At 51.9% G+C, this 121,896-nt stretch overlaps 3 protein-coding genes and 1 pseudogene across 10 annotated transcripts; all 4 read right to left on the bottom strand.

The window, feature by feature from the left end:
• Positions 1–9,997: 9,997 nt before the first annotated feature.
• SCGB3A1 (secretoglobin family 3A member 1) lies at positions 9,998–11,524 on the bottom strand. The gene is made up of 3 exons (XM_033178582.1): positions 11,332–11,524; positions 10,481–10,749; positions 9,998–10,147 (listed from the first exon to the last, which is right to left on the bottom strand). The coding sequence occupies exons 1-3, from the start codon at positions 11,447–11,449 to the stop codon at positions 10,124–10,126; spliced, it is 411 nt and encodes a 136-aa protein (XP_033034473.1). The 5' UTR covers positions 11,450–11,524; the 3' UTR covers positions 9,998–10,123.
• Positions 11,525–22,260: 10,736 nt separating this feature from the next.
• FLT4 (fms related receptor tyrosine kinase 4) lies at positions 22,261–68,419 on the bottom strand. 8 transcript variants are annotated; one of them, XM_033178870.1, is made up of 31 exons: positions 68,275–68,419; positions 51,019–51,115; positions 49,563–49,807; positions 49,233–49,345; positions 48,952–49,114; positions 48,705–48,844; positions 48,269–48,437; positions 47,854–47,971; positions 47,368–47,466; positions 44,942–45,096; positions 44,692–44,854; positions 42,484–42,610; positions 41,266–41,374; positions 40,100–40,462; positions 39,663–39,809; positions 39,433–39,564; positions 39,170–39,276; positions 38,734–38,869; positions 38,195–38,299; positions 37,768–37,881; positions 37,505–37,593; positions 37,229–37,376; positions 36,703–36,797; positions 36,207–36,329; positions 35,000–35,111; positions 34,058–34,157; positions 33,553–33,658; positions 32,493–32,641; positions 31,104–31,224; positions 29,840–29,925; positions 22,261–24,219 (listed from the first exon to the last, which is right to left on the bottom strand). In XM_033178870.1, exons 1-31 carry the CDS (start codon positions 68,330–68,332, stop codon positions 24,021–24,023), a joined length of 4,188 nt encoding a protein of 1,395 aa, XP_033034761.1. In that variant the 5' UTR covers positions 68,333–68,419; the 3' UTR covers positions 22,261–24,020. The 8 variants fall into 8 exon arrangements, with proteins under 8 accessions (XP_033034761.1, XP_033034764.1, XP_033034765.1 ...); XM_033178874.1 differs by lacking the exon at positions 22,261–24,219 and adding an exon at positions 28,543–29,039; XM_033178869.1 differs by lacking the exon at positions 22,261–24,219 and adding an exon at positions 29,059–29,661.
• A 22,820-nt stretch (positions 68,420–91,239) lies between these two features.
• On the bottom strand, positions 91,240–92,934 carry LOC117066024 (annotated as a pseudogene).
• Positions 92,935–115,970: 23,036 nt separating this feature from the next.
• Positions 115,971–117,016, bottom strand: LOC117064403 (olfactory receptor 2Y1). The gene has a single exon (XM_033178581.1). It carries the CDS (start codon positions 116,979–116,981, stop codon positions 116,046–116,048), a length of 936 nt encoding a protein of 311 aa, XP_033034472.1. The 5' UTR covers positions 116,982–117,016; the 3' UTR covers positions 115,971–116,045.
• Between the last annotated feature and the right edge of the window lie 4,880 nt (positions 117,017–121,896).

Below are 121,896 nucleotides of genomic sequence, written 5' to 3'. Positions count from 1 at the left end.
TGTGCCATGTTACTTGATAAATTCCAGTTAATGTTCTTTAAAGGAACAAGTACCTAAAGAAACATGAACTGAAATATATTTAGAATAAAGTTTTTAGGTTTTAGATAACAATGTTATATACTGAGAGTTTTATTCCCTTTTTAGACTATTATTTAGGTATTCAAATTGACTTTAAGCTTTTACAGGTATTATAAAGATAATTTTAACATAATGAGTGGTTATGTATTAGAAGAAACTTGTAGAAGATAGTTTTCTACTAGAATTTTATGAGAATTTGAGAAATGTTTTTGTAAGTAGATTTCCCCTGAATAATATTTTAAATAGATTGTTACATAAATGAGTCTAACCAGCTAGTCTAGCTAGAGGTTGGGAGGACGGCTGGATTGCAAAGTAGCATGAAAACCAGTTTCTGCAGTTTCAGCACATTTAACATTTTTAATCAAATGAATGAGGAGATGTCAGTTTCCTCATTTTCTTTGAATCACAAACTTTTAGATCACTCTGATCTCCCTGAAAGCTGTTAAAGGAGTTTGGGTCTGTTTGTTACAGGAAACTTGGCTTGCTCTGTCAAGCCCGACCTGAGGCCAGCTTCAAGAGCTTTAATTGCTGGATACCTTCCAGCTTACCAGCAAAGTGAATCAAAGCTGGGCTTACAGAGTTACCCAGTAGTAAGTTGCCTAAGCTTACTTAAAATTGAGAGATTTGCAATTGTCAGACTCTGTGCTTAGTTTGGAAATAAAGATTTAGAGGCATCATCCTTCCAGTTGTTTGTTGACCGTAAATCTAGTGCACTGGGTGCTGAAGATGCGATAGGTGTGGAGGAAGAAACGGGCTACTGGGAAGGTAGCCATAGCAGCGCTGTGCAGGGTGCGTTAAAAGGGGAGACGGATACTTGGTGTCAGACTAGTTAGCTGGTTTCTGGTGTGGTCCAGTTGACAGCTAAGCTGAGGCGGGCTTGCAAGCAGTAAGCCTAGAAAGGAAAGGAAATTTTGAAATATTTAGGAAAGGGAAGTAATAATCTCAATTCCTGCCTTGTGTGGATGAAGAGACGGATAAATGAGTTGTTTAACCCTGACTCAAAATCTGTGTCTGCCACCAAGGCCCCCATTTTTCCTTTACCCATCTGACAAAAGTATTTAGTTGAAGAATCTTGTTTCTCAAGCTGGATTTTACTTCATTCCCCATTATCATTTATTCAGATTTTAGTCTGCAAGAGAAATCCATGGTGCCCCTACTAAACAGTGTAGTAATTCCAGAAAATGATAAAAGGTAGCATTTGATGCTGAATTAAATCTTTTAGCCTGTTTCCCTTTGACTTTTTGTATTACTGAAAATAGTTTAAATGTAAAAAGACTGCCTTTCCGAGGTTGCTGGTAAGACCCAGCATTGGAAGATGTGTGGGCAGAGCAGCACACAACCGGTGAAGGGAGGGATCCAAGAATCCTCAGCTCTGCGAAACCCCGCTCATGTGCGGTGTTCAGCGTGGTGGCCTCTAGCCATGTGTGGCATCTGAGCATTTGAAATATGGCTGTTGTGACTGGTACTGAAAAATACTCTTTTTTGTTAAGCAAAACGATTTTTATAGGATCACATGTTTATAGGATCACATTTATCTTTTAATTGTTGCATTGTTTAAGATAGAGAACCAATACATTGCTTGTTTGTATGACACATAAACACATTGCCAGATGGTGTCAAAGAATTGACTTCATTCTAACAGTATTTTACTACTAACCAAAGTAACATTATAGTGTATTTATCTAAATGTTATATGCAGTTACTGTGCCTATGTAAATCCTAATTAGTAGTTAAAGTGAGATGTATGTTCATATTTTTCTAGTTTAAAAAATATACATGAGGCCAGGTGTGGTGGCTCACGCCTGTAATCCCAGCACTTTGGGAGGCCGAGGCAGGCAGATCATGAGGCCAGGAGATCGAGACCATCCTGCCCAACATGGTGAAACCCCATCTCTACTAAAAATACAAAAATTAGCCAGGCATGGTGGTGTGTGCCTGTAGTCCCAGCTACTCAGGAGGCTGAGGCAGAAGAATCACATGAACCTAAGAGGCAGAGGTTGCAGTGAGCTGATACCATGCCAGTGCCCTCCAGACTGGCAACAGAGGGAGACTCTGTCTCAAATATATATATATATACACACACACACAGAGATATATACATGTACACACATATACACACATATATACATACAAATTATTAAATTTAAAATCAGTGATGGCTCACGCCTGTAATCCCAGCACTTTGGGAGGCTGAGGTGAGTGGATCTCCTGAGGTCAGCAGTTCAAGACCAGCCTGGCCAACCTGGTGAAACCCTGTCTCTACTAAAAATACAAAATTAACCGGGCGTGCTGGCAGGCGCCTGTAATCCCAGCTGCTCGGGAGACAGAGGCAGGAGAATTGCTTGAATCTGGGAGGCGGAGGTTGCGGTGAGCCGTGATCGTGCCACTGCACTCCAGCCTGGGCGACAAGAGCGAGACTATCTCAAAAAATATAATGATAATAAATAAGGCAGTTTAAAGATCATATCTTTGCTAATTATTATTTGCTGAATTGTGAAGGAGTTTTAGTGATTCATTGTTCTGTTGATTCCAATTTAAGATTCTTTTGCAACAAAAGGAATGCTGTCATGTATGCAATAATCTAAAGCAAAATACGTCAGTCTATGGTGCACATTTTCTCTCAATATCACACTGAATATGAGTGAACTAAAGGTGAAGCTCCAAAGAAAGGAAAAGCTTACTTGTGATGTTCACAGACAGGTACAATAATTTATGTTGAAATTGAAACTTTATAATGCAAAGAATTATATCAGGAATATGAATTTGACGCATTTTCTGACATTTAAAATTTTAATTGTAATTTAACATTTTATAAGCTGCAAAAACTACAAGTAAAATTTGAAGAACACTGTTGACACACTGATAAACTTAGAGTAGCTGCCAAGCATGGTGGCTCACATCTGTAATCCCAGCACTCGGGGAGGCCAAGGCAGAAGGACTGCTCGAGGTTGGGAGTTTAAGACCAGCCTGAGCAATACAGGGAGACCCTGTCTCGAAAAAATAAAATTTAGAGTTTTTTAAATTATGCATTACTGCTTTGAATGTGATGTTCATATTCTAGAGTCAATGCAAGAATTCGTGAGTACTTAGAAACAAATACTTTTGCTACAAAGTTCAATAGATTCCCATAAAACGGAAATAGCAGGTTTGTTGATGTGGGTCCAAAAAAAATTTTTAAATGATTTTGGGGATTTGATTCAGTTATAAAACAACTATATTTGGTACAACTTTGGTATGTGAATCAACTTTTAAGATTCAGCTATATGATATTTATAGGAGATGCACTTCAGATGTAAAGGTGACACATAGGCTGAGAGTACAAGCACGGAAGAAGATGTCATGCAAACAGGAACTATGAAAATTGGAGCTATACTAATGTCAGGCAAAATAGACTAGGAAACAAAATGTTCCTAGAGATAAAGAAGGATATCTTCTAATGATAAGCAACAACAAACAACAAAGCCCCAAACTACAGGAAGCAAAAACTGACAGAATGGAAGGGAGAAATTGACAATTCAGCAATAATAAATGGAAATTTCAGTACCTTTCTCTCAATAGAACAGCTAGGCATTAATCGATGTGAATAGGAAACACCAACTGAACCTGATAGACAAGTAAAATAATACCAGAATATACATTTCTCCCGGGTGTACATGGAATATTCTCTAGGACAGATCATATGCGATGCTATAAAACAAGCCATAATAAGCTCAAAAGGATTGAAATCATACCAAATATATTATCCAATCAATGAAGTGAAACCAGGGAAGTTTGAAAATACTTTGAAATAAATGAAAAGACAATATACGAAAACATGGGGATGCAGTGAAAGCAATACTTAAATTTATAAACACATTTTAAAAGGTTTTGGGGCCATGCACGGTGGCTCCCAGCACTTTGGGAGGCTGAGGCAGGCGGATCACGAGGTCAGGAGATCGAGACCATCCTGGCTAACACGGTGAAACCCCATCTCTACTAAAAATACAAAAAAAAAAAAAAAAAAATTAACCAGGTGTGGTGACAGGCACCTGTAGTCACAGCTACTTAGGAGGCTGAGGCAGGAGAATGGCATGAACCTGGGAGGCCAAGCTTGCAGTGAGCTGAGATCACACCACTGCACTCCATCCTGGGTGACAGAGCAAGACTCCATCTCAAAAATCGAAAAAAGATCTTAATCTTCTTTTCAACTTAAGACACTGGAAAATGGTAAACCAAACTCAAAGCAAGCAGAAAGAAGGAAGTAATTAGAACTAGAGCAGAAAATCATGAAATAGAGAATAGAAAAACAGTATAGGGCCAGGCGTGGTAGCTCACGCCTATAATCCCAACACTTTGGGAGGCCAAGGTGGGCAGATCACGAGGTCGTGAGCTGGAGACCAGCCTGGGCAATATGGTGAAACCTCATCTCTACTAAAAATAGAAAAATTAGCTGGGTGTGGTGGTGCACGCCTGTAGTCCCAGCTACTCAGGAGAATTGCTTGAACCCGGGAGGCAGAGGTTGCAGTGAGCCGAGATCGCACCACTGCACTCCAGCCTGGTGAGAGAGGGAGACTCTGTCTCAAACAAACAAAACAAAACAAATAAATAACAGTAGAGAATCAAAGACTGATTCTTTGGAAAGATCAGCAAAATTTATGAGCCGTTAAGTAGTCTGAACATAAAAAACTGCTTAAATTACTAAAATTAGGAATGAAAGGGAGACATTACTACCAACCTTTATAGAATGAAAGGAATTACTATGGAATGCTATGGACAATTGTATGCCAATGAATTAGACAATGTAGATGACATGGATAGATTCCTAGAAAGACACTACCAAAACTGACTCAAGAAGAAAAGAAAATCTGAATAGATGTACAGCAATAAAGAGATTGAATTAGTAATGGAAAAAACTACAAAATGAAAAGCATAGGCCCTGATGGCTTCACTGGTGAATGCTATCAAGTATTTAAGTTGATACCAATTACTCACAAACTTCAAAAAGTAGAAGAGGGAACACTTTTTAACTCATTCTATGAGGTCAGTATTACCCTGATATCAAAACCAGACAAAGATAATCTCAAAGAAAACTACATACCAATCACTTTTAAATATAGATCCAAAAATCCTCAAAAACATACTAGCAAAATAGGATTCAGCAACATATAAAAAAGGATTTTGCACCATGACCAAGTGGGATTTATGCAATTAATGTGATGCATTGTATCAGTAGGATAAAGGAGAAGCATAGGATCATTGACAAAACTTACTCTCCATTCAAAAACAAACAAAAAACCGAGAACTTCCTCAATCTGAACCTACAGTTGATATTATACTTAATGATGAAAGACTAAGACTTTCCCCCGAGAAAGCAAGGAATTCATGTTCTTGGATTGAAGGATAATATTAAGATGGCAATATTCCCTAAATTGATCTACAGATTCAATGCAGTCTCTATCAGAATCCCAGCTGACTTTTTGTTTGTTGCAGAGATTGACAATCTAATCTTTAAAGTCATATGGAAATCCAAGGGACCTCCAAAATAGCCAAATGGTCTTGAAGAGGGTCAAAGTTGGAGGACTAAAACATCCTGATTTTAAAACTAATTACAAAGCTACAGTAATCAAGACAGTGTGGCTCTAGCATAAGGATAGCATATTGGTCAATAGAATAGAATTTAAATCCTAAGAAATAAGCCCTTACATTTCTCTTCAATTGATCTGTGACAGACTTGCCAAGATATCTCAATAGGGGAAAGTGTAGCATCCTCAATGAATAGTGCTGGGACAGCTGAATTCAGGCGTACCACGGAGATACTGAGGGCTTTGTTTCTGGCCACTGCAGTAAACCAAGTCGTGAACTTTTTGGTTTCTCAGTGCGTGTGAAAGTTATGTTTACATGATAGTGTAGTCTATTCAGTATCCAATAGCATTATGTCTTAAGGAACATGCCTTAATTTTAAAATACTTTATTGCCTAGATATCTGAGCCTTCAGTGAGTGATAATCGTTTTGCTGGTAGAGGATCTTGTCTCAATGTTGATGGCTGCTGACTGATCAGGGTGGTGGTTGCAGAAAGTTGGGGTGGCTGTGGCAACTTCTTAAAATAAGACAATGAAGTTTGCAGCATTGACTCTTCCTTTCACAAAAGATTTCTCTATGTTGCATAAAATTGTGTTTGATAGAATTTTACTCACAGTAGAACTTCTTTCAAAATTGGAGTTAATCCCCTCAAAACCGGCTGCTGCTTTGTCAACTAAGTTTGTGTACTCTTTTCTAAAACTACCTCCTATGTGGTCATTTCAGTGAGGTTCGCAGCCTCTTCACTGGGAGGAGATTCCATCTCAATAAACCACTTTCTTTGCTCATCCATAAGGAGTAACTCCTCACTCCACTCCTTACCTGTTCAAGTTTTATCATGGGGTTGCAGCAGTGCAGCCACATCTTCAGTCAGGATTCACTTCTAATTCAAGTTCTCTTGTTATTTCTATCACATCTGCAGTTACTACCTGAAGCCTTGAACCCCTTGGTTATCCATTAGACTGGAATCAACTTCTTCCAAACTCCTGTTAATGCTGGGGTGTTTTTTTGGGGGAGTGGGACAGGGGCTTGCTTTGGCACCCAGAGAAGGAGTCTCACTCTGTCACCCAGGCTGGAGTGCAGTGGCACAATCACAGCTCGCTTTCTGGGCTCAAGTGACCCTCTCACCTAAGCCTCCCAAGTAGCTGGGACTACAGACGCGCGCCACCACACCCAGCTAATTTTTAAAATATTCTGTATAAAGTCTTACCTTACTGCCCTTGTTCAAGGATGATCTTGAACTCCTGGGCTCAAGGGATCCTCCTGCCTCAACCTCCCAAAGTGCTGGGATTAGCCACCATGCCAGCCATAAATTAAAAAAAAAAAAAAAAAGCTGGGTGCAGTGGCTCACACCTATAGTACCAGCTACTTGGGAGCCTGAGGTGGGAGGATCGCCTGAGCCCAGGAGTTCAAGGCTGCAGTGAGCTGTGATCACATCATTACACTCCAGCCTGGGTGACAGAGACTCCACATCTAAAAACATCAGGCATTTACAATTATACTTCCAAGTGTGATCTTGAGCCTTAAGGTTTTACTTACTCTTACATCATCAGCATCTTCTTTTAACTTTGCCAGAAATCTGACTTCAATGAGAGTAACCTGATTACACATCTGAGTTGTCACAGAATATGCACAGAACGGCCTCAGTATAGCAATGCAGCCAATAAGAGAAGTTTAAAATTGTTTTCACAGTTCCTCTTGTCCTTGGGGTGGACCCATCCCAGGGCTTAAATTAAATTACTACATTGGTAAATTACTTAGAATAGTTCCGTGGTGGTTAGGCCCCCATTAGAAACCAAGTTAAGTTTATTTGTTTTCCTAACTTCCACTTTTAGAGGCTGCTTTAAAGAATTTGTGTTTGGTCTTTTGTGGCAATATGAAATATTTTTGAAATAGTAACCATTTTAAAACATTTTATCCTTGGGCTGGGCGCCATGGGTCGTGCCTCAGTCCCAGCACTTTGGCCATAAGCACTCTTGCCTTTGAGGGGTCGACTTCCGTTGTCTCTCACGTCCCTGCTGAAGCATGTGTACCTTTTCCCCGTGATGTACACAGTCTGGGGCTGGGAGTTGACAGCGGGGGATGCACCACCTCAAGTCCACCCGAGACATGGCTTCTGGTTTTAAGTCCCTATTAAATGTTTATTTCTGAGAAACTGAACTTGTCAGACTCTTTCTTCAGCCCCTTAGCTCCCTGGGTCTTTGGGGGCAGGTCTGCATATACCTGCTCACTGACAAACAGTATCTTTGGGACCAGCACCTCCAGGATTATGTTGGTCTCTCTTCCAGGAATCTATAGGAGGAAGGAAGCTAGACGTTGTAGCTGGTCTTGGAAATTCAACTGGTATTCGCAGTTTCCCTTTTTTACTAAGCACTTCGCTTTCCCCCTGTTGTTTTCCTGGAAAGATTCCAGGGGTGGAGGGTAGCAGGGCCATCTCAGGATAGTACCACAGCCCACCCACCGTCAGTTCCAACAGGCTCTACATGTTCCCATAATGATTTACCCGGATGTTTTAATCCAGTTAGTTAAGGAATTGTTAGCAGACAACCTGCAAAAAGCCTGGATATATAATACTGGGGGAGGTGGGCCTGGGGTCATGGTGGGGTCAGTGTCCCCATGACCTTGTGATTCTCACTCTTGGTCCAGACCAAAGCCTTCCCCACCCCGTGGAGATCCACAGCCCTGCAGGGCCTTGGGGACAATGTGTGGATAAGATTTCATGGCATCTGGATCCAGGTGGCTTCTTGCCTGTTGTGGTTTGCTTGTGAACTCATCAAAATGGCCAAACTTTTTATTTTACTGTATTATTTATGTATTTTGAGACGGGGTATCTCTCTGCTGACCAGGCTGGAGTGCAGTGGTGCAATCACGGCTCACTGCAGCCTGACCTCTCTGGTTCAAGTGATCCTCCCGCCTCAGCCTCCCGAGTAGCTGGGATTACAGGCACAGGCCATCATGCCCGGATAACTTTGGTATTTTGGGGTTTGTTTTGTTTTAGACGGAGTCTCACTCTGTCACCAGGCTGGTGTGCAGTGACACGATCTTGTTTTGTTTTTTTTTTTTAGACGGAGTTTCACTCTTGTTGCCCAGGCTGGAGTGCAGTGGCTCAATCTCCAGCTCACTGCAACCTCCACCTCCTGGGTTCAAGCGATTCTCCTGCCTCAGTCTCCCGAGCAGCTGGGATTACAGGCATGTGCCACCACACCTAGCTAATTTTGTATTTTTAGTAGAGATGGGGTTTCTCCATGTTGGTCAGGGTTGGTCTCAAACTCCCAACCTCAGGTGATCCGCCCACCTCGGCCTCCCAAAGTGCTGGGATTACAGGCCTGAGCCACTGCGCCCGTCTACCATCTTGGCTCACTGCAATATCCGCCTCTCAGGTTCAAGCGATTCTTCTGCCTCTACCTCCTGAGTAGCTGGGACTACAGGATCGAGCCACCATGCCCGGCTAATTTTTGTATTTTAGTAGAGACGAGGTTTCATCATGTTGGCTAGGATGGTCTCGATCTCTTGGCCTCGTGACCCACCCTCCTCAGCCTCCCAAAGTGCTGGGATTACACGCATGAGCCACCGCGCCACCCCCCCCCCCCCCCCCCCCCCCAGTTTTTATATTTTTTGTAGAGACGGCGTTTCCTCATGTTGCCCAGGCCGGTTTCAAACTCCTGGACTCAAGTGATCCACCTGCCTCGGCTTCTCAAAGTACTGGGATTACAGGTGTGTGCCACTGTGCCCAACCAAAAAAATTTTTAAATCTTGTGTGGATATTCACGATGGTGGGGGGGAGAAGCCCGGCAGTTATTTTTCCCGGCAAGGAAGTTTACTGGGAAGCTTCCCCTGAAATGGACTTGGACGTCTGGGTTCCCTGGGCACCTTCCCGGCAACACTCGGATCAGGGGACAAAAGGTGGTCTCTCTGGCAGAGCAGAAGGAATCAAAGCCGCTAGGTTATGTGAACAAAACCAGCAGAAACCACAGGGAAAACAAGCCCAGCAGCGAATTTCCTGAAGCCCTCATTCCTTCCCCATTTCCGAGGAAGAAATCTACAATTACAGAGGGAAAAAACAAAAACTTTCCAATTTTAGCAGCAAATAACTTTGGTGCGTTTGCAATCTCGCCAGTCTTCAAGGAGTAGATAATGTTTATGCTTCTTAAACAGTTACAGAGCACGACAGGAAGAAAGACCTGCTAGTTTTGCTTCCAAATCCAGTTTACCTCTGATGCTGGCCCCATCTCTGTGCCACCCGCAGACTCTCGCACCCTCCCTCTCTCCCTCTCTCCCTCTCTCCCTCACCAAATCTGGAACTTGGCACTCTCCGTCCCCCACAGGCATCAGCATTTGGGTGAGAAAATATCAGGCTCAAGCTGCTCTTAACCACGTTTATTGAGAGGGACCGGGGAAGGGGATGGGACGGTCCGCCCCGTGGCGGGGTTTTCAGGCCCCGCGGGTGGGCAGCGTCTTGTCCTCAGGTGTAGCTACTCCAGTCTCGGCTCAGCCGAACATTGTCAGGACCCCCTGGAAAGCAGAGGCGGAGCTTGAGGGCCCCCAAGAACTCAGGCCAGGGCGCGGCAGCGGCCGGCTCTGTCGGGAGTGGGAGCGGGGTGGGTCCGCTGGCGTCTCCGGGGGACGCGCACCCGCGCGGGGCCACCTCAGCCCACCCCGCCCCTGCAGCTCGGATGTGCCCCACCCAGTTCCCACCGGGAGACCCAGGCTTATCCCAGGGACAGGGCTTGGAGGGGCCGGACAGGAAACAGCCCTGACATAGGGCCTGGACACCTCTGGTGCAATTTTGAGGATGGCCGGGAAGGGACGCCCGTGCAGGGAGGGTTCCCGGGGTGCCCACGTTACCAGCAGGGACTTCACGGCCCCCAGGGCCTCGGGACCCAGCTCAGCCACACACTTCTGGGAGCCCTCTACGAGGTGGTTCACGGGGATGTCCAGGCTTGTCAGCAGGAGTTTCAGCAGGTTGAGGGTGCCGAGGGGGTTGAGGCTGCCAAGGGGGTTGGCCGCGGTGCCGAGGGGGTTGGCCAGGGTCCCAGCCGCAGCCTCTGCTCCCGACTCCAGCTCAGTGACAGGCTGGGCCACATGCTTGGCCGAACCCACAAAGAAAGCAGCAGCTGCAAGCAAACAGGGAGGGGTCACCGCCTGCGCGCAGAGGTCCCCAGAAGGCGGGCCCAGGACTCGCCCCCTCGGAAGGCGCCCAGGAACCGTCGCGCCCTGCCCGGCTCCCTGACCGCCCTCTCCCTCCTGCGCCAAGGCCTGCCGGGAGCGAGCCCCCGGGACACAGGGGGCTCTGGGGAGGCGGCCCCGCGAGGACACGCTGCAGGGACACCAGAGTGGCCTGAGGGTGGCGGAAGGACAGGTGAACTTTGTGCCGGCTCTAGGGCGGGCCCCCAAAGGAGAGGACCCTCGCGCTGCACCTTGCAGGATGAGGGGACAGACGGCTGTCCCCAGGCCAGGGGCGGCCCCTGTCCTGGCTCGAGGCTGGAGATAGCCCTGAGAGGAGGGAGGCCTAGGGCTGCAGGCGCGGGAAGCGCAGGCGCGGGGCCGCGGGACGGGCCGCGGGGTAGCGGAGCCCCCTGGGCGCTGGGCGAGGCTGGAAGGACCCTGGGATCCAGGATCGTCGCAGGCAGGGGCGGGCACAGCGGGCGCCGCGGCCTCAGGCCCCACCGTGGGGACCAGGAGGCCGGGGCGCTCACCGGAGCTGCAGAACAGGGCCACGCAGAGCCCCAGGGGGGCGGCGGTGAGCTTCATGGCGCAGGGGCTCGGGGCGCGCTGGGGACCTGCGGATGCCCGGGCCTGGCCACAGGGCTTCATATACCCGGTCCTCGCCCCTCCAGGCCGGCCTCGCCCATGCACCTGAGAAAGCCCTCCCTGCTCCGCTCATGGCCGAGCCCTGGCCAACTTCCTGCTGCGGCCGGCGGGCCCTGGGAAGCCAGTGACCCCTTCCCTGCCTGGGGTACTTCCTCTTGGCAGGGGCTGGGACCCAGAGCTGGGCCGTCTGAGAGCAGGCAGGCCTGGCCTTTGTCTCTCCGAGGCCCACCCGGCCCGCACCTTCACTTTGCGGTCTGACCCCGTGGGCCTCACTGCAGGGCTGGGCCCTGGTGAGGCGGAGGTTCCCTCGCGCCAGAGCAGGTGCGCGGGCGGCGCAGGTCCCGGCTGGGAGACGGCAGCAGGTCGGTGGTCCCTGCCTCTGATCCCAGACCGTGGCAATGTCAAGCAATAGGGGTCCTCATAGACGCCTTCTGGGCTTGGGGAAGCCGAGGTGGAGGCGCCAGAGACGATCAGGCCTCACTCCTGGCCACCTCCCTGGCCGGGCCACAGGCAGCCGTAGTTGCAAAACAGAAAGAACTGGGGCATTTTTCTGTCTTCGAAACTAGCCTTGACACCAGTGGATGGGCCTCGTCTGTTCCAGAGTCTCTCTAAATGTCCTCACTCGTCTGTCACTGCAGAAGTGTGACAGATGGAGAGCAAAACACTTTTTGAAAAGTTTTGTAAATGATACATAAATTAATTTGCTTTTAGCCCTTTTTTCCCCCTCTATTTTTTGACCCGGGGCATCCAGCATTGAGTGACTCACTTTTTGGTTCATGGCTGATCTCAGCATTCGTTGGTGCAAAGCCTCTCTTTTATTTTGTAAAGCATAGCTGGCATGCATGGTACACTGGCTCCTGGTGGGAAGACCTGACTCTTCAGGCAGTGTCCTGGAATGCCTTTGCCATGGCTGATAGCATGTCTTATCCCTCAGCCACTCGGAGCTACTGCGGCCTGCTCCGCACCTGCAGACAGTTGTGGCTTGCTAACTGTCAGGAACAGGTGCACGCATTCACATTGTTCTGTTCATTTACGCTTTTCTTTTCTTTTCTTTTCTTTTCTTTTCTTTTCTTTTCTTTTGAGACGGAGTCTCGCTCCAGGCTGGAGTGCAGTGGCGCGATCTCGGCTCACTGCAAGCTCCACCTCCCGAGTTCACGCCATTCTCCTGCCTCAGCCTCCCAAGTAGCTGGGACCACAGACGCCACCACCACGCCCGGCTAATTTTTTGTATTTTTAGTAGAGACGGTGTTTCACCGTGTTAACCAGGATGGTCTTGATCTCCTGACCTTGTGATCCGCCTGCCTTAGCCTCCCAAAGTGCTGGGATTCCAGGCGTGTCGCTTACGCTTTTTCTTGACTATTTTGTTGGGAGATTTTTGCATTATAAATCTGGAGTTTGGTTGTGTTGTGTTTTGTTGGTCATCATGGAAGTAATTTTAATGGAAAATACATTTTCTTTTTAAAAAACATTTTGAAATTAATTCCTTTTTTGGTGGTGGTAAAGACACTGCCTTGCCATGTTGCCCAGGCTGGTCTCGAACTCCTGAGCTCACACAATCCTCCCACCTCAGACTCCCAAGTAGCTGAGACTAGAGGTGACAGCCACCACACTCAGTGGATTTTGATTTTGTTTTTTGTTTGTTTGTTGAGACAGAGTCTCACTCTGTCGCCCAGGCTGGAGTGTAGTGATGTGATGTTGGTTCCCTGCAGCCTCCACCTCCCAGGCTCAAGCGCTTCTCCCACCTCCGCCTCCCAAGAAGCTAGGGCTCCAAGTGCGCACCACTATATCCAGCTAATTTTGCTTACTTTTTGTAGAGACAAAGTCTCACTACGTTGCCCAGACTGGTCTTGAACTGCTAGCCTCAAGCAATACTGTTGCCTCAGCCTCCCAAAGTGCTGGGATTACAGGTGTGAGCCACCACGCCTGGCTTGATTTATTTTTGTTTTTTGTAGAGATGGGGTCTCGCTTTGTTGACCAAGCTGGTCTCAAAATCCTGGCCTGAATCAATCCTCCCGCCTCAGACTCCCAAGGTGCTGCGATTACAGGTGTGAGCCACCCTGCACAGCCCATCTTCACCATCTTAAGGGTACATCCCATTAGCATTAAGCAGATTCACAATGTTGTGCAAACATCACCACAGTCCATTTCCAGAACTCTTTTCCTCCTGTAAAACGGAAACTCTGAGCCAATTAAACAACTCCTCACTCCCCTCCCCCAGCCCCTGGCACCACCATTCTGCTTTCTGTCTCTGAATTTGGCACCGCCTGGCACCTCGTGAGTGGAATCAGGCAGTGTTTGTCTTTTGTGTCTGGCTTATTTCACTTAGCGTGATATCCTCAAGGTTCATTCACGACCTTCAATTTCCTTCCTTTTTAGAGTAGGATACTACTCTGCTGCACGGCTGTGCCACATTTTCTTCACCCATTCACTTCACCTGTGGGTGGACGCATAGGCGCTTGCATGTTTTTTTGTTTTTTTTTTGTTTTTTTTTTTTTTTGAGACGGAGTCTCGCTCTGTCGCCCAGGCTGGAGTGCAGTGGCCGGATCTCAGCTCACTGCAAGCTCCGCCTCCCGGTTTACGCCATTCTCTCGCCTCAGCCTCCGGAGTAGCTGGGACTACAGGCGCCCGCCATCTCGCCCGGCTAATTTTTTGTATATTTTAGTAGAGACGGGGTTTCACCATGTTAGCCAGGATGGTCTCGATCTCCTGACCTCGTGATCCGCCCGTCTCGGCCTCCCAAAGTGCTGGGATTACAGGCTTGAGCCACCGCGCCCGGCCAGCATGTTTTAACTGCTGCTGTAATGCAGCCATGAACACGGCTGTACAAATGCCTCTTTGAGACCCTGCTGTTGACTCTTCTGGGCGGCTCCTGAGAGGTAGAATGGCTGGAGCCTGTGGTATTTGCATGTGTCATTTGGCGAGGATCTGCCATCTCTCCCACAGCAGTGGCACCACGCTGCCTTCCCAGCAACAGCGCACAAGGGTCCCAGTGTCTCCACATCCTCATGATGCTTGTTCTTCTCCCGAGCAGGGTCTGGCGCCTTGGCCCAAGCAATCACAGTGGACGCATCTTGGGAGCTGACTTTGGGGCCACCTTTCCCCGTGCTGCCTGGGGACGGGAGAACACTGCCTGTGGGAAAGACCAGGTGATGTGGAGGCCAAGAGGAGGGGAGACGGTCATCCGTGGGTCCCCAGCAGCGCTTGGCGTCCTGGCCATTCCAGCAGCCCCTTGCACCTGCCTCCAGGGATTCTTTGTCTTCAAAATAACCTTGCTCCCCTTCCGGCTCATGGTGCCTCGGGTGGATCTGTTCCCATTTCCCACAAGCCAGCAGGGTGGTGACAGGCCCTCGTTTGACAGTGCCCCAAGGTTTCGGATTCCAAAAATCCATTCCCCAGATCCCCAGAGAAGTGTGTCCCCGTTTCACCGCTGACAGGGCCAGAGGATGGGCTCTCCTCTCCTGAGCTGCTGTGGTCACCCCAGGCTGGGCCAGCCCCTCACCCCACACTGGCTCTGGGGACCACGCCTGGCGAAGCCTCTGCAGCAGTTGGGGGTCAGACAGGCTGAGGGTCTGGCCTGCGCCTAGACCTGCACAGCTGGGTCAGCGGCTGCCCCTGTATTCGTTTCCTGAGGCTGCTGTGACAAGTCACCACATACCTGGTGGCTGAAAACAACACATTTACGCCGCTCACAGGTCTGGAGCCCAAAAGTGTGGTGTCACAGGGGTAAAGGCGAGGTGTCCGCAGGGCCGCTCTTCTGCAGAGGCTGGAGGAGCTTATCCACTCCTGGCCTCTCCCTGCTTATGGGGGTTGCCAGGGTCCCTTGGCTGGTGACGGCATCACTCCAGTCTCTGCCTCCCTGGTCACATGGCCTCCTCCTCTTGTGTGTGTGTGTGTGAGTGTGTGTGAGAGATGGACAGTGAATGAGAATGAGATTGTGTGTGTGAAGGGGAGTGAGTGTGGGTGTGTTTGTGGGTGTGTTTGGGTGTGTGAATGTGTGTACAAGTGTGTGTGGATGTGAGTCTGAGTGTATGTGGGAGTGAGAGTGTGGGAGGGAGGATAAGTGTGGATATACGTGTGTGTGTTTGAATTGTGTGCAAGTGTGTGTGAATGTGTGTGTGTATGGGTGGGTGTGAGTGTGAAACCTCTGCCGCCATCTTATGAGTGTGTATAGTGTTGCATTTAGGGCTCACCTAGGTAATCCAGGACAGTCCTCCCATCTCACAATGATGCCCCCAATCAGGCTGCTGAGACTGTCCCTGCTGAGCTTAACATTCTAAGGTTCCAGGAGTTGGGGTGTGGATGGACCTGGGGGCTGCCATGCCCTCTAATTGCTGCCCTGCCCCTTGAAGGCCAGGCCAGGTGAGGCTTCCAGGGTGGGTGTCAGAGTCCACCCAGCGTGGGACGGGGCAGGTGCACAGCGTCCTCACATCAGCCTGGCCTTCCCTGCCACTCCTGCTCGCAGCCCCTGCGGGCACAGCTCTGCTGAGACACTGGGAAAGTGCTTGGCACTGTCTGCAGATGACACGGTCAGCCTGTCCTGGGCGGTGTTTGCAGGGCATCTTTTGGGCCAAAACAAACACGCACACCTTGCTCGCTCCCACGAAATGCAGGAAGAGCTGGAAGGTAAAGAAGCACTTTGCGGTTCTGGGAAAGGGGCCAGATACTGAATTCGGGGCCCACTGAAGGACCTCAGGGCCTTGGAGCAGGGTACTCAGCCCCTGGGTGCTCCTGCTGGGGGAGCCTAGAGGCTCACGGTGCCTCCGCCCGGCTCACACTGTGGCGGTGCTTCCGCAGACACCTGTGGAGGGCTGTCCGGGCAGCAGATGCCCACTCTGATGCCTCCATCCCCCTCTCTGATGTCCCCCTCTCTGATGCCCCCTCTCTCTCTGAGGCCCCCACTCTCTGTGATGCCCCTCTCTTTGATATCCCTCTTTCTCTGGTGCCCTCTCTTCCTAATGCCGTCAGTACATAAATTATTAAGCAAACTGGGTTGAACTCCGGACACTCATGCCTCTCTGATGTGCTCACCTGGGCAGGTGAGTGCAGCTTCCCCCCAGAGCAGGCATCTTGGTGACTGCTCATTGCTGTAGTTTTCTGGGGCCCCTCCATGCCCACCGCTGCTCTCCTGGGATGTCTGGCTGTCATGTGGTGTCCTGGCGGCTGGGCCCTGGTTAGGTTAGCCCTCCATGCTGTAATGATTTTGGGCTTTGTGAAGAGTCTGTGGTGCTGTTCCAATAGAAACTGTTCTTCGTTCTATGTCTGCAGGCGCTGGACCCCAGCCCCGAGACCCCCTTCCTCACTCCTTCTGAGCAAACTTTCCTACCTGAAGGTGGGGACCGATGGGCAGCCCTGGTGTCATCAGCTGGCACCCTGTGTTTCCCGATGGTCCTGGGACTCTTTTTCAAGGGACTTGTGGGGGCTCCAGGCCATAGCCTGGTCTCGGCCCCCAGCCCCGGTCAGCACAACCCCCAATTCCCCCCGGGGAAGTCTTCCTGGCCAGGGTCACCACAGCGGCCGGCAGCAGACCCCCCTCACGCTGCCCTGAGCAGGCCACAAGGACAGGCAGCTCGCCTGTTCCAGCGGGGACTCCGGGTTTCTCCTGTGCCAGTGGGAAGTGGTTTGGTGGGGAGCAGGCTGGGGTGTGGCAATGCCCGGCAGGTAAGGCCAGAGCAGGGAGTGCTGCTGCGCCCTCCCAGGCACCCTGGCTCACCTGCTGGGTACACAGAGGCGTGGAGCCCTGCCCACGGTTGCCCCATGAATCCCTGCCAGCACCCCCTGCGCAACCCCCGTCCTCCTTCCTCGTAGCTCGGCCCCGTGGGCCCTGGGGTGCTGGGCAGTGTCGTGGGCACATCCTGAGTGCCCGTCTGCAGCACCATCCCCGGGTCAATATTGATCCGGCTCTCAACCACTTCCTTTTCCCCTTCCCTGTCCGGGGCCCTCCCCTGCTGTGGGGAGGGGGAGCAGGTTCCTGCCTTGTGGGTTCAGGGCATTTGGTGAAAGCGACAGAAAAGCTGACCCACATGGCTTAAGCGAAGACTGAAATTCCAGGAATGGTGCCGCCTTCAGGCAAAGCTTGATCCAGGCTCAAAGGATGTCACCAGGACCTCATACCTCATTCTCCTCTGCTGTCTCACAGCTCCCTTTTTTCTATTTTTATTTTTTTCGACAGAGCTTTGCTCTGTCACCAGGCTGGAGTGCAATGGTGCAACCTCGGCTCACTGTGACCTCTGCCCCCCGGGTTCAAGCGATTCTCCTGCCTCAGCCTCCCAAGTAGCTGGGACTACAGGTGTGTGTCATCATGCCCAGCTAATTTTTTGTATTTTTAGCAGAGCCGGGGTTTCATCATGTTAGCCAGGATGGTCTCGATCTCCTGACCTCATGATCCGCCTGCCTTGACCTTCTAAAGTGCTGGGATTATAGGCGTGAGCCACTGCGCCCGGCCTCTCAGATCCCATTTTTTAGACAGTTGTCCTCCTTGGAGTGAGAGGCTGGCAGCCAGCAGTGCCAAACCTCCGATACTAATTTGGGCCCAGGCCCACAAGCGCTGGTGCTATCCCCAGGGCCCTCCCGTGAGGCTTGACCCCACTGCACCAGGGACCGAGCTGCCCACAGCAGCCGCAGCCACCAAGGAAGCACGGGGTCTCATTACGTCCGGCTTCCCTGCTCCAGTCTGTTCAGTGAGGAAGGAGGCTGAGGAAGGGGTGCTGGCAGGGATTCATGGGATGACCCTGGGCAGGGCTCCACACCTCTGTGTACCCAGCAGGTGAGCCAGGGAGTCAGCCAGCCCAGCAGTGCTCCCTGCCCTCCCCACCCCAATACCATTCCACTGAGGAAAGCACTCCAGTCCACAGAGCCCCACTGAGTCCAGGGACTGAAGTGGTTTCCTGAATGGAATGGTACTGGGGTGAGAAGGGCATTGTCACCCTCACGATTCAGAAGAAACACAGCTCAGAGAACATCAGTGACCTGCCTGCAGTCCCCGGCAGTCTGAGATGGGTCTGCATGGTGCTCAGGCCACACTCTTCACACGCCTAGCATCCCCAGGGGGTGGCAAGGCCCTCCCATTGACCTGGAAGGCACAGAATCCTGTGCTGCCTCCATGTTCCAGGGCTCGGAGCAGCCAGGCAGGGGTGAGAGTTGGGGGATCAGACCCAGGGGAGGTCCCAGCCCAGACTCCAGTCCAAGATCCCACCGTGGCAGAGATGCACTCCCTGCCGTCCCAAAAGCAAGGCCCTGCCCAAGTATTCCCTTCTGTTACTGCTGCCGCTCCGTGGAGACCGGCTGATGACTTCCAGGTACCTGGTTGTCCCTAGGGGAGGCCATGTCCTTCTCAGGGGAGCTGCCTCCTTCCAGGGCTGGGCAGTCCTGTGTGGCCCTGCTGCCCAAAAGCCAGCTGTGATGGAGCTCCTGGCAGTGCCTCAGCAGCCAGGGACAGGAGGGACCCTGGGAGCTGCCCGGCTGACTCCACCCCTGTGTCCCACAGAGGAGCAGCCCAGGCTGCCAAGGATGCTGCCCCAGGCATATTCAAAATCCCTTAATCTTCTCTCTTCGTGGCCGCTCTGGGATCCTCCTCAAGCCCCGGTTCAGCCCCCACACCCTCTAGCCTCCCTGCCCACCGTGGTCAGGTTTACAGCACACGTGGCCGCCCGCGGCTCTGGTGGAAAGCGTAGAGTTTCTGCTTCCCTCTTTGGACGCGCCCTGAGGGGAAGGTGGTGTCCTCCACTCGGCCCGGGAAGGGGGCATTGTCCCCTCTCCCCGCGGTGGTGGCTGCAGCCAGATACTCCTCCAGAGCAGAACAAGGGTGGGGGGAGTGGGGGGCGCTTGCTGACCTCAGACACCTCCCAGTTCGCTCTCAGGAGGGACGCGTTTCCCCTACGCACATTGCTTTGAGGCTGGGCTCACATTTCTTCCTGACAGTCCTGGAAGCTGGGAAGGCCAAGATCAAGGCGCAGGCAGGTCGGGGGTGTGGTGAGGGCCGATTCCTGATTTCCTGACAGCTGACTTCTCACGCGGTGGAAAGGGGGCTAGGGAGCTCTCTGGCCTCCTCTTGTAAGGACACTGATCCCATTCCCAGGGGCTCCACCCTCATGACCTGCTCACCTCCCGAGGGCCCCGCCTCCTAACACCATCACACTGCGAGTAGGATTTTAACATGTGCATTTCAGGACACAAACCTTCAGTCCATCGGGCACATGGGAATGGGTGGGAGCGTGTGGTGTTAACTATTGCATGGGTGGGTGGGGGAGTCAGTGGGGGTCATATGCCCCTGTTCACATCACTTGGTCGGAAGAGGGGCTTTTACCTGGGTGGGGTCTCCCCCAGCACCACTGGGGCCTTTTATCACCACAGCTCTGCAAGGTGGCAGTCATGAATGAGAAACCGAGACTCTGAGGGGAGGTGCTGGGCTCAGGCTCACCAGCTGCAGGGTGCCACGTCTGATATCCCGTCCTCTGCTCCCAGCCCTGAGGAGCCCCCAGAGCCCAGCCTGCCCCCGGCTCTCTGCCCAGTGGCAGAGGAGACCCAGGCCTCATTTGGTGGTTGCCAAAGGCACAAAGGCAGCCCCCTCTCAGTGACGCTATGGTCCCCTCCCTGAATCCACATGCAGAGATCGGGGTGGAGACGGCCCCAGTGACCCGGGGACTGGCCAGCACCTTGGACACTGTGGCTGATTATCTGGACTAAGCACACAGCTTCAAGAGTCTACCGGAAGCTAGGTATAGTGAGCCCCTGTAGTCCCAGCTACTCAGGAGGCCAAGGCGAGAGGATCGCTTGAGCACAGGAGGTGAAGGCTGCAGACAGCTATGATTGCACCACTGCACTCCAGCCTGGGTGACAGAGTGAAACTTTGTCTCAAAAAAAACAAAAACAAAAACAAACAAAAACCCAAGTCAATGTGGGCCTGCTGGGGTGGAGTGGCCTGGGAGTGGTCATGGGGTGGGAAAATGAGAGGGAGGGAGCCTGTCTTGGTGCTGGAAGTTTTTGGATTCCTTCTGCCCAAGCACAATGAGCATCTAGGGCGGGAGTCCTCCGGGGGAGCCCTCTGGTCTCCTAGCCCGCCAGTACCCCAGCACCCCCTGCAGACCCGGCTGCTGCTCGTATGCTCCCCCTTCTCTTCTGGGCTCTTCCTCCCATCTGGACCTGGTACCTTCCCAGAACTGAGAAAGCCACAAAGACCCTGAGCTGGAGTCAGGCTCTCCGTCCCCATAATGTCCTCCCAGCCTGCCTGGGACTCTGGCTCAACCCCTCCTCAGCCAAGGACACCCAGAGCCTCAGGTGAGGCGTTAAGGATGCAGGTCCCGGGGCAGCTGGAGAAGACCACTGAGGAAAGGATTTTCCCCAAATATCAGATGTGGGTGTCTGTAGGATTCTGCACTGGATTCAGGCAGCTAATAATGGAGCTCCTCTTTCAGAGGGCCTTCCAGAGCCATCCTTTCACCCCTGGGGCTTCCCCCTGCAGGCCCGGCCAGACTCCTTCGAGATTCCTCCTTCTCAGAGCAAACATGTCAATCAAAGACGTCAGCCCGTCTCCGAATGCCCCTCCAGCCTTAAAATAAGAAACAGACCCAACTCTGGGCTCTCGGGCCCTAGGGCCCCGGTGGCCTCCTGTCCCACCTCCCACTCCCCTCCCTCCCTGTCCCACTGGTCTTCCTCCTCCCTCTTCCTCACTCCACAGCAGGGGCTGTGGCCTTTAAGTTCCAACCCCAGGTCCTAGGACCATGTGTGGCTCTGAGCAGCCACCCAGGAGCTCTGCCTGCTGGACACAAATGCCCCATAGTGCCCCACACCATGGGGCAATAGCATCAAAGGACATTCGGACATGTCCTGGGCCCCAAACCTCCCCCAAGCAGGTGACAAAGGGCTCTTGGCAGAAATGAAGAGTGAAGGGCTGGGGTGGAGATAGGGAGGCATAGGTGAGCGGTGGCACCCGGAGAAGGGCTGGAGCCTGAGAGGAGAAGGTGAGAAGGTTCTTGGGAGGCAGGAGGGACCAAGGGGCCCTCACGGTGGGCACACACTGTAGCCTGGTGTGACTCCTCCCTCCCTGCTCACTGGCTGTTTCCATCCACACAGCCTGGAGTGAGTGGTGCTCTGGGTGTGAGAGGGTGGCTGGAACCTGGAGGGACACTTGAGCCCAGCCCTGAAGGTCCAACACAGGAAGGACCAGAGGAGCCCAGAAGTGTGAGTGCAGCCCCACTAGGAAAGTGGTACAGGATGGAAGTGGGGAGGTGTTTCAATGACCACCACACAGGGGCATACTTTGGGCTTGGGGAGCAGCTCAGGCCTGGGCATGGGAGGACTCCCTGTTGGTGGACACTTGGGTTGATGCATAGGTCAAGGTCAGTGGCTAAATTCAGTCAATTATAATGGAAAGTTAAAATGTCCAAATCCAGCCTGGGCAACACAGCGAGACCTCATTTCTACAAATCAAACAACCAAAACAAGAAAAGCGGCCGGGCGCGGTGGCTCATGTCTGTAATCCCAGCACTTTGAGAGGCCGAGGCCAGGAGTTCGAGACCAGCCTGGCCAACATGGTAAAACCCCACCTCTACTAAAAATATAAAAAGTAGCTGGGCATGGTGGCAGGTACCTGTAATCCCAGCTACTCGGGAGGCTGAGGCAGGGAATTGCTTGAAACCGGAAGATGAGGTTGCAGTGAGCTGAGATCGTGCCACTGAACTCCAGCCTGAGCGAAAGAGCGAAACTCCGTCTCAAAAAAAAAAAAAAAAGGCCAAACCCAATGTGGGGACTTTTCTGTATTCCCATTTAGATTACAGAAGCAAAAACAGCAAAAGCAACACTCCCGTCCCCAACACACACACAGACTGGCATCAGATTTATTATTATCTCTTGTTAAATATTTTCAATCTTTTCTGAGAACATGGTCTAGAAAGGCATAGTTGGTTTTCTTCCGGGTACATGCCTGGGTGGGCAGTGAGAAGAGAGGAGAGGTGCACAATGGGCAGGCTGGTCCTCTGCAGAGAACAGCCTCGGGCTCCTCTTAGGGAAGCCCGACAGGCCAGTCCCACGTTGGAGGAGGTGCAGAGGAAGGGGAGGTCCCAGGGACAATGAAGATGACCTTATACATGAGTTCAACGTATCCTGGAGTAACACCCACTGGGGGAGGTGGGGAGGGGAGGGGAGGTGGGAAGGGAAGGGAGGTGGGAGGGGAGGGGACGGAAGGGTCAGCCGAGCGAGCCCCTGCTCGCTGTGTGGAGCCTGTCCTGCAAGCGTCTTGTGGGGTGGGTTTGGGGAGTCAGGGTGGTGGTGAGTCTTTGTGGTTTTAACGGGGGACGTGGGTCTTTCTCCTGGTGAGGTGTCTGGGCACTCTGAGCTGGGATAGGGGTCCTGAGCAGAATGGCTCCAGCCTTCAGAGGATCTCTGGCTGCTCCTCTGGGAGGGTGGAGTTCTGACCAGCCAGGGTGCTGATGTCAGGCGCAGGCCAGGAAAAGGCCGAAGGCAGGGCCCCAGAATGTCCACTGAGTGCTGGGTGGCACAGGGCAATGCTGGGTGGTCCTTTGTGCCAGCCCCGAGCCTTCCTGAGTGGATCCCATGGTGCTCATCTCTCATGAGCTGGTTCACGGCTTGGGAGGGGCCGCAGGTGGCAGATCCAGGATCTAAAGGGAAGAACCAGACCGGCAGCTCCAGACCCAGGCTCCTTCGAGTCTCGGCCAGGTGGGAGAGCGGGGGGCCTTCTCCAGAGGCGCTGACTGCTTTGCTGGCCCTGACCTGGGGCGGGCGCCAGAGTCATCTAGACTCAGTGTAACTGTCCCTGGGCGCCTTCCACGTTGAATTTGGAAAGCAAATTCTTCAAAGCAGCTACACAGTCTGCGAAGCTGTTGAAAAAGACCTGCAGAATGATTCTCGACACCCAGGCTCAGGTGCGAAGGCTGCCTGTGTCACCGGTCTGTCATCCCGGCGGCGCTCTCGACACCCAGGCTCAGGTGTGCAGGCTGCCTGTGTCACCGGTCTGTCATACCGGCGGCCACCCCAGGAGCTAGGTAGCTGCTTGGTCAGGCCCAGAAGAGGACCCTGCAAATGCCTCCCTTGTTTCTTTGAGATGGAAACACAGCCCCCCTCCCTTCAACTGTGAAGGGGCGGGTGAGGCCAGCCGGCCTCTGCGGGAAGAACGGCTGTGTGCCTGTGGAGGACGCGGTGTTTGGGAGACTCTGCTCCGGTATGCCTTGACCTCCATCACTGTGACTCCCAGACCAGATTCCTCACGGGAAAACAGGGACCAGGCCGCCACCCAGTGTGATGAAAGGAGGTCATCAGAGACATTCCCATGGAAGGGCTGGCCCCGGGGCCAGCACCTGTGGACACTGAACTAAATGACGTCTGAATCTCAGGGGGAGGAGCCCGGGCAGCTGGAGCGTGGCCCTGGCCAGTTGTGGTGACAGAATCCCAGGGGTCTTGGGCCTGGAGTTCTGCTCTTCCCAGCTGGGAAGCTTGCAGAGAGGGAGGGACACTCCTGTGCCACCAGAGTTAAACAAGATGAGCTCCCAACCTGGGTGTCCAGCCCTCTGCCCGCCCTGCTGGGCCTGAACCCCTGAGTGCTGGGGGCCTCGTCCGATGCTGCTTAGTAGCTGTTGTCTGTGAAGAAAGACACGCGGGCAGACGGAGAGCAGTGGTCCTCCTCGCTTGGCTCGGACAGCTCCCCATACTCGCTGTTGTAAAACACCTGACCTCCTCGGGCCCCCCGGTCAGGCCGCCGCCGCCTCCCCTGGGAGTCAGGGTGCGCCCTGGTCACATCCACACTCTGGTCAGGTCCTTTACAGCTGCCAAGACATGGAAGGTGGAGTTAGTAAGAGAAGAAGGCCGGGTGGCAGGCGGCACACACTGGTAATCCCAGTATTTTGGGAGGCTGAAGCAGGCGGATGGCTTCAGGCTAGGAGTTAGAGACCAGCCCGGGCAACATGGGGAAACCCCGTCTCTACAAAAAATACAAAAATTACCCAGGCGTGGTGGTGCACGCCTGTGGCCTCAGCTAAGTGAAATAATTGCTTGAGCCCAGGAGGTGGAAGTTTCAGGGAGCCGAGATCATGCTGCTGCACTCTAGCCTGGGCAACAAAGTGAGACTCGGCCTCAAAAACAGACAAACGAACAACGAGGAGGAGGGACCGGACCCCTGTCGGGGTCTGACAGGAACCACCAAGGACACAGCGGAGCATAGGACACGCTCAGACTTCAAAACACACAGACTAGACTCCAACAGCAAAGCGGATTGATCCGATTCAGCACTCACTGGAGCTTTGTCCGAGCCTGGACACCAGACTGTGAAGAATGTCCAACTTCATCCCCAGCCCAGTTCTCACTCTGTCTTGCCCATCTCGGTGAACGGCACCAAAGTCCCCTCAGCTGCTGGAGCCAAGCACCTTGGGGTTCTCCTTGCTTCCTCCTTCCCCTCATATCCCGTCCATCCAGATCCCGTCCATCCAGATCCCATCCAGCCAGATCCCGTCCATCCAGATCCTGTCCATCCAGATCCCGTCCAGCCAGATCCCGTCCAGCCAGATCCCATCCATCCAGATCCCGTCCATCCAGATCCCATCCATCCAGATCCCGTCCATCCAGATCCCGTCCAGCCAGATCCTGTCCATCCAGATCCCGTCCATCCAGATCCCATCCAGCCAGAAGTCCTGCCCATTGTAACTCCAGGACACATGTGGGCTTCTCCATTCTCGGCCCCTCCTGCGGAGTCTGCTGCATCCTTGCCGGCTCTGACACCCTCCTGCGGACTGCTCTGCTTCCACCATGGCTTCCTGGTGCTCCACCCTTCGGAGAGGTCCTTCAAGTTACACTATGTCATTCTCCTCCTGACACACCCTCCAATGGCTTCCCGTCACTCCACGAAGGAAATCCAAGCTTCTCGCCTTGGCCTAGGAGGTGGTTTCTGCCCCTGCCCTCCTCTCTGCCTGCCCCATCCTGCACCATCCTCAGTGCTTACTTTCTTTGCATTTTTTGAAGATGTTGATTACTTGTTTGGTGCTTTGCATGGTGCTACTGAAAACTCTTGACTGTAAGTTTAAAATACTAGTTATTTTACTGTTTGCATTTTCTTCCTCTGGGACTCCCAATTTTATATATATTGGATCTTTTCTATTTCCTGTCACTTTATTTCTGATCCTTTTGCCTCTTTTATTTCAGTTTTGTTTTCTTTTCACATCCATCCCGTGTCTGCCACTGTCAGTCTGGTCATACATATTGTCCCTGTCGTGCCCTCATTTTAGAAAGGATTTAGTTTTTTTTCCCCTGAAATGGGGTCTTGCTGTGTTGCCCAGGCTAGACTGCAGTGGCACAATCATGACTCACTGCAGCCTCAACCTTCTGGGCTCAAGCAACTCTCCCACCTCAGCCTGCCGAGTAGCTGCTACCACAGGCGTGGGCCACCACACCCGCTAATTTTTAAAATTATTTGTAGAGACAGGGTCTCATTCTGTTGCCCAGGTTGGTCTTGAACTGCAGGCCTCGTCTCCCAAGGTGCTGTGATTACAGGTGAGAGTTACTGCCTGGCCGAATCTATCTTTTATTTCCATTTCTTTCCTGAATTTAGACTGCTCTCATTTGTATCATCACATTGTCCATCCATTTCTATTCTGAAATTTTGAATATCAGATTCATGGTGCCGCTGCTTGTTTCGTTATATGTTTAATTCACGTTGGAGTATTTTGTTCATTTTCCTGTTTCATTTAAACAGTTGTCTACTGGGAAGTTTTAACTCTAATGTTCTGTCTTGTTCCTGTAACTTTGTATGGATGGTGCTTGTTTGGGGGTTCGGGATTATTCATGTTAGGATTTTCTACACAGAAAGAGCCACTTCTCCTGTGGGTGGGACTAGGGATTTTGGTGGCATCCTACATTTCTTCACTTAAAAGTGCCACATCAAACCTATATCTTTGGCATCATCTCAAGTTCCTTTGACTGCCTTCTTCCTTCTGAAGGCTCCATCCACGTTCTGTATCATCCTGTCACCAGGGGCCAGCCAGTCTCTTACCCAAAATAGCTGGGCCTTCCACTGGCTCCATGAAGTCACGCTGAGTGACCACAAGCCCAGAGTTTCCTGATCTCCTTCCACCCACAGATGCAGGTGAGAAGCCACATGTATGGGCATGGGCTCTGGCGTCCTAAGTGGGCACTGAAGGGGCTGGATGATGTAACCCAGGAGTGAGGAGCAGGTAATCCCCCATGGGGCGAGTGCCGACCAGGGGTTAACAGGAGACAGTGAAGGACCAGACAGACAGATTCCTCCTTCTGCTCCCCACACACCCCACAAGGCACATTCTCTCCTTGCACCTGTGTGGAGAGCACTCTCTATGCCAAGCGAATGCACCCGCCAGTGACCTGTGGAACCTCTTCATGGCTCATCATGAACAGAGGACAAAGAGCAGTGCCCTCTGCTGCCGATATAGGGTGGTGCAGTTTCTCAAATGCACAAATCCATCCTGGGTGCTTATCTGTCTTCTTCTGACTTCTGGATACTATCTTGCTTCCTTAGGACCCTTATCTTCTGGAACTTTCTTCTTCCTCTACCACCAAGCATCCAAGGAGCTGCACTTCCTTCTGGCTCGCTGCCCTTTCAGAAGCAGGATGGCTGCCCAGTGCCTCGGACTTGACAAGGGAGGTCTCCTCGCAGCCCCGTCTCCTCCATCACCCCCGGTCTGTGTACCGAGTCTCTCTCCTAGCTGAGCCATAGGCGCGGACTGAGCAGCCGCCTTTGATCTCAAGGAGCTGTGCTGTTTTTCGAAGGTGTGCAGAGGTTTGAATTTACGTGGTAATCATCCTCTGCCATACTTTTTACTTAATTACCTTGTTTTTTACACGTCAAAATGCTGTTTGGTGAGGAAAAATTAGCCCAAAGCTATTTCCGTAACGTGACCACCATTAATTTTCCAAAACCAGGTACTAACAGGAGTCACCTGATAAGCCGGGCGCAGTGGCTCATACCTGTAATCCCAGCACTCTGGGAGGCTGAGGCGGGCAGATCAGTTGAGGCCAGGAGTTCAAGATCAGCCTGGCCAATGTGGTGAAACTGTCTCTACTAAAAATAAAAAAAATAGGCCGGGTGCGGTGGCTCAAGCCTGTAATCCCAACACTTTGGGAGGCCAAGACGGGCGGATCACGAGGTCAGGAGATCGAGACCATCCTGGCTAACATGTTGAAACCCCGTCTCTACTAAAAAATACAAAAAACTAGCCGGGCGAGGTGGTGGGCTCCTGTGGTCCCAGCTACTTGGGAGGCTGAGGCAGGAGAATAGCATAAACCCGGTAGACGGAGCCTGCAGTGAGCTCAGATCCGGCCACTGCACTTCAGCCTGGGCGACAGAGCGAGACTCTGTCTCAATAAATAAATAATAAATAAATAAATAAATAAATAAACAGCTGGGCATGGTGGTGCACTCCTATAATCCCAGCTACTCAAGAGGCTGAAGCAGGAGAATCACCTGAACCTGGGAGGCGGAGGTTGCGGTGAGCTGAGATCACACCACTGCACTCCAGCCTGGGACACAGAGTGAGACCCTGTCTCAAAATAAATAAATAAATAAAAATAAAGTGAATCTTTTAAGTAGACACTAAAGTCTTTGTTCAATCTATACGCTTAAAAGTTTCAATGTTCAGGCCGGGCGCGGTGGCTCAAGCCTGTAATCCCAGCACTTTGGGAGGCCGAGGCGGGCGGATCACGAGGTCAGGAGATCGAGACCCTCCTGGCTAACACGGCGAAATCCCGTCTCTACTAAAAATGCAAAAAACTAGCCGGGCGCGGTGGCGGGCGCCTGTAGTCCCAGTTGCTCGGAGGCTGAGGCGGGAGAATGGCTGGAACCCGGGAGGCGGAGCTTGCAGTGAGCCGAGATCGCGCCACTGCACTCCAGCCTGGGCGACACAGTGAGACTCCGTCTCAAAAAAAAAAAAAAAAAAGTTTCAATGTTCAAGTTGGCCAAAACTGTTTTTCCCCTGGCTATCATGCTGGGCAAATAGAGTTCACTTTCTATCTGGACAGGCATATGTGGGTATTTCTGTTGCCAAAATACATCCCAGCCTGTGGGCGAAGGATTACCCAGGTGCCGAGGCAAGAGACTGAAGGCACAAACTGTTTCGGTATAATACAGAAAACAGTTAGAATAAGAATAGTCATAATACAAATTAGATAGATGATCATGGACATTATTGATCATTAGCATAAACATTATTAATCACTAGCTTTTGATATTACTCTTTGATGTATCACTCATATTACCAAGGAATAACCGGCAGGTATAGGGTCAGATGCTGAAGAGACATGGTGAGAAGTGACCTAGAAGGCAAGAGGTGGGCCCTCTGTCACGCCCCTCGTAAGGGCCGCTTGAGGGCTCCTTGGTCAAGCGGTAACGCCAGTGTCTGGGAAGGCACCTGTTCCTTAGCAGACCGCGAAAGGGAGTCTCTTTTCCTTGGAGGAGTCAGGGAACACCCTGCTCCACCAGCTTCTCGTGGAAGGCTGGGTATGATCCAGGCCTGCCCGCAGTCATCCGGAGGCCTAAACCCCTCCCTGTCGTGCAGTGCTCCAATGGTCACGCTCCTTGTCCACTTTCATGCTCCTCCCGTACTCCTGGTTCCTCTTTGAAGTTCTTAGAAGACAGTGGTAGAAGAAATAGTGAAAGTCTTAAAGTCTTTGATCTTTCTTGTAAGTGCATAGAAGAAAACGCTGATGTATGCTGCCTTTCCTCTCTGCTTTGGCTACCTAGCAGGGAAGGGCCCCCTGTCCCACGGTTACATGACTTGCTTGACCTTGTCAATCACTTGGACGACTCACTCTCCTTACCCTGCTCCCTTGTCTTGCATGCAGTAAATATCAGCGCGCCCAGCCGTTCAGGGCCACTAGCGGTCTCCGCATCTTGGTGGTAGTGGTTCCCTGGCCCAGCTGTTTTCTCTTTATCTCTTTGTCTTGTGTCTTTGTTTCTTACAATCTCTCATCTCCACAGATGGGGAGAACACCTGCTAAGCTCCGTAGGGCCAGACCCTACACCAGCCAGTTCAGATTACAGTATCTACCTGGCTTCTGCAGCCACTGGATGAAGTTCAGGGGTTTTGGGGCTGGGGCGGCCTCCCCAACCTGGAGGAGGGTGTGTGTGCCCTGGGTATGGTAGGTTCTGTGTGGTGTCAGAAAGACACAGCATCTGAGCTCTGTCAGGTGACAGGGAGGTGTCGGGACCGGCACGCAGGTGGTCAGCATGCGACGGGGAGGGGCTCCTGTGGTGCCAGGTGAGGAGGGGAGTCTCAGGGCAGCTCACCTTGAACATGTGTAAAGGTCATAGGGAGCCACGAGAGGTTCCGGAAAGAGGGCTGGGCATACCCAGGCCCCAGCCTCCCTCCTCCAGGGGAAGACAGTGTCAACACCTGCAGTGCAGGAGGCTCACGAAGCCCTTACCTGAAGCTGCTTTCTCGTCTATGCCTGCTCTCTATCTGCTCAAACTCCTCCGAGGCCAGCACCATCCCACTGTCGGTCTGGTTGTCCTGTGTGAAGAGGACAAGCCAGGCTGTGGGCCCCGCCTGAGGCCCTCCTGCAGGGCAGCCACCCCCAGCCAGGACAGCGCGGCATGACCCTGCGGTGCGGCTGACCTAACACCTGTCCCTGGGAAACTGAGCCGGAAACAAGGCGTCCATTCCATCCTAGGGTGAGGGTCACATGCCCCTGCCACGGAGGGAGACGCCGAGGTCGGGGGGCTGTGTCTGGCTCGTGGACACCTCACACTGGAGGACCTCCATGGTGGCCAAGCATATGCTCAGTGTGCAAAGAGTAGGAGCCGCGGGAGAACCAGGGAGAGGACTCACAACCCGGCAGCTCGTAGTTCAAAAAAACCATCATTGTGAGGCTGCCTCCCGACCTGGGGGCTTTGTTACCCTTTGACTGTGGCTTGGTGTGGGTTTTATTTTGAATCACACGGGAGGGAAACTGCGATCTTTTCAGAGTCCCCCAGCGTCTTCAAGTGGCCCTGGAGGCAGGAACCCAGGTCCCTGAGGTCTGGCCAAGGGCTCCCATGGGGCCCCTCTGCCCAGCGCTCACTGACCAGGCCCAGGACTCCTGAACCTGCCACCGAGGAGGAGGAGCTGTCCTTCCACTGGGGTTTCTGCACTGCTGAGAAGGGGAGGCCTTGTGTGGGGGTGATGAGGGCATAGGACAGAAAGCAGCTGTGAGACGTGGCATCGTAGGAGGGCCCAAATGTGCCCAAGACTCTCCCTGGACTTGCATTTTCTTTTTTTGAAATGGAGTCTCGCTCTGTCGCCCAGGCTGGAGGGCAGTGGCGCGATCTCGGCTCACTGTAAGCTCCGCCTCCTGGGTTCACGCCATTCTCCTGCCTCAGCCTCCCGAGTAGCTGGGACTACAGACGCCCGCCACCACCACGCCCAGCTAATTTTTTGTATTTTCAGTAGAGACAGGGTTTCACCGTGTTAGCCAGGATGGTCTCGATCTTCTGACCTCGTGATCCACCCGCCTCGGCCTCCCAAAGTGCTCGGATTACAGGCATGAGCCACCATGCCCAGCCTGGACTTGCACTTTCAAAGGATAGTCTTTTCCGTTAAAAAGCCTGCAATTGGTTTCTGCCATTTGCCTTACGAATTTCTGAGGCTGCCTCCCGAGGCGGCCCCAGCCCTGACCCGAGAGCACAGCCCCCGCCCTTCGTGTGAAGTACCACAGAGGCCTTGTAGGTGATTGGGGTCATGGGGAATTCTTCAAATGTCTTCATCCGGGAGGAACCACGGGTCTGAGTCCCTCTGGCCAGGCACCCGGGAAAGGACACCCAGTTGTAATACCTGCGGGGAGAAATCAGAAGGTACTGAGGAATGCGCCCCAACAACTCTCCTCGAAGTTCTCTCTGCTCTCCCTGTACCTCCTCTTCTCCTGGAAAGGACCCCCAGCCTGGGGCAGGACTATGGACGGGCCTGGGTCTGAGTGCTGGCAGGGGCTCCTCCATGGGCCTGGCCTCAGATGTCTACCCCACAGCCTCAGCAGCAGGGCCTGGGTGTGCACCCCCAGCCTGGGCTGCGTTTCCTGCCGAGGCCACTGCTGAGCTCTGTGATGGGAAATGAGGGGCATGGAGCTCCTCCCGGGGACAGGCTACCCTGGGGCTGCAAGCTGCCGACTGCCCTGCCCACACGTGTGTGCACTAAGGCACATGTTGCGGGGTTGGTGGAAGAAGCCTGGCAAAATCCAGCTCACTGTGGTTGTCCCCGAGGCCTAGCCCTGCCTTGTGCTGGGGCAGAGCCTGCATCTCAGCAGCGCTGGTGTGAATGTGGGCGGCACAGCCATCGTGAGTGTGAAATGCCAGGGATAAGAGAGCCCAGGCAGAGTTCTGGGAATTAAGTTACATTCTCCTCCTGACCATGCCTTGGTTGGAGACCTTCCCTCCTCCCCGGGGCTCTTGGGGACTCACCCCCAGACTAGTCAGTGATTTAGATAATCAGAGACTCCTGGGAAAAATATTGGCCCAAACACAGTCCACTCCACCTCTCTGTGAGAAAAGTACCCTTGTCGGGCGCGGTGGCTCAAGCCTGTAATCCTAGCACTTTGGGAGGCCGAGGTGGGCGGATCACGAGGTCAGGAGATCGAGACCATCCTGACTAACACAGTGAAACCCCGTCTCTACTAAAAATACAAAAAATTAGCCGGGTGTGGTGGCGGCGCCTGTAGTCCCAGCTACCGGGAGGCTGAGGCAGGAGAATGGTGTGAACCCGGGAGGCGGAACTTGCAGCGAGCCAAGATCGTGCCACCGCACTCCAGCCTGGGCGACAGAGCGAGACTCCATCTCAAAAAAAAAAAAAAAAGAAAAAGAAGTACCCTTGATATTGGGGTGAGGGGACACTGGTGGGTGGACAGGACTCAAAAACAAGCACGCAGCCAGGTCACATGGCCTTGGAGGGGACCTGCAGTGAGTCATTTAAAGCCACTCTGTGCTCTGGGTTCATGCACACTGGTCTCTAACGTCGCATGATTTGCTTTCCCCCAAAGACGCAGAGGGATAAAATGCACCCTGTCTACATGGCTTTCTCCCCCCCATTCCTGGACCCTCAGGACAGCTGACCTGGCTGCCAGGCTGTGGCGCTGCAGGCTTGGCGGGCTGTCCTCAGCGTCAGCCTGGGCGATGTGCAGGGCCACGGTGGACACCTGCGAGAAGCTGCCCTCTTCTGAGCTCTGAGAGCCACGTGGGGCCATGCAGGCCTCCTCTTCCTCCTGGCGGGAACAGGAGAGACAGCCGGGCCAGAAATCACCAGCCGCTGCCCTCAGCCCTCGGCCCTGCACTCGGGACTGCTTGGGCTCCTGAGCCCTGAAATACGGTCCTAACAGACCATGCGGGCACGTGAGTGCTCCAAGGAGGAATCGAGCTCATGCTAGAAGCCAGCACATTTCAGCCATCACGACAGGTAAGGGGTCAAGGTAGCAGAATGCCGGCTGTGCCAACCTCACCAAATTCTCCCAACAGCCCTTCCAGGTACCTCGTTTATGGATAAGGCAGGTGGGGCAGGCTGGGGTTCGGCCGGATCATTCGTCCTCCAGTCCCCGGCTGAGCCTGCAGCCTCAGGAACTGGGGCCAGCACTTCCTACCTTCTCTGGATGGAACTAGACCCACAGCACCCACCCCAGTCCCTAGGCCTGGGCAACAGGCGGCTCTCTGGTCCTTGCTCCAGGCCCCACTTTGAGCTGGATCACGAGCAGGTCCATCCCCCACCCTGGAGGAGCACCACGTGGGGAGGGAGAGACGTCAGGACACACAGGTCAGGGGTCCGTGTGCTCAGTGGAGTTGGGGACAGAACCGGGACCAGCTGAAGGAATGCGTCATGATGATGCCAGCGAGATGGGGCTGCCTCGCAGGCCAGTGGGGACCAGCCTAGGATTCCCCTTGGGCAGGGACAGGCTCTGACTATCCACACAGCATCTGGAACAGGCAGTGTAGGTGTGCAGTGGGTGTGTGCTCAACAGAAAGATGCAAGGGTGTGGGGATGAGGTGTGGGTAGGGGCCCAGGACCGCACCACCCAAGCCTAGAGGTGGGCAGAGCCTAGAGGGGCTTGGAGGGGCAGCTGGGGCCAGGGACCCAGAGCAGAGGCCAAAGGTCATAGTAGAACAGGGTGGGGAAGGGGCTCACTTGCAGGCCCCCGCCCTGGAGCAGGTCCCCCAGGATCTCCACCAGCTCCGAGAACGCAGGTCTCGCCTTGGGGTCTCCAGACCAGCAGCTCAGCATGATGCGGCGTCTGCAGGATCACGTGGGCTGCTGGACCGCGTGCACCCCACCCCCGCCCCAGCACCTTCAGTTCCCCAGCCTTCCTGGGCCCTCTCACCCACTCTGCCCTCCTCCTGACACGTGCCCCACCCTTGTCTGGCTACCCTCGTTCCTCCTTCAAGTGTTAGCCCAGCGTCGCCTCCTGGTGATGCTTTCCCTGAACACCCGGTTCTGTCTGTTCCGACAGCACCCGGCCTTCCCTCCTGGTGCCCATCGCAGCTAAGCCACAGACTACCTGTGTGTCTTGAGGGTGGTGCCCAGGCCTGTCCTACTGGTCCTGGCTTTCCTGATGCCACCTTCTCATGGCCACAATCCCCACGCCCCCTGTGCTTACTGCCCTCAACACTTGCAGGGCCATGGGGAGGCTCACATGGCAGGAGTGGCCAGCTCCGGGGCCCTCATCCTCGTGCCGTCTCTCAGCCGCTGGCAGAACTCCTCATTGATCTGCACCCCAGGGTATGGGGAGGCCCCTGACAACAAGAAGGGGAGGTCGGTGGGGAGCAAGCCCCCCCAAGTCACCCCATCTGTCCCTTCCCCCATCCCCGTGGTGGGGTGGAGACGGCTCATCCGACCCTGCTCTACCTGGGACCTGGGCAGGTCGCTGCCCTCCCCAGTTCTAGTTCTTCATCTGGTTAAAAGAGGACCGTGCCAAGAGCATCCACGCACTGGCAACACGGTAGACATCATGGTTACCGGATCATCAGTGGCAGGGGAGCCGCCTGCAGTCAGTTTCAACAAAGCCTCTCTTGCCTCTCACTGCTTCTGATGCTCCCCGCCAGCCCTGCTGCTCCCTGTCCTGGATCGCTGAACTCCCTCCTTGGGCCGCTCTGGCTGACCCAAGCTCTCACGCCTCCTACACTCTTCCTGCTCCTTTAGTTTCCGTAATACCATGTATCACTGTTGCCACTTGCTGACGTTTTAACTTACTGAAGTTCACTGCCCTACCCTGGCCTGGAGACTTCATCATGCTTGCAGTGGGGCCTGCGCTCCCACATGGAGCTCTTGTAGTAGGCACGTCCGCTGACTGAGCCCTGAGTTCCCTCTGGGGCTGCCACATGAACAGGCTCAGCCCTGGCCCAGGCTTCAGCGTGCACCCCACAGAGGGTGGCCCACATTGGAGGCAAAGTCCTCTCAGAGGCTGGGCCAGGCTGGGGAGAGGTGGGGGGCTCTTGGTGGCCCACAAACCCCCTGCTTCAGAACGACCTGGCACATACCTCCAGGTGCCCAGGCCCTTACTCCAGCAGGCCTGGTCATGTAACCTGCCCCAGTGACCTCACCTCCTCTCCCCACGGGCACCCCATCCTGCACTCACCCAGAGAGAAGATCTCCCAGAGCAGCACCCCAAAGGACCACACGTCACTCTGCGTGGTGTACACCTTGTCAAAGATGCTTTCAGGGGCCATCCACTTCAGGGGCAGCCGGGCCTGGGGAGGTGGAGGGAAGCATGTCCCACGGTGGATAGGAGGAGAGGGCTGAGGCCAGGTGCTCCGGCACCCCCTAACAGGGCCCTCTGCTGGGTTGAAGGTGTCTCCCTGCTGCTGTCCTCCTGGATCTGTCTGGGACCCCTCTTCCCCTGAGCTCTCAGGGGAGGGGCATCGGGAGAGACTGCAGGCCTTCTTCCAGCCCTAGACCCCCAACCCAGCCTCCTGATGAAACGCACCCCTGCACACTCTCACCATCTCCCCTGATAAGCACGCTCTGTCTACTCACTGTCCCTACCCTAGAAGCTGGGCCATCACTCCTGACACCCTCCTCCTGGGCTCCTGAGGCATCTCTCTCTGCCACCAGCTATCTCTCTCCCTCTCATGGTCTCTACCCGGGAGCCCTGAGGGCCAGGGTCCTTCTGGACTGGCCTCTACCTCCACCCCAGCACCCCTACTCCCCTCTCTTCCCAGCCTATGGTGTCAGGGGGGTTTCTGTGAGTGCACACCTGATCCTTCCCTCCAACCAGCGGCCACACTGGGCTGGATGGCCCATCATGCGCAGGCCCTGGGCCCATCCTGCTCCTCCACCTCTCTCTGACACCCTTCCTCTCCCAGGGGCAGAACTCTGACCCGCCTTGGAGGCTCATCCAGGCACCTGCTGTCCTGCCTAAGCTCCACTCATGAGACACACTCCGCCTCCTGAGTTCCACATACTCCACCAAGCTGGTCCATCTCTAGGACAGACGCCATGCAATGCCTTGCACACACAGACCCCACAGGGCAGGCCCTGGGAGTCAAGGCCCACTGCGTGGACCACGGCACTGGGCAAAGCACAAGCTCCAATCGGAGCACTGGGGCCCCACTTGTCAACTCCCATCTCCACTTCCTTGCCCCAGGATGCCTAAGTTGTGGGGGGGGGTGGTCACTAGGGTCCCCTGGGGGCAGGGAGTTCCCCAGCAGCTGGGCAGGTGGCTGGCCAACCAAGGAGCTCATATCACCCTGTGCCAGCACTCCCTCTCCTGGACAGGCAGTCTGTGGTCCCACCCCATCACCTGTTTTGCCCCACATTCCCTCTCCTCAATGGCCTGCACTCACGCTGCCCTTGCGGACGTAATCAGGGTCTTTGTAGATGTCCCGGGCAAGGCCAAAGTCACAGATCTTCACCACGTCGCTTTCTGACAGCAGAATATTCCGAGCAGCCAGGTCTCTGTGGATGCACTGGGGTGCAGGGAGGCGCAAGGGGGGGCTGTCAGTGCAGGCCCCTGGGGTAACACCCACACTCGAAACTCCAGGGTGCCCAAGCAGTGGGGAAGGATTTCTATCCATCTCCAGGACTCATCATGGAGACAGCTTGTGGAATTGCGGGGAAGCAGAGAAAGTCGTGGAGTCAAACAGACTCTGCTGCTGACCAGCCAAGAGACTTTGGGAGGTCAACTCCCTGCTTTGGGCAGTTTTCTCCTCTGCAAAGTGGGAGAGATGCTAACGGACCTCAGAGCCACTGCAGGGTGAAGGCTGAATCAAGCACTTCTTGGCGGCTGGTGGGGATGCACCCACCCTTTCTGCGTCTGAAGGGCCTTCAGGGGAAGCTCACCTTTCGGGAAGCCAGGAACTCCATCCCTCTGGCCACCTGGAAGCTGTAGCAGACAAGATCTTCCATGGTCAGCGGGCTCAGCCACAGGTCCTCAGCTGAACAGCGGAGCGAGGTGGGCTCAGGAGGCGCCTCCGCCACCGCCTCCATCTACCCAGCCCCAGGGAGGAGCTAACAAGCATTTCAGCCCCTCTCCTGCCCCCTCAGCCTCCGGAGCACCCACGTCCTCCTCCCAGAGCAGTAAATACTGTTGCTCTGTGGGGGCTTGGCACCTGCTGCTTGGCCCTCAACTGCCTGCCTGGTCTGCAGGGCAATTTCCTATTCAGCCTGTGATGACCCAGTCAGTCGTAGAACACCTGTGTGAAAATTGTCCCCGAGGTATCTTCCCTTCCTAAGACAGAGCCCATTCCACACACTCCCATCAAAGCCCCCACCGAGGGCCCCAGGCTGGGTTTCCCTAGGGTGCCTGATCATGGTATCTAACCGGGCCTGTCAGGCACCAGGAAAGGGGAAGCAGCCAGGCTCTAACCGTCTTGGTCTGGAGAAGCCCGCCTCGCTCCGCTCTCGTTCTTCGGAAACCGAGCAAAGAGGACCCTGTCGCTGCTCCCTGGCCTCCGATCCAGCCTGGCCAGCTCCACCATGGCGCGGAAGCGTCCGCGCTGCTCGGGAGACTTCTCCTGCGGATGCAGGAAGCTGGTTCGAGGGCGCCCAGGCGTCCAGGGCAGAGGCGCCTCCATTCCCCCGCCGCCCGCGGCGACCCGCCGGCTCCGGCGCAGAGCTCGCGCCCCGCAGGCCGCCCACTCACTGCATAGGGGCTGAAGGTCTCCCGCTTGGCGCGCAGGAAGTTGGAGAGGTTGCCGTACTTGCAGTACTCCACGATCACCATGAGGGGACCTGCGGCGGGACGGGGCACGGGCCGTGCGTTCGGAACCCGGGACGCGCCGCGGGCGCGCTCCGCATTCGCCCCCGCGCCCCACGGGCCTCCCAGCCCCGGCCCTGCAGCCCCTCCCGCCCGCAGCGCCCTGCGCCCAGGGTCTCGCCGTCCCCGCGGGCCGCCCCGCTCCGTACCCTTGGGCTTGGTGCACGCCCCCAGGAGGTTGACCACGTTGAGGTGGTTACCGATGTGAATCAGGATCTTGAGCTCCGACATCAGCGCGCGGTGCTCGCTGGCTGTGGCGCCCTCTGGAGGGGACACAGGCCTCACGTCGGCCCCAATCCGGGCACGTCCCCCTTTCCCGCCACTGGCTGCTTAGCTAAGGCACAGCCAGCACTCTGGGAACGGGGAGGAGTACCAAGGCCCCAGGACATGCTGCTGGCCCCACTGAGGCAGGGGGTTCAGGTGGTACCTTGGCTCTGACTCCCGCAGCCTCCCTGTAGAATCTCGGATGAGACTGGCTCCCAGCCTCAGTTTCCCTTCCTGAGTTGCCGTCCCACCGGCCCACCCAGGCTGCTGCTCCTCACTAGCTAGGCTGCCCCTTTCGCCCGCAGACCACACCTTTCAGCATTTTCACGGCCACGGTGTCACAGCTGCTGCCCTTGTGGATGCCGAAAGCGGAGGCCTCCACCACCTTTCCGAAGGCGCCGTAGCCGAGCACTCTCCCTGTCGGGGCAGGGAGCCAGTTGCAGGTGAGCTGTATGGGGTGAGGGTGGAGACAGGTGGGCAGCAGGGGAGCCCCGTCCAGAGGTGCAGGAGGACAGGCCTGGCAGCAGGAGGAGCGTGGGGAGCCTCTCTGCCAAACAGGAAGAGCGTGGGAGCCACAGCGGGAAGAGAGAGAGAGGGTGGACAGGAAGCCGCGCATCCTCCTGGGTAGGTGTGACAGACACACCCTGCTCAGGGTGGCAGCAGGTGACCTCGGGGAGCCTGGGAACTGGGAACCCTGGCTAAGGCTCTGGTTACCAACGCTCAGAGGGGCAGGTCAGGCCAGGCAGACCTTCCTGGTGGGAGTTTTGAGAATGGAGGGATTCAGGAACTCCAGCCTGCAGCAGGTGGGTCGTGCAGGAGGTGTGGGTTGGGCAGGCTGGTGCTGGCCTCACCCAGGTGCAGCCGCTCTCGGGGGAACTCCCACTGGCTGGCGTCGTAGGACAGGTATTCGCATTGCTCCTCCAGAGGCACCTCCCCGGGGTCCATGATGATGGACAGGTAGCCCGTCTTGATGTCTGCGTGGGCCGGCTGCGGGGACGGGACAGGGAGGAGTGGGGCAGCTCACTGACTTGGCCATACCACTGTGGCTGGGGCAGAGCTTTGCCCAGGACAGATGGCACGTCCTGCGGGGCTCTCAGTCAAGGAGGGGACGGAGTAACAGGCAGACAACCTCTGCGGGGTTGGAGCCCATGGTGGAGGGCTGGGAGGCTACCCAGGAGACAAGGCTGCCAGGTCAACTAGGGCGGGCACCTTATTCTTTATCTTAAGGGCGGCCAGGAGGGGGGAGTCCTGAGAGAGACCCCACCAGGAGAGGGGAGGGACACTCACCCTCCTCATGTTACAGAAGATGAGGAGGAGGAGGACCCAGAAGAAGACAGCGATGACCCCAGTACCGACAAGGATCACGATCTCCATGCCGCCCTTATCTTCAGAGCCTGCGTGGGCAGAAAGGGGCCGGCGTGTGTGTGTGTGTGGCAGAGGGTGCACTGCAGGCAGCGCCGCTTCTGGTGGGCACGACTTGCCCGAAGTGGCCATAAGAAGCGCTAATTGGGGGCAGGAAGGGGGTTGAGGGGTGCAGGCTGAGGCCGGACCTTCCACGGCCACGCTGGCGGAGGAGTTGACGCAGCCCTTGGCGTTGCACACGCTGCACAGATAGCGTCCCGCATCCTCCTCGCGCACGCGCTGGATGCTCAGCTTCTGGTTGGAGTCCGCCAAGTCGACTCCTGCAGGGGGTGGGGTGGAGGTGCGGGTCCACCTGGGTTTGGGGTCGTTGGCCTCGCGGGCCTCCGGACCTGCCCTTCGCCCGGGCCACCCTCCCTACCAGACTTTTCCTCCAGCAGCCTCTCGTCTTTGTACCACACGATGCTGGGCGCGTGCGCTCCGGCCACCAAGCACTGCATCTCCAGGGAGTCGCTTACGTTCACCAGGAGGTCGGTCAAGTTCTGCGTGAGCCGAGGGGCTTCCAGGGCTGGGGGCAGGGGTTGAGAAGGAACTAAGCGGAGTTGCACTTAGCAGGAGGACGGACCCTCTTTGGGCTGGGAGAGGGAGGGACGGATCTCTGAAAGCTGGACTCAGGGTTTGTGCGCCCGGCAGGAGCGCGGCGCGCCTCCGCAGGGAGAGGTGGAGAGTCAGGAGGGGGCGCTCCTGCAGGCCAGGGCTGTGAACAGACCTCCCAGGGGCGAGCCACGCCGGGGCAAAGTCAGAGGCAGATTCGGCTAGAAGAGAGCGTGTCCCCGCCCTCCCCGCGGCCAGCCTCACCCTGCACCGACAGGTACTTCTTATGGCAGTGCTTGTCATGGCTGCGCCGGTCTTGCACTTCGCACACATAGTGGCCCTCATGCTCGGGCGCGACGCGGGGGATACTCAGGCTGAGCGTGGCGTGGCGCGCCCCAGGCGCCACCTCCTCCAGGCTGGCGGCCAGAGGAGTGGCGAACAGATGCACGTTCTTGCAGTCGAGCAGCAGCGGGTTCCCGTGCGCATCGTGCAGCGTGGACAGGTTGAGGCGGTACCAGCGCAGATGCTCGTACTTGTAGCTGTCGGCTTGGCAGCTCAGGAGCACGGGCTGGCCCTCTAGTAGCTCCTCAGATGGCTTGGATTCGATGCTGAAGCCGTCGGGGATGGCTGTGGAGGGAGGAAGAAGCCCCGTGACACTGCCCTGGGAGTTTGCTCACCCATCCACCTGCCGCCCCGGGGTCTCCTGCGTCCTTCCCTCTCTTTCTGTCTCCTGGAGGAGCCCCAGCTGGACTGCTTGCCCCCACCCCTGAGAAGCCCAGGTCATCAGGAGTTCCGTGACACCACTCAGTGAGACTTGAGCCCTCATTCTCTCTTGAAGCTTGCCATGCCCACCCCATGTTCAGCTTGAAACAGTGTCTTCCCCAGGCTTTTCCCAGTGCCATGCGCCCATTTCCTTTTGCCTCTCTGGTCCCTTCTGGTGAGGCTCCTGTGGCCTCCCCAGCCCCCAGGTGTTCTCTGGGGCTCCATTTCTCTGTTGGTGCCCTGATTTACATTCTGGGACCTAGTGGCGTCATCTCCTGGGCTCAGCTCTCCTGAGGTCACTAGCACATTTGAAAATCCGAGTAAACCACAGACCTTCTCCCCAGAGCAAAATTCACACGTGACTCACAAGGTCCCAGGGCTTGGGAAGGGGAGAGTGGGAGTGGGTATAGCTAGGAGGAGCTGCAGTGAGCCAAGGGCATCCTTGAGGGAGGAACCTCAGGGTTGGGGATGGAGGACACCATTCCATCCCAGTGCACCAGCACCCAGGCCCTATGCTGGTGACCCTCAAATCTATTTTTCCTGTCTACAACTGGTGGGCCTTGGATCTCTCTCCTGGGTGCCCCACGGACCCCAGAAACTCAATGCGCCCAAATCTGCCCCCTCCTGACCCTCTACCCAGGCCTGCCCGTGATGGTCTGGTCACTCACTGGTCACATAGAAGTAGATGAGCCGCTCATCCTGGCCCACCTTGTTGGAGACCACACACTTGTACATGGCGGACACGTTGGCATTCTGGATCACCAGCTTGCTCACGGTCTGGGAGAGCACAGGCAAAAGGATCTATTTCCTGCCCAAGTTCTCCCAACCTGGGCCCTCCGCTTCTGCAAGAAGATCGCTGTGCCCACCACAGTCATGGGGGAAACTGAGGCTTTGGACTGGAGAAGACCGAAACTCACAGGACCAGGGATGGTGAGGCAGGGAAGAGAAGGCCCCTGGGCAGCAGAGGGAGGCAGCTGCCCAGAAAAGTCAAGGGACAGTGCATGGGACTGCTGGCCTAGGCTGCGGTGACGTCACAGGGCAGCCTTTGGCAGGACCAGAGAGACCTCTGGCCGGGACTGGGCTCAGTCTGTGGCTATGCTGAGGGGGCACCAGGGTCAGTCCAAGCCAGGGTGAGAATTCAGGCTGTGGTCACAGCAAAGGCCAGTCACTTCTGGATGGGGTCAGGCCCAACCCAGTCGCTGCTTGCCGAGATCCCTGTGAGATGCCCTCCTCAGCCCAGGACTGTCCACAACAGCAACCCCTGGGTCCAGGGTTACTGCGAGGGGTGGGGATGGCTCCCAGAAGGACCGAGGCCCCAGGGAGTAGGAAGCCTGAGACACAGGGGAGGAGGGAGGGCCATAGGCCCTGCCTACCATCCAAAGACCCCCACCCCCACCCCACCCCCAGCTGGGCACTTCCTGTCCAGGACTGGAACAGGAAGAGGCTCTGGAGGTGTGTAGGAAAACAGGAAGTGACCGGAGGAAGTAGGTGCCTTTGTTCAGTACCCCCTTCTCGGCGTTGCCCCCAGGCCGCGCCAGCGGCTCAACAGCCCTCTGTGCAGACCTGGTCAGCCTCCAGCCCTGTCCCCTCCTGGCCCTGGGGCCTGTGGGCCTCAGGGGTTCATGGCCCGGCCAGGTGGCCTTGCATCTCAGCTTCCTTGTCTGGGAAGCTGCCTGAGGTTCGCCCTCCATCACAAAGCCGGAGGCTGGCCCTCTGACCTTTCTGCAGGCAGGGTGGCCGAGGCCTACAGACCGCAGGAAGGTCACCCGCTCTCGGCCGCTCTGCCCAGCACTCTGGAAGCCAGGTGGAAACCACACAGCAGTAGTGGCCTCTCCCTCCTCCCTTCTCCTTCTCCCTGGGCACTCAGCAGCACGGCTGGCCTGTACCTTATTCTTCCCCTCCACAAACTCGGTCCAGGTGTCCAGGCTCTCGATGGGGTTCACGGCATCCTGTGTGGTCACTGCCCTCCAGTCGCGGCACTGTGGCATGAGGTCTCGCTGCTGCCGCCGCCGGCTGCCAGAACCAGAAGAGGCAAGGGCAGCTCAGGGATACAGGCAGGAAGGGCCACTTCGGGGGCGGGGTCAAGCCCTTGTCATACCCAGTCACCTTCTCATACGGGGTGGTGGGCGAGGCTGGCCCTTGGGCCTGAGGGAGATGGGAAGGGGACTTTGTTTCTTTTCTTTTCTTTTCTTTTCTTTTGAGATGGAGTTTCACTCTTAATGCCCAGGCTGGAGTGCAGTGGCATGATCTCGGCTCACTGAAACCTCCACCTCCTGGGTTCAAGTGATTCTCCTGCCTCAGCCTCCCAAGTAGCTGGGATTACAGGCGTGTGCCACCACGCCCGTCTAATTTTTTTGTATTTTTAGTAGAGACAAGGTTTCTCCATGTTGGTCAGCTGGTCTCAAACCCCTGACCTCAGGTGATCCGCCTGCCTTGGCCTCCCAAAGTGCTGGGATTATAGGCGTGAGCCACCGTGCCCGGCCTGTTTCTGGAGCTCTGTCTCCCACCCTTCAGGCTCAGGACCTGGCAACCCGTCCTACACGGGCTGCCGACACCACCTTCCTGTGTCCACTGCCCCTCGTGCACATGCGCACCCTGTCCCACTTCTCTTGCTCCTTCCTGCAGAGGCCACCTTGGATCTGCCCACATGGCTGCAGGGGCAGCACAGTCCCATTCTGCCCCAGGAGGCATCTCTGCCCAGCCTCTCCCTCTCTCCTGCTTTAGGAGCTGCGGCCTCCCTCTGGGCTGCGTGTGCACCCCCAGCAGCCCTGGCCTCCTGCCAGGATTGGGGAGTGGCCTCAGGGCCCCAAGGGAGGCTCCTATCTGCCCCTGTGGAGGAGCTGAGCAGGGACTCCCTGAAGGGCTCCATCACTTGGCACAGAGCATAAAGGTGGCACACCCAGAAGGAAGGACATTTGGAGGTGCTGGCAGCGAGCTGCAGGCCACATGATCTAGAAGGATACCTATGAACCTTGGACATTTGGGGCCGGCTCAGGCCACCCTTACTGAGCCACCCCCACTGACCACAGCAGAGCCACAGCCGGTGGGGCCACCCTCATCTCCCATCTATGTTCTCAACTCCCATCCCGCCCCAGTTTGACACTAGGATCTCTTGCTAAAAGGAAAACCTGAGCTATGTCTCCACTCCTCAACACCCTTCGCTGGCTCCCTAGTGCCTTCAAGCCCTGCCCACCTGGGTGCCCTCCTCTTATCCCCTGCTCGTCTAAGTGTCCTGTGAAATCCATCTGTCCTGCTGGCATCCTGCTCAGTGGAGGGGAGCGTGGCTCAGCAGGTGGGGGATGGAGCGTGGCCCAGCAGGTGGGGGAGGGAGCATGGCCCAGCAGGTGGGGGAGGGGAGCGTGGCCCAGCAGGTGGGGGAGGGGAGCGTGGCCCAGCAGGTGGGGGAGGGGAGCGTGGCCCAGCAGGTGGGGGAGGGGAGCGTGGCCCAGCAGGTGGGGGAGGGGAGCGTGGCCCAGCAGGTGGGGGAGGGGAGCGTGGCCCAGCAGGTGGGGGAGGGGAGCGTGGCTCAGCAGGTGGGTTGGTCCTGTTGCTTACAGCTGTGCCCCTGGGAGAGCTGTCTCCCTTCTCTGCCCTGTTTCCCTGTCTATAGGGGGTGATATGAGTGCTGCACAGATGAGCTGAGGCACGTGAGCACACATGGTGAGCCGTGGGGCTCAGTGCAACCATCCCAGAGGCTCAGATAACATCCTCCCAGACCCCTGCCCCACTGGAGGTGTCCTGCTGGGTACTCAGAGGCACGTGCTTCCTCCTCCCTCCAGATGATGCAATTATGTGTCCAGAGGTCTTCACTCTTGAGGGAGGCGGGTGGGGGCCAGACCCATCCTTTGTCCGGCCTGGCCAGCTGGTGGAGGAGGGGTGCAAGGGAGGCTCTGAGCCTCACTCAGGCGAGGTGAGGCCAGGGATTGGCTATAGCTGAAGGTAGGGTTCAAGTTCAGAGCAGGGCCCTGGGGAGGGGTACAGGGAAGGCCTGGGTGGTGAGGGGTGCCATAAAGAGGGTTCCTCACGGCTGAGGCTGGGGGCGGGGGCTGTGGCTGTGCAGGGGGCCTGGCCCTGCAGATAGGAGCCGTACTCACAGACTACGCTGAGCAAACATCTTGCAGGGTGTCCAGGGCCGCCAGTGCCAATGGATGCTGAGGGGCAGGGGCACGCCATAGGCTGTGCAGGTGAGGGCCTGGCGGCTGTGGCGTGAGTAGATGCTGGGGGACGAGGCCTCCTTCTCGTGTATGTGGGGGCGCACTGGGGGCACAGCAGATGGCCGGTCAGCTGGCCTCCAATGCCACGCTGCCCACCACCCACCTGTGTGCTCTCCCATCCCTGGCCTACCATTCACCACCAGCTCCAGGCTGATGTTGCGTCTGAGGCCAGCAGCGGAGTTCCACAAGGCGAGGGTGTAGATGCCGGTGCTGGCCTCTGTCACCTCCTTGAGCACTAGGGCATGTGGACTGTGGCGCCCGGACAGTGCCTTTCCATCCTTGTACCTGGCCAGGGAAGGGAGGTCAGGGCCCGTGCAGATCCCACCTCAGCCCCAACCTCATTCTGGCACCCCCAGCCCCCGACCCCAAATACACTGTCAGGAGGAGGGAGGGGCTGGCAGGAGTGCAGGGTAGGGCGGGAGACACTGGTCTGCGAGGGGAAGGCCTAAGTCCCTGGAGATATCTCCAGGCTGCATCTCCCAGATGTGACAACCGTGTCAGGCGGCCAGCTCAGGGTCATCGGTCACTGAGGTCTGCAGTAGCCTGCCTTGCCCCAAAGGCTCTGTGATCTCTCCACAAGTAGCGAGATGACCATGTCACTGCTGGGGCAGCCGCCTTCGCTCTCCCTACCTGTGGCTGCAGACAGCCTTCTTCGGCCAGGCTTGCCCAGCCCAGCCCAGGAGGATCCCACACACCTGGCTCCTCCACCCTGCCCGTCTGTGTGTTTCCTAGACCATCCACCCAGTCACTGCTCGCCATCGACATGTGATGGTGCCATAGGAAGGATGGGCATCACAGGAAGGCTGGGTGGGCGCCACAGGAAGGCTGGGTGGGTGCCCAGATGTGGCAGGCCTGGAGACCCTGTCCTCTTTCTTATAGACATCTGAAGGAGTGGAGACGCAGTCCCTGTGAGTAGTCTAGCTCCTTGCCATGTGTGTGGCCCCTCCAGACACGTGGTCTTCTTGCTGTCCACCCCCCACCCCAAGGCCTGTCTCTCACTGCCCGCCTCACTGGGACACTCATTTCTGTAGCCAGGAATCTGCAGGGCTCCCTGCCTCCTTCATTTGGGTGGGGGTGTGCAGCCTTCCTGCCTATCCTATGCTGTGGCCTGCCTCTGCCTTGCTGTGTCTATTGACTGCCCATCTTTCCCCTGGGTTGGGAGCCCCACGAGGGCAGGGCTGCCTCCTGCAGAGTTATACCCAGCTCCCTACATGTCTGCTGCACACGTAAGGAAGCAGATGTCTCAGCCCCAGAGGGTGTGCTGGGGCCCCGACAGGAACCTATCTCTGTGGCCTGGACTCTGTATGGAGATACTCCTCCTTTGGACAGGTGCCTGCCCCAGTGCTGAGTGTGGTAGACCAGAGAGACACCGCAGTGTGGCCCGGGAAAGGCATAGCCCTTGGGCAGAGACCAAGAGAGAAGGGGATGCAGGGACCTGATCTCAACTGGGACACCACAGCAGGGACCCAGAGGGGAGCTGCCTGGCCTGGGGTCACAGAGTGAGGCAGGGCCGGGCAGGGGCGGAACTGAGGTGGTGCTGTCTGCGCGGCTCTGGTCGTGAGTCTGCCACTTGCCAGATCTGAGACCCTTTCATTGCCTCAGTGGAGGAGATGACATGCACCTTGCAACTGTCGTGAGGTTTAACTCGGACAGTGCCAGCAGCGTGCTGGGTATACTATGGGTGCTTCGGAAGCCAAGGACCAGTCTGTCTGTGTGTTTGCCAGACCATCCACCCAGTCACTGCTCGCCATCGGCACGTGATGGTGCCATAGGAAGGGTGGGCACCACAGGAAGGCTGGGTGGGTGCCATAGGAAGAAGACCAGATGTGGCAGGAGTGATCCTGGAAAGCTGTTCTGAGAGGCAGCTGCCTGAGGATCAGGTAGACCCTGGATGCAACAGAGCTGCCACCTGCCCAGAGCAGGCTCCGTCCTGCTGGCCTTGGAGAGTGGGGGACAGGGCCCAGGAGTCTCCAGGAGCTGCACCTGTGAGTGAGGCTCCAGGATCTGCCAGTGCCCTCAGGATTCTGCCCCAAGGGCTTTGGCACTGACCAGGTGCCTTGGACGGAAACCAAAGTCTGTGTCCTCAGTGGGAGGGTCACACTGGGCTCAGGGCCAGGACACCCTGGGCCTTCCCAGGAGAGACCAGCCCCCAGCCAGTGCAGGCCTCTGCTTGCCCAGCTCCAGGAAGAGTTGCCCTGCCAGGAGGGAGGTGCCCAGGCTGAAAAGGACGAGGCTCCTGGGCTAGCTCAGAGCAGAGACCCCTCCTGGGGACTTCGGGGTCAGTTACGAATACCCTTTCTTGGCCTCTGCTTCCTCATCTATGCAATGCGGACTCAAAATGTGACTGACCATGGGTGAGCCATGTGGATTACTCAGACGGCCTGAGGATATGTTTGTGAGGGGTGCCATGCCCCACCCCCCCAGAGCCTGCAGGGAGCAGCCAGCAGAGGCAGAGCCACCCCTGAGGCATCCCTTCCCTGGGCCTCGGCACATTGCAGGGTAGCCTCAGTCAGCTTGCAGACCAGGGGTCTGCGGGGACTCCAGCAGCCTGCTGGCCTCCTGGAAGCTTTCTTGCTCACAGCCATATGGCACAGGCCCAGCCCAGACAATCTGTCAGTTCCCTGTGGCATCGCCACATTTCTGGACAGGCGGGTCCTGGGAGAGGCAACCTCGTTAGAAGGAGGCATAGGGAACGCTAAGCCACTGCTTCAGGGCAGGCCCTGGAGACTCTGCAGGGCAGAGAGGCATCCAGCCGTCAGGAGGCAGTTAGGAAAAGCCCCTCATGTGCCCACCACACCCACATGGAACAGAAGGCTGGTACTGAAACCTTTCCCAGTGTGGCAGGAACGCAGATAGACCCTCCATCTGGAATACCACATTACGGGCGGGCTCCCTGGGAGGTCTCCTGAGAGAGGCTCCTGCCATGCCTGGTCTCAGCGTGCAGGTCCTGATGGCGAGGACGCTGCCCTTCCTCCCCCGTGGTCTGTTTTGCCCCTTGGCTTGGAAGGGTAGCGGCAGGGTCGGGGGAGCCAGGGCTGTTACCATTGGAACTCGGGTGGAGGGTACGCCGCCAGCTTCACAGGCAGCTTCACCAGCTCGTCTCCTGCCGTGGCCTCCAGGATGGGTCCTTTGAGCCACTCGACGCTGATGAAGGGCTTTTCTGCCAGACAGGAGAAGTCAGTGTAAATCCAGGACTGACCTGTCGTTGACTGACCAGGGATTCCCCCCATGGCCCCTGCAGCCCCAGCAGCTGGACACCTGCAGACTGGGGCTGGCCATGCAGGAGCTGGGCAGGTGCAGGAGCTGGGCAGCTCCTCCACTCATGGCCCTCCCTTCCCTCTGGCTGGACCCCCGAATGCTCACGTGCACCATGAGCTCGGGGCCCAGGCCCACAGGGCACAAGGACCCTCGTTTCCCAGGCTTAATGGCGCCTGACCCTGACCCACCCATGCCATACCATGCACAATGACCTCGGTGCTCTCCCGAAACCGCTGGATGCCGTTGTTGGCCTCGCACACGTACGAGCCCAGGTCGTGCTGGCTGACGTTGTGGATGGTCAGGATGCTGGAGAGCTCTGTGTGGGTCTGCTGGGAGCGTCGCTCGGGCACCCACTTACCCCGCTCTGCCTGCCCGCACCCAGGGAAGCCCCGCATCAGCAGCGGGTTCCTGCACAGCTACCCCACCAAAGGCACCCCTCCCAGCCCAGCCAGTGGTGGCTCCAGAAGCCTTGGACCCAGGCCCTGAGTCGTCTTTGGGCGGAACACTTGCCCATCAGACTGGGGCACCTGGGGCAGGCCTGGGTCCACACATCCTCCACACAGAGGCTCAGTGTGTGCTGGACAGTGGCAGGGACTCCTGGGGACAGGACAGCCTGGCAGGGCTGCTGACCTCACCTGCTTCCCTGGGTAGTCCCAGTCGAAGGTGACACCCGAGTTGAACTCAGCCCACACGGTGCAGTTCAGGACCAGCTTCTCCCCTACCAGCAGCTCCAGCGACTTCTTGGGCAACAGCTGGATGTCATAGAGCTCATTGCCTGTTGACACACACACAGTGATTCCCACGCCCTCACAGGACGACACCCACTGAGGCCAGCGAGGCAGTGACAGCCCTGCTACTGTGAATGGAACACAGCCCGGTTACCTGTGATGTGCACGAGGAAGGGGTTGGAAAGGAAGTCCTGGTCCCCCCAGGTGGTCTCGCACTGCAGGTACAGGGCCTCGCGCAGCAGCGGCGTGGACACCCGCATGCCCCGCCGGTCATCCCACACCACCTCCTGCCCGTCTGGCCACAGCACCGAGCTTTGCTGGAGGGACAAGGCCACCATCAGTGACCAGCTGTCCCTTGCTCCTGGCCAGACGGGCAGCTGCCTTTCTTGGGGTGGGACTGGAGGGTCGGATCCTGGGGTGGGGGTGGGGCCGTACCGAGCGCAGCGTGACGTTGAGGCCAGGGATGGACACCAGACAGGGCACCCACATGGCGTCTTTCCTGTTGACCAGGAGCGTGTCAGGCTTGTTGATGAATGGCTGCTCGAAGTCTATGGAGAGGGAGCAAGGTATTGGGGAAGTGATGTGGTGGCCAGGCTAGGGGAGGGCTCCATGGGGCTGGGCGGTGCTGGTCCTGAACCAGCCACCTGCTGGAGCCGGTGGGGCCCCGTTCTCTCCTCTTGCCATCCCGGGGTCCACAGGCTGGGGGCGGTGTGGGCCCCAGCTGCCCGGGACCCTGCCCCAGCCTGGCCTGCCTCCAAGTCTCACCTCTCACGAACACGTAGGAGCTGGCGGCCGTGGTGCCCTCGATGCGGGCCTTGATGTACTTGTAGTAGCAGACGTAGCTGCCTGTGTCGTTGGCGTGCACCTCACGCAGCAGCAACACCTTGCAGTAGGGCCTGGCATCTGTGCCCTCGCAGTCTCGCACCACCCCCGTGTCCTCGCTGTCCTTGTCCCCAGGGGCTGGTGCCTCCTGGGCTCCTGGCCAGGCCCACTCCAGGGGGTGCTGTCCCCTGGCAGAGGACAGGAGTGGTCAGGTGGGCCCCAGCGGCAGCCCATGGGGACTATCCCTGAGGAGCCTCCCTCAGGCCAAGCCTCACCAGGCTTGTCTTACCCGGAGCATGGAACTGCCCAGGGTTTGGGTGCACACTACAGACCCTGCCCGGGGCAGGGCACTCCCCGACCCCTGGGCCTCGACTAGGCTCCTGGGGCTGAGTGTGGCAGGCTGGCCTGCAGATAAGCACAGGCCTTGGATCACAGCTGGGAAGGTGGGGAGACACCAACTCCGGGGCCCTAGTGGGTGGCTCCCAGGGTGGGAGTGGGTGCAGATGACCTGGGAGGTAGCCTGGGGCCAGTGTGAGGTGTCAGGAGTGGGGTGCAGGGAGATGAAGCCCCATATGAAATGCTGATGAGGGGCCAAGCACAGTGGCTCATGCCTGTAATCCCAGCATTTTGGGAGGCCAAAGCGGGCGGATCACGAGGTCAGGAGATCGAGACCATCCTGGCTAATATAGTGAAACCCCGTCTCTACCAAAAATACAAATAAATAAATACATAAATAAATAAGCAGGGCGTGGTGGCGGGTGCCCATAGTCCCAGCTACTTGGGAGGCTGAGGCAGGAGAATGGTGTGAACCCAGGAGGTGGAGCTTGCAGTGAGCCAAGATCGCACCACTGCACTCCAGCCTGGGCGACAGAGTGAGACTCTGTCTCAAAAACAAAAAACAAACAAACAAAAAAAAAACGGGGCACGGTGGCTCACGCCTGTAATCCCAGCACTTTGGGACACCTAGGTGGGTGGATTATGAGGTCAGCAGATCGAGACCATCCTGGCTAACACGGCGAAACCCCATCTCCACTAAAAATACAAAAAATTAGCCAGGGGTGGTGGCGGGCGCCTGTAGTCCCAGCTACTCGGGAGGCTGAGGCAGGAGCATGGTATGAACCCAGGAGGTGGAGCTTGCAGTGAGCTGAGATCGCGCCACTGCACTCCAGCCTGGACGACAGAGCCAGACTCCATCTCCAAGAGAAAAAAAAAAAAGAAATGCTGATGGGGGTGTATTGTTGAGGCTGGGGAGGACAAAAGTCACCCACAGCCTGGGAGACTCCACAGCCCCGAGGCCACTCTGCCCTGGGAGGGGCTGCCGTCTGGGTCCTCAGCCACCACCTCCTGCCTTGGGCTTCTGCAGCCTCCCTGGCCTGCCAGTGGGAGAGGGACCCCGTACCTGCAGGAGATGGACAGACTGTCACCGGTGTCGACGACGTGTGACTCCTCTGTGATGTTCAAGGTTGGGGGGGTCATGGAGTAGCCACTCGCCAGGCCTGGGGTGGGAGACAGGGTCAGCGTGGTGCTGGGTCGTGAGTTCACACGACGTTGATCGGGCATGGTTGGGCATTCTGCATCACAAGAGCGGACCCACTGCAGGGCCGAAGCAGCCCAGGTTCTCAGCCAGCGCGGTGTGGCCTGGCCTCACCATGGGCACCGTAAGCAGCACCAGCCCCCAGGCCCTAAGACAGTCACGAACCTCTCCCATAGGCTCACCCTGCCTTGCCCCACAGCCGCCATCCTCACCTACACACCACCCCTGGACCAAACCCCAACCTCTGACCCCAGTGAGTGGAGCGGCTGGCATGAAGGAGCAGGGGGAGGGCTGCTGGAGCATGTCGCCTCCGCATCACGGCCCCTGCAGTGCTGCTGCCCGAGGCCCTCCCTCCTCAACTGCTGACCTACACCTGCTGCTTCCCAGGGGGTCCTGCACATCCCAGGTCCTCCCCACACCACACAGGCCTCGGCCCTCCTGCCTACTCTCTGCCAGTGGCTTCGCCCCCTCCCAGGCCACGTGGCGTCACCTCACAGGTGTCCTTTGGTTCCTCAGCTTCTCGCACCCTCACAGACCCTGCCAGCTGCCCCAGCCTCCTCTGGGCTCTCCCTGCCCAGGCCTCCCTAGACACCCCCAGACCTTCTCACAGGGCTCTTCCTCAGACACACAAACAAACCGGCCCCATCTGGCTGAAACCCACCCTCAGCCGGAGACTGTAGGCTGGCTGGGCTGGACCTTCTGTCCTGCAGGACTCAGCCCTGCTGCCCCCACACCCTCCTCCCCGTGGGGTGGTGTGTGTGCTCGTGTTTGTGTGTGTGTGTGTGTGCATGTGTGGGTCCCTGTAGGCCTGGGTGTGTGAGTCTGTGTGTGCCTATGTCTGAGTGGTGCGTGTGGCTTTGTGTGTATGTGCAAGCATGCATGTTTGTGCATCTCTGACATGCTAGCGTGTGTACACACATGAGTGTGTATGTGGTGGGATCCTGGTGTGGGTGGGAGCAGGCCCCAGGAGAGGTCTGGGTCTGGAACTCTGGCAGATGCATCCTGCCGGGGGCATCCTGAGACAACAGGAAGGGAGGGCTGCATGGCCAGAGGCCCAGGGCTGCGTCCTGTTCCTCCCCCAGGTCCCCGTCCTCCTGGGGGCACAGCCCACTCTTCTGCCCCCAGGCCCCTCCAGTCCGACAGGTCCCTCGGGGTTTGGGGCAGCAGCAGTCTAGTTCTCCTGCCCTCCCGAGGACAGCTCCCTGAGGCCCCAGCGTCCTGCCCTGAAGCTAATGGGGGTGGGGTGGAGCCCAGGGAATCCTTGACCCCAAGCCACCCTAGGATGCGGCACCAGGCACCTGCTGCACGCCAAGATCTCATTTCAGCCTCACATGGGCAGCACAGTCACTGGTCAGTGACCTCTGGCCTCTCCCTTCTATTCCTCTCTCCTGGCCAAACCCTTCCAGGCGCCACTTCACTATGGGTCCAGAGCAGGAAGGGCCTTAAACCACACATCCAGACTCACTGTACAGACTGGGACACTGAGGCCCTCCAGCCACCCTCAGAAGGTAGCACCTTGCCTGTCTGCTGCTGTGACTACCACCAAGTCTTTGCTTTGCCAGCCCTCCCCTGGGGCCCCGAGGTGGAAGGGGGTTGTGGGCTCTGCAGCCCCTTCCCCTTGGGTGGTGCCCAGCCTTCACAGCACAGCAGCAGGGCCTGCGCACTGGCAGCCCATAGCTTGCACCCCTGGGGCTGCCACGAGAGGAGTCTGGGCTGGGGGCTGGGGGATCCCTGCAGAGAGGAGGCGCCCCTCGGGTGGTGAGGAGCTAAGAAGGAATCCCTCTGAGCTGGGCTTTGAAGGAGGGGGATTTTTTTCCAGGTAGTGGAAAGTAAGTCCACGCCAGGAAGACAGCTGGGCATGTATGTGGGCACCAGAGTGGGTGGTGGCCTTTCCTCAGCGCTACAGAGGAGGGATGATGAGCATGGGGCTAGACCTGTCGGGACGAATGGACTCTACCTTCCCAGTGGGCCTAGCAGGAGGTCAGGAGACCAGGCTCGAATCCAGCGTCCACCTGCCCAGCCCCATGCAGGCCCTCACTGCAGGAGAGAGAACAGCCCCACCTCACTGAGGTCTGGAGTGTGGAGCTGGTGGTCCCCCTTCTCAGGAGTGCACATCCAGCACACACCTGCTAGCTCCACTGTACGGCAGCTGTCAACCCAGCTCCCTTGGATGGCTCCCCTCTGTTCCCAAGATAAAGCAAGGTGGGCTGGGCCTCTGCCTTCCAGTCGCTGCCTCTCTCCAGCTTCCTCTCCCAGGAGGCGTGGCCCTCCTCCTCCCATCCTCCCAAAGTGCCTGTTGTTTTCCTGTCTTGAACACTTGTCCTTTTTCCTCAGACATCCCTCCTTCCTTCTTTCCCTCCCTAGGGTCTAGTTCCCTCTTTAGGGTCTAGTTCAGATGTCCTCATCACTCAGGCAGCATCAGCCTCTTCCTCCTCCTTGAGCTCCTGCTAGAACACAATAAGACTGAATTGTGGTTTTATGGTCACATCTGAACAGAGGCTCAATTTTATTCATCTTCCTAAGCCCAAGACAGAGATGTGCAAAGGAGGTTCAAGGGGTGGATATAAGAATGGTTGGATGGGCTGGGCGCGGTGTCTCATGCCTGTAATCCCAGCACTTTGGGAGTCCGAGGTGGGTGGATCACGAGGTCAGGAGATTGAGACCATCCTGGCTAACATGGTGAAACCCCGTCTCTATTAAAAATACAAAAAATTAGCCAAGCGAGGTGGCAGGCACCTGTAGTCCCAGCTACTTGGGAGGCTGAGGCAGGAGAATGGCATGAACCCGGGAGGCGGAGGTTGCAGTGAGCAGAGATTGCACCACTGAACTCCAGCCTGGGTGACAGAGCGAGACTCTGTCTCAAAAAAAAAAAAAAAAAGAAGAAGAAGAATGGTCGAATGGATGATGGATGGAAATGGGATGGATGAATGATGAATCAGATGAATAAATGGACGGATGGGTGGACAGACAGATGGGTGGATGGGTGCGTGGGGAGGAAGGTGGGTGGGTGGATGGAAGGATGGGTGGGTGGGTGGGAGGACGGATGCATGGATGAAGTATGGGGGGTGGGTGGGTAAACTGGTGGACAGATGGATGAGTGGGTGGAAGGATGAATGGATGGATGGGTGGAAGAGTGGGTGGACGGGTGAAAGGAAAGTGGATGGGTGAAGGGAGGGTGGGAAGGCGAGTCTGTAGGAGCTTCCTCCTGGAGGCATCGTGCCACCAAAGGAAGCACCTGCATCACCGCTGGGCAGGACCATCCACCGTGCTTGCCCATCCACGCAAGCTCTCCTTTTCCATGACATGCCACAACTTATTCCAGTGACCCCTCTGCCTTCACCAACCTTCCACTGTGCCCTGTGTGTTTGGCAAACTTTGCTGTAGACCTCACTGTCCACTCCGAATGTCCCTTCCTGTCTTATGTGAAGCCTGGCTTTCTGGCCACGCCACTGCCCCTGGGCGGTTACTGCTCTCCACATGCCTGAACCCCTCGCAGCCGCCTGCCCTCCCTACAGCAGTCCCTCTGGCCTGAACTCCTCGAAGCCACCTGCCCTCCCTGCAGCAGTCTCTCTGGCCTGAACCCCTCGCAGCCACCTGCCCTCCCTGCAGCAGTCCCTCTGGCCTGAACTCACAGCCGCCTGCCCTCCCTACAGCAGTCCCTCTGGCCTGAACCCCTCGCAGCCGCCTGCCCTCCCTCTGAGGGTCCTGCTCTTTGGTGGCACCGCCCTCTTCCCCACTAAAGCTGTCATCAGCTGCACCCCCCGTCACTTCCCCTCATTCTCTGCTGACCGTAGTTCCTGGCTCACCATCCCCTCCACCCCAGCTCCTGCCCTTCTCCATGACTTCACCATCCACAGGGCTGACTCACCAGCACCCTGGCCTCTGAGATCCCCGTGCATGGTCCTCCCCTCTTCTCCTCCTCAGTCATTCAGCTCCAAGGGCGCACCCTGGACCTGGTCATCACCAGAGGCCGCGCCATCCCAAACGCATGTCTTCATCTCTCTCCCGCTTCCCCTGTTCCTGCTCCACAACACCACGTCCTTCAGCCTCATCAAAGCCCCCACTGCTTCTTCCCCACGCCTTGGTGCCCTCCTGGTGCTGCCCCGTCCTGGTGCATGGGGTCCTGGTGCATGGGGTCTGCAGCCCATCTCTCTGCATGCTCCCTCACCTCTTGTCCTCCATCCCAACCCTGAGACAGCATGCATCCTGAACAGAGCAACACAGCAGCACAAGGCCCCCCACATGAGCTCCTCCCCCTCATATTCCTGGGTGCACACAGTTCAGCGTGCTCCTGTCTCACTGTCAGCATCAACAGGGCAAAATCATGAGACAGAAACATCCCGCTGGCAGGTGCGGTGGCTCAGGCCTGTAATCCCAGCACTTTGGGAGGCTCAGGCGGGTGGACCATCCTGGCCAACATGGTGAACCCCATCTCTAATAAAAACACGAAAAAGCTGGGTGAGGTGGCGGGCACCTGTAATCCCAGCTACTTGGGAGGCTGAGGCAGGAGAATTGCTTGAACCCGGGAGGCAGAGTTTGCAGTGAGCGGAGATTGCACCACCACACTCCAGCCCGGGACAGAGCGAGACGCCACCTCAAAAAAAAAAAAAAAGAAAGAAAAAAGAAACCCCTCATCTTCCCACGTCCCAGCCCACACTGCAGCCAGGGCCCCCGAAGTCCTCCGACATGCCTGCCCTGAACCAGGCCCTCCATCGTGCCTAGGGCCCCCGCCACAGATTTCTCTTCTGATCACCAGTCTTTATGCAATCATCTCCCATCGGTTTTTGTGTTTTTTGTTTTGAGACGGAGTTTCGCTCTTGTTGCCCAGGCTGGAGTGCAATGGCGAGTCTCGGCTCACCGCAACCTCCGTCTCCTGGGTTCAAGTGATTCTCCTGCCTCAGCCTCCTGAGTAGCTGGGATTACAGGCATGTGCCTCCAGGCCCGGTTAATTTTGTATTTTTAGTAGAGACGGGGCTTCTCCATGTTGGTCAGGCTGGTCTCGAACTCCTGACCTCAGGTGACCCACCCGCCTTGGCCTCTCAAAGTGCTGGGATTACCGGTGTGGGCCACCACGCCTGGCCCATCTCCCATCTTAAAAACAAAACAAAATAATTCCTTGGTTCCACACTCTCTTCCAGCCACTGCTCCTGTTCCTATCCCCCTTCATTCCCCTCTGCTGGTCTCCCTTCTGCTGGTCTCCCCTCTGCTGGTCTCCCCTCATCCACCAGTGGGGTGCAGCTCCCTCACTTCATGGAGCCACTGGGCGGGGCCTCCCATGACCTCCAGGCTGCAGACCTAGCGGGCACACAGGGCAGGGAGCTGCGCATGCTCTCCCCTGGGCAGCATCTGTGACCTACCTCTCTCCAACTCCCCTCTGCCCAACACACAGTGCTGGGCACCACCCTCTCTCTGGAGTCCAGACACCTCCCAGGTCTCTAGCTGCAGCCAGGACTACTGTTTGCAACTTCACTTTTAAGCATTCAGCTGCCCACTGGACTTGGACACCCCACAGACAACCAGCTGTCTGCATTTCCAATGCTAAACTGCAGACACGCACTCCCTCCAGCCCCACCAAAGGCTCCTCCCTCCATAGCTCCCTCTCCCCAGGTCCTCTCCCAGCCCATCCGTTGACAGACCACTGAAGTCTGTCAGGCTGGACACACCTTAGGGCCGGCCCCTGCTCTCCCACTGGGGCCAGCACAACTGCATGCACCCCAAAATGGTTTCCTGGGCCCTCTCTTGTCCTCCTCCAGGCCTCCCTCTAGGCCCCGCTCCCTGCAGTGAGTAATACTTGAAAAAGCACAAGCCTGATCACACTTGTACTTCAATCTTGTCAGTGCACTGGATTCCTCTGCACTCCCAAGAAAATCCAAATTCCTGGTCCCTGCCCCTCTCTCCACACCCTCGTGGTTCGTCCCCTTCGCATTCACGTTTTCCAGCCACCAGACTGTCCTGTGCCCTCAGGCTGACTTCTCACGCTCAGGACTCAGCTTAGACATGGCCTCCTCACCCCTACAAAACAGCTCCATCCTAGCCTCCCGGCTGCTTACGGCATCCTTCCTGTCACAACTTGGAATTACTTATTTATGTGTTTGTTTGTTTAAGCTGTATCTGTCCATGTCCTCTACTAGGCAGTAAGTTTCAATTGGGTAAGGACCAAGACAGCTCTTTTTTATCCCACCCCATGCTTCCCACAGCACCCGGCACAGAGTAAAGTTTCAGTGAATACTCATTGAATGAAAAAAATGGAGGGATGGAAGAAGTATGGATGGATGGGTGGGTAGCTGGGTAGATGGGTGGAAGGGTAGATAGATGGATGGATGGCTAGGTAGGTGGATAGGTGGAAGGGTGGGTGGGTGGGTGGATGGATGGATGGATGGCTGGATGGAGGAGCAGATGGGTGGGTGGATGGATGGGTGAGTAGAAGGATGGATGGGTGGATGCATGGACAGACAGATGAATGGATGGATGGACAGGTAGATGAGTAGATGGATAGATGGATGGATGGGTGGATGGATGAGTGGATAGAAAGATGGATCAACAGATGGAAGGTTGCATGGATGGGTAGATGAACAGAAGGATGGATGGATGGGTAGATGAACAGAAGGATGCATGGATGGGTAGGTGAACAGAAGGATGCATGGATGGGTAGATGAACAGAAGGATGGATGGATGGGTAGGTGAACAGAAGGATGCATGGATGGGTAGATGAACAGAAGGATGGATGGATGGGTAGGTGAACAGAAGGATGCATGGATGGGTAGATGAACAGAAGGATGGATGGATGGGTAGATGAACAGAAGGATGGATGGATGGGTAGATGAACAGAAGGAGGCATGGATGGGTAGGTGAACAGAAGGATGCACGGATGTGTAGATGAACAGAAGGATGGATGGATGGGCAGATGGAAGGATGAATGAATGGCTGGATGGAAGGATGGATGGTGGAAAGGTGGGCACATGGGTGAAGGGTGGATGGGTGGATGGTCAGATAGTTGGAGGGATAGAAAGTAGATGGATGGATGGCTCTACAGACCTCTGAGACCTCAGAGACTCTTGTCAGACCCTGACAAAGAGTCTTTTCCATTGGAAAAGATGCTTCCTGTTTTACAGAATGGGTTCCCCTGGGCAGATTCAGGCCTTCAGGCTGCCACGTCCAGAGGCTCTGTGACTGCCCAGCCCCCACCTGCAGCTCTCAGAAGGCGCATCCTTCCTGCCTGGCTGTTGTCTGTCTCTGCTGTCCTTCCCTTCCCGCAGCAGGAAGCACTGTCATCCTGGCCTCTGCTGCGCTCCCCCTGCCTTCCTGTTTCTGGCCCGGGAACTGGCTTCTTCCTTCCCCAAGGCCCCGCAAAGCCCTGGCCCCCAAGCCTGCAGCAGCATGGTTGGGGCAGGCACCGGGCGGAGGTCAGCAAGGCCAGAGTGCACACCTCCTCTTGTCTGTGCTGTCCGCAGCCCCAGGACACCCTCCAGCCTTGGCCCACGGGGCCTTGGCGTCAGCCACAGGCATGGCGGGCATGAGAGCAGCACAGGAGGGTCCTGCAGCCCCCCTGGGAAGTGCTGGCACCCCTCCGCGAGGGCCAGGCAGGGTGGGGAAACGTCCCATGGGTTAGGCGCTGGCAATGAGAGAGGCGGCGGGCAGCTAGCTGACTGCGACTGCCTCATTGGATCCTCACAGTAGCCTGGGAGGGAGGGCTCAACAGCCAGGTCAGCGAGTGAGGAAACTGAGGCTCCAGGCCTCACAGCAGCAGGTGGCCATGCGGAAACCCAGTCTGGCTGAGTCCAGGATGGTCCCTGCCCCAGGACCAGGCTCCCCTCCAAAGGCCGGGGGCAGAGGCTCAGGCCAGACCCCAGCCCGGCCTTCCTCCTAGCCCCTAGTCTGAAGCCTCAGAGATCCCCACAGGCAGAGGACCCACGTAGGAAGCACATGGCTGCCTGGGCCCTGCGCCCCAGTGGCCTCCACCACACCCCCTCCTTGGGGCCTGGCCTCCATCTGGCTTCATGCCCTAGTTGGCTGCAGGCAAAGCCCTTTAAGCTAATGATGCCGTTTTTTCAAAAGCTTCTTTCCTGAAAACGGAGGGAAAGCCCAGCCCAGCCCAGTGAGAGCTGCTGGCAGAGCCAGCCTTTCTTTCCTCCCATGATGTGTGAGCTGGGCCCTCCCGCGGCTCCACACCTGCATGTCCTGCATCCCTTGCTCCATACAGAATCCATGTCTTCTCATCAGATCCTCTCTGGGCCCACCAGGATGGGACTGAGATGGGCCGGCTGTGCCACACCCTGGTGGGACAGGTTCCCGGCCCTCTCTATAGTGCAGCGTGGGTGAGGGCTGGCCTTAGTTGGTTTCTGGGAGCTGCCCTCAGAATGATGGCTGAGTCCACAGGGCATGGCTGGGCCCAGCTCCTGGTGCAGAGGTGAGGGGGCCGGCATGAGAGAGTGAGGGTAGAACTAGCCGCATCCTTGCAGCCTTGCCCTGCTCTCGCCCTGCCGTCTCTCTCAACCACCACCCTGGGCACCAGTCTCCCGGGCTCCTGCTCTCCAGCAGCCTCCTCCCTGCCCGGCTGGGCTGTGTCCTCTGTCCTCCCTCCCACTCCGTGCCCAGCAAACTGTGGCCCCAGCTCCAGGGCCCGTGAAGCTTGCCCTGCTGCCCCCAGCTGAGCATGTCATCCCCACTCTGGCCCTGACCCACAGCACATGGAAGATCTGGGTCATCAAGCGGCTCCTGGGCTGGGGTGTCATCAGCCCATGGCTCTGTCCCCAGGCCCAGCACAGCCGGCACAAGGATGGCACTGGGATTATCCATGAGTTTGGGGCCCCCTCCGCATCGGCAGAGAGCATAACCCAGCTGTGGCCACCCTGGGCCCAGCCCCACTTCTCCCTCTCCCTGGGGTGCTTGGGAAGACAGGGGCTGTGTGGCAGGCCTGCCGGCTGGACACACAGTCTCTGGGCAGCTGAGTCCAGCAGGACAAGGCAGCCAGAAGCCAGGCTGCAGAGTGGAGGGAGCTGTGGGGAGCAACGGAGCTGCTGGCTGAGCTGGGGCTCGGTAGAGAGGGTCACCTGAACCTTCTTTCTTCACTCCTGGGGCCAGACCTCTGCAGAGACCTGGGGGGAGGCGGCAGGAGCGTCCTGTCTGGTGGCCCCCGCTAACGTGGCCAGCAGCCCCTGTGCCTCCAGAGCTGAGGGGGCCGTCGGTCCTCACTGCACATCCTGCAGGCTGAGAGCTGAGCCCACACACCCAGTTGGGCACCCCACACTTCTGCTGTCTGCTGTATGGTCTCGGGCAAATAATTTCCTCTCTCCAAGTCCCAGTTTTCCCACTTGTGAGATATGCATTGGCCCTAAGATCACTGGGAACTACAGACCACAAACAACAGGGTTAAGAATAAACTGTCGGCCGGGCGCCGTGGCTCCTGCCTGTAATCCCAGCACTTTGGGAGGCCAAGGCGGGCGGATCACGAGGTCAAGAGATTGAGACCATCCTGGCCAACATGGTGAAACCCCATCTCTACTAAAAATACAAAAATTAGCTGGGCGTGGTGGCAGGCACCTGTAGTCCCAGCTACTCGAGAGGCTGAGGCAGGCGAATCACTTGGACCCAGGAGGTGGAGGTTTCAGTGAGCCAAGATCGCGCCACTGTACTCCAGCCTGGGTGACAGAGTGAGGCTCTGTGTCAAAAAAAAAAAGAAAGAATACGCTGTCTCTGGATCATGCACACGGATCTCTCTGCTCTCACCTGCCTCCTGAATGCTTGGTTTGCTACAGCTGCTGTTTCACTCTGACCCTGTGTTGTCTTCAGAGCAAGGGGGGCAAGCCTCGCTGGTAGGAGGGGATTCATGGGAGTTGAAAGGGGCATTGTAGCTTGCTGGCCCAGGAGGAGGGCACACAGGCCAGAGTGCCCGTGACTTCAGGTCCTCAAGTAGATGGAGCATGGTGAGGGTGATGAGGCCTTGGAAGCAGACCCAGGTTCCCAGCCGGCCTCGGGCCCCTGTCCTGCTGGCTGAATTTACTCTCTCTCTGGATGGTGGCACACCGGGGGGCTTCAGCCCCACTCTGTGCTCCCACCCTCCCTGACAGCTCTCCTGGGCTCCAGTCCTGAAGGACCCATCCCTCGAGCCCAGCCCACATCCAACACTGGGGAGGATGACTGGAGGCACGGAGCTCACAACTGTGCACCTGCCAGAGGAGCAAGTACCACAAAGAAAGAGAATTCCCAGCGCTGGCAAGAATGTGGAGAAGGAGGCACCCACACAGTAATGATAAACAGTATCCATACACCGATGGCAAATTCTCCAAATTCTGCTTTCCCAATACCTCCTGCCACAACAATAACAGCAGGCACTGAGCACTGTCCGTGTGCACACAGCCCTATCACGTGTGCATTCCACATGCCTTCACACCCCTGCAGTAGCTTCCATATTGCCACTGTCCAGATAGGAAGCTAGCACACAGAGGCTAACGTGCTCCAAAATACATGACCATTAAAAGATTGTCTTGGGAAGACAGGACTGTGGAAAGCTACTGTTTGTTCTACAGATGTCTATAATTTGCATTTCTGCATTTTACAAAATGGAATCATGTCTTCCATCAGTGCTGGAAACACCGCTCTCCCTCCCACTAGGTTGGCTGTCGAAGTGATGCTCACCCACCAGACATTCCTGACCCCGCTCATCCCCCACAGCCAATCGGCCACCAAATTGCCTCCATTCTGAGCTGAAATGGGCTCTGCAGACTGAGTAGGAGCTTGCTGGCCCAGGAGGAGGGCACCATGGGTGGGGTGGCTGGGAGTGCCAGGCCCCTGTCCCCACCTCTCCTCACCATCCTGACCGCACCTTGGTATGGACACCTTCTAGCCACAGAGCCCCTCCCGGGCATTCCAGGGCTGCTGTCCCTCCACTCTCCCTCCTCCCCACCCCACTGCTGGCCAGCCTCAATGACTCTCCCCCGGATCGCAGTACCAGTGTCTCCCCACTGGCCCAGTCCTTGCTCAGAGGTCAAAAGATCTTTCTAGAACACAAGTCCCTCTCCTGCCTAAAATCATCCCCTGCCTCTTTGCTGCTTATGGGCAGAATCTGGTGCCTCTTTTGCCTCCTTGCCACCCACCCAGTGTGGCTCCAGACCTCCATGTACCATAGATCTGGAACAGTCCCTCCCTACCTCTGACGTCTGAGCTCCTGTGCTGCTTCAGCATCTCACACTGAGGCTTCCCACCCAGGACTCCTGCACTTTTCCATAGTTTTGTGGACTTTTCCATAGTTCTGCTGGCTCATTACCACTTTTAACAATTCTTTCTTTCTTTCTTTTTTTTGAGATGGAGTCTCTCCCTATTGCCCAGGTTGGAATGCAGTGGCACTATCTCGGCTCACTGAAACCTCGGCCTCCCAGGTTCAAACAGTTCTCCTGCCTCAGCCTCCTGAGTAGCTGGGATTACAGGTGCCTGCCACCACACCCAGCTAATTTTTCTATTTTTAGTAGAGACAGGGTTTCACCATGTTGGCCAGGCTCTCAAACTTTTTTTTTTTTTTTTTTGAGACGGAGTCTCGCTCTGTCACCCAGGCTGGAGTGCAGTGGCGCGATTTCGGCTCACTGCAAGCTCCACCTCCCGGGTTCACGCCATTCTCCTGCCTTGGCCTCCCAAGTAGCTGGGACTACAGGCGCCTGCCACCACGCCCCGATAATTTTTTGTATTTTTAGTAGAGAGATCGCTTCTTGGCCTTTTGGCTAAGATCAAGTGTAGTATTTTTAGTAGAGATGGGGTTTCCCCGTGTTAGTTCAAGACAAGGGCTTCTGTTTGTCTTTTTGCAGTGGCATTCCCAGCACTGGACTTGGCCAGCAATTCACCCGTGGCTGACTTTGAGGATCCAAGGGACAAAAAGACACCATAGGATGTGTGGGCAGGTGTGGGGGTGAGGGGGAAGAGGGCACAGGGTACCGGGAGGGTGAAGAGGCTGTGCACAGAGGGGCATGCCGGGAAAATGGTGGGCCTGGGGGAACTGTCTGCAACATGCTACTTTGGGAAGTCTCTGGGACAGCAAAGTAAAAATGGCCATGAAAAAAAAATGGTTAGAAATTGAAGAGTCCATCTGGCCAGCCCTCCAGGGCATTCCCTGGAGAATGTGGACAGCGGCCTGTGTGCCTGCCCTTTCTTTCCCCCTTGGCCCCTGTGCTATTTGGAACCAGATACCAGACACCTATTACCTCCCCGAAATAAGCCATCTATTATCTAGAGAGCCGTTTCACTCCTGTAGCCTTAATTTTCTAATCTCCAAAATAAGAATAATAAGGTCTGTGTGACAAGGTTAAAACCTGTACACGCCCTGCTGTGAAGCAATCTGAGAAACCTTTTCACACCGAGGTGTGGCTCGCTGCCGGACACTCCGCATCTGTGTGTGTGTGCACGCCTGCTGCCTCAAACACATCTGTGTGCGTGTGCACGCCTGCTGCCTCAAACACATCTGTGTGCGTGTGCACGCCTGCTGCCTCAAACAAATCCATCTCCATTTGGTAGAATTTAGAGGAGCTTTGAGGCCAGCGTGTCGAGCTGGGTGATGATAAGGGCTTCCCCTAAACCCACCTGAGAGTCTGAATTTTGTGCTCCCAGAGGCACACTGTGAGCAGGAACGAAGCCCTCACCTGCCCTGGAAGGCCCCTTAGCACCCTGTCTGCCTGGAGTTCCCAGCAGTCTCCCAAAGGGCACGTCCAGAGCGGGTGAAAGGCCATGGTGCCAGGGCTGGTGTGTGCAGTGAGTGTAGGCTGGGTGGACGTGGGGCTAGGGACAGCCTGGAATTCCAGCAGGAAGGGCTGGTACCACAAGCCCAAGAAGCTGGTACTTATCTTGTGGGTGAGTGGGGGCGGGGGGGGGCCTGAAGGCTCAGATTCGTATTTTATGGCAGTCCCTTTGGGGCAGAATGGAGACAAATTTCTGGAAGATGCTGGAAGCAGGGAGTGGTGATGAGGTTGAGAGGGGCTGGACCTGTGGGGAGCATGGGCTGCCTGAGTACCCCGTGGGGGTAGAGACCAGGAGAAGGGGCCTGAGCAGATGCTAAGCTCCCAGCACAGGGCTGCCGTGGGGCAGCCCGCCATGCCACGCAGTTTCCCTGGCTTCCGTGGGGTCAGGGCTCTGCTTGCTGGCCGGCAGGACGAGCGGCGTTATCAGACAACCCAGCTGGCGCAGAGGTGGCCCCCCAGTGCTGCTAAATCGGGGCCACCAGCTCCTGCCGCAGGAAGAGGGAAATGCAGGCAGGATGTCCTCTCCTGTGGCCGACAAGTCCTTTCCCATGAACCCCTGCTGACCTCGCTGGCCACGTGGCGGGGCTCCCCGACTCAGCACCTGGATCTGCCCAGGCCTGGCTGCAGGCTAGGGTGCTGCGGGCCTCAGACGGGGCCGGGAGTGTGCCTGCTGTTAGCCCCGTCCAGCCTGGCCAGGGCCGGCCTCTGCTCCCCCACCGGGAATGAATGCCCGCACCTTCCTGCTCCCAGACTTGTCTCCTCAGTGTGACCGGAAAACCAGGATTCCAGAGGAAGCCAGTGTCTGAAAAGGATCGAAACTCAGGAATCCCTGGCTCCAGCTGGACACATTGACTGAATCTTGCTCAGAGTCTAGGGGGTGTGAGAGGCTCTCCAGACCCCTCTCCCTGCCCACCCCCAACTCTGAGGGGCATCTCAGAGGAACGTGGGGCACAGGCTACTCCTTGGTGGAGAGAAAACTGCCCTGTGGAGGAAAATACCCAAAAGACAGGAGGAGGGGAGTAAGCCAGACACAGAGAAGAACCTCCCCTTGCAGCTGACTTCACTTAATTTCCCTGGGTTCCCCCATTCCCCTCTGCCCCATCACACTCAAGTACTCCCAACTTTCCTCCTTCCTTACCTGGCTGGCTGCATCAGCTGAGGCCCCCCAGGAAATCCCACTGGATACCTCCACCCCAAGGCCCTGCTCCTCTCCCAGGGTCTCCCTTTGATAAACTATCCTTGAAGCCAGAGACCTGGGACTTCCTCCTTCCCCACCATCCCCAGCTGCTACCTGCCTCCACCCCAGTTTATACCTGGGTTATCCACTTGCCGTTCCTGTCTCCCCTGGACACCAGCCTCCTTGCTGCTGGCGCTGCCCCGTCTCCAGCCTCGTCTCCCCCACCTCCCATCCACTCCTCCCAGACTCTAGCCTCACTGGACCACTCACTTGGCCACATTCACCATCTGGACTTGCCTGCCTCTGAGCCTTCACGGGGTTCTTTGCCCTGTTTGGAATTCCCTGTCCTGGAGTTCTGCAGACCCCACCAGGAAGCCCTTAGCTGGAAGCGACACTGCCTTCCTGTGCAGCTTACAGCCACCAGCTGGGCCTCACCAGGGCCCCTGAACACTTTTATCCCTGGGCGATAGACGTCTGATGGCACGTCTGTGTCCCTGTAAGGCACAGGAAACCCCTGTGGGATGGGGCCAGGTCCAAGTCCTCCCTGGGCCACCCTGAACAGGCACTATGCTGGGGTCTTGCATAGAACTGCAGGCTCCTTCCCTGGGTCGGGGTGCCACTGCTGGGGATCACGGTGGGGAATTCGCCAGACAGACCACACATCACACCTCACACCCTGTCTGGGCCCAGCCATGTGGGGCCTATGCTCTGGGAGGGCACAGGACCCCTTTAGCTACACTGGCTCTGTGCCACAGGCCTGGTGGAGGAGGGAACAGCACCCGCATTCGAGTCCTCAGAGCCCTGAGCTGCAGCAGAAGGTCCCCAGGCACAAGTAAAGTGGGCCTGGTCCCCACATCCTGCCTGCACTGACTTGCATCCCTGGGCCGCACATCTGTCCACTCCTGGGCCTGTGTGACTCAGCTCACAGCAAGGGCAAACGTCCGGAGACCAGGCCACCCCAGATACCCAGCAGACCCTGCTCCCGCATATCCCTAAGCTGGCAGCCACAGTGCAGAGGTGCCAATGGCCTCTCTCTAGACTAAACCCCAAGAGACATCTGCGACCTACCCTCTCCACCAGGGCAAGACTGTGGAACTGAAGCAGGAAACTGGGTCTTGGAGTCCAGCCCAAGCACACACAACCCACACAACCCCGGTGCTTGCCAGCTTATGCCATGGTAATGCTTAGGGAAACTGAGGGGCAAGGAGGGGAAAGGAGGGGCCCAGGTCATACAGAAATGACTTTACGGCAGAGGCAGGACAAGTCCGGGTCTATGACCAACAGCACACGTTTAAGGGATCAGCTTCAGGGTGTTCAGGCTTCCGGCCTGCTCCCACCCCAGGTGCCCTGACACCCGACTGCAGCGGAGGGCTTGTGCTCCCGCCATGGCATCCCCCATCAAGCTGGGGGCTCCCGGGGTCTTCAGCCTAGCAAGGGATAGAGCAAGGTGCAGGGCTCAGGGAGGGATGACCTCAGTCTCTCTTGCCATCTCCCCACCAGCCAAACCCAGGTCCAGCCCAGGACACCCCTCTCCATGGGGCCCCCACCTTACGCCCTCTCTCCTCTTCATAACTGGGTCGCTAAGAGTCACTGCACCTACTGCAGAAAATGGCCTCATCACCCCTCACCCCACATCCCGCTGTGCTCCACCCGGGAGCACCAGGACACTGGCCTCTCCTGGTTCTCCTTAGACCTGCAGAATGTTCCCTGGAAGCCCCCTTGCCTTCTGGGCCGCTCCTCCAGGGTCCTCTCCTGGGTGTCTCTGCTTCCTCTCCAGCTCCTCAGCTCAGCCTCAGACACTGCACTCAGGCGCCCGTCCCGTGTCTCCTTTTGGTTAAGTGTCTCCTATTCTACAGCCCTGCAGTCCAACCAAGCTCTAACAGCCACTCACAAACACATCCTGAGCACTTGTGAGAGCCTGGTCCTGGGCTGGGTCCAGGAGGGCCAAGGGCAGCGCCCTGATCTGACCTGCCCGACTCAGAGGCCCAGACAGATGTTCTCCTCCCTCCTCCCCTGGTTGAGCCAGACCTGTCCCCTCTCCCGGCCTCTGCCCTTCAGCCAGTGGACATACAGGTGGTGGGCAGAAGGCAGGCTTTGTTAGGCTTACTTTGGGCCTCCCGGGGATCTTGGGGAAGTGACACATGTCCTTGCTCTAAGCTTCTCCATGTGTAAAATGAGTCTGACACTCCCTGTGAGAATTACAAGCATGTAAAGACAGTATTTAATTCCTATGGGGTGCAGAAATGTTGAGGTCCCCATCGCTGGCTTCAGGGCTCCCGGCACTCCCCTTTCAGACACTGGAACCCCTGACCCCGCTCTTCTACCCTTTGATTTCCAGGGACACCAGCTCCGTGTGGACTCCCAGCTCTTCTTCTCAGCTTCCTCCCTGACATCGCCCTCCACTCCCTATCCTGACATCTCCATCCACTCCCTCTGCCCCTCCCTCATCCCCCACAGTCCCTCTCTCCAACCCCTCCACCTCCGCCTCAGGTCTGGGTCTCTGCCCGCCAGAGCCACATTCCCAACACAAACCGAACCCTGCCTCTCCTGGGCAGGGGACCCTCCCGTGGAGTCCCCTATCCCCTCAAATCCGGGGACCCCTGGCCTTCCGCCCCTTCTGCCGCGCTGATAGCCCACGATTCGCCTCCTCAAGATTCCTCTGAAGTTCCAGCGTGCACCTGCACCTGTCTGCCTCCTGCGCACGGGAGTTCCCAGCCCCTGCGCCGCAGCCCCCGGCCACGGGAGGTGGAAGCCCGGCTCGAGCGCCCTCTGGGGGACCGACCGCGAGCGGAGACGTCGGGCGTCGGGAAGTGCGCACCCAAGTCTGGGGCCCGGCCGGGATGGCCGCGATCTCGGGTGCGCGTGGGTCGGGCCAGCGGCGCGGCGCAGAGACCCCGTGGGGAAGCGAGGAAGGGCACGAAGGATTCAGGCTCAGCGCGCAGCCCGACTGGGCCTGGCTCCGAGGACCCTGAGCCACCCACTGAGAAGCCGATTCGGGGGCCGGGAGGGCTAACCCTGCGCCGAGGCGCGGCCCGGCCGCCCTGGCCCTGACCCGGCTGCAATCCCCGCCCGCCCTTTCCTCATCCCGAGGTCCCGGGCCCCGAGCGCCGTGCTCCCTCAGGCGTCCGCGCACCAGGGCCACCGTGTCCCCCGCCCGTCCCCGTCGGAGCGGTCTCAGCGCCCGCTCCAGGTGCGCGGTACCCTCCCCAGCGGCCCCGCGCTCACCGTCTAGGAGCCCCAGGCAGAGCCACAGTCGCAGGCACAGCGCGGCGCCCCGCTGCATCTCCGGCCGCTGCGCGTGGGTCCGACCTGAGCGGCCGCGGCTCGGGGCTGAAAGTGTCGGCGCGGGCGCGGGCGCAGGCTGGCCCGGGGCGGGGCGGGGCGGGGGCCCGGGGAGGCGGGCCCGGGATTCAGGCCGCCCCCCGCGCCCCCCCTTCCCTCCATCCCTCCCAGCCCGCCGCGGGGCGTCCGGTCCACCCGAGCAGTGCGCGCTCTGCACCACCGGCCCCGGGCCCCCTCCTGGGCGGCTCCGGGCGCGGGGACGCGGGTAACGCAGACGGCCTCGGTGTGCGCTCCGGAGGGAATGGAGCCTGGTGGGCAAGGGGGCACAAAATGCGGCACGCGCCCTTTTCTGTCCTTTCTTTCCATCAATAAAATCTAGAGTAAGCAAAAAAGCAGTACGTGTAAAAATAGCAGTATGTTAAATCTTTGAAAATATTGGCACCAGCCTGGGCAACATAGGGAGACCCAGTCTCAAAAATAAACAAATAAATAAATAAAATAATAAGCCGAGCTTGGTTGTGCGCGCCTGTAATCCCAGCTACTCGGGGTGGGGCTGAGGCAGGAGAATTGCTTGAACCCGGGAGAAGGAGGTTGCAGTGAGCTGAGATCCAGCCACTGCACTCCATTCTGGTAGCCAGAGCGAGACTCCGCCTCAAAAAAACAAAAACAAAAGCAAAAACAAACCCCGTTCAGCAGTCTTTAACTACCTGCACAGTGGCGATGGACAGTGCCGAGGGAAACTGCAACCTGGAGCGGGACACCCGGGATAACCGATCCCCACCCTGCAGGCCTGGCCTCCAAGCTTTAGAACCCCCCAAATGTTTTGTTCTCAGCTCAATCAGGACCCACCCCCACCTTTTTAATAAAGCGACACTTTGCTTTTGCTTTCTGACTTGGCAATCCTCTCACAGACTTCCGTTCTCTTTTCAGTTTGTCTCTAGATTTTTCCTGTTTAATAATAAAGCCCATGACCATGACTGTCTCATCCTCTCTCCCTGCTTTTCGTTTCATTCACATTTTCCATCCTCCCACCCCCGGCCGCCAAAGTCCGTTCATCCTCGCCAAAAAGCAAGAGTAGATTTTCGATAACCACTACTAGCTCTCTCAAACCTAGGTAAGAATTGGCTATATTATTAAGCTGGAATTGCAAATCAGTGAGGATAGTTTAGAAAATTTAATAAATAAGGTTGGGGAAACTAGGTAACCAAATGATACATGAAGTTAGGTATTTATCAATCATATATTGATTTTTTTTAGCTTTGAAAGATTTATTATGAGATGTAACACACTTATGGGAAGTATATAATATATCAGCATATTATAAACCCGAATTTTAAAGCAACGAACATCTGCGTTTCCATTCTCCAGGCCAAGGGACATACAATGACATTCCCACATCCCCTCACCACCCATCACAGACCCCTCACTAACCCCCAAAGATGGCCACTACCCTGGCATTATCATTTCCCTGCTTTTCTTTATCATTTTATCACCAAAATATATGTTTTGCTTTTTTTTCTTTTCAGAATACACTTTTTTCCCCCCTCAGACGAAGTCTCTCTCTTGTTGCCCAGGCTGGAGTGCAGTGGGATGATCTCACCTCACTGCAACCTCTGCCTCCTGGGGTCAAGAGATTCTCCCACCTCAGCCTCCTGAGTAGCTGGGATTACAGGCACCTGCCACCACGCCTGGCTAATTTTTGTATTTTTAGTTGAGATGGGGGTTTAACCATGTTGGCCAGGCTGGTCTCGAACTTGTGACCTCGTGATCCGCCCACCTCAGCTTCCCAAAGTGCTGGGATTATAGGCGTGAGCCACTGTGCCTGGCCCAGAATATACTTTTTTTCCTTTTTTTAAAGACAGGGTCTCACTTTGTCACCCAGGCTGGAGTGCAGTGGCATGATCTCTGCTCACTGCAGCCTCGACCCCTCACCGGGCTCAAATGATCCTCTCACCTCAGCCTCCCAAGTAACTGGGACCACACGTGTGCGCCACCACGCCCAGTGAATTTTTTGCATAGATGGGTTTTCTCCACGTTGCCGAAGCTGGTCTCAAACTCCTGGGCTCAAGTGATCCGCCTGCCTCAGCCTCCCAGAGTGCTGGGATGACAGGCATGAGCTGCCGCATCTGGCCAGAATATGCTTTTAAAATTTTAAAGTATACTTAGAGGACATAAGTGCAGACTTCTTAATTCATATATTGTGTCCAGGTGAAGTCTGAGCTTTTAGTGTACCCATCACCTGAACAGTGGACACTCTACCCAAAAGGTGATTTTTCAGCCCTTGCCCCTTTCTTTTTTTTTTTTTTTTTTTTTTGAGATGGAGTCTCGCTCTGTCACCCAGGCTGGAGTGCTGTGGCTGGATCTCAGCTCACTGCAAGCTCCGCCTCCCGGGTTTACGCCATTCTCCTGCCTCAGCCTCCCGGGTAGCTGGGACTACAGGCGCGGCCACCTCGCCCGGCTAGTTTTTTGTATTTTTTAGTAGAGACGGGGTTTCACCGTGTTCGCCAGGATGGTCTCGATCTCCTGACCTCGTGATCCGCCCGTCTCGGCCTCCCAAAGTGCTGGGATTACAGGCTTGAGCCACCGCGCCCGGCGCCCTTGCCCCTTTCTCTCCCTCCCTGCTTTTGGAGTCTGTCTCCAGTGTCTATTACTCTTGTCTGTGTGTTTATGTGTCCCTACTGTTTAGCTCATATTTTGCATGTTTTTTTTTTTTTTTTTGACTTTATCTCAATGCATTCGTACCATTGATATTCTTTTGCTCAACACCATTAGTGGGATTCATCTATATTGCTATGATAACCTATATTTTGCTCATTTTTGTAACTTCATAGTTTTCCACAGTATGATATACCGCAATTTGTCCATCTACCTTTTTTTTTTTTTTTTTTTTGAGACGGAGTCTCACTCTGTCGCCCGGGTTGGAGTGCAGTGGCTGGATCTCAGCTCACTGCAAGCTCCGCCTCCCGGGTTTACGCCATTCTCCTGCCTCAGCCTCCCGAGTAGCTGGGACTACAGGCGCCCACTACCTGGCCCGGCTAGTGTTTTGTATTTTTTTTTTTTTAGTAGAGGCGGGGTTTCACAGTGTTAGCCAGGATGGTCTCGATCTCCTGACCTCGTGATCCGCCCGTCTCGGCCTCCCAAAGTGCTGGGATTACAGGCTTGAGCCACCGCGCCTGGCCTTTTTTTTTTTTTTTGAGACGGAGTCTCACTCTGTCGCCCGGGCTGGAGTGCAGTGGCGAGATCTCGGCTCACTGAAAGCTCCACCTCCCGGGTTCACGCCATTCTCCTGCCTCAGCCTCCTGAGTAGCACCTGAGTAGCTGGGACTACAGGCGCCTGCCACCACGCATGGTTAATTTTTGTATATTTAGTAGAGACGGGATTTTACTGTGTTAACCAGGATGGTCTCGATCTCCTGACCTCGTGATCTGCTCACCTTGGCCTCCCAGAGTGCTGGGATTACAGGCGTCAGCCAACGCGCCTGGCCTGTCCATCTGCTATTAATGGAAGTTTGAGTGGTTACCAGTTTCCAACTTTTGCCACAACACTCGTGTATATGTTTCCTGGTGTACATATGCTGTCTTCAGCTTCGGTAGCCAGTGCCAAGTAGTTTTTCAAGTTATTTGTACCATTTTGCATGTTCATAGCAGTGTAAGCAGTTACCATTGCTGCACACCTTTACCCACAGTATTGTTAGGTTTGGTTTTTAAAACGTGGCCCTTCTAGTTGGTTTGCACTGGCATCTCATTGTGGTTTCATTAGCTTTTTTTTTTTTTTTTTTTTTTTTTGAGACAGAGCGTCACTCTGTTCCCAGGTTGGAGTGCAATGGCGCTATCCTGGCTCGCTGCAACTTCCTCCTCCCTGGTTCAAGCAATTCTCCTGCCTCAGCCTCTGGAGTAGCTGGGATTACAGGCGGCCGCCGCCACACCCAGCTAATTTTTTGTATTTTTAGTAGAGATAGGGTTTCACCATGTTGGCCAGGCTGGTCTCAAACTCCTGACCTCAGGTAATCCACCCGCCTCAGCCTCCCAAAGTGCTGGGATTAACAGAAGTGAGCCACCATGCCTGATCTATTAGCTTTTCTTTAATTACCCTTGAGGTTGAGTGCATTTTTATAATTGGCCATGTAGATTTCAAGTCTTTTGCTACTTAACTACCACTCCCCATCTGTCTTTTTCTTATTGATTTGTAGGAGTTCTTTATATATTCTGGATATGAGTCTCTTGTTAGTTCTTTTATTATTGCTGTATAACGAAGTACTCCAAGATGTTGTGGGGCAAAGCAGCAGCTATTTCATTTTGCTCATGCTTTTGAGAGTCAGGAATTTGACAAGGGCTTACTTAGCTGGGTTGGATCCTGGTGGTTGGAGTGGCTGTTGTCCGGAAGCTCAGCTGGGGCTGCCAACCAGTGTGCCCATTCACTGTCTTTCCAGCATGGCAACCCCAAGCTAGGTGAAGTTCTTGCATAGCAGGTGGCTGCCCCAGAGTGACTATCCAAGAGAACTGGGTGGAAACTAGATAGTCTCAAAGAAGTCACAGCCTGCCTAGGGGACATGTTCCCCACGATTATTAGAGGGAGGCAAGGTCGCACGCAGAACAGCATGTGGGATGGCAGATACTGTGGAAAAGGTACTTGAGGACATTGTGCTACAAATATCCTCTCTCATTCACTGTCTGACTTTTCACTTCCTTAATGGTCTCTATTTGGGAGGCAGGGTTAAGACAGAAGATTTTAATTTTAACACAGCACCCTTATGAATAAGTTTCCTTATGGTTGGTGTTATTTGTGTTCTTTTATTATTTTATTATTATTATTTTTTGTTTGTGATGGAGCCTTGCTCTGTTGCCCAGGCTGGAGTGCAGTGGCGAGATCTTGGTTCACTACAACCTCCGCCTCCTGGGTTCAAGTGATTCATCTGCCTCAGACTCCCGAGTAGCTGGGATTACAGGTGTGTGCCACCACGCCTGGCTAAATTTTGTATTTTTAGTAGAGATGGGGTTTTGTCATGTTGGCCAGGCTGATCTTGAACTCCTGACCTCAGGTAATCTGCCCCCCTCAGCCTCCCAGAGTGCAGTGATTATAGGCATGAGCCACCGTGCCTGGCCTTGTGTTCGTTTAAAGAAACCATTCTCTATCTTGATGTCATGAAGATATTTACTTTTTATCATTTATAAATTTTATTTTTTTTCTTTCATATTTAGACCTATGGGCCCTGTAATTGCCTTTTCTGTGTAGGGTGAAGTAGGCGTGTGTGTCGAGTTTCTGTCTTTCACCCCATGGAATATCTTGCTATCCCATGACCATTATGAGAAGGTCATTCTTTCTACACTTTTCTCTAGTTCCACCTCAGTCACAAATTAAAGATCTACACTGATGGCTCATTTTCTGGGCTTTGTCTATTTTTGTACTGATACTGTCACCAAAACATCAGAGGTTCAATCTAGGTCTGGCCACCCACCACACAGAAAGCCAGTGACAGAGGAGACAAGTATTGTCGAGGAGGAATGTTTTAATCAGGTGCTGTGGCTGACAAATCCATCTCCCCGACCAACTAAAACTAGGGGTTTATACAGCGAGGAAGAAATGACACAATGTGTAACAAACAAACTAAAGAGGGGCAAGGAAGCAATCATGATGAATGAAGGGTCTAGCATCTATCTCATTGTCTGGATGTGGAAATCTGGTGATTTTCAGTTCTTTGATACTTTTTTTTTTTTTTTTTTTTTTTGAGAGGACTGAAGGTTGTTTCCTGAGGAAGGAACTCAGCTAAAACAAATGTAAGGCTCAAGCTTTAAGACCAGAAGCATCCATTTATACATTTACCCCCCCAAAAAAAAACTATCTATGGGACTATTGAATTGATTTCAATACTACCGTATCTTCATTACCTTAGTTATATAAAAATCTGCATACCTGGAAGCGTAAGTCCTTCCAACCTGTTCCTCAAAAGTGACTTTGCAATTTTTCACAGGTTGAATTTTCATTTAAATTTTAGACTTATTTTTAATCAGTTTCCACATACGTATGATATGCTGGGATTTTGATTAGAGTTACAATTAATCTATGACCAATTTGGGGCAAATCAACTTTCTTTTAATGCATAAACATGAAATATCTCTTCATTTTTTTTAATATATGTGATGATTAATACTGAATGTCAACTTGGTTGGATTGAAGGATGCAAAGTATTGTTCCTGGGTGTGTCTGTGAGGGTGTTGTCAAAGGAGATTAACATTTGAGTGAGTGAACTGGGAGAGGCAGACCCACCCTCAGTCTGGGTGGCCACCATCTAATCAACTGGCAGCGTGGCTAGAACAAAGCAGGCAGAGGAACGTGGAAGGACTGAAAGAATGTAAATTTTTTTTTTTTTTTTGAGACGGAGTTTCGCTCTTGTTGCCCTGGCTGGAGTGCAATGGCGCGATCTCGGCTCACCGCAACCTCTGCCTCCCGGGTTCAAGCGATTCTCATGCCTCAGCCTCCTGAGTAGCTGGAATTACAGGCATGCGGCACCACATCCGGCTAATTTTGTATTTTTTGTAGAGATGGGGTTTTGCCATGTTGGTCAGGCTGGTCTTGAACTCCCGACCTCAGGTGATTTGCCCGTTTCGGCCTCCCAAAGTGTTGGGATTACAGGCATGAACCACTGTGCCCAGCCTCCTCCATATTTTTTAAATTAGTCTAGCTAATGGTTTGTCAGTTTCATTTATCTTGTGAAAAGGAAACTTTTTGTTTCATTGATCTTTTAAAAAATTATCTCCGTTTTGTTTATTTCTGCTCTGATCTTTATTATGTCTTTCCTTTTCACTAATTTTGGGTCTGGTTTGTTCTTGTTATTTTGAGGTGTACTGTTAGGTTATTTGAAATCTTTCTTTTTTTTTTTTATGCAGAAGCTTATTGTTACAAAATTCCCTCTTACTACTGCTTTTGCAGCAACCCTTAGGTTTTGGTGTGTTTCAATAAAATTTTAAATTACCCTCTTAATTTCTCCTTTGACCATTGGTCATTGAGGAACATGTTTAATTTCCACATATTTGTACAGTTTCCAAATTTCTCTTATTATTGATTTTCTAGTTTTATTCCAGTGTGGTCAGCAAAGATACTTGATCTGATTTCAATATGCTAGAATTTGTTGATACTTATTTTGTGGCCTAAGATATGGTGTATCCTGGAGAATGTTTATGTGCTGACAAGAAGAATGTGTATTTGGTGAAACCCTGTCTCTACTAAAAATACAAAAAAAAAAAAAAGATAGCAAGGCATGGTGGCAGGCGCCTGTAGTCCCAGCTACTCAGGAGGCTGAGGCAGGAGAGTGGCTTGAACTCTGGAGGCAGAGGTTGCAGTGAGTTGAGATTGCACCACTACACTCCAGGCTGGGGGACAAAGCAAGACTCTGTCTCAAAAAAAGAAAGAAAGAAAGAAAAAGAACGTGTATTCTGGCCAGGGGTGGTGGCTCACATCTGTAATCCCAGCACTTTGGTAGGGTGAGGCAGGCAGATCACGAGGTCAGGAGTTTGAGACCAGCCTCACCAACATGGTGAAACCCCATCTCTATTAAAGATACGAAAAACTAGCCGGGGCGGTGGCTCACACCTGTAATCCCAGCACTTTTGGGAGGCCGAGGTAGGCGGATCACAAGGTCAGCAGATCGAGACCATCCTGGCTAACATGGTGAAACCCCATTTCTACTAAAAATACCAAAAAAAAAAATTAGCTGGGCGTGGTGGTGGCGCCTGTAGTCCCAGCTACTCTGGAGGCTGAGGCAGGAGAATAGGGTGGACCCGGGAGGCGGAGCTTGCAGTGAGCTGAGATCGCGCCACTGCATTCCAGCCTGGGAGACAGAGGGAGACTCCATCTCAAAAAAAAAAAAGAAAAAAAAAAATTAGCTGGGTGTGATGGTGTGAGCCTGTAATCCCAGCTACTCGGGTGGCTGAGGCAGGAGAACTGCTTGAACCCGGGAGGCCATTGCACTCCAGCCTGGGTGACAAGGCAAGACTTCATCTCAAAAAAAAAAGAAAAAAAAAAAGAACGTGTATTCTGCAGCTGTTGGATGAAATATTCTGTAAATACCAGTCATGTCCGTTTGGTCTAGAGTTTAGGTTTAACTCTAGCATTTTTTATTGATTTTCTCTTGGGATCATCTGCCCACTGCTGGAAGTGGGGTGTCGAAGTCCCTACTATCATCGTATTGAAGCCTGTTTCTCCCTTTAAATCTGCTAATATTGGCTTTCTACATTTGGGTGCTCTGGTATTGGGTACATTCATACTTATAATTGTGATATCCTTTTTCTGAATGGACTCCTTTGTCATAATATAATGACTTTGTGTCTTTTTACAGTTTCTGACTTCAGGTCTATTTGATCTAAGTATAACCACTCTTCTCCTCTTTTGGTTTCCATTTGCATAGAATATCTTCTGTCCCTTCACTTTCGGTCTACGTGTGTTCTTACAGCTGAGCTTGGGCAGCGTATAACTGGGTCTTGCCTTTTTATTTATTCAACCCCTCGACATCTTTTAGATAATTTAATCCATTTCTGTTTTAGGTTGTTATTGATAGGCCTGTACTTACTCCTGCCATTCTGTTAAATTGTTTTCTAGCTGTTGTGTGAATCTTCTGTTTTCCTCCTCTGTGGTTTGACGGCTTTCTACTGTGGTACGGTTTGGTTCTTTCCTTTTTATTTTTTGTGTGCCTGTTATAGGCTTTTGCTTTGTGATTACTCTGTGATTACCCTGAGGCTTACGTAAAACATCTTATACGTATAACAAGTTAATTTAAGATGGTAATAGCTTAATTTTAATCTCATACAGAAACTCTCCGTTTTTACTCTCCCTCCTCCCAGGTTTTATGGTTTTGATGCTGCACTTAATGTCTTTTCATGCAGTGTATCCTTTGGCAACTATTGTAGCTTTATGTATTTATTTTATTTTATTTTGAGAGAGTCTCGCTCTGTCGCCCAGGCTGGAGTGCAGTGGTGTGATCTCGGCTCACTGCAAGCTCCGCCTCCCGGGTTCACGCCATTCTCCTGCCTCAGGCTCCCGAGTAGCTGGGACCACAGGCGCCGCCACCACGCCCGGCTAGTTTTTTGTATTTTTAGTAGAGATGGGGTTTCACCGTGTTAGCCAGGATGGTCTCGATCTCCTGACCTCGATGGAGTCTCACTCTGTCGCCTAGCCTGGAGTGCAGTGTCGCTATCTCGGCTCACTGCAACCTCCACCTCCTGGGTTCCAGCGATTCTCCTGCCTCAGCCTCCCGAGTAGCTGGGATTACAGGCATACATCACCATGCCCGGCTAATTTTTGTATTTTTAGTAGAGACGGGGTTTCACCATGTTGGTCAGGCTGATCTCAAACTCCTGACCTCGTGATCCGCCTGCCTCGGCCTCCCAAAGTGCTGGGATTACATGCGTGAGCCGCCGTGCCCGGCCTATTTATTTATTTATTTTTAGACGGAGTGGCGGGATCTTGGCTCACCACAACCTCCACCTCCCGGGTTCAAGTGATTCTCCTGCCTCAGCCTCCCGAGTAGCTGGGATTACAGGAGAGTGTGCCACCACGCCTAGCTACTTTTTGTATTTTTAGTAGAGACGGGGTTTCACTATGTTGGCCAGGCTGGTCTTGAACTCCTGACCTCGTGATCTGCCCGCCTCGGCCTCCCAAAGTGCTGGGATTACAGGTGTGAGCCACCGCGCCTGGCCTTAGTTATTCTTAAATAGATCTGACATTTGACCTCTGTTTTTGTTAGTGACGGGATCTTTCCCTGTCCCCCAGGCTGGAGTGATTAGTGATGCCCAGGATTTTTTTCATGTGCTTGTTGGCTGTATGTCTCCTTTTGAAAAGTGTCTTTTCCTGTCCTTTGCCCACTTTTAAATGGGGTTGTTTTTTTGCTTCTTAATTTGTTTAAGTTCCTATTTCTTATTTTAAAAATTTAAAATACTCACAGAATGTACCAACTTAACCGTTTTTAAGTATACAACTCAGTGGCATTAAGTAGGATCACATTGTTGTGCTAACGTCACCCCCATCCATATCTTCAGAGCTCTTTCCATCTTGCAAAATTGAAGCTCTAGATCACGTGGAGAGGCGCGTGCTGCGCCCGCGGAACAGCGACCACAGCGGCCCAGCCCGGGAAGCCACGGAGCACGGCCGGTGGTGCTAAGGCCTGAGGTGGAGGCGCCGCGAGGCTTAGCGGCCGGCCCGGGCACACGCGCGGCTCCTTCCCTGGCCTGCCTGCCGCGGCCGCTCCGCAGGAGGGTGGCTCATCTGTGCGCCGGAGCCGGGCGCAGAGCTCACCTGTTTGTGGTTTTTTCCATGACTGCCCGCCCCTCCTTCCTGCACCTGATTTCTCTCGCCTTATCGCTGGACGGTGGTGGAAGGGCAAGAAGGAACTAAGGCCACCGTCTTGCAGCTTGGGAAGTGGAGGGCGTGGGATGGAAAAGAACCTGGACCTCTCTCCTCCTTCCCACCTTCTTCTACTAAGGAGCCTGCTCTGCCTGCAGTAGCCCCTGATTTCCCTCTATTAGAGTCTTCGCTCACCCTGCTCCCCAACCGCCACCCCCCGCCCTGCATCCCCCACCGCCACGCCCCGCCTGCATCCCCCACCGCCACGCCCCGCCTGCATCCCCCACCGCCCCGCCCCACCCTGCTTCCCCACCGCCACCTCCCACACCCCCCAGTCCCCACCTCTCCGCCTCCCTCACCGGGGAGGCAGAGGTTGCAGTGAGCCAAGAGATGGTGCCACTGCACTCCAGCCTGGGCGACAGAGTGAGACTGTCAAAAACAAACAAAATTGGCAGCTCTGCTGTACAGCAACATTAACCAACCTGACAAAGCAAGAACTCAACCCCTTTTACAATAGCTGCAACAATAAAATATAAAATAAAATAATAAAATAAAATAAAACTTAGGAATATATCTAAGCAAGGAGTTGAAAGATCTCTACACAAGGAAAACTGCAAAATGCTGCTGAAAGAAATCATAGACGACACAAATGGAAACACATCCCATGCTCATGGATGGGTAGAATCAATGTTGTGAAAATGACCATCCTGCCAAAAGCAATCCACAAATTCAATACAACTCCCATCAAAATACCACCATCATTCCTCACATAAATAGAAAAAACAACCCTAAAATTAATATGGAACCAAAAAAAGAGTCCGCATAGCCAAAGTGTGTCCTGTTTTTAAAGGTTTATCTTGTAGAGACAGAGTCTTGCTATGTTGCCCAGGATGGTCACTGCAAGCTCCGCCTCCCGGGTTCCCGCCATTCTCCCGCCTCAGCCTCGGAGTAGCTGGGACTACAGGCGCCCGCCACCGCTCCCGGCTAGTTTTTTGTATTTTTTGTTTTTAGTAGAGATGGGGTTTCACCGTGTTAGCCAGGAGGGTCTCGATCTCCTGACCTTGTGATCCGCCCGCCTCGGCCTCCCAAAGTGCTGGGATTACAGGCTTGAGCCACCGCGCCCAGCCAAGTTTTTTTTTTTTTTTTTTTTTTTTTACGCAGAGCCTTGCTCTGTCCCTCAGGCTGGAGGACAGTGGTGCCATCCCAGCTCACCGCAACTTCCTCCTCCCGGGTTCAAGCAATTCCCTTGCCTCAGCCTCCAAAGCAGCTGGGACTACAGGTGTGTGCCACCGCGCCCAGCTAATTTTTGTATTTTTAGTAGAGAGAGGTTTCACCATGTTGGCCAGGTGGGTCTCGAACCCCTGACCTCAATTGATCCACCCCCCCCCCCTCGGCCTCCCAAAGTGCTGGGATTATAGGCGTGAGCCACAGTGCCTGGCTTGTTGAGGATTTTTGCATCCTTACAAAACACGGTTTGTAAGGGGTATTGGTTTGTAGTTTTCCTAAATTGTCTTTGGCTTTGGTGTGGGTCATACGGGCCTCGTAGAATGTGTTAGGAAGTGTTTCTTCTACAATTTCCTGGGAAAGTTAGAATAGGATTGGTATTAATTCTTTAAATGTTTGGTAGTATTCACTGGCAAAGCCATCAGGTCTAGAACTTTTCTTTGTTAGAAGATTTTCGATTAGTGATTCAATTTTCTTACTATAGGTCTGTTCAGATTTTCTATTTCTTCGTGGTTTAGTCTTGGTTGATTCTGTGTTTCTAGGAATTTGTCCATTTCATCTGTGTTATCCAATTTATTGCTGTACAATTACTTATGTTGCTCTTGTATAATCCTCTTTATTTCTGTAAAATTGGTACTGATGGCCTCACTTTCATTTCTGATTTTAGTAATGTAATTCTTCTCCCGTTTTTCCTTAGCCTATCCAGCTAAAGTTTGTGATTTTGTTGATAATTTTGAAGAACTAATTTTTGGTTTTGTTGATTTTCTCTGTGATTTTTCTATTCTCTATTTTATTTATCTCAGCTTTAATCTTTTCCTTCTGCTAGCTTTTATTTTAGTTTGTCCTTTTCCTACTTATTTAAATTATCACATTGTTGTTGATTTGAGATTAAAAGGATCTAAATGTTCATAGCTATAAACTTTCCCTCTTAGCACTGCTTTGGCTCCATCCATAAGTTTTGGTGTGTTGTGTTTTTTTCTTTTGTGTCTGTTTCCTAACTTCCCTTGCGATTTCTTCTTTGATCCATTCATTGTTTAAAAGTGTGTAATTTCCATAAATTTGTGAATTTTCCAGTTTTCCTTCTGTTATTGATTTCTAACTACATCCTGTTCTGGTTGGAGAAGATATTTTGTATGATACGTACCTTTTAAAATCTTTTGAGACTTCATTTGTACCCTAACATATGTTGTATCCTGGAAAATGTGCCATGTACCCCTGAGAAGAATGTGTATTCTGTTGTAATCGGGTGGATTGCTCTGTATATGCCTGTTAGATCTACTTGGTTTGCTGTGTTTTAAAGTTCTGAATTTCCTTATTGATCTTCTGTCTGGTTGATCTCGTTATTAATGTGAGTAGGGTATTGAATTCTGCAAGTATTATTGTAAACTGTCCACTTCTCCTTTCAGTTCTGCCGACATTTGCTTCTTCATATATTTTGGGACTCAGTTACTGGGTGTATATATTTGTAAATGTTGTATATTCTTGATGTACTTGCTCTTTTTTTTTTTTTGAGACAAGGTATGATTCTGTCACCCAGACTGGAGAGCAGTGGTGCACTCATGGCTCATTGCAGCCTTGACCTCCCAGGTACAAGTGATCCTTCCTCCTCAGCACCCCCGACTAGCTGGGACTGCAGGTGTGCACCACCATATCCAGCTAACTTTTTTTTTGTATTTTTCTTAGAGACAGGGTTTCGCCATATTGCCCAAGCTGGTCTTGAACTCCTGGGCTCAAGTGATTCGCCTGCCTCGGCCTCCCAAATTGTTGAAATTGCAGGCATGAGCCACCATGCCCAGTCACATTTATTATTATTATTATTATTTTAATCAACATCTAATATACTTCTTTGTCTCTTGTAACAATTTTTGACTCAAAGTTTATTTTGTTTGATATCAGTATAGCCACACCAGCAAACTTTTGGTTACCGTTTCTGTGGAATATCTTGCTCCATCTTTTCACTTTCAAATTTTATTTGTATCTTTGGATCTAAAGTGAGTGTCTTGTAGACAGCATATAATTGGATCATGTTTTTACCCTTTCTTTCAGTCTGTTTCGATTGCAGTGTTTAACCTTTTATGTTTAATTACTGATAAAGAGGGACTTACTTCTGTCATTTAAAAATTTTGTTTACTGGGGCCGGGCACAGTGGCCCAAGCCTGTAATCCCAGCACTTTGGGAGGCCGAGGCAGGTGGAACACGAGGTCAGGAGATCGAGACCATCCTGGCTAACACGGTGAAACCGTGTCTCTACTGAAAATACAAAAAATTAGCCAGGCGTGGTGGCGGGTGCCTGTAGTCCCAGCTATTCAGGAGGCTGAGGCAGGAGAATCATTTGAACCCAGGAGGCGGAGCTTGCAGTGAGCCGAGATCACACCACTGTACTCCAACGTGGGCAACAGAGCAAGACTCCATCTCAAAAAAATAAAAATAAAAATAAATAATTGTGTTGACTGGGAGTGGTGGCTCACACCTGTAATCCCAACACTTTGGGAGGCTGAGGCAAGTGGATCACAAGGTCAGATTCAAAACCAGCCTGACCAACATAGTGAAATTCTGTCTCTACTAAAATTACAAAAAAAAAAAAAAAAAATTTGCTGGGCTTGGTGTTAGATACCTGTAGTCCCAGCTACCTGGGAGGCTGAGGCAGGAGAATCTCTTGAACCTGGGAGGTAGAGGTTGCAGTGAGCCAAGTTCACACCACTGCACTCCAGCCTGGGCGACACAGAGATACTCTGTCTCAAAAAAAAAAAAAAAAAAATTGGGCTGGGCGCAGTAGCTCATGTCTGTAATCCCAGCAGTTTGGGAGATCGAGGCAGGTGGACCACCTGAGATCAGAAGTTCAAGACCAGCCTGGTCAACATGGTGAAAACCTGTCTCTAGTAAATTTTTCTTTTCAGTCATTGTGCATTTCAGTTCCAGAATTTTGTGGGGCTCTTTTTAGGTTTTCTATTTCCTTATTGATATTTCCATTTTGATCTTGCATCTTCTTGACTTTTTCCACCTTTCTCCACAGATTCTTTTTTTTTTTTTTTTTGAGGCAGAGTCTCACTGTGTTCCCCAGGCTGGAGTGTAGTGGCATAATCTTGGCTCACTGCAACCTCCGCCTCCTAGGTTCAAGCGATTCACCTGCCTCAGCCTCCTGAGTAGCTGGGACCACAGGCGAGTGTGCCATCACTCCCAGCTAATTTTTGTATTTTTAGTAGAGATGGGGTTTCACCATGTTGGTCAGGCTGGTCTCAAACTCCTGACCTCAGGTGATCCACCCCCCTCAGCCTCCCAAAGTGCTGGGATTACAAGTGTGTGCCACCGCACCCAGCCTCTCCACAGATTCTTTTTGTTCTTTGAATACACACACATACACACACACACATACACACACATATATATATATATATTTTTGAGATGGAGTCTCACTCTGTCACCTAAGCTGGAGGCACGATCTCGGCTCACTGCAACCTCTGCCCTCCGAGTTCAAGCAATTCTCCTGCCTCAACCTCCCTAGTAGCTGGGATTACAGGCGCCCACCACCGCGCCCGGCTAATTTTTTGTATTTTTAGTAGAGACGTGGTTTCACCATCTTGGCCAGGCTGGTCTTGAACTCATGACCTCATGATCCACCCACCTCAGCCTCCCAAAGTGCTGGGATTACAGGCGTGAGCCACCGCACCCAACCTCTTTGAACATATTTCAGACAGTTGGTATGGAGTTTTTGTGTAGTGGATTCTCTCCCAGGTCTTTTTCAGGGACGGTTCCTGTTGACCTACTTTTTATTTTGAATGGGCCATCCTTTCCTGTTTCTTTGTATACTCTTGTGGGGTTTTTTGGTCAAAAACTGGACATTTGAATCTAATACTTTAGTGACTCTGAAAATCAGACTTTCCCGTTTCTCCAGGGTTTGCTGTTGTTTGCGTTTGTGTTTGTGTTTGTTGTGCTTTTTTGGTTTTGAAATTGTTGTAGACTGTCCTGGAGCCAAGGATCAGCTTGAGGTGTGACCGTAAGGTCTCCTCAGGCCTTTTCTGGAACCAGACCTTCCGCTGGGCGTGCTTGTAACTTTCTAATTCCCCTGCATATGCAGTTGCTTTTGAATGTCCTACTTTTTATTGTCTGGTTCCAAGAAGGGGAAATAGAGAGAAATTAACGGGGAAAACGTTACCAGTCCTTTAATCCCCTGGAAGTCACTTTAGCCAGCAAGGGAGGAGGGGCTTGTAACAATGGGAGAAGGTGGCCGGGTGTGGGGGCTCACGCCTGTAATCCCAGCACTTTGGGAGGCCAAGGCAGGCAGATCATGAGGTCAGGAGATCGAGACCATCCTGGCTAACATGGTGAAACCCACCTCTACTAAAAAATACAAAAAATTAGCCGGGCATGGTGGCGGGCACCTGTAGTCCCAGCTACTCGGGAGACTGAGGCAGGAGAATGGCGTGAACCCGGGAGGCAGAGCTTACAGTGAGCTGAGATCGTGCCACTGTACTCCAGCCTGGTGACAGAGCGAGACTCCGTCTCAAAAAAAAAAAAGAAAGAAAACAAAAAAGCAAAAACAATGGGAGAAGTTGCAGTAACAAGGGTTGCTACCTCTTTGTACTTCTGTGATCAGATGAAGCAATCAGTGATCAGAACAGATACTCAATATCTGGAGGATGGGGTCTCTTATGCCTACTCTGGCTCCTGCCACCGATTTGTAAGCTACTCCGGGAACATGTGCACAGTTGCCTGCTGTGGGGATGAGAGGTGGGGAAAAGGCAGCTGCAACTATGCTAAGAGCTCACTGACCAAAATTAACCACAATGTACCATCTGAGTCTTTTCCTGGAAGTTGCAGGCCTTCAATGGACTTCAGAGTTCCAAAATAGCTACATCAGACAGATTCTGTGAGTATTATTGTCTAGGTGAGGAGAGAGATTTCTCAGGCTTCCTGCTCCTCCATCTTCCCAGAATTCTCTTCTTGGTCATTTTATTTTTAACAAGACTTCTAAGACCATTCACCAGGGGAAGAAATGGCCTCTCCAACAAATGGTGCTGGTACCACTGGATAGCCATAAGCAATGAAGTTGAAACTTTACCTCACACTACAGACAAAAATTAACCCCAAATGGATCAAAAATTAACTCAAGGCCTAAATGTAAAAGTGAGAACATAAACTTTTGAGGAAAGCCACGTAGTAAATCTTCATTTGGCAATGGAAGCTTAGCTGGGATATGCAAGAAAAGAAAAATTACATGCAAGAAAAGAAAAAACAGATAAGTTGGACATCAAATCTAAGACATTTTTGTGCATCAAAGGACATTATACATTTAAAAAACCATGGAATGAGAGAAAATATTTGCAAATCAGATGTTTGATAAAGAACTTTATCTAGAATCTATACAGAACTGTTACAACTCAATAATAAAAAGACCACAAGTAACTCAATTAAACATGGGCAAAAAATCGTAATAATTTCTCCAAAGAAGATGTGCAAATGGCCAAATCAACACAGGAAAAGAGGCTCAGCATCATTATCCGCCAAGGAAATGCAAATGTAAGCCCCGAGATACGACTTTATTCCTACTAGGATGACCATAAGCCAAACAATGGAAAATAAACATTGTTGGCAAAGATGTGGAGAACTCAGTTCTCATCTACTGCTGGCGGGAATGGTAAGTGGTACAGTCACTTTAGAAACATTATGGCACTTCCTCAAAACGTTAAACATCAAGTTACCGTATGACCCAGCAATTTCCCTCGCAGACGTATATAGATCCAGGAGAAACGAAAATGTAGGTCCACACAGAAATGTGTGCACAAATGTTATAGCAGCATTGTTCAGAATAGCCCAAAGATGGAAACAATTCAAATATCCGTCCACTAATGAATGGACGAATAGCATGTGGTATATTCACACAGTGGAATATTCTCACATGATAAGGATTGAGGAATCTTGAAAACATTATGCTAATTGAAATAAGCCAGTAGGGGCCAGGCCAGTGGCTCACGCTCGTAATCCCAGCACTTTGGGAGGCTGAGGCGGGTGGATCACGAGGTCAGGAGATCAAGACCATCCTGACTAACATGGTGAAACCCCATTTCTACTAAAAATACAAAAAGTTAGCCGGGCGTGGTGGCGGGCGCCTGTACTCCCAGCTACTCAGGAGATTGAGGCAGGAGAATCGCTTGAACCCAGGAGGCGAACCTTGCAGTGAGCCGAGATTGCACCACTGCACTCCAGCCTGGACAACAGAGCGAGACTCCATCTCAAAAAAAGGAAAAAAAGAAGCCAGTCTCAAAAAAAGCAAAAAACAAAAAACAAAAAACTCACATATTATACTAGTTTATTTGTATGAAATGTCCAGAGTAGGAAAATATGTAGAAAGTAGATTATTGGTTGTTTGTTGGTTTGGGTAGGGGGAGGGGATGGAAGCATAGGGGAGTGATACCTAAAGAGTATGGGGTTTCTTTCTAGTGACAGAAACATTCTCAAATTGATTGTGGTGATGGTTGTACCACTCTGTGAATATACTGAAAGCCACATTAAGCATATGGTATGTGAATTATATCTCAATAAAGTTGTTGCCAAAAAATTGACACCACAGTTTACACCGGTGAAATAGTTAAGACATACATGAACAGTACAATAAATGTGGCATTTTACCCTGAGTAAGACCTCAAAGCTGCTTGTTAAAGTGGCTGTAGCTCGTGGTTTACGGTGAGGTGATGGAAGGGACGTTATCTGAAGTTGGATGGGGTGGAATTTTGTCCCGCCAGCTATGCGTGGCTGTGGCTCATAACACACACAGTTGGAAGTGTGTGCATGTGTGCTTTTTGTGCATGTCTACATTGCTTGATCAGCTGGACTGGGCATAATTTTCTGCATGCACGTCGTGTTTTTGGCAAATGAAGTCATGCATGAACAAATGCAAAAGTCACATTATGCTCAAGTTCCCTCAAATATATCAGTGCATTGAATAAAATTCCAATATTTATTTATTTAGAGATGGAGTTTTGCTCTGTTCACCCACGCTGGAGTGCAGTGGCACGATCTTGACTCACTGCAACCTCGGCCTCCCAAGTTCAAGTGATTCTCCTGCCTCAGCCTCCTGAGTAGCTGGGATTACAGGTGCCTGCCACCACGCATGGCTAATTTTTCTATTTTTGGTAGAGATGGGGTTTTGCCCTGTTGGCCAGGCTGATCTTGAACTCCTGACCTTAGGTGATCCACCTACCCTGGCCTCCCTAAGTGCTAGGATTATAGGCATGAGCCACTGTACCTGGCCCTAATATTTAAAACACATATTATAGCATAACTGACTGTAGCTGTGCGTTTATATTTAAAATGTCTCTTGGCTTAAGAAAACAGACCAACAATCTTCAACTTTAGTCCATTTACATTTAATGTAATTACTGATATATTTGGGTTTACATCTGCCATATTATTATTTGTTTTCTATTTGTTTCATCATTCTGTTGTTCATTTATCCCTTCTTTCTTAATTTTTATGGATCCATCAAGTGTTTATTTTTTTCTCTTCTATTAATATGGTAGATAGCAAAGATGGCCACCATGACTTACTTCTCCTTATATTCATGCACTTCTACAATGTGCGTTTGTAGCTTCTCCTGTTAAGGACGGAAGTCAGGGGCCAGGTGTGGCAACTCCCAGCACTTTGGGAGGCTGAGGTGGGTGGATCATCTGAGGTCAGGAGTTTGCCACCAGCCTCTCCAACATGGTGAAACTCCGTCCTCACTACAAAATACAAACTTAGCCGGGTGTGGTGGTGGGCATCTGTAAACCAAGCTACTCGGGAGGCTGAGGCAGGAGAATTACTTAAACCCAGTAGGCGGAGGTTGCAGTGAGCTGAGATCACGCCACTGCACTCCAGCCTGGGTGAGAGAGAGAGAGAGAGAGACTCTGTCTAAAAAAAGAAGAAAAAAAAGGGAATTGAAGTCAATTTCTCCTCCCTTTGAAAAAGAAACAGCCTCTTACTTTAGCCAAGCTAATTTAATTCAGCAAAAGTGACAATGTGAAGACCTTGTCCCTTTAGAATCTTACAACTTTGCCATTGCCATATGTGGCACGCCCAGGGTAGCCTGCTGGAGGATGGGAAAGTGGAGGAGCATCACAAAGGATGAATGACTCAACGATGAATTTCAGATTAAATGTTCTAAAATGCAGAGCAGAGCAAACATCCTGACAACTGGAAGACTCTTGATTTGCAAGTGCTAGGTGGTAGACAAAGAAACACTTTTGCTTTGAACTCTGAAAAAGTTAAGCTTGGAGGACTCGGACCACAGAGTGTATGAAATGAAGGTGTGAAGTAGGAAAGGAAGCAGCTATGGCATAAGAGCCATTTCCCCTGGGAAAGTTGTGCATGCCATAGCTACACAGGAAGAAGAGAGTGACACAGGACCTTAGGAGCAGGCAGATGAGGCGTGGGTCGTCTAAGGGACTCTGTGTTCCCAGTACGCGGGCCTTGGCCCAGGAAGACACAAGGCATGTGACAGTGGGTGGAGGGCCGGGCACCGTGGCTCACGCCTGTAATCCCAGCACTTTGGGAGGCCGAGGCGGGCGGATCACGAGGTCAGGAGATCGAGACCATCCTGGATAACACGGTGAAACCCCATCTTTACTAAAAATACAAAAAACTAGCTGGACGTGGTGGCGGGCGCCTGTAGTCTCAGTTACTCGGGAGGCTGAGGCAGGAGAATGGCGTGAACCCTGGAGGCAGAACTTGCAGTGAGCCGGGATTCCACCACTGCACTCCAGCCTGGGCAGCAGAGTGAGACTCTGTCTCAAAAAAAAAAAAAACAAAACAAACAGACAGTGGGTAGAGGACATCTCAGGCTGTAGAGGCAGTGCTGTGCGTGCTTGGGGCTTATCATGTGAGCACTGCACAGAACCCCACACCCAGCACAGGGCTGGAAAACCTGGCCCATGGAGAGCAGACATTTGAGGGCCAAGGGAAATGGCCACAGTGATAGGCCCAAGGAGGCCTCCCAGAAAAAGCCCTGCTCAGTGCAGGCTGGGCAGGCTGGAGAGGTGTCTCTGGGCCAGTCCCCACAGCACACACCCCACAGCTTCGGCCTGGCAGAGCATCAGACCGGCCACACTGGAATGGTCAAAGACAGAGGAGACCCCAACCCTTCCTGGTGCTGGAGAGTGAACTTTGGGGAGCCTGTGCAACGTCCAGACTTAGATCACTCAGACAGGCTGGGAGACAGTGAGGGTGGGGGGAAGCTTGACCCACGGGAGCCCGTGCTAGCCCGGGAGGCTCTGCGATCTAATCTAGAAACAGCTGAACAAACTGTAGGCACAAGTTTGTTTGTTGACACTATCTGTGGAAATGAGGGGTGGTGTTGACAGCGATTTCATTCATTGATGGACAAGGAACTTCTGTGCCTCTGAGTTGTGATGTGTAAATGTCAAAACCTCCACACTGATGTGAGAGAGGAAAAAGCCCCAAGGGGTTTTGGCCACATGATAGACGACGCAGAGCGGACTCCCAGACGGCCACGGAGTGAATGTGGTCGGTTTTTGGGTACTGAGGTGGAGAGATGGCCATGAGCTATCGTTGGGTGAAAAAGGCAAGTGACAGAACTCGAAGGGCAGTGTAATCCCCTTCCAGTGAGAAAGAGGAGAGAAAGCAGAAAGGAAGGGAGGAAGGGAGGCAGGCAGGCTAGAAGGAATGAATCTGGGGGCCTGCCAGTTGAGCCATCTGCCCTGTGGTCAGGGCAGCTGCCAGCCCAGGCTCAGGGTGCCCATCTGAATAAAGGAAGAGGAAGACTCAAGCAGTCTGCGGCACCCACAGCACCCCACGGCCCAATCTCATTCCATCCCCACAACTCAGGGCACGCCTGTGACTGGCTTCCTTCCTCCTGAAATCGGCCCCTAGGGATAGGAGCCCATCCTCAGACATCTAAAGGGCTCTGTGGGAAACAGGGGCTGAGTCCTTCTTCTTGGCTCCTGGGACAGATTCAGACACCATGCACCGAAAGTTCAAGGTGATTCCATGTTATTTGAAGCAACGTGTTTCTGAAGATCCTACACAATTGAATATGTACATGGATCAAGACTAATCTTTCACTTAGGTGTGTGTGTGTGTGTGTGTGTGTGTGTGTCATATCTTTCCACTTTAAGACCATCTTTCATTTTCTCCACGACCTTGTGTCTGCTGCCTCACAGATTCTCAGACATTGGCCCGTGTGAGTTTCTCAGTGCCTGCACCAGCGCTGTTACTTAACGCATGCCCATCTTTCACTGTGATAAGCGCCGAAAATTGGTGTGCTCACGGAAAGCACTTGCAGAAGTGAGCTGCCGGGACACAGCTGCCAGGGCGCAAGACACTGAGGAAGCAACTGTGGCAACAATTTGCGGACTGCCTCCATGGCGCCACCGTGTGACCAAATAGTGTCATGTGTCCACACGCCGAAGACCTGTCATCTTGAAGATCACTCCTCCAAGTAATTTTTTAAAAAATTTGAAGTGAGAGATATTATCTTCAAAAATTGTGCACAAAGTGAGGCCTTATGAGTGGTTTGTAGCATGCAATTTTAAATTCACATAATTTATGCGGATAGAGAATAAGGGCATACCAGGAGAAACGAGAGCTTCGTTACAGGAAAAGCTAGAGGGCCAGCCTTTTTCTCTTCCACCTGTGATGGGATGCTTGTACCCAGAGAAGAGAACTTCTCCTCGGAGCAGGTGACAGCTCCAGTCATGACGGCTGTGCTGGACGGATGCTGCCTGCGAGCCAGCCTCTGTGTGGAGCGCTCCGTGTGTGGACTTACTTACTTATTAATTCCACAGTTATTTACTTTGCTCCTGCCTGGCTGGCACTCAGGAGGGAGAGGTGAATAGAGATTCTCGCTCCTGTAAAATCTACTGGCTTCCCTCTAAGGAATGGACCATGCTTTTTGTTTGTTTTTAGAGACAGAGTCTTGCTCTGTCGCCCAGTCTGGAGTATAGTGGCGCGATCATGCCTCACTGCAGCCTTGACATCCCCGGCTCAACTTTCTCCCACTTCAGTCTCCCTGGAAGCTGGGACTACAGGTAGAGCACCAGCATGCTTGACTAATTTGTTTATTTTATGTTTTTGTATAGACAGGGTTCTTGCGATGATGTCCAGGTTGGTCTCAAACTCCCGGTCTCAAACAATCATCCCGCTTAGGCCTCTCAAAGTGCTGGGATTACAGGTGTGAGCCACCACCCCCAGCCTGTAAGAGCCCACTTGTAAGAAATGTCCAGAAAAGACAAATGTATAGAGACAGACAGTACATTTATTGTTACCAGGGCCTGTGGGTGAGAGTGGAGAGTGATTGCGCAAACGGGCATTGAGTTTTCTTTTTGGGCAAATGGAAATGTTATAAAAGTCAGATTTTGGTCCTTCCACACCCACCCCAATTTGGGCCTCCCCTTCTGAATTACAGGAGACTCCTCCTCCTCCTCGTTCAACTTCTTGGATACTGGAGCCTAAGCTGAAGAATGTTTTCATTTTTTTGCCTCATGGGCGCCTGTCACCTTTCCCCAGCGGAGAGGCAGCTTGCTTGGCTCATGCTGACCCTGGCAAGGAGCCAGGTGCCTTGGGTGTCAAGCTCCTGTACTGTCCGTGAGGGCTCTGAACTCTGCACTTGCTGACTGGGGTAAGGCCCTGGTGATCCTGGGCCCGGGTATAGCTGCTGATGCCACCCACACCCCCTGGGTCAGCTCCTCTGGACTCTGGGCCTGCTCCGAGGCTAGTTCTCCCTGGCCCTGAGAACACTATGGTGCCTCCTCACTTAGCTTTGGCTGACATTGTGGGGGTTCAGGACTAGACTCCGGCTGCCTTTGAGGTGACTCCAGGTGTAGATCTTGCTGATGTTGGGCGGACCCTGGGCTTGGCTCTGGCTGCCTTTGGGGGGGACCCCAAACGTTTGCACCCTGCTGCAGACTGAGTGATCCTGGGCTTGTCTCTGGCAGCCTTTGGGGGGACCCAGGCCTGCTTGCTGCACACTTGGAGGAGACCCAGGCTTCCTTGTTTCTTCTGGGTTGGACTCGAACTCCACAAGGGCCAATTTTGCCCATGAAACTGAGGTGATGCTCTCCGGCCATGAGATCCACGGCCAAGCCTCAAAGTTTCCAAACCCCTACACACATACACTGTTCCCCTCCCCTCCCCCAACCCCAGATAAAGACTTCTGATTCCTAGTTCCAAAAGGCTCTCAGGGACTGAGCCTGGTGGCTCACACCTGTAACCCAGCACTTTGGGAACTCAAGGCACATGAATTGCTTGAGGATAGGAGTTCAAGAGCAACCTAAGTAACATAGTGAGACCCTACCTTTGCCAAAAAACAAACCACCCCCCGAAAAACAAAACAAACCCCCCAAAAATGAAACAAAACAAACCAAGAAACCTCTCACCACCCACGTTCCTTCCTCCTCTGGCAGTTTATGGCAGTACCAGTTTCCATGTGCCCCCACCAGCATTGAGTGTTTTTATTTTATTTTATTTTTTATTTTTTTGAGATGGAGTCTCGCTCTGTCGCCCAGGCTGGAGTGCAGTGGTGCTATCTGTGCTCACTGCAAGCTCCGCCTCCTGGGTTTACACCATTCTCCTACCTCATCCTCCAGAGTAGCTGGGACTACAGGTGCTCGCCACTACCCCCGGCTAATTTTTTGTATTTTTAGTAGAGACAGGGTTTCACCGTGTTAGCCAGGATGGTCTGGATCTCCTGACCTCGTGGTCCGCCTGCCTCAGCCTCCCAGAGTGCTGGGATTACAGGCGTGAGCCACTGTGCCCGGCCTAGTGTTATCTATTTTTAAAACATTTCCCTGTCCGGGAGGAAAGACATTATTCCATTGCTCTAGTTTGCCCATTAGCCCTGCACACCCCCAGCCACCTCTGTGATTTGCCTGCTTGGGGACTGAATGTCACCAGCCTTAAGGTTCTCCTGTCACAGAGGCCAGCATGCACTGACCACAAGGAGGCACTGCTCCCCTGCCGACGTCCTCTGGTCGTACCTGCTCTAGGACACTCAGCTGTGTTTCTGAGCCAAGGCTGCAAAGTTCCACGCCGGCTTTACAATTAGTAAAGGGCATCAGTACCCTGAGGCGGGAACTCAGGTTTTTAAGGCGTTTTTGTCGCTTCCAGCTCGGTTTCACCTATGGTCACTTGGAGCCAGGGCGGGGAATCTGCAGCTTGCAGAGGGGACCACTGCACCTCCTGCCTGAGGCGGGCTGGGGGGTCATTGTCCTCGCAGCGTTTAAGGTGAGTCTGGGACAGGACCCCACCGCCCCCTCCAGATCCTGGCATCCTCCAGGACCCCACCGCCCCCTCCAGATCCTGGCATCCTCCAGGACCCCACCGCCCCCTCCGGATCTGTGGCATCCTCCAGGACCCCACCACCCCCTCCGGATCTGTGGCATCCTCCAGGACCCCACCACCCCCTCCAGATCCTGGCATCCTCCAGGACCCCACCACCCCCTCCAGATCCTGGCATCCTCCAGGACCCCACTACCCCCTCCAGATCCTGGCATCCTCCAGGACCCCACCACCCCCTCCAGACCTGTGGCATCCTCCAGGACCCCACCCCCCCTCCAGATCCTGGCATCCTCCAGGACCCCACCGCCCCCTCCAGATCCTGGCATCCTCCAGGACCCCACCGCCCCCTCCAGATCCTGGCATCCTCCAGGACCCCACCGCCCCCTCCAGATCCTGGCATCCTCCAGGACTCCACCGCCCCCTCCAGATCCTGGCATCCTCCAGGACCCCACCGCCCCCTCCAGATCCTGGCATCCTCTAGGACCCCACCGCCCCCTCCAGATCCTGGCATCCTCTAGGACCCCACCGCCCCCTCCAGATCCTGGCATCCTCCAGGACCCCACCGCCCCCTCCAGATCCTGGCATCCTCCAGGTCTCCAGCGCAGGACGCGCTCCAGGAGCCACTCCTTCGGGGCTTCCAGTGGCCACAGTCAGGGCGCCTGGCGGGCGGGCTCCTTTCTCAGAAAGGGCAGCTGCGGAGCCCTCGTCTGCGGGACGCGGCTGCGGTTGGGGAGCGGGCGGCGGGCCAGGCCACCGCGGCCACTGCCCTCGCCCTCCCTGGGCGGCCTGACCCCCGCTCCGCTGCGCCGGAGCCCGCGCGTCTCTGGCTCCGTTCCCCGGACCGGGGAGAGAGGCGGCGGGGCTCGCCCGGGTCTGCGGGGCGAACGCGGGGTCTTTCCTGGGCGCTCCCAGGCGGGTGGATTCCCAGAGCCGGAGCCGTCAGGGCGGGAGGGACCCGGCGGGGACCAGCCTCCGCTAGACCCTGCTCTTGGAGCGGGAGGCTCCTGGGTCACGTCGTCTCTTGCTCCTCAAGGACACGCGAGGAAAACGGAGCTCCCATGGCCCGGTTAACTCGCTCTGTTGACAAATAACCTCCTGGAGCCGACTCCAGCCCGGCCACTCCGAGCCCCGTTCGCCCCCAGGCCTCAGGCTTGGCCCATGGAGACTTGAACAAACACTAGACAATACCAGCGCTGGAGGCCACACCCCTGAGATGGCCCGGCGCCCCTTAAACTGCCTGCCTGAGAAAAGTCCATGCGGTTTGTTCTGGCTGGCACCTGAGAAAAGGCCTCTGTCTCCCCTCCCTCTGGCAGGACCACAGTTTCCACATGGGGAGCAGCACTGGGGCCAACAGCGCTCACACCAACCCTTTGCAATTTGTCACTTTCCTGACTCTACTGAGCGCCCCCCTAACCCCTTCCTTATTCCCTCATTCTCCCTTTGAAACTCAAAGTCACCTCTACAAATCCAAGTTCAGTCCAGCTCAGGCCGGACTCTTCCCTAGTGCAGCGGTGGGTACTGATGAAAATCTTCCCTTACCCCCGTAATTGGGGCCGGATTTTGTGTCTCTTTGCCAGGGTCGCACAGTGAGTGGTAGAGTCAGGATCCAACCCACTTCTGCCTGAACAGCTCCCTTCTCCCTCTTTCAGACCATCCTCCAGCTTCCCCTTGACCCCCTCTCTCTCCCTTCCACCTGCAAATCTTAGTCGCCAACTAGAATGGCTGTACCAGGTACTGAGAGCAACAACAACAACTTACTGGAAAGAAAATTGTTTTTTGTTGTACTTTGTGCTTTTTCTGCCATGTTTTGCCCAGGCTTTGTTTGCCATCCTCTGATCCTCTGTTAGGATGTTAAAAAAAATTAATATGCCTTTTTTGAGCAGTTTTAGGTTTATAGAAAAATTGAGCTGAAAGTACAGTTTCCATATACCCCTCCCCTCAGTTTTCTCTTTACGAACATCTTTCGTGAGTGGGGTACATATTCGAGTTACTGAGCCAGTATCAGTACATTATCATTCACCAAAGTCCTCCTTTATTTTATTTATTTATTTATTTATTTATTTATTTATTTATTTTGAAACAGAGTCTCGCTCTGTCGCCCAGGCTGGAGTGCAGTGGTGCGATCTCGGCTCACTGCAAGCTCCGCCTCCCGGGTTCACGCCATTCTCCTGCCTCAGCCTCCCGAGTAGCTGGGACTACAGGCGCCGCTACCTCGCCCGGCTAATTTTTTGTATTTTTTTTTTTTTTTTTTTAGTAGAGACAGGGTTTCACCGTGTTAGCCATGATGGTCTCGATCTCCTGACCTCGTAATCCGCTGGCCTAGGCCTCTCAAAGTGCTGGGATTACAGGCGTGAGCCACCGCGCCCGGCAAGTCCTCCTTTATTATGTTAGGGTTTACTCCTTGGGTTGTAGGTTTGATGGATTTTGACAGATGCATGATGACGTGTATCCACCATTACAAAATCATACAGCATGTTTCATTGCTCTAAAGATTCCTTATGCCACCTAGTTTTGCCTTTTCCAGGATGTCATGTTTGGAGTGAAGCGGTATGTGGCCTTCGCAGATTGGCTTCTTTCACTTAATGATACGGATTGAAAGTTCCTTTCTGTGTTTCTATCGCTGGATAGATCATTTCTTTTAAGTGCTGAATAATATTCCATTGTCTGGATATGTCACTATTTGTCCATTCACCTACTGAAAAGAACATGTTTTCTTCCACGTTTGGATAACTGTGAATAAAGCTGCTCTAAACATTCATGTACAGGTTTTTGTGTAAATATGTTTTCAACTCATTTGGGTAAATACCAAGGGGTGTGATTGCAGCTTGTGTGGTAAGAGTATGTTTAGTTCTGTAAGAAACTCTCAGTTGTCTTCCAAAGTGGCTGTACCATGTTGTATTCCCAGCAGCAATGAATGGGAGTTTCTGGTTGTTCCACACCCTTGTCAGCATTTGGTGGTGTCAGTGTTTTGGATTTTATCTCTTCTAATAGCTGCGTAGTAGTATTTTTTGTTTTAATTGTTTCAATTTGCAGTTCTCTAATGACCATATCATGTCGATCATCTTTTCATATGCTTACTTGTCATGGATATATATTTTTTTGGTGAGGTATCCGTTCAGACCTTTTGCTGATTTTATTGGTGGTGGTGGTTTTCTTGTTTGTTTATTTGTTTTTTGCAATCTCTGCCTCCCAGCTTCAAGCGATTCTCCTGCCTCAGCCTCCCAAGTACCTGGGATGACAGGCACCCACCACCACAACTGGCTAATTTTTGTATTTTTTTTTTTTTTTTTTTTTTGAGATGGAGTCTCGCTCTGTCGCCCAGGCTGGAGTGCAGTGGCCGGATCTCAGCTCATTGCAAGCTCCGCCTCCCGGGTTCCCGCCATTCTCCTGCCTCAGCCTCCCGAGTAGCTGGGACTACAGGCGCCCGCCACCACGCCCGGCTAGTTTTTTGTATTTTTTTAGTAGAGACGGGGTTTCACCGTATTAGCCAGGATGGTCTCGATCTCCTGACCTCGTGATCCGCCCGTCTCGGCCTCCCAAAGTGCTGGGATTACAGGCTTGAGCCACCGCGCCCGGCCGTATTTTTAGTAGAGATGGGGTTTCACCATGCTGGCCAGGCTGATCTTGAACTCCTGACCTCAAGTGATCTGCCTGCCTCGGCCTCTTGAAGTGCTGGGATTGCAGGCCTGAGCCACCGCGCCCCCATCTTTTGCCCATTTGAGACTTGGGTTGCTTCTTTATTTTTGAATTTGAAGAGTTTTTGGATACAAGTCATTTATCAGATAAATATTTTATAAATATTTTTTTCCAGTTGGTGGTTTGTCATTCTTTTTTTTTTGGAGACAGAGTTTTGCTCTTGTTGCCCAGGCTGGAGTGCAGTGGTGCGATCTCGGCTCACCGCAACTTCCGCCTCCCAGGTTCAAGTGATTCTCCTGCCTCAGCCATCCGAGTAACTGGTATTACATGCATGCGCCACTGCTCCCAGCTAATTTTTGTAATTTTAGTAGAGAGGGGGTTTCACCATGTTGGCCAGGCTGGTCTCAAAATTCTGACCTCAAGTAATCCGCCCACCTTGGCCTTCCAAAATGCTGGGATTACAGGTGTGAGCCACTGCCCCGGCCAGCATTTCATTCCTTTTAAAGCTGAGTAACCATCTATTGTGAGCACACACTACATTCTGCTTACCCACGTTCGTCTGCTGTTGGACATCTGGGCTGCTTCCGCCCCTTGGTTACTGTGACTGATGCTAATATGAACCCTGACGTATGAATATCTATTCTAGTCACTACTTGCAATTCTTTTCAGTAAGTACTCAAAAGTGGAACTGGGCTGGGTGGCGGCTCACGCTTGTAATCCTAGCACTTTGGGAGGCCGAGGTGGGCAGATCACCTGAGGTCAGGAGTTCGAGACCAGCCTGACCAATATAGTGAAACCTCGTCTCTACTAAAAATACAAAAATTAGCTGGGCGTGGTGGCGTGTGCTTGTGGTCTCAGCTACTCAGGAGGCTGAGACAGGAGAATCACTTGAACCCAGGCAGTGGAGGCTGCAGTGAGCAGAGGTTGTGCCATTGCACTCCAGCCTGGATGACAGAGTGAGACTCCGTCTCAAAAAAAAAAAAAAAAAGGAGTGAATTACTGGGTCATATAATAGTTTTCTGTTTAACTTTTTGAAAACACAGCAGAAGAATGTTTTCTACAGTGGCTATACTATTTTACATTCCCAGCAGCAATGGACAAGGGTTCCAGGTTCTCTACATTTTCACCAAAATTGCTGTTTTTATTTTTATTTTATTTTTGAGATGGAGTCTTACTCTGTCACCCAGGCTGGAGTGCAGTGGTGCGATCTCGGCTCACTGCAAGCTCTGCCTCCCAGGTTCACGCCTCAGCCTCCCGGGTAGCTGGGACTACAGGCGCCTGCCACCACGCCCAGTTAATTTTTTTTGTATTTTTAGTAGAGACGGGGTTTCACCGTGTTAGCCAGGATGGTCTCGATCTCCTGACCTTGTGATCTGCCCACCTTGGCCTCCCAAAGTGCTAGAATTACAGGCGTGAGCCTCTGCACCAAGCTGATTCCACATGAATTCTATAATAGAGTTTTTAAATTTCTGAAAAGAAAGTCATTGGAATTTTAATATGGATTGCATTGAACCTATAATAACTTTGGGTAGTATTGACATCTTAATGTTAAGTCTTGCAATTCATGAATATTGGGATCCTTCTATTTATTTATGTCTTTTGAAATTTCTTTCGGTATCGTTTTGTAGTTCAGTGTATGAGTCATTGCTTCCTTGGTTAAGTTTATTTCAATTTATTTTATTCTTTTGGATTGTTTGCTTAATTTCATTTTTAAATTGTTCATTGTTTGTGTATAGAAACTCAACTAGTATTTGTTTGTTGATTTTGTATCCTGCAACTTTGCTGATTTATTAATGCTGACAGTTGTTTTTGTAGACTACTTGGAGTTTTCTACATATCAGATTATGTCTTTTGAAAACAGACATATTTTGCTTTTTCCTTTGCAATTTGGATATCTTTATTTATTATGCCTGATTCCTCAGGCTAGAATTTCCTGTATTGCATAGAAGTGACAAAACTGGGCCTCCTTCTCTTGTTCCTGACTTAGAGGAAAAGCCTACGGTTTTTCACTGTTGTTTCATGAGGCTTGCTGTGGATTTTTTAAAAAAATATGACCTTTGCTGTGTTGAAGTAGTTTTTTTCTTGTTTAAGCATTTTTGGTGTTTTTCAATCGTAAAAGGGTGCTGAATTTTGTGTAATGAGTTGAGATTCTGTGTGTGTGTATATATATATTTTTTTTTATGTGATGTGTACATTAGGTTCTTTGAATGTATACCGTTTATGTACATTATATAGTGTACTCTGTAGAATTAAACAGAGAAATTATGGTTTGCAGAATACATTAGATTAGGAAACAAATCAAAATCATGACTTCTGTGACTGATTCCCATTGTTTGACTGTATCCTGTGAAGAACGTTAGGCAGAAGTACAAGTGATCTGTTATCCCTTCATAAGGGTTTCTGCAGAAATTTCCTACCTCCTCCCTTTGTGTCTCCCACAGTATGGGATGGAGCAAGGATGGAGCAAGGATGGAAACTGGGCATTCCAAACCCTCAAAGAGTGTGCTGTCTCTCCAGGAGCTACCATATCTCTGATGATGATGGGGTTTTGTGAAAAATCTTAACAAAATAATATCATAGGCCATCTAATTGTTATGCTTTGATAGTCTGTCTTTCAAAGGGATCAGGCTATCCCAGTCAGAAACTAAACCCAGAATAGAGACAAATTTAAAGTCAGAATATATTTCAGAGGTCAGTTACTTTGTGGATGTGAGGCTGAGACCTGTGAAGTAGATGACCTTTCCTAGATCACACAGTAAATCAGTGAAAAAACCAAGAGACAGAATTGAAATCTCTGACTTGCAGTCCATTCCACAAGGTTGCCTCTTTCTACAGCATACTTATTTATGTTTACAAAATTTTAAAAGAATGCACAAACTTTTTTTTTTTTTTTTGAGACGGATTCTCGCTCTGTCACCCAGGCTGGAGTGCAGTGGCCGGATCTCAGCTCACTGCAAGCTCCGCCTCCCCAGTTCACGCCATTCTCCTGCCTCAGCCTCCGGAGTAGCTGGGACCACAGGCGCCCGCCACCTCGCCCGGCTAGTTTTTTTGTATTTTTTAGTAGAGATGGGGTTTCACCAGGTTAGCCAAGATGGTCTTGATCTCCTGACCTCGTGATCCACCCGTCTCGGCCTCCCAAAGTGCTGGGATTACAGGCTTGATCCACCGCGCCCGGCCACAAACTTTTATACACGTAAGTAACTCTGTTGGATAGTGTGATACAGTATACCATGGTTAAAAATGGGGTTCTGTGGCTTAGGGCAACTTAAAATCTTTACCCTTCCTTCATTTGTCTATAAAATTAGTACTGTAAGTTTTCTTTCTTTCTTTTTTTTATTATACTTTAAGTTCTAGGGTACATGTGCACAATGTGCAGGTTTGTTACATATGTATACATGTGCCATGTTGGTGTGCTGCACCCATTAACTCATCATTTACATTAGGTATATCTCCTAATGCTATCCCTCTCCCCTCCCCGCTCCCCACAATAGGACCCAGTGTGTGATGTTCCCCTTCCTGTGTCCAAGTGATCTCGTTGTTCAGTTCCCACCTATGAGTGAGAACATGTGGTATTTGGTTTTCTGTTCTTGTGATAGTTTGCTGAGAATGATGGTTTCCAGCTGGATCCATGTCCCTACAAAGGACACGAACTCATCCTTTTTTGTGGCTGCATAGTATTCCATGGTGTATATGTGCCACATTTTCTTAATCCAGTCTGTCACTGATGGATATTTGGGTTGATTCCAAGTCTTTGCTACTGTGAATAGTGCTGCAATAAACATACATGTGCATGTGTCTTTATAGCAGCATGACTTATAATCCTTTGTATATATACCCAGTAATGGGATTGCTGGTCAAATGGTATTTCTAGTTCTAGATCCTTGAGGAATTGCCACAAATGGTTGAACTAGTTTACAGTCCCACTAACAGTGTAAAAGTGTTCCTATTTCTCCACATCCTCTCCAGCACCTGTTGTTTCCTGATTTTTTAATGATTGCCATTCTAACTGGTGTGAGATGGTATCTCATTATGATTTTGATTTGCATTTCTCTGATGGTGAGTGATGATGAGCATTTTTTCATGTGTCTGTTGGCTGTATGAATGTCTTCTTTTGAGAAGTGTCTGTTCATATCCTTTGCCCACTTTTTGATGGGGTTGTTTTTTTCTTGTAAATTTGATTGAGTTCTTTATAGGTTCTGGATATTAGCCCTTTGTCAGATGAGTAGATTGCAAAAATTTTCTCCCATTCTGTAGGTTGCCTGTTCACTCTAATGGTAGTTTCTTTTGCTGCTCCAGCTTTGTTCTTTTGGCTTAGGATTGTCTTGGCAATGCGGGATCTTTTTTGGTTCCATATGAACTTTAAAGCAGTTTTTTCCAAATCTGTGAAGAAAGTCATTGGTAGCTTAATGGGGATGGCATTGAGTCTATAAATTACCTTGCACAGTATGGCCATTTTCACAATATTGATTCTTCCTATCCATGAGCATGGTATGTTCTTCCATTTGTTTGTGTCCTGTTTGATTTCACTGAGCAGTGGTTTGTAGTTCTCCTTGAAGAGGTCCTTTACATCCCTTGTAAGTTGGATTCCTAGGTATTTTATTCTTTTTGAAGCTATTGTGAATCGGAGTTCATTCATGATTTGGCTCTCTGTTTGTCTGTTATTGGTGTATAAGAATGCTTGTGATTTTTGCACATTGATTTTGTCTCCTGAGACTTTGCTGAAGTTGCTTACCAGCTTAAGGAGATTTTGGGCTGAAACAATGGGATTTTCTAAATACACAATCATGTCATCTGCAAACAGGGACAATTTGACTTCTTCTTTTCCTAACTGAATACCCTTTATGTCCTTCTCTTGCCTGATTGCCCTAGCCAGAACTTCCAACACTATGTTGAATAGAGTGGTGAGAGAGGGCATCCCTGTCTTGTGCCAGTTTTCAAAGGGAATGCTTCCAGTTTTTGCCCATTCAGTATGATATTGGCTGTGGGTTTGTCATAAATACCTCTTATTATTTCAAGATACATTCCATCAATACCGAATTTATTGAGAGTTTTTAGCATGAAGGACTGTTGAATTTTGTCAAAAGCCTTTTCTGCATCTATTGAGATAATCATGTGGTTTCTGTCTTTGGTTCTGTTTATATGATGGATTACGTTTATTGATTTGCATATGTTGAACCAGCCTTGCATCCCAGGGATGAAGCCCACTTGATCATGGTGGATAAGTTTTTTGATGTGCTGCGGGATTCGGTTTGCCAGTATTTTATTGAGGATTTTTGCATCAATGTTCGTTAGGGATATTGGTCTAAAGTTCTCTTTTTTTGTTGTATCTCTGTGAGGCTTTGATATCAGGATGATGTTGGCCTCATAAAATGAGTTAGGGAGGATTCCCTCTTTTTCTATTGATTGGAATAGTTTCAGAAAGAATGGTACCAACTCCTCCTTGTACCTCTGGTAGAATTTGGCTGTGAATCCGTCTGGTCCTGGACTTTTTTTGGTTGGTAGGTTATTAATTATTGTCTCAATTTCAGAGCCTACTATTGGTCTATTCAGGGATTCAACTTCTTCTTGGTTTAGTCTTGGGAGAGTGTAAGTGTCCAGGAAATTATCCATTTCTTCTAGGTTTTCTAGTTTATTTGCGTAGAGGTGTTTATAGTATTCTCTGATGGTAGTTGTATTTCTGTGGGGTCAGTGGTGATATCCCCTTTATCATTTTTTATTGCATCTATTTGATTCTTCTCTCTTTTCTTCTTTATTAGTCTTGCTTGTGGTCTGTCAATTTTCTTGATCTTTTCAAAAAACCAGCCCCTGGATTCATTGATTTTTTGGAGGGTTTTTTGTGTCTCTATCTCCTTCAGTTCTGCTCTGATCTTAGTTATTTCTTGCCTTCTGCTAGCTTTTGAATGTGTTTGCTCTTGCTTCTCTAGTTCTTTTAATTGTGATGTTAAGGTGTCAATTTTAGATCTTTCCTGCTTTCTCTTGTGGGCATTTAGTGTTATAAATTTCCCTCTACCTTAATTTTCCTTACCTACTTAAGCCTCAGCAATGGCAGGCACACCTCCCCCATCCTCACTGCCACCTTGCAGTTAGATCTCAGACTGCTGTGCTAGCAATGAGGGAGGCTCCGTGGGTGTGGGACCCTCTGGGCCAGGTGTGGGATATAATCTCCTGATGTGCCATTTGCTAAGACCCTTGGTAAAGCACAGTATTAGGGTGGGAGTTACCCGATTTTCCAGGTGTTGTGTGTCTCAATTTCCTTTGGCTAGGAAAAGGAATTCCCTTCCCCCTTGTGCTTCCCAGATGAGACAATGCCTTGCCCTGCTTCAGCTCTCACTGGTCGGGCTGCACCCGTGGACCAGCGCCAACTGTTCGACACGCCCAGTGAGATGAACCTGGTACCTCAGTTGAAAATGCAGAAATCACTCGTCTTCTGTGTTGCTCACGCTGGGAGCTGGAAGCTGGAGCTGTTCCTGTTCAGCCATCTTGGGGGTGCCCCCAGATATTTTTGTCTTTAAGCAGGGAATTTCTGCCAGTGGAAAGTGAGCAGGGTGAGAAGATATGATCCATGGGTCCATGTGAAACTTAAACGGACCAGGTCCATCTAAAAGGTCTAAAAATGGACCTTCCATTTAACTTTTAGATTAAAACATCCATTTAACTTTTAGATCTAAAGGTTAAATGACTTTTAGATGTAATGCCTCATGGATCCTATCTTCTCACCCTGCTCACTTTTATCTGGACCCATGCCCTGGCGGATGCATCAGCCTCGTCTCCCACAACTGCTCACCTATTTTGAATGCTGTTCCCTGAAAGCGTGGGTCCTGTTACACTTCCCTGCCTTCTGATCCTTCTGTCTAACGCTCCTCTCCGTCACTCCAAGGTGAGCTGCTCCTTACGAGTTGAGACCTGACTAAGATGCCACATCATCCGGGAGGGTCCCCCAGTCTCCCAGCAAGTGCGGGAAGCTCTGTCCTCCAGGCGTCAGGACTTCCTGCATCCCTGGGTGACAGGAGCCCTCTTTACATCCTATCATCAGCATCCTGCTTGTTCCCCACATTCACTCCTTTCTACAGGAGTTGGTTTTTATGCCACAATTTTGTGCCTGAAAGTATTTCACATGAAGCCTTTGGCTTTTAGGATCCTCGTGGAAACTCCTGGAAGATGAAGCCTTGCCCAGCAAACTTCTTCCATAGCTGCAGCCTTTGTCACCTCCCCCAGCAACCTGAACCCCCCAACAGAGTCCCCTCAGCCCCTGCAGGTCACCCCCTGAAGTCGATGAATGCCTGTCACCTGGCTGTCCACTGGGCGTGGGCTCTGTGAAGGCCAACCCCAGTCGTCATTGGCCCTTGTGGGGGCATTTGGCAAATGTATCTTACGCACAGGTAAGAGGTCATCACTAGTGAGCCCTGGGTGAGCCAGAATGCCCCAGGCATTCTGGGTGGTTGCATGTTCTCATTAACTCAGAGCTCATTAGAAAGCCCTAGAGGAAAAGAACTTTATATTTCAAAAAATACCGAAAAGTCTGGATTACTGTGTCTGTCCCCGTGGGTCAGGACAAAGGATGAGGGTCTCCGCTGGGAGCTGAGATCTTTATCACATCCTGCCGGGGAGTCTGGGATTAGGACCAGAGGCCTCCTGGAAAGTGGAGAGGGGGCCCCAAATGTAGCTAAATTCACTTTTGCCCGCCCCTGCCCCGCCCTAAAGGGTGCCCCCACTTCCAACCCTACTTTCTATCTCTTTTGTCTAAAAGGCAAGACATCCCAAAAACATTTCTTTGAGAACTCCATTGCATTTGATTCTGGGTCATTGAGTTTTCACATATTCACCAGTTCTGTAATGAGTTTCATTGTGCCCCTCATCCTGCCAGCTGTGCCAGGTGCTGCCTTTGCAGAAGTGATCGGCCTCACCCCTGCCCTTAGTGAGCTGGCAGAAGTGAACGGCCTTGCCCCTGCCCTTAGGAAGCTGGCAGAAGTGACCGGCCTTGCCCCTGCCCTTGGCGAGCTGGCAGAAGTGACCGGCCTTGCCCCTGCCCTTAGCAAGCTGGCAGAAGTGATCAACCTTGCCCCTGCCCTTAGGAAACTGGCAGAAGTGACCGGCCTTGTCCCTGCCCTTAGGAAGCTGGCAGAGGCCGGGCGCGGTGGCTGAAGCCTGTAATCCCAGCACTTTGGGAGGCCGAGACGGGCGGATCACGAGGTCAGGAGATCGAGACCATCCTGACTCACACAGTGAAACCCTGTCTCTACTAAAAATACAAAAAAACTAGCCGGGCGAGGTGGCGGGCGCCTGTAGTCCCAGCTACTCCGGAGGCTGAGGCAGGAGAATGGCGGGAACCCGGGAGGCGGAGCTTGCAGTGAGCTGAGATCCGGCCACTGCACTCCAGCCCGGGCGGCAGAGCAAGACTCCGTCTCAAAAAAAAAAAAAAAAAAAAAAGGAAGCTGGCAGAAGTGACCGGCCTTGCCCCTGCCCTTGGCAAACTGGCAGAAGTGACTGGCCTTGCCCCTGCCCTTGGCGAGCTGGCAGAAGTGACCGGCCTTGCCCCTGCCCTTAGCGAGCTGGCCTTCCTCCAGAAGCGGTGGCTGATGAGCAAGCCTTCGACATGCCCTAGTGGCTGCTGCAGTGGAGTACAGGAAAGCAGGAGAAGAGGTCACAAGTGCAGAGACCCGGGACCTGCTAGAACATGGGAAAAGAGCAGTCCAGGAGACACAGCTGAGGCCGGGGCCCCAAGGTGGGAACGTGCTTGGCAAGTTGAAGAGCAGCAGAGATCAGTGTGATGGAAATGGGAGAGGAGACAGAAAAATGCAGGTATTGCCTTGCTATGTTCGGGGCCCTGCGGGGAGAGTGAAGAGACGGAGCCGCCTGCCCTCAGGGAGCTCCCAGGGTCATGGGGAGAATGACAACAAGCACGCAAAGGAGAGAGACAACCCGGCTTCACTGAACCCAGACAGGGCCCAGCAGAGCATAAACACGGGGTTGTGAAGCCCAGGGCACAGCTTCAGACAGGCAGAGACTGTCTCTGAGGCGGCCTCTGAGCAGAGGGCAAAGGAGGAGGAGGGATGAATGCTTCTGTGCACAGCCGTGCCTCCATCCTCACCACAGTCCCTGAAGCAGGAGCTGCCACGACTGCCACCCTCCAGAGCAGGGCGAGGATTTCCCGGGACACACAGGACAGCAGCGCACTGAGCAGGAGTCAGCTCAGGGCTGCACTCCAAACCTGAGCTTCCCCAGCTGTCCCTCCTGGCTTTTTCTGAATATGAGTGAAGTGCCCCCTGAGTCCACCAATCATGGTGACAGGAGCCCTGGACAGCCTGGGGAGGGGCTGTGGTTCTGCCTTACCTTCAGAGTGAGGCCACCAAGATTCAGTGCTAGCCCAGTGCTCAGCACCTACAAGGCCCTGGAAAGTCGCCTGACATCTGCAAGGACTTGGTCTCCTCACTGTAGATGGGACACAGTGCAGCCATAAGAGGTCTGGCTCTAAGGGCTCCACACATAGCAGTTCCCGCCATCCCTTCATCCTCCTGCAGCAGCTGGCAAAGGGGTGGACACACCTCACACCCAGCCTGGGTGGGGCAGAGTCAGTCACTGCCATGGTCAAGGCGGATGCCAGGACCCCTCAAGCGTGAGCACATCCAGGGCTGCATTAAGACTTCCCTGGGCCCTGGCCACATTTGCCACATGAGCCCCTTCCTGCAGAAAGATATATACATACAAACACACACACAGGTAAACAAAGACACATACACGCACACACATATTTACACAACATATATACAGAAACAGACATGCACACACATACAAAAACACACAAACACACACGTATACAAAGACAAACACATATACACACACACATACACACACAAATACACACACACATATAGCTGCAGAAAATATAGAGATCAATAATTATTTTCCACTTTAAAACATATTAGGTCAACCTTTTATCAAGATACAAGATGGAAGTGTGTTTTCAATTAGTAAAACAATTGATATAACACTTTCTTTACTTTGACCTTGGAGACTCTGATGACTATGTGTCTTGGGATGGCAGCATGGGCAGCTGCATGTGTGCTGGCTGTGGCGGGGTTCTGGCAGAAGTGGGGCTGTCGCATTTCTGTGTGTGCTCACGCCAGCAGCGCGAACTGAAATATTCGTATATGAAGAGTGCTAAAGTCAGAGTGAAGGGGCAGATCACCTACAAGGGGAACCCCATCAGGGTAACGGCAGACCTTTCAACAGAAACGCTACATGCCAAAAGATATCGGGAGGGTTCCGCATTTAGCATTCTTAGAAAAAAATTCCAACCGAGCACTTCACATCCAGCCAAACTAAACTTCATAAGTGAAGGAGACGTAAGAGCCTTTTCAGACAAATGCTAAGGGAATGCATTACCAACAGACCTGCCTTACAAGAGGTCCTCAAGAGGGTGATAAATATGGAAAGGAAAGACTGTTACCAGCCACTACAAAACACACTCAGGTACGCAGACCGTTGATACTAAAAAGCAACCACACAACCAAGTTTGCACAATAATCAACTAACAACATGATAACTGGATCAGATCTGCACATATCAATATTAACCTTGAATGTAAACAGGGTAAATTCTCCAAGTAAAAGGCACAGAGTGGCAAGACCCAACTGTATGGTATAAAAACCCTGAAAGATAACCTTGGAGATACCATTGTGGACATAGGCCCTGACAAAGATTTAATGATGGAGATGCAAAAGCAATTGCAACAAAAACAAACTTGACAAATGAGTCTAACTAAACTAAGAGCTAGTGCATAGCAAAATAAACTGCCAACAGAGTAAACAGACAACCTACAGAAAGGGAGAAAATTTTTACAAACTATGCATCTGACAAAGGTCTACTATCCAGAACCTATAGGGAATTTAAACAAATGAACAAGCGAAAAAAAAAAAAAAAGTATGCAAAGGCTATAGACAGACACTTTTCAAAAGAATTCATATATGTGGCTAAGAAGCATATGAGAAAATGCTCAACATGGCTAATCATTAGAGAAATGCAAAGCAAAACTACAGTAGGATACCATTTCACACCAGTCAGAATGGCTGTTATTATAAAGTCAGAAAATAACAGATGCTGGCGAGGTTGCAGAGAAAAGGGAAAGTTTATATACTGCTGGTGGAAATGTAAAATCAGTTCAGCCACTGTGGAAAGTGGTGTGGCAATTTTTCAAAGTACTCAAAATAGAATTACCATTTGACCCAGCAATCCCATTATTGGGTGTATACCCAAAGGAACAGAAATCATTCTACCATAAAGACACCTGCATGCATCTATTCACAATAACGAAGACATGGAATCAACCTATATACACATCAATGGTAGACTGGATAAAGAAATGTGGTACATATACACCATGGAATACTACACAGCCCCCAAAAAGGAATGAGATCATGTCCTTTACAGCAACATAAATGGAGCTGAGGGCCATTATCCAAAGTAAACCTGCAGGAACAGAATAACAAATATCGCATGTTCTCACTTAGAAGTGGCAGCTAAACATTGAGAACACATGGACACAAAGAAGGGAACAACAGACACTGGGGCCTGCTTGACTGTGGAGGGTGGGAGGAGGGAGAGCATCAAAAACTACCGATGGGATACTTTGCTTATTACCCGGGTGATGAAATAATCTGCGTGCAACACCCCCGTGACACGCAATTTACCTATACAACAAACCTGCACATGTACCCCTGAACCTAAAATAAAAGTTTTTTTGAAAGAAGAAAAATCTGCAAAAGATTTAAATGGACACTTTCCCAAAGGGGATCTAAGGAGACACTTCAAAAGGTGTTGACCATCACTCTCCCTGCAGAAATGCACATCAAATACACCTTGGAATACAACCACGAAGCCATTAGAGAAGCCACAGTGACAATGGCTGACCATCCTAAGGGCTGTAGAAAATGTGAAGCAGTTGGAACACCCGAGAGTGCTGGTTGGAATCAAAATGTCACAACCCGCAGGGAGAACAGTTTGATTGTTTCATTATCAATGCAAACCACTGGAACTGACTTTCCCACCCTAAGATAGTTGGTCTGGAGAAATGAGAACTCATGTTGACAAGAGCTAAGGGTGACAGTTTCTAGCACCTGTCTTCACCATCGCCAAAGTTACAAGGGACTTTAAAAACATGCAGCGGTGAATAGAAAGACAAACTGACCCGTTCTTACAATTAGATGCAACTCAGCAATGGGATGGGATTTTCCTCTGTAAATTCACTTCCAAAAAGTGATTCAGTTGTTGGAACAATTGATGGTGTGTTTGGAAAATTAGTTGGTGTTCAAGTCATCTTGGGACTGTAACTCTTAGGAAATCTACATGGGCATCAAGAATATCTCATCAAAATGAACTTTCCAATTGAGATGTGTTGTGACTGTGAAAAACACTTTGGATTTTGAATACAGAATGAACAAAAGATTCTAACATCTTTATCATTGTGATGCAGATTGTATTTGTAATGATCACAGTTTGACTTCTTAGGTTAATAAAAATGTTAGAAAAACGAAAAAATATATATTTCACAAAGTTCAATTATGACAGACATGAGAAATATTTTATGTATTTGCCAATAACCATGCCATGTCAGAATTAACATTCTTTACAACTATTTTAAATAATAATAAAGCATTTATGCCAATGTAATAACCCGTGAGGGTCATTTTTCTACATGCATTGCATGAAAACATTAGAACCTACAATGGTCTCATGACATCACTCTAGGGCAGTGGGAAACTGATCTGCAAGTGAATCAAAGAAGCCAGTAGAAAACTCCCCCAGCTCCAGGGCCTTACTGATGAAGTGGTCTGGGAGAACCAACTGCCCCCTGAGAGGGCCATGGAGGCAGAGTCCAGACGGAGCAGGAAGTTTCTTGGAAGAAGCAGGAGAGCCTGAGGGCGGGGAGCCTTGCTGATGACTGACAGCTCAGCCCAGAGATCTCCAGCTTTCTCAGGTGTGACTGCACCCCTCCCTGCTTCATCGACTTTGCTTCCTTCCATGCCATTCTTCTCTTCTTGACCCCACCTTCAGCTTCTGCCTACTGGTACCTGTGAAACTCTTACAGTTGTTCTTTTTCTTATTTTCTTGTGTTGTTAGTTTTGTGCTGCTCATCTTATTCACGTTATTAGTGGAATATTACCCACCCCACCACTGTCCTCTTCTAAACCTCGTGCACCCCCAGACTCCTGTGTCTTTCATGTTGAATACTCTGACTTCATGGTAGGCTTGAATTCCTGCTCTTCCCTCTTCCTCCCTAATGGGTGTGTTCATCTCCTCTATCATCTTCTTCTCATTTTGCCACGTTCCAGTATTTAAATCCATTTGCTGGAGAGAGGGGCAAAGATGGCTAAATAGAAATAGCTCCAGTCTGCAGCTCCCTGTGAGACCAATGCAGAAGGCGATTTCTGCATTTCCAACTGAGGTACCTAGTTCATCTCATTGGGACGAGTTAGTCAGTGGGTGCGAGATTGTATATTTAGAAAACCCATTGTCTCAGCCCAAAAACTCTTTAAGCTGATGAGAAACTTCAGCAAAGTCTCAGGATACAAAATCAATGTGGAAAAATCACAAGCATTCCTGTGCACCAACAATAGAGAAGCAGAGAGCCAAATCATGAGTGAACTCCCATTTGCAATTGCTAACAAGAAAATTAAATACCTAAGAATACAACTTACAAGGGATGTGAAGGACCTCTCCAAGGAGAACTACAAACCACTGCTCAAGAAAATAAGAGAGGACACGAACAAATGGAAAAACATTCCACGCTCATGGATAGGAATAATCAATATCGTGAACATGGCCATACAGGCCAAGGTAATTTATAGATTCAATGCTATCCCCATCAAGCTACCACTGACTTTCTTTGCAGAATTAGGAAAAACTATCTTAAATTTCATATGGAACCAAAAAAGAGCCCGCATAGCCAAGACAATCCTAAGCAAAAAGAACAAAGCTGGAGGCATCATGCTACCTTATTTCAAACTATACTACAAGGCTGTAGTAACCAAAACAGCGTGGTACTGGTACCAAAACAGATATATAGACCAATGGAACAGAACAGAGACCTCCAAAATAACACCACACATCTACAACTGTCTGATCTTCGACAAACCTGACAAAAACAGGCAATGGGAAAGGATCCCCTATTTAATAAATGCTGCTGGGAAAACTGGCTAGCCATATGCAGAAAACAGAAACTGGGCCTTTTCCTTACACTTTATATAAAAATTAACTCAAGATGGATTAAAGACTTAAATGTAAAACCCAAAACCATAAAAACCCTAGAGGAAAACCTGGGTAAATGCCATTCAGGACATAGGCATAGGCCAAGACTTCATGTCTAAAACACCAAAAGCAATGGCAACAAAGCCAAAATTGACAAATGGGATCTAATTAAACTAAAGAACTCTGCACAGCAAAAGAAGCTATCATCAGAGTGAACAGGCAAGCTACAGAATGGGAGAAAATTTTTGCAATCTACCCATCTGACAAAGGGCTAATATCCAGAATCTATCAGGAACTTAAACAAATTTAAAAGAAAAAACAATTCCATCAAAAAGTGGGCAAAGGGTATGAACAGACACTTCTCAAAAGAAGACATTTATATGGCTAACAAACATATGAAAAGAAGCTCATCATCGCTGGTTATTAGATAAATGCAAATCAAAACCACAATGAGATACCATCTCAAGCCAGTTAGAATGGCGATCATTAAAAAGTCAGGAAACAACAGATGCTGGCGGGGATGTGGAGAAATACAAACACTTTTACACTGTTGGTGAGAGTGAAATTAGTTCAACCATTGTGGAAGACAGTGTGACCATTCCTCAAGGATCTGGAACCAGAAATACCATTTGATCCAGCAGTGCCATTACTGGGTATATACCCAATGGATTATAAATCATTCTACTATAAAGGCACATGCACACATATGTTTACTGCAGCACTATTCACAATAGCAAAGACTTGGAACCAACTCAAATGCCCATCAATGATAGACTGGATAAAGAAAATGTGGCACATATTCACCATGGAATACTATGCAGCCATTAAAAATGATGAGTTCATGCCCTTTGCAGGGACATGGATGAAGCTGGAAGCCATCATTCTCAGCAAACTCACACAAGAACAGAAAAGCAAATACCACATGTTCTCACTCATAAGTGAGAGTTGAACCATGAGAACAAGTGGACACAGGAAGGGAAACATCACACCAGGACCTGTCGGGGGTGGGAGACAAAGGGAGGGAGAACATTAGGACAAATACCTAATGCAGGCAGGGCTTAAAAGCTAGATGACGGGTTGACAGGTGCAGGACACCACCATGACATACGGGCACCTACGCAACCACCTGCCCATTCTGCACGTGTATCCAGGAACTTAAAGGAAAACTAAAAGAGGGGTAGTTATCTGGGAGACGCCGAAGCTTTGCTTCAAAATCCAACTCTATCAATAACAACAATAAATGGATTAAACCTTTTAATCAAAAGGGAGAGATTGTAAAGTTGGATTAAAATGTGCAGTTGTATGCAGTCTATAGGAGGCATACTTTAGATTCAAAGACACAGAGAGATTAAAAGTTTCCAGATGAAAAAAGACACATTATGCAAGAGCAGCTGTGAGAAAGCTGGAATGGCTATAATTATAGCCAACAAAATAGACTTTAAAACAAAAAAAAAGTTACTAGAGGTAAAAAGAGACATTTTATAATGATAAAAGGGCCAATTCATTAGACACATAACAATTATAAACATATGTCTCTTGTCTATTAACAAGATACATAAAGTAAAAACAGACAGACATATAGGGAAAGTAGACAATTCAACAATAATAGTAGATAATGTCAATACCTTATTTTCAATAATGAATACAACAACTAAACAGAAGATCAACAAGGAATAGAAGATTCAAACAATACTATGAACCAACTAGACCTAAATTAAGACATCTATCAAATATTCTACCTAATGACAACAGAAAATATGTTCATTTCAAGTACACCTGCAACACTGTCCAAGATGAACCACGAAACAAACTTCAATAAGTGTAAAAGGATTGAAATAGTATAAAGTGTGTTTTCTGACCAACAGGGAATGAAATTAGAAATTAATAACAGAAAGAAATTAGGAAAAGTCACCAATATGTAGAAATTAAACAATATATTCTTAAATGATCAGCGGGGCAAAGAAGAAATCACAAAGACATTTTGAAAATAACTTGATATGAATGAAGCTGCAGACACGACATGCCAAAATCTATGAGATGCAACTAAAACAGAGCTTGGAGAGAAATATGTAGCTGTTTGCTATTGACTTGGTTGTATGAGTTTCTTAAAGATGGCGTTCCCTGATATTCACTGAAATGTCTCTAAGTTCTTATTCTTTCTTCTCTACAAAATCATCAATTTAATTTTTTTCTCTTGAGAACCAATCCTCACAATCTCTTTTCTCCGATATTTCCCTGTCTTTCCATAAATATGTCCCAGTTTTAGGCCTTACGTGCATCATTATTTCTAGCTCAAAATTCTGTTTAGGTGGTTTAGCAGGTAAAGGACGAACGGCAGCAGGTTTAAATGGCAGCCAGCTGGGCTCTAACAGACAAAGGTGCCAAGGTGCTTATATTCTGTTCCATTCATGAAGTCACCTCTGACTTCCTCTCTCAGAGGGGCAACTGAAGGACCCTGGAACCGCTCACTGGCTCCAGTCACCTCTGACTTCCTCTCTCAAATGGGCAACTGAAGGACCCTGGAACCACTCACTGGCTCCGGGAGGGCTATGAGGACACAAAAATCTCTAATGATCAATTAGCCACTGTTACGGATGAGAAGGTCCAAGGAGGCGCAAGGGATATAGGTTCCCGTGGAGATGGCATTTGCCTGGCACAAGACCTGACTTGTGAGAGCAATGGCTGTGTGTACCCAACTGTACCAGTGACCTCTTAAAATTGCTCAGCTCTGAGATATGTTCCCTCTAATGTAATTAGGAGGTATATCTCTGCTTTCCAAATGAAAAAAGAACACATTAACCACAAAACAATTTTATTAAATTCCTGCTCGTTCAAATAGTTTCCTTTTCTTCATTAGGTAATGTATACACTTGGATTATTTAGACTTAGATAGACAAGGATGCAGGAGAAAAATCATTTGTTCCAGGCAATTTATAGGTTAGTTCCTTGAGCTAATAAACATTTTTTAATTGGTCTTGAAGTAGTGGCTACTTGGGTAGGATTTGGAATAAAACAGGCCAGGTTCAAATCCTGCCCCACCATTTAGTATCGGGGTAATTAAGGCAAATCACCCAAAATGATTATCTAACTTTCAGTCTCTAGATCAGCAGAACTAATGGGAGGAGGGAAATAGTACCTACATTCCATATGGTAAGAATTTAGTGTGTCAGTGATGTATATTATATAGCATGGTGTCTGAACTGTGCTTGAATATAACTATAGTAAGTGTTCAATAAATGGTAACTGTTTTTACAGGACACATTAGCTTTGTGCAAAGAAAAAAAATATGCCCTCTGACCAACGAATATGTAACTCAGAAGAGTCTAGAACCCTGGCCAGAATTAACCAAAGCAAAACTATGAAAGTACACTAAGCTGACACTTGATTCTCTCTCCAGCCACCCTTCTGTCCAAATTCAGTCTTTCCCTATTAAAAATGTCCTTTCAGAAAAAGAGAATTAGGAGGGTGCTGTAGTAAGGGTTGGATTTAGGGTTTCAGAAACCCAGATCTCAGCTTCACCCCATATTTGCTATGTGAACTTGAGTGACTTCAACCCTCTGAACCTCAGTTTCTTGTGAATAAATAGGGACTACAACAAAACTCACTCTCACAATACAACTGTAAGGACTAATAACATTTTGTGCAAAAAGGGTTTTCAGATATAAACAAATATTAGTTATTGTTATCGGAATAAAAGATTATTCCCTCAACATGAAATTTAGCAAGACTGTGAAAGCTTATTAATAAGGATGCCACACTTTGATATGAAACCAAGTATGTGGGATGAAGTGGCAGTGGTGGAACTTCCAGTACCCGTTGTCTTCACACTTTAGCTGCATGCTCCTTGAGCCTCCCACCACTCCCCTCCGCAGGAATCTGTTGCTTTCAGTGTTGTCACTCCTCCTTATCCTTTCTTCTTTTCTATATCTGTTCCTCTTGGCTCGTTATTCGTGTGTTCATTTCTTCTCTATTATCTTCTCTCTTGCATGGAAAATATCTTATCCATGGCACCAAGCGGCATGACAGAGACTCCTGGTGCAGCTAGTAAGAGTCAGTGCTCCTTTTACTCAATGCCACCCTGATGATTTTGTCTTTTTCTTCAAGGGTGTAAATGGCATCCAAACCAGAAACTCTACATGCTCCATGAAGCACCTCTGTTTATGATCTCCTTATGTGCTCCAAATATCGGACATGAATAACCTCTGTTAGAGACCTTAGAAATGGGCCCTGAGATGTGAGGGTGCACGGCAGGGTCACAGTTGCTTAGAAGAGCAGGGAGAACTCACTCTGTCTGCCTTCGGGCGCAGTGCGTCTGCGTGGCACCACGCTGGGAGTCATTGACCTTGGAAAGGCATCGTCATTCCCAGTTAAGTCCTCTATCACTCTCAGTCTTGCCTAGAACTCACCCCACTCTCCATAACTGGACACAATACAGCTTCTTCTCAATCTCGTTCCTTTGGAAAGTTGTGATACAAACCAGCACTTACTGCTGGCTGCACAATGATCATAGACACTGAATAAGAAAGAGTCCTAAGAGATCCCTACTTTCAGTTTCTAAACAAGGAAGGGACTAAAACTCTGAGGATGGCTGGGCACAGTGGTTCATGCCTGTAATTCCAGCACTTTGAGAGGCCAAGGTGGGTGGATCGCCTGAGGTCAGGAGTTCGAGACCAGCCTGGCCAACATGGTGAAACTCCATGTCTACTAAAAATACAAAAATTAGCCAGGCATGGTGGTGGGCGCCTGTAATCCCAGCTACTCAGGAGATTGAGGCAGGAGAATCACTTGAACCCAGGAATCTGAGGTTGCAATGAGCCGAGATCGCGCCACTGTACTCCAGCCCAGTCAACAAGAGTGAAACTCCGTCCCACTAAAAAAAATAAATAAAAATCAATTCTGAGGATGACTGAGGGCTGTTTCCTACTGACCAACTGCCCTCCAAGGAACAGGGTAAGATCTATGATTGACGAGCTGTTACAGAAAATTTTACTGCCCATTTTTTCATCTCCTACCCTGAGTCTCTGCCCCTCCATAGTACTTTCCACAGAGCACACTTCACGTCCTTGTTTCTTAGTGTATAAATCAGAGGATTGAAAATAGGGGTAATGATAGTATAAAAAAGGGCAACAAATTTTCCCTCACTCTCAGAATAATTGTGGATGGATTGGAGATAGGTGTAAATGGCCGAGCCATAAAAAAGGAACACTGCTAGGAGGTGGCACCCACAAGTCCCGAAAGCCTTTCTGCGCCCAGTCATTGACTTGACCTTCAGCACTGCACGAGCAATGTGCACATAGGAGCCTAGAATTAGTGCTACGGGAACAACCACAATTATGACTCGGGCCACGAACGTCTTGGCCTCCGTTCCTTCTGTGTCCGCACAAGCCAGCTTCAGAAATACAGGCATCTCACAAAAGAAGTGATTCAGCTGATGGCCACAGAGAGGCAAGGCCATTGCAAGACCTGTCTGGATCAGAGAGTTCACGAAACCCGCCCCCCAGGAGGCGACGGCCAGGGTCTGGCAGAGACGGGGGTGCATGATGGCCATGTAGTGGAGTGGACGACAGACAGCAGCATAGCGGTCAAAAGCCATCACCACCAGGAGCACACACTCCGTGGAGCCCAGGGCGAGGTAGATGAAGAGCTGAGCCACACACCCTCCACCGGTGATGGTGCGGTCAACCCCGCAAAGGTTGATCAGGAGCTGGGGCACGGTGCTGGTGGTGAAGCAGAGGTCCAGGAGGGACAGGTGGGAGAGAAAGAAGTACATGGGTGTGTGCAGCCGAAGGTCTAGCCAGGAGAGAGCGGTGATGATGGTGTTGCCAAAGAGAGTTAGGGAGTAGAAAATCAAAATAAAGACAAACAGGATGGGCTCCAGTTGCAGCCAATCTGTGAATCCCACCAAAATGAAGCCGTCTTCAAAACTGGTGTTGAAAGTTCCCATAGCCTTTCGCCCGTCTAAACCGCAGAAGGAAATGGAATACCTTGTATACTGAGCACAAATTACAACATTATTTTGCAGGATTCCCTGGATACTAAATCACGTATTTGATTATCTATTTTGCTGTGCAGTTTGTTGTGTCCGGTGTTCTTTCTCTTCTCTTCTTCCGGGTGGAAATCACTGGCTTGGGAATGATACGGCCTTTGTTTGAATCCTAATCCTGCTGCCTGTTTGTTCCAGGACTTCAGCTAGGCCAGTCAGTCCTTTAGATCCAACATTTCTTTGCCTGAAAGTAGACATGACGTATCACAGCACTGAGATTAGGGTCAAATGCAATAATGTGGAAACTGCTTTTAAAAGACTTAGACGTAACATGTAGCATTACTATTCTGTGCTGCTCCCGTTTGCCCCACTTCCTGGTCTGACAGGCAGCCTGTTTCAGTAGGTTACCCACCAGGCCTAACCAGGCTGGGAGCCCTGTTTGACCTCTGGGTGCCCACCTGCTTTTCCGACTACAGTCAGCCCATACAATCCAAGAAGCCCCAAGCCTGACCAGCAAATGACTGAGAAGAGTGTAGATCCCTCCTTTTGGAGAAGAAAAGAAAACCAATTAGCAACAAATATGTTTCCTATGGTGTGTCATGATGCCTGGACTACCACACACACACGCACACACGTACATACACACTCTCTTCAAGGGATAAATCCATTCCTCAGCTGCTCCAGAAGAGTTGATTCCTCCTCTCTAGCCCAACCCTGCTTGTACAGTTTCTCTCTAGCACTTGTCACACTCACTGGAATTCTTTTTGTATGTCTTTGTCCCTCTCTGAGCTGTGAGCTCCTTAGTGGTAGCTAACATAATGAATGTAAAATAACTATTTGTATCTTTCAGCGGGGCACGGTGGCTCACGCCTGTAATCCCAGCACTTTGGGAGGTGGAGGTGGGTGGATCACCTGAGGTCAGGAGTTTGAGACCAGCCTGGCCAACATGGAGAAACCCTGTCTCTACTAAAAATACACACACACAAAAATAATCAGGTATGGCTATGGGCACCTGTAATCCCAGCTGCTCGGGAGGCTGAAGCAGGAGAATTGCTGGAACCTGGAAGTCGGAGGTTGGCGTGAGCCAAGATTGTGCCACGACACTAAGAAAAAAAAAAAAAGTAGTGTCTTTCTTTATGCTACACAAGAGGTGTTAAATTAATATTATTGTAATTCAGGGCACACAGTAGGTTTTGAATAAAGTTCATTGAGTGAAACATTAGGTTATCCGTCCAAATTTCATCAAAATTCATTTCTTCTAAGAAACCTGATTGCCAACACATTTGGATAAACTGAAAGTGAGAGATGCATAAAAATTTGCTCTACTTTAAAAATCACATTTCTTATGACAAAAAATCTAAACAGGATTATAAGAAAGTACGTCAGAAAGCAAAGAAGGGAACAGGAGCCTACAATATGCTCAATATGAACAATTTTTGCCGAATTAACTCTGTCCTCTTTTTGTTAAGTTTACTGGACTGAAGGTCATCATCAATGGATCCACGCTGGATCAATGACTCCAGTAAGGCATTTGGACACCACCCTTGATGCCCTTGTGGAAAAGATGGATAAATTGTAAATTAATAACAGCAAAGAAGTAATTTATATGTAGCTTAACCAATACATCAAAGCCATTTTTTGAATGACCACCATAGTAGACAGCAATGGCTTTACCATTCATATCAGTCCCTGCAGATCAACTCTACTGCTGACCAGCTGTGACACCTATCCTGGGAAATTTTGTTTCTGTGAATCTCGGTTTACTTACCTATAAAACAGAGAAAGTAATTTATTTCAAAGGATTTGGATTGAGATTAAAGGATGTGATACATTCGGCAAGCTACAAAGAATATGCTACACATACTTTTAACAGTTGTCTGTCTGTATCAGTAATCTTTAAGTTCCACGCAACTGAGTCTTTTACTTACCATTGTATCCTCATCTTCCAGTGCACAGTCTGGTGAATAAAATGTTCTCAGCAAATATTATTGAGTGAATTAATGAACACATTCCTAAAGCTGGCACCATCTTCAATGCACATAAATGTTCCAGAAAGACTTGTTTCCCATGCAACATGAAGACATTAATACATTGGCAATGCTTCTTGATTTTTTGTTTGTTTTGTTTTTTGAGACAGAGTCTCGCTCTATTGCCCAAGCTGGAGTGCAGTGGCACGATCTCGGCTCACTGCAAGCTCTGCCTCCCGGGTTCACACCATTCTCCTGCCTCAGCCTCCTGAGTAGCTGGGACTACAGGCACCTGCCACCACACCCGGCTAATTTTTTGTATTTTTAGTAGAGATGGGGTTTCACCACATTAGCCAGGATGGTCTCGATCTCCTGACCTCGTGATCCACCCGCCTCAGCCTCCCAAAGTGCTGGGATTACAGGCATGAACCATCACGCCCAGCCTGCTTCTTGTTTAGCAGCACAAAGTTTTCAACCCTTCCTGATCTATATTTTTATCAATGAGTTTTACAGTGACATATAGATAATTTTAGTATATTTCCAATTGAACAAAAGCGTAGAAATACAGTTAATATGATAAATGACAGGACAGTAATCCAAAAGGATTTCATTACAGTGAAACAAGAATCCCTAAAGCAACAGCACCATAGTAGGTAAGATAATAAGACAGCGTGAAACCAGGAAAACTGAACTTAGCTTCAAAAGCTCAGTTGGATAGAATGGAAGAGACCAAAACTGCAAACTTGACAGCCATTCATTAAAGACATAGAAGACAAAGATTATGTGGGAGGACACTGACTAAAAACAAAACACAGTGCCCCTTTCTGCAGTGCACACTGACTGCTGAATTTTACCAAATCCAGGCTCAGACTAGATAAAAATCATAGTACAAGACCTCACTGCTCCAGTTTGGAAAGACACGGAAAGGTCATTTCCTCACAGCCCCTTGTACCATCTGATGATCCCCTATTCAGAATCTCAAACCAAGAAATTGCGTAGGGAAGCCCCTGCCCCCTTTTCCTCATCCATGCTCTGGTGCCCCTTTTTCTCTGTCAGCCGCCTGCTTCCATCTTTATGTGCCTTGTACTTGTATTTCCCAATCCATCATGTCAAACTTTGCCTTGCTAATATCCTTAACTCATTATCTATCCATCCCATGTACCGAATTCCGGAAGCATGCAATTTTCTAGAGTTTGTATGACTAAAATCAGATTAATAAATTCTGCTTAAAAGAATAATTCAGTTTTGCCAGTATACCTTTAACTTTTCCCTCTTTAGTGGCTCTTGCTCAAGAGAAATGATCCATGGTCAAACCTTTCCAATTAAAAACATCTCCTTTCACCCCATTCCCCCTTTTGTTACTGCCCCATCTCTTTCCTCCCCTTCAGAGACAAGTGTATTGAAAGAGTTACCTGTGTCGACGTTTCAGAGACCTCCCCTCGCACTCACTATTCAGCCCACTGCTATATGGATGTTGTCCTCATCACATTTTATAGGAAAACACAGTGGACGTTTCAGGTCTCATCTTTGTCCTGGCATTTTATGTGTTGACTGCTGCCCCTTTCTACAAAAAACCTCTTCCCTTCCCTCCCTGATGTCTTCCTCCTTCTCCGTGCATCTCTTACATGTTTGGGTTCCTTCTCTGGGTTGCATCCCAGACCCGCTTCTCTTAGTATTCTACAGATTCTTCCTGGAAACGCCATCCTCCTCAGAGCTTGAATCACAGAGTCACTGTGTTGCTAACACCCGAATGTGTCTCTTTACCTCTAATCTGTCTCCTGAACTTCGGACTTCTATGGTTCATCTGTACTAACCTTTTTATTTTCTATAGTTCATCTGTATGCCTTTGAATTTTCTGTATTTCTGATGCTCTGATATTTTGAGGCTTTGCTGACCCCAGAGGGATGCCCCTCCCAGGACTGGCAATTCCTGGTGCTAGTGCTAGCCTGAAAGCACAGCTCTCACATGCAAACCGATGAACCAGACCCACACCCCAGCCAAAAATTCACAGTATCTTTACTGGGCTCTCACACTGTGGGCCACTGTCCACCTGTGCTAATCATCACAGGGCCAAGAACCAGACAGGAAGGGACAGCCTTTATATCCCAGAGTGTGCTGAGATTATTCCCCCAGGTCATCAGAGGCCGGCGTCCCCTGCCTCACCGGTTCCTTCCTAAAGGAACCACAGCAAAGGCTCTCGTCCATGGCTTCCTCGCTCCTCTGCCTCCTAACTGTGTGCTTCACCATATGGCCCTGCATAGCCCGTCATGCCCCCTCCTTTCAGGAACTGTGAGTAACAAACCACCTTTTAAATGCCACTCATCTCCCAATCTGCTGGCCTCACCGCACCTGCCTGTTAAAAACAAAACCTGCCTGTGAAAACTCCACCTTCTTGCTGATCATCTCCTCTTGGATGAGTCTTGGGAACCAGAAACTCAGCATGTCTAATACCGAACTCATCACCCTCCCGCAAGAAACTGCCTTGCTCCTTGTGTGCCAGGGGAAGGGCGCCAGCAAACTCTACAGTTTACAAAACCAGAAAACTGGTCATCAGCCTCTACCTTCCACTTGATTCAAGCCACAGCTTCCAGGTCACTTTACCTGAAGCGGCAGCTCTCAACCCGGGGCAATTTTACCCCTTAGGGGACATTTGGCAATGTCTGTAGACATTTTTCACTGATCCAACTGGCATTCAGTGCTTTGAGGCCAGGAGTGCTGCTAAACATCCCACAATGCACAGGACAGCCCTCCCACCTTGAGGACACACACAGAATTATCTGTGGCCCAAACATGTCGATTGGGCTAAGGTTAAGAAAGTCTCCTCTAAGAGATATTCTCTGACTTCTCTTGCCTGAGATGAGTCCTTCCTCTATGACCCTATGGTGCATTGTACTTTCCCTTATACAATT

Source organism: Trachypithecus francoisi, unplaced genomic scaffold, assembly GCF_009764315.1.
Source record: "Trachypithecus francoisi isolate TF-2019V2 unplaced genomic scaffold, Tfra_2.0 Lachesis_group2, whole genome shotgun sequence".
NCBI lineage: Eukaryota > Metazoa > Chordata > Mammalia > Primates > Cercopithecidae > Trachypithecus > Trachypithecus francoisi.
The sequence above is the reverse complement of the archived record's forward strand: the minus strand, read 5'-3'. Positions and strand labels throughout refer to the sequence as shown.

Bases quoted from the DNA above. Each gene is read 5' to 3' on its own strand.
- SCGB3A1 (XM_033178582.1), bottom strand. From the start codon at position 11,449: ATGAAGCCCTGTGGCCAGGCCCGGGCATCCGCAGGTCCCCAGCGCGCC. The intron at 10,750-11,331 runs GTGAGCGCCCCG...GTTTGCTTGCAG, and splicing joins GGCCCTGTTCTGCAGCTCCG to CTGCTGCTTTCTTTGTGGGT. The intron at 10,148-10,480 runs GTAACGTGGGCA...TCTGCTTTCCAG, and splicing joins GGGCCGTGAAGTCCCTGCTG to GGGGTCCTGACAATGTTCGG.
- LOC117064403 (XM_033178581.1), bottom strand. From the start codon at position 116,981: ATGGGAACTTTCAACACCAGTTTTGAAGACGGCTTCATTTTGGTGGGA.
- FLT4 (XM_033178869.1), bottom strand. From the start codon at position 68,332: ATGCAGCGGGGCGCCGCGCTGTGCCTGCGACTGTGGCTCTGCCTGGGG. The intron at 44,855-44,941 runs GTAGGCCAGGGA...CTGTGCCCCCAG, and splicing joins CCTGGAGCTGGTGGTGAATG to TGCGCCCCCACATACACGAG. The intron at 35,112-36,206 runs GTGAGTGCAGGC...CCACCTCCCCAG, and splicing joins ATTACGTCCGCAAGGGCAGC to GCCCGGCTGCCCCTGAAGTG.